The sequence below is a fragment of the Hoplias malabaricus genome, chromosome 7 (genome assembly GCF_029633855.1).
Source record: "Hoplias malabaricus isolate fHopMal1 chromosome 7, fHopMal1.hap1, whole genome shotgun sequence".
Lineage (NCBI taxonomy): Eukaryota > Metazoa > Chordata > Actinopteri > Characiformes > Erythrinidae > Hoplias > Hoplias malabaricus.
The window spans coordinates 12,352,320-12,465,227 of NC_089806.1; the positions used below are offsets into that span (position 1 = coordinate 12,352,320).

Consider the following 112,908-nt stretch of genomic DNA (forward strand, 5'->3'; position numbering starts at 1 on the left):
TTAAAATATGAAGTGGGCTTAAAGTGGTGTCTGAATGTACCATAAAACTCTTATCACAAAAAGCGGACTGCACTTTAACTGGGCAATCTCCTGATGTAAAGAGAACAGACAGATTCAGGCTCAAAACCCTGTGTCATCTGCAGTCTGTATCTGAGGAGAGGACAGGAGAAGAAGAGCAGCCTCTCTGTCTGTAACTTATTTAGTGTGTACATGGCCACCACCTGTACATACTGGAAAAGACACAAAAATGTATCAAGAGGGTTCAACAGGATAATGGAAATATATTAAATTGAGTGGACAAAGACGAATAAACCTTTTTAAAGTTCAAAGAAATTTTATATAATTTCATAACGTATCCTATACATATTCTGTACATTGTCCACAAAATGCTGGACTGCAGTGGAAAAGTGTAATGGAGCTCCATTTAATAATCCGTTTAATGCGTTTTATTCCATATTTTGAGGTGATATTATTGTTTGAAACAGAAGCTCGACAGTTTTCCCTCAGCCATAGTGAGGGGCAGATACTCCACGGCTACTTAACAGGGAACGCAATTCTCATTGGTCGTCACTTTTATTTAGCCAATCAGCAGCAGTTATGTGTCTATCATTTAGTGCTGCAGCCAATGGAGACAGAGTCCCTCCTACAGGGGTTTACTTTACGGCGTCGCTCAGAGAAACAGGTCAGAGCTGAAACACTGGGAACTTACAACTCTGTTTTTAGATAAAACTAACGTTAGCACCGTGTCCTGGTGAAACTATATATCATTCTCTCTCTCAATACATCTGTGATGACAATAAAGCTGTCTGATCTTTTAGAATCAAAGTCATTTTTTATAAATAATATCACATTAGATAATTTTATATAAAATAAAATGAGCAATAACTAACAAACTAATCTTAGCATGTACAGCAAATGTGTTTTAATATAGTTAGTTACACACACACACACTGATTATAACATCATGGTTTTCCTACACCCACTGTCCATTCTCTCAGCTACACAGACCATACAGGAACATTGTAGTTTAATAATTACAGACTATAATCCATTTGTTGCTCTGTATAATCGTGCTCTTCAATGGCCAGGACCATCACAGAACAGGTATGATTCAGGTGGTGGATCATCCTCAGTGCTGCAGTGACACTGACGTGGTGGTGATGTGTTAATGTGTGTTGTGCTGGTACGAGTGGATCAGACACAGCAGGGTTTCCTAATGCTCCCTCTCTGACATTAGTTTTTTGTATGGTGGGATGTCATTTTATATATATAGAAGTGTGTGAGTGTGTGTGCCTATGGCTGTGAAGACTGCATTGCAGAGCAAAGGCAGTGTGCTGAAATGATGATGGATTTAATGATGTTTTTCAGGCGCTCTGTGTGGAGGCGAAGGAGAGCTGCAGGGCTCTGATGAGTTTAGACTTTCACTCACTCCTTCATCTGTCACTGACCAAAGTCTATTCCACAGGGAACAGAGGGCCAAGACATAATTATCATCATCATTCATTCTCTGCACTACAACCACTAATATATACAAGAGAAAATGTGAGAGATATTTAATATCCCTTGGCAGGGCATCAAGTGCTCTTTCAGACACAAAGGTCAAAAAGATGCTGAGAGGCTTCCTTAAGACAACAGTGCCTTCTTTACAAAGCAATCCAAGCTAAAATAGTCTTCATCACTTCACCACAGAGCGGAACAGTGATATTAAAGCTAGTGTTGCTGTGACACCACTCCAGGGTCCTGTAGTGGTTTAGTGGTGAGCTATTTGTTTGTGATTCTTGCCTTGCACCCAGTGTAGCCTCTGAACCCACCACAGCCCTGATCAGAATTAACTGGTTACAGAAGATGGATGAGTGAACTTGACTGAATGGGTGGGACTAAAATGCTCTAGTCTTTTTGCCTTGTAATATATGGATATATGTAAATGCTACAAATACCACTCCAAGTCATTTCAAAGTCTTGGACCCGCATCACACCAGAGAACAAATATTTAGGGGTTTAATACCCCTCTAGGCAACCCTTGGCACTGGACTTGGTGACAGGGTAGATTACAGTACCTGAATTCAGTCATTATAAGGGGACGGAGGAAGGTAAATACTGGAAATGGATTATTGTATTATTGATTAAGGGATTAACTTGAAGGAAATGTGAAGCATGTGATAGCAAACATCTAAACAAGGTGATTTTGCTCTAGGGTTATATTAGATTCCTATGGATTTACTTAGAAGGAGGTTAAAATTACACTGTGAATGATTATGTCTCCCTGGAAGCATGAAACACACCAGATAAGAATCAGGACAGAGCGACTTGGGGGGAGGCAGGTTGCCATGGTGATGTCTTTCTTTTTCCATTCATCAGTAAAAGTGCTTCCTCTCTCTGTGTCTCTTACTTTTATCCTTACAGTGACAAAGACTTGAGAGCTCTGGATTGCACATTCAAGTAAAAAAAATATATATATATAATCACACAATTGATCTCTTGTGCAGCAGCTTGACCAACTAGCACTGATGCATTAAATAAAATAGCAATTGCCAAATTAGGTCCCAAATAATACACCCCCCCCACACACACACACACCACCACTATCCCTTCCATCCTACACACAGGGTGCTGATATATCTCCTGATAAAAAGAATGCAGAACTCCAGAAGTCTTACACTGAGCTCAGATTGGCTGAGATAATAACAGTCACCTTTATCCGCAGCTAAGCTAAAGAAAGAATCGGTGCTCTTACAAGAACAAGAATTTCAGTTTTGACGCAGTAAATTGTGAAGCCACAAATGTCTCGTTTCCTTTTTGACTAATGCTATTTCTCCTGAGGACCTTTTTAAAATCTTAACTTATATGTCAACAGTCACCTAAATCTTTGCTGCAAATACAGGGTAAAGACCCTTAAATTGCAACAAATCCTCATTAAGGTCATTATTATGATTTAGGACCCAGTATAACGGACTGTAAACTATAACAGTCAAATCTCACTCTGAAGCGGAACACACTAAGCAGCCATTTTAGACTGTAATCTCTGTTTACAATCTGAGCTTTAAAAAGGAAGATATAGGTTCCTTGTAAAGAACAGCAGAAATCACAGAAAATCTATAATCTAAGCCAACTCAGTGAAGTATTCAGCTGCTCTACGAAGATATTTTTATTTATATTGTTCACAGTATATCTTCATGTTTCATAAAACATGTTGAGAAATCTGAGTGACCTGAGTGGATAGAGTTTGACAGGTTTGAGAAAGGTTTTGGAGAAAGGAGTTGAGTGGATATTGACTCCCTATGTTAGCATTAGCCTGCTCTATTGCTAAGCTAAAGAAGGACATCAACTACGGCTTGGCTGATTAAATATATTTGGGGTAAGTGGACACTTGTGGAAACCCAATCATTGCTTTAAACTTCAGTTTAAATTTCATTTAACAACATAGCTACTGCAGTATTGTTATTAAATATGAATTTGATGGGATAGTTCAAGACTGCAGGCTATTTTCAAATTACAATATCGTCACTGTCCAAAGAAAAACGTGTTTAAGTTTACTACATTTGAACACAGCAACTGTCCACATTGTGTGAAAAGTTTATGATGAATGGACCAATAGAAATGCTCCAAAACTGAATAATATCATCATTGCCTTCTCTTGTAAAGTTACTATTTTGGAGATCCATGTCTTGCTTTAGACAGCAACGATGCATTGCCAGGGATGTGTACTTTGTTTAGGTCAAACACACCACACATAAATCACATAAAACAATAAATTCTAGACTTTACTTCTGTGCTTTATTCTGAGAATACCTAATATACTAATAACTTTATTTTATTTTTTACCATTTTGCACCATGTGTAAAATGTTGACTTGAGAGCGTCTATGAGAACTGAGTTACAGAGGACAAAACTGAATGTTATTTTTCCACTACTCAGATGATCAGAGGAAAATACAGAATCATAAAGCAGACAGAACACAACAGAGTAGTCCAGAGCTTTTCAGCTTTATATTAATCTGCAGAGAAACCTTTCCTCCTTGGTCATAACTGAGCTTTCTCTATTGATTGCAGTGAATGCTCTAAGCTGGGGTACAATATTTTCATTCATATTAAACCAGTTTTTCAAAGACATCTGCAGTGATATTTTTCCTCGCCTCCAATATTCTGTCTAAAAATCTACTTGCATTTTGTGGAGTTTAATGATCCAAATAATTCCAAACCCATTGAATAAAGGTCATGGCGGTGGAAGACCTGGGCCCTTATGTGTTTTCCCAAATGTCTTCTTTGTCAGTATCCTTTTCTCACTTTGACTTCAGTACGCAGTTCTTAAAAGCTCCCACAATGGGAGCCCTCTTGTCCAAGACGAAACATTTCTGCATCAGGAACAGAAGTGGAGAAAAAACACAGCTCTAATGGAGCCCACCGCCCACAGCGAACAAGCCTGAAATACAGTCAAGAATGTGAACAGAACTCATATTTTGAGAGTATAAGGATCTATGGCTCCTCTGAGCTACCCTGGAACCTCATACTCACAGAACATTCTTTTCCACATCTATAAAACACATGCAGATGTGAGTAGCAAACTCCCATACACACTCAGTTATCATTCATTCATTCATTATCTGTAACACTTATCCAGTTCAGGGTCACGGTGGGTCCAGAGCCTACCTGGAATCATTGGGCGCAAGGCAGGAATACACCCTGGAGGGGGCGCCAGTCCTTCACAGGGCAACACAGACACACACACACACATTCACTCAAACACTCACACCTACGGACACTTTTGAGTCGCCAATCCACCTACCAACGTGTGTTTTTGGACTGTGGGAAGGAACCGGAGCACCTGGAGGAAACCCACGCGGACACAGAGAGAACACACCAACTCCTCATAGACAGTCACCCGGAGCGGGAATTGAACCCACAACCTCCAGGCCCCTGGAGCTGTGTGACTGTGACACTACCTGCTGCGCCACCGTGCTGCCCCACTCAGTTATCAGTTAGAGGCTAAATAGTTGATCCCCCATTCCATGGCCAAGACAAAATTTACATTGTTCCTCCTGAATCAGAGGGCTGACTCTCAGACAGATTCTCTTTTCCAGTACCTTGGTGTACACTTTCCCAGGGAGGCTGAGAATTGTGTTGCTCTAATAATTGGCAAACACTCTTTGGTGTTCTTTTTCAGGAATGGGAACCACCAGTCCGGTTTGCCATTCCAAGGGTTCCACTGTTCCTGATGTCCATGAGATTTTGTAGACTTGTGTCTGCCAAGACAGTATCAAGGTCTTTCACTTCCTGGCCACTGCAGAGCATTCCAACCACCTCTTCTTTGTCCCCGGGGCAAAGGAAACAGAATCACTCCAGATACCTCTGGCTCTATCTCCTGATTAAGAGACACGTTTCCTTGAATTAGGAGTTCCTCAAAATGCTCTTTTCAGCTCCTGACAATACCCACTGTTCAGAGTTTCACTGTCCTTGCTGAGCACACTTTGGAGTGTCCTCACTTTCCCTCATAACCCTTTTAGAGGCTCCCCAGGAGTCATTCTCCATGGCCTCTCCACACTCCCCACACATTCTGCATTCAGCTTCTGCAACTGCCAGAGCTGTAGGCTGTAGGGGACATTGAAAAGTCTCAGAGGCGACAGTTGGCATAGATTTCCAAGCCAAACATCACTATAAATTTGTGCCTACTAGGTCCAGGTGCCTGATCCAACACACGACCAGCTGGTATACCAGGTCAAACTCCATCTGTATGGCCTCCACCTGAGGAACACCTACCCAGTGGCACTCACCATGTGCAATTTCTGTATAGGAGAGAGACCATCCTATTTTAAAGAGTCCCGGGCACACACTGTGTGTAAAGGGCCATTCTTCCTGGGACCCATTTGCCCCATCTTTTGCCCAGTGGGCACTGAACTGCACCCAATCCCAGGGAACTGTGCTCACTTGTTAAACTTGTTAAATAAAGGGGTATAATAGCTATTTTTTTCTAGATCTAAAATAACTTACGCATGCAGGGTAGCTTTTGGCAGTATTATATACACTGGGGTTTAGTATATTTACCTTTTGATCCAATACATAGGATTCGTATTTATATATGAAACTGGACAGTATTCTCTGTATCCTTCCCTCCAGTAGAGCTGGGTTTCTCAGGGATGTGTTGACTATTATGTTTCCTGCTGTTCCTCCAGGGCAGCTGCCGTAATGATATCTGATTGCACGCGTCATTCATTCCATGGCAGAGTATTTTCTGAAAGTGACTGCACTATTACACTCTCTCTCTCTCTCTGGTCATGAACACTTTTAAGTGCTCTGTTCTCTTTCCACAGACCGCTGCTGGAGCTATAATGAGAAGCCCCCACACTGGGCTGCTTCAGAGAGGGGAGATTGATCGTGTAACAGCAGGAGGCTGACGGACATCGGCAGCTCAGTGTCCTCTCTGATACCTCTCCTCCTTCTCTCCATCTTCTCCCCTTCTCTTCTCCTAAGCTTCTTCTAGGTTTATCCCTGGATCTCGTCTCTGTGTCCTCTCAGTCTCGTCTCCACAGGGCCTCTGTGGTTGTGAGCCTCATCCGGATGGGTCTGCTTCAGCAGCGCTTTAACTCTGATGTCCAGCAGGGGCCACAGTTGGACAAACAGCAGCTTCTGTTAACCCTGCCAGACACCAGCTAAAGCCCAGACTACACCAGTTCTCACACCACTCAACCTTCCCTTTTAAATAGGTCACATTTGTCAAGCTGCTGCAGTTCAGATGAGACATGTTATGTGTACAAAGGTGTCCCACATTTCATACACAATCAAAGGTGTTATAAGGAGTATGTCCTACATTTTTCTTAAAACGTGCACCACCCAGCCACAAGATTAAAACCACTGAAAGTTGGCACCTGTCAAGGGACGACACATATTAAGAACGTGAACAATCAAGTTTTGATTTGAAAGGTTTGGTCAGAGCATCTCAAAAACAGTAGGCCATTGTAACAAGATAATATCATTAACACTCAATTATCAGTGGTTTTAATCTTGTGGCTGATCGCTTCTATCAAAAGGAAGCTTTGCTCTCTCTTCTTAGAAATCTGAACATTGTTGTAGGAATTTGGATATACAAGTTAATGGATGGTGCTCTACCATGCCAGAGAACCCCCTCTTTAGTGACAGTTGGTACTGAGCATGGTGAGCTTAGACCTACCCCCTTTGAGTTAATTGCCGCCCTCCTGTGGAAGACTGGCTGCCGGTATCTGCTTCACTCCATACTTCCCCAACACCTCTGTGGCCACCGTCCTCACCCTGCAGCAGCTCCAGGATATTTTTGTTGAGACTGATTCAGTACAGACCTTTACTAAATCCTCCATTACCTATACAGACTCCAAGGCTGCTTCTACCTGACTTTTTAAAACTCTATTTTGTCATTTATTTAAACAGGTGGCACGGTGGTGCAGCAGGTAGTGTCGCAGTCACACTGCTCCAGGGACCTGGAGGTTGTGGGTTCGGTTCCCGCTCCGGGTGACTGTCTGTGAGGAGTGTGGTGTGTTCTCCCTGTGTCTGCGTGGGTTTCCTCCGGGTGACTGTCTGTGAGGAGTTTGGTGTGTTCTCCCTGTGCCCGTGCGGGTTTCCTCCAGTGCTCCGGTTTCCTCCCACGGTCCAAAAATCATACGTTGTAAGTGTCCGTGAGTAAATGTGTGTGTGTATTACCCTGTAAAGGACTGGCGCCCCTTCCAGGGTGTATTCTTGCCTTGCGCCCAATGATTCTAGGTAGGCTCTGGACCCACCGCGACCCTGAACTGGATAAGGGTTACAAATAATGAATGAATAAATGAATGAAAACTATACAATATACAATATCAAGTTGACTTGACCTTAGTGCCCATGTGTGGCTGATGTCCAGAGTATCCCTTTTTAATTGGCCATCTCTATGGACATGGCATGAGTCATAACAGAATTCATTTATAACACTTCTGACAGTAATAAATAGTATCTGGGCACCTTCTATACTAGACCACATTTCTAGTACTCAAGCTTTAATAACTACATCAAAACAAAGGCAAATCCCAGCACTGATAAAAAAAATATTAATCAAAAACCTTTGGACATTCCCCCGTTTCCCAGAACCCATTTGCAGCTAATAAACTGAATAACAAGGTAAGGTCAGAACCACACGGCACAAATCAAATGAGAAGCATTCTGTGATATAATTCAGCATTCACTGGTATTTATGTTCTAGATATTTAAAGGCCATACTGGAGAGGTTTAATGTAACAGCAGCACAGTGACAGAAAACCAATAAAAACTCTGAATGAAGTCACCTATTATATCGCTTCTGGCTTACATGCAGATGGGCTGCCTGTTGCTAAGCGACCAGACTAATTAAGCAAGCAAGTAAAGGGGACAAAACTTAAGACCACTGAGATAAAGCTAATACCTTACTTTGTTCTGGTGAGTGTGGAGATAGTAACTAGATCAGCAAGAGGCAAAGCCTAAGGTTACCACGCCCAATGCCAAGTGTCAGATAGAGGGGTATATATTAGGCACTAGAGCAACATCCAGTGCCTTTTGAGACGAGTCGATTGTTGTTATTCATAAGGCTTCATGACACCTACATAAACCTTTCATGATTTCTGACACAAACCTACCCCAGTAAACATTTAGCCATTGATTCAACGTTGAAATAACTTAATGACTGCTGTCTAATCAACGTACTCTTAAGGTTGAAAATAAAAGTTGAAAAGACGTCCAAACACAGACATTGAAAAGACGTATTTTGGACGTCCATTTACGTTAATAATTGGTCTTGAAATAAATTACTTGTATAAAACGCATTTTGGACGTCCACTGACGTTATTGATTGGTCACCACTTGATAACTAACGTATTAAGATGGAGTTGGACGTCCATTGACGTTTAAAATATGTCCTTGATGGACAGACTACTTTTAGACCTATTTTGAACGTCCAGGGACGTTCCTTGTTTACTAGGACACTAACATCTACAGGGTGGGCCATTTATATGGATACACCTTAATAAAATGGGAATGGTTGGTGATACTACAGATACTGGAAGCCTGTGCTAGCATTTCTCCTGCGGTGTTGCTATCAGTGTGTGAAGAGTGGGAGAAGAGGGTTGCACTGACAATCAAACACAATGGGCAGCACTTTGAACACATTTTATGTGGTCAGAAACTTGTACATAACTAATGAAAGAATAACGTTACGTTAAAACCAAGCACACCATTCTTGTGAAATTCCCAATAAGTTTGATGTGTCACATGACTCTCTCCCCATTGAAAAAACAAAAGTTGGATCCAAAATGGCCGACTTCAAAATGGCCACCATGGTCACCACCCATCTTGAAAAGTTTCCCCCCTCCCATATACTAATGTGCCACAAACAGGAAGTTAATATCACCAACCATTCCCATTTTATTAAGGTGTATCCATATAAATGGCCCACTCTGTAGAAAGACTTACTCCAACCAAACATCTGCTGTAGTCAGTTACATTCTGGAGACTCCTGACAGAAGATGAGTGTAGACTCATGTCTCTTGTCATGAAGATCTTATGTGGGTGTTGAGTAAGTATATATGATGACTAAAAGGGTTTTCTCCTGTATTTGCTCATTTTTGAATGAATGATTTAATGATTTATCCAAGTAAAGTAATCTTAAGAGTGAACTTATATATCCCATATAGATTTATGGGTGCTCAGCTCAGATCAGCTGCAAGGATCGTAACCAGAGGCCTGACGTATTTTACCTGTCTCAGGCAGCTCAAATCTCAAGATTCGTCTATGCTTTTATTTCCTTTTATTCAGTTTTTCTTTCTTATATTCCTTACATTTCCTTCAAGCATCCAGAAAACATTGGGACAAACCTGGTAAACCACATTCTTCTTTCCTGACCTTCCTTCCTCTTTTTTCTAAGAGACATGGAGTATTACGTGACCTACAGTAAAGTGTTACACAACTGTCTTTAGAAATGTGCCACGTTTCAAGGTGAATCCGTGATCAGTGTGGGTCAGTTAAGTCACAATGAGAAGTGGCTTTGTGGAAGAATTAGAAATCAATGCAAGCACAGTTTCTGGATTTGCCTAAAGCTCTCTGAGCAGGATGTGCTCCAGGCCAAAACATTTCTATCAGCTTTCAGAGGCTCAGAATGCAGTGGGTCCATTTTGGAGTGAACTGAGGGTGGAACTCAGTGTGTATTATATTCTCTGCAGGGATCAGTGAAAAACAGTAAGCCAAACGCTTTCCTTCACAAAGAACTTCACATCTTTAATCAGAGCATTTTGACTGCGGGTGAAATCATGAAGAGCAGTGGATAACTGGCTGTTGGCTCATTAGCAGTGTTGACATTTCTCCTGTTGAGGGAAGGCTTTAAACTGGTAAATGGTGAAGAGCCCTATACCCCTCTATCTGACAATTGGCAGTGGTCATAGTGATCTTGCTGAAGTGCGGCTCCTCCAGAGTGCCCTTTCTATATCACTGTAGCAGCATGCTCAGAAATGTTGCCTTAAGCCCTGTCCAGTGCCCTGATACTGCCTTCTGTCCAACGATTCCTCAGAATTCAGCCGTAACAGAAGAATGAATGAATAAATGTTCCCATGATTACTTTTGTTTAATTTCAGCATTTTTCCAACAGCTGTAACAGTCTTTCCTTTTATTTATTGAATCAATCAGTCAATCAATTTGTATTTATGTTGCATTTTTCACACTTGAAGGTCGTCATAAAGCAGCTGTTTACAGAGATTCAGGTCCAAAACTATGAGCAAGTCAAGGGTGACAGGAAAAACTCATTCAGTGCAAGAAGAAGAACCCTTGGAAAGAACTGAAGCTAAGAAGTTAAGGTGAACTGATAGAGATAATGAGCTATAGGTAATGTGAAGGTAAAATATCATTGATGAAGGTGGTCAGTTATACTGTGGGAGAGTAAAAACGGGTGCAGAGTCCATTTGGAGTAAGACAGTATCCTTGAAGGCCAGGTATGATAAGGCCAATTATCTTGTACTAGATGCATAGGGGCAGGAGCTGGATCAGGGCAACACCAGGGAGGGCGGCAGGAACATGGCGTCGCCAATGCATGAGAGAGAGAGAGATAGAGAGAGAGAGTGTCCTGCTTTTGGGGCACAGAGGAGTGTCCTGTTTCTGGAGCTGAATACCAATTGCCTGCATTGGTCTTTGCTCTCTGCAGATTTACATAAATGTCAGAAGTGTTCTCTGCAAGCTTCTCTAAAAATAAAATGACCAGACATGAACTGATGTATATTTTTACAGTAAAATCAGTCTAGTGGAGGATGCAGCGAGGCGGTTGCTACACTACAGCACACCTGCAGAGATATGGATCTTTCTTTGAGGCCGCATCCAGGAGCATGTGGCGTGACCCAGAGGCCTTTACAGGAAAGCAAATATTTCAACAGAGCCCTTTGATTACACTTTCCGGAGATCAAGCCCCATGGCCTCCCTTCCCTTTCTCTCTGTGACCTGTAGCTTTGGTCAAAGTATTCTTATGCCTGAGAATTCACTGGTATTGACTATGTATAATTAAGGCTGTATAACATTACATGCAGTTGTATATTCCCAGTACATTTGTAAAATATATAAACCAGGTTAACCATGACATATTAAGGGTTTGTTTAGCAGTGGGTTATAAATTCCTGTAAATCATTGCAGTTAGAATACACAATATTGGAATTCATGTCAGAGTTTTGATGGAAATAAATATCAAACAATTTTTTGTTGCACCATATTTTACATAAACTTAGGCCTTAATGTTTCTTGAATGGGAAGCACTACTTGAACCAGCTTTGTAATGTTTGGCAAGTTGAAAAGTCTCCACAAGGTGTCACCATTCATTGTCTGTAAGCTCTTATCCAGTTCAGGGTCACGGTGGGTCCGGAACCCACCCGGAATCATTGGGCACAAGCCAGGAACACACCCTGGAGGCGGTGCCGACACACACTTACACACATGGACACTTTTGAGTCGCCAATCCACCAATCAACATGTGTTTTTGGACTGTGGGAGGAAACCGGCACCTGGAGGAAACCCGTGCAGACACCATTAGCAGTTAAATAGTTGATGCTTAGTAATTGCAAAAATGCATTGCAAAATTGGTGCATTGCAAAAATTGCTCTGTCTTTGTTCATTGTCATTGAATGTTACTTATTTTTATAATCATACACAAGATGAATATATTCTATGCAAATCCATTAGAGCTTCACATAGGGCCCACTACACTCTCTTCCTAAAAAGCAAAATTCCTGTTGAATCCTAAACCTTAACGCTAAGGTTTCTGTGGCCGTTTATGATCCAATCAGCAACCGACTATCCTTAACAACGACGGTTACTCATTGAGCCCAGCCCATGAGTACCCAACCTGCCACTGTATCACTAGCTCTTCACAGGGGTCATGAGGTAGACACATCCTCTCTTTGGTGTTTCGCTGAATTAAGCCCACAACACCTCCAGAAGACTCAACAGTGAAGTCTGGCATCCCAGACCCACCGTGCTCCAACCTAGCTTTACAGTCCTACCACACCATTTACCATCAACAACTGTAAATCCACACTGGCCTCCCTGGTGACTAAGGCTGTACCTAGCCCCACTGGTACCGTTAATGCATGCCCAGTGCCACCAGCACCTCTACAGAGCATTTCCCCAACTAGTCTGTGCTCTCCTTATACACAACCACTGACTAGACCTTTCAGCTGTTTCTGATAACTCCTTCACAGCTGCTCTTACTTTCCAGCCCCTGATGCCGAACTGCACAAGCAGGGATCTGACTGATTTGGCTACAAATCCTGTAACACCTATCTACAACGGTCTTAAATGTATCTGCCACCTGCATTCCCTCACCTCAGCCGCCAGCTTCTTCCTTTCGAATGCTTCATCTATTGCATCCTCAAATGGAACTGTTAACTCTATGAAATAAACTATCCGTTTACTTTAGATTAGGGCACCATGTCTAGCCTCAGTGTAGTTAACCCAATGCACTCTGGGACTTGCAGTTTTTTTCCTAAGTCCACCAGCAATTTCCAGTCTCGTGCTCTAGCCATATTTGTAGCCTGCGCACTTTCTCAAAAACATTTCACCTAACGCACAAAGCTAACTATTTTATTACTACAGCTAATCGTCAAGGCATTATCCTCTAGCCGTTTGCCGTCCAACAAACATGCTAAAACCCTCAGCACCTGATTATGTCTCCATGTATACAGACCCTGTGACAAACTAACTGAATTCAGTCCAGATTCATTCTTTTAAAATGTTGTTTATCCCCAATTTTTATGTTTAATTTTATTCCCAATTATTATTTGTCATCAGTGAATGTCCCCAGACATGGACGCCGTTAGACCTGTTCTTTAGCTCTCTGTCTCAATTTAACAATGTAATGAAAGTTGGGCGCACTAGGACCTGTGGGTGCTGATGCTGTTACTGCATGTCCTGTTTTGAACCGATGCGGGACGCGTTTTGTTCCGTTTTATTGAGGTCACAGTGTTATGGCGATGGTTTGAGACACAAACACGCAGCTCTCTCTTTCTCAGCCGGTGCAAGAGGCGGATTCTCCAGAGAACGTGCTTTTCATTGGTCATCACCTTTACTTAGCCAATCAGCAGCCAACAGTTATCTGTCCATCATTCAGTGCTTCAGCCAAGAGAGTCACAGTCCCTCCTACAGCGACCTACCCAGCTGAATGTATAGACACATTCGTGGTACGACTAGGCCAGGGTTAAACTCAAATTTAGCTCGTTAACCGTGTGATCCTGTTTCTGAACCCCCCAGGAGGTCAGTCCTGAAACACTGGGAACTACAGCTCTGCTTTTATATAGAACTAATATTAGTCCTGGAAAAACTACATTTCATTCTCCCTCAAGACATCACAGATGAATTTTGAATCATAAAATCACATTAGATCATTTCATATAGTTAAACAATAACAACACACTATTATTTAAGTGTAAGACATATATGAGTCCTAAATAAACAACTCACTCTACGATATTTTGACTGGACATTTGTAATGAGAATGAGAATGTCTTTTAGACTCTTAGACCAATAAGATACTTGTACTCAAGATGTAATGTTAATTAATGAACAATTTAAAATAATACAGTTATTTTAAACTAGTAATACATTAATTAATTCATTCATTATCTGTAAGCGCTTATCCAGTTCAGGGTCGCGGTGGGTCCAGAGCCTACCTGGAATCAACTCCGGTAAAGTTGGTTTCATATTCGCATATTCAGATTTCTTTCTTCAATAGCTCTCAAACGGTGCATGCAAATGACTTAATACTTGCAAAGTATTGTTTTTGGGATCCAAGACAAGCAACTACAACTCAGTTTATGTCAGAAATGTTTGCCATTTAAAAAACACGAAATAAATTGTTTTCTATGGGCTGCCGCCATCTCCGCGAGAGCTAAGGGACGGTTTACAAACTACACTACACAGTAAAAACGAAGGTGACGAACCTCACACATGATGTATGCTACATCTCTTACCTTGATAAATTTAACCATTACTGGCCCGTGGTGATACATTTTTCATTATACATTTCAATAGCTTTTGAACCTTTGATGATATTGTTTTTAAACAAATTGTATTTGATAAAGTGCCACCCACATGACGTACTACACCTCTTATTTTGGCAAATTTAACCCTTACTGGCCCATGGTGATACATTTTTCATTATAAATTTCAATAGCTTTTGAACCTTTGATTATATTTTTTCAAAACAAGTTGTATTTGATAAAATGCCACCCACATGACATACTACACCTCTTATTTTGGCAAATTTAACCATTGCTGGACTGTGGTGATACATGTTTCATTACAAATTTCAATAGCTTTTGAACCTTTGATAATATTGTTTCTAAACAAGTTGTATTTGATAAAGTGCAACCCACATGACATTCTACACCTTTTATTTTGGTCAATTTAACCCTTGCTGGCCCATGGTGATGGGTTTTTGAAAATAAATTTCAATAGCTTTTTAACCTTTTATGATATTGTTTCTAAACAAGTTTTATTTGAACAAATAAACTTTAAATTAAATTGGGTTAAATTGACCAAAATAACAGGTGTAGTACGTCATGTGGGTTGCACTTGATCAAATACAATTTGTTTTGAAACTATATCATCAAAGGTTCAAAACCTATTGAAATTTATAATGAAAAATGTATCACCACGGGCCAGTAAGGGTTAAATTTACCAAAATAAGAGGTGTAGTACGTCATGTGGGTGGCACTTGATCAAATACAATTTGTTTTGAAACCATATCATCAAAGGTTCAAAAGCTATTGAAATGTATAATGAAAAATGTATCACCATGGGCCAGTAAGGGTTAAATTTACCAAAATAAGAGGTGTAGTACGTCATGTGGGTGTCACTTGATCAAATACAATTTGTTTAGAAACCACATCATCAAAGGTTCAAAAGCTATTGAAATGTATAATGAAAAATGTATCACCACGGGCCAGTAATGGTTAAATTTATCAAGGTAAGAGATGTAGCATACATCATGTGTGAGGTTCGTCACCTTCGTTTTTACTGTGTAGTGTAGTTTGTAAACGGTCCCTTAGCTCTCGCGGAGATGGCGGCAGCCCATAGAAAACAATTTATTTCGTGTTTTTTAAATGGCAAACATTTATGACATAAACTGAGTTGTAGTTGCTTGTCTTGGATCCCAAAAACAATACTTTGCATGTTTTAAATTATTTGCATGCACCATTTGAGAGCTATTGAAGAAAGAAATCTGAATATGCGAATATGAAACCAACTTTACCGGAGTCTGGAATCATTGGGTGCAAGGCGGGGAATACACCCTGGAGGGGGCGCCAGTCCTTCACAGGGCAACACAGACACACACACACACATTCACTCACACACTCACACCTACGGACACTTTCGAGTCGCCAATCCACCTTCCTACGTGTGTTTTTGGACTGTGGGAGGAAACTGGCGCACCCCGAGGAAACCCACGCGAACACAGGGAGAACACACCAACTCCTCACAGACAGTCACCCGGAGCGGGAATTGAACCCACAACGTCCAGGCCCCTGGAGCTCGCTACTTTGCGGTTCATCTTTCGTGGATTTGCTACTTCGCGGGTTTTTTCAAGGGGGCTTATGGCCGCTATATCGCCTAAAAATATCATTTTCTTATGGTGTGTAAATTAAGTATTTTTTATTATTATTTACATGTATTAGACTAGGCCTGTAGGTGACAAAATACATATCATTTACAAGTATTTCTTACATACAGTACGTGTGTTGTTCATGTCCACATCCGAGTGAAATTTACTTACGCTAAATCACAGTTTAGGAATGACTCTATTAAAGAAACTGGTGGGATATCACATGTAGTTCCAGCTGAAAAACATTATAGAATGACTGTTTAATGCAAAGGGTGGGTTGTTAATAGCACAGTGAGGGTTTTAAAAGTCCAAATACTCGTTAAATACATAAAAAATATCTTTCCTCTACTTCGCGGAAATTCGTTTTTGGCGGTTGGTCTTGGAACGCATCCCCCGTGAAAAACGAGGGATCACTGTAATCAGATTCTGCTTTGCCATTGTTCAAAAAGGCTACTGACAGGCACTAACCGTCCTGATGGCAGTTGGCTTAATAAATGTCTGACAGCGAAAATGTTTAATCTGATTTACTGCAGTTGAAAAGGGTTTAAAAGTGCATACTGGTCCCCACCCAGTAAACAAGGAACGTCCCTGGATGTTTAAAATAGGTCTAAAATAGTCAATGGACGTCCAAAATCCATCTTAATAAGATAGTTAAGTGGTGACCAATCGATAACGTCAGTGGATGTCCAAAATGCGTTTTATACAAGTAATTTATTTCGGGACCAATTAATAACGTCAATGGACGTCCAAAATACGTCTAATAGTCGTCTTTTCAATGTCTGTGTTTGGACGTCTTTTCAACTTTCATTTTCAACCATAAGAGTACGTTGATTAGACAGCAGTCATTATCTTATTTCAACGCCGAATCAATGGCTAAATGTTTACTGGGCAGTCTCTGTGTTCCTTATTTTGATTTCAGAAAATTGGCAACCGTATGTACACAGAGGTGGTGTAGTGAGTTTCCTGACTTCGAGTGTCATTTCAAGACAAAAATAAAGAACATTCATTGAATGTCTGTTACACTCTTTAATTGTAAAACTTAACCGATGTTTATGTTCTTCCCTGACGTTATGACTGTGTACTTTAGATACTTGTGTAAAATGAGCTAATAGTTAATAGTTGTTCACAACTCAGTTTTGTTTTTTTTTACCTTTAGATGGATATTTAAATTTTTTTTAGTTCCTTGTGGCTTTGTTTAACCTGTACCTCATTAAAGAAATTTGCTGCTATGAGGCAATTACCCCAGACCCCCCTGGTTAAAGCTTAGCCCGCTAATCTTTAATCTGTGGTGACGGCCCTGTCCCCACACACAGTGCCACCTGCCTCGGGACTGGAGGCAAACATGCTCCTGTCGAGACACATGGTGAGTCCAGCCCACCGAGGTTAGATGTGCCCTCTAGGACTCTCAGCCTTAAAAATCTGGGGTTAAAACTATATATAAATTCTAGTAGGAAATAAATAATGTTGGCAGTATATAATTCAATAACACACAAAATGTATTTTTCCTTTTAATGCACATGCTGAGCTGTAAAATTCTAGACCAGTAGACAACAAGGGCAGCATGTATGGGGTACAATCAAACATAAACAACGCCATAAAATTTATTTTAGAATTACATCTTGAAATTAAAGTCTGCAGCTCTACACACAACATAACAATAATCTGAAATGCTTTTGAGTTTTTACTTGATAAAAATATTCATTCATTTATTCACTGTTTGTAAACACTTCACAATATTCAGGGTAACAGTGGATCTAGAGCCCACCTGTAAGTGCACCATTAGGCGCAAGGCAGGAACACACCCAGAACGGAGCGCCAGTCCCTCACAGGGCAATCGCACACTCACCCAGTCACTTGCACCTATGAACAATTTTGAACAGTAAATCCTCCTGCCAACTTGGTTTTGGACTGTGGGAGGAAACTGGAGCACCCAGAGGATACCCACACGGACACAGTGAGAACACATCAAACTCCTCAAAGACAGCGACTCAAGGCAGGGACTGAACCCTCACCCCTGGGACCCTGGAGCTCTCTGCTGCCTCTATGTGTAATATTGCTTTTATTTATTTAAACTAAAATTTGAATAAACTACCACAGCTTTAATTACCACGAGGCATTTGTTACAGTGTGCAATCACCACATAACCGCCAACTGGGCAAAGCCAAGAGGTGATGAAAAGAGTTATCTCTCTCTGTACAGAACTGAGGCTTAGCTAAATTCACTTTTGTCTCCATATCAGCCTGCTTCGGCATCATTGGGATTCTTGTCCCTCTCTCCCCTGCTCAGCGTGCCCCATTCTCTGAGGATTTGGGAGAAAGACGTGGCAGCTGTCATCTCATCTGTCTGCTCCAGAAAAGTCATCTCACGTCTGCGTCTACATTCGTGATGAGGATCAGAAATGAGATTTCATCAGACGTTCCTCTCTTCTGCAGGACACCTGCAGCTGCCCCAAGATAGATGCAAATTTAAAAGTGGGGTGTGGGGGATATAACATGAACCTGAGACGATCAAAGCCCTGACTATTATCCATCCACAGAAGGTCAGGTCTTTGACTTCTGATTGAATTTCTAAAGGGCAGTGATCTGGCCGAGACGGTGGAGGCTGGGATCAATGGAGAATAATGCCATTCTGTCCAACACTATGTAGTGAATACAATGATTGCCACCTGGACTAATGAAATGTACAAATCATGAGGCAAGGGCACTACGGTAAGGAATGGGCGACTAAGAAGAAAACGGCCAGTGGAAACAAGAACTGTTTGAAAGGTACGTGATGATGGGGGTCGGGGTATGAAGCACTACTGGAGCTGGATAACTTTCACCTGAAGAGGTGGTGTAGTGTCATATCTAAGAGATTGTTTGACAGATTAAATCTAATTTCAAACTGCTACAAATAGTGTCTGTCTCCAGTCTTTCAAACTGCATTTGCACTGTATGAAAACCTTTGTGGCTCATAAATGAATGAGCATTTTCTGGTCATTAACACATACATTTACAACACGGGATGCGGTGTAACCTTCTCCGCAACTTTGTCTTTTAGACAACATCTGATAACAATCTATACGTTTATAGCCCACATAGGTTTGCAGTTTCATAAGCCTAAAAAACATACAGTACCAGTCAAAGGTTTGGACACATCTTCTCATTAGTCATTGGTGGAATAGGGCTATTCACTGTGTAGAACTGTGTACCAGCCCCTACCTCTGCACAAACCAAGTTACAGTCTCAAACACATTAAGAAGGCAAGCAGTTCTACAAATTAACTCTTGATGAGGCCACAGCTGTTCACTGGAAACCATTCCAGGTGACAACCTCATGAAGCTGACTGAGAGAAGGCTGAGAGTGAGCAAAGCTGTGATCAAAGCAAAAGGTGGCTACTTTGAAGAATCTTTTTTCATTCATTCGTTATCTGTAAGCGCTTATCCAATTCAGGGTCGCGGTGGGTCCAGAGCCTACCTGGAATCATTGGGCGCAAGGCGGGAATACACCCTGGAGGGGGTGCCAGTCCTTCACAGGGCAACACACACACACACACACATTCACACTTTTGAGTCGCCAATCCACCTACCAACATGTGTTTTTGGACTGTGGGAGGAAACTGGAGCACCCGGAGGAAACCCACGCAGACACAGGGAGAACACACCAACTCCTCACAGACAGTCACCCGGAGGAAACCCACACAGACACAGGGAGAACACACCAACTCCTCACAGACAGTCACCCGGAGCGGGAATCGAACCCACAACCTCCAGGCCCTTGGAGCTGTATAACTGCGACACTACCTGCTGCGCCACCGTGCCACCCTTACTACATAATTTCATATTAGAATTAGAATCACTTTATTGGCCACTGTGCTTTCACAGAGTGGAATTTGTTCTCCACATTTAACCCAATCCGTGCAGTGAAACACATTTACACACTTACTAGTGAACACCAGGGAGCCCACATACCCGGAGCGGGGGTCAGCTCTAGCCACAGCGCCCGCGGAGTAGTTGGGGGTTAGGTGCCTTGCTCACTTCAGTCATGACCTGCCAGCTCTGAGGATCGAACCAGCAACCTTCCGGTTACAAGCCCAGTTCACATTGTCTCAATATACATTGTAAAAAAAATAATAATAAAAAAACTGAATGAGAAAATGTCCAAACTTTTGACTGGTACTGTACATTCACAATGGAAAACGGCCCAAAACAAAGGAACCCTTCTCTGAGTGGGCGTGTCCAAACATTTGACTAGTACTGTATGTGGGAACTTAAGTTCTGGCCAATTGCAGGTAGAAGTTGATTTGCTCTACAGTCAATAATGTCAGACTTTAAACAGTACACACAGCAGGTTCATACAGGATTCAAATGAATCCACAATGTCAGACTGTAAAAATACAGCTAAAGGGCAAATTAAGGTTTATATTAAAGTACTTTCAAGGGTCAAAAATAACCCAGCTCCATTAGGGCTGGCAGAACTACATTACTTTCCTCTGCTCCCGCTGCTTTTGTAGGCAACAACATTAGCTGCTTTATATTTAGCTCTGGATCACCGGGTTCATGAAGACATCCTGCAGCCTCTGTCAGTTAGCATGTATGTTTAATGGACTTTAAAATGGACATTTTGCAATCAAATGAACTGTTAACGTGTCGCTCGTCTGTGACCATAAATGAATCTTCAATTAACATCCCCTCTAATGTGCCTTCCAAAACAGATTACGGATCAAATCGACTGACACAGGGATTGGCTGGGGCAAGACACAATCCCCTAACAAAACCTAAAAGAAAGTAAACATGTAGAAGTCTATAAAAGAGCAGTTGCTGTGCTACTTTGAATTCCTTGTGACCTCAAGAAGCATCAGTTCAGAGATAACGCTCTCAAAATGTCTTCACACTTTCACCATCATTTTCACATCTTTTTATTCCCACATACAACATAATCAATTCTACACAATCCATATTACAAATCCTATCATGTCCTCAGATGTCCTGTAAAAGATCCATTTTCACTCTCTCAACAGGTCTCCATTGCCTGAGATCAGCCAAACTCTACCAGTTTCACAAATGAGTTGATGTCAAAACTGTTGAAAAGATTCCTCTGTTCCAAGATATTCACAAAAATCATGAGATTAAAAATGCTGTAGACGTTTATCGTGTTATTTCTTACGCTGGTAGAGTGTGACTTGCTCTCAGGGGTCCACAGTGGGGAAGGTGCTGACTTTGTTGTTCCTGCTGATGCGTCTCTCAGGTCGTGCTTTGGGCTGCTTTGTCTGGATCAGCTCCTCCGGCGTATTGCCCAGAGGAGGCAGGAGCCTTTTCTTGCTGTTCCTGGTCTCGGGCAGCCACTGAGGGGGCAGCTCAAAGGGGCCGAAGCCAAAATGGGTGGCATCTTCAGGGTCAGTGGGTGTGGCCGGGGCTACTTGCGAGGAAGAGTAGGCACAGGATTGAATAGGAGAGTGTTTTGGGATGGGTAAAGCCACCATCTCCTTTGCCCCTTCTCCTGTCCCCTGCTGGGTAGCTGCTGTACCTGCCCCAGAGGCTGCGGCTAATTTGCCACTCCCGGCCCCTTCTTCCGGTTTGGGTGGGTAAGCAGCTGAGGCCACGGAAGGGATTTCGTTCTCTTCTTCTTCGTCCTCTTCCTCGTTGGGTCTGAAGATCTGCTGTTGTCCGATGTTAAACATTTCCAGGAGCTGGCTGCCCGACCTGGCCACAGTTTCAGCCCCTAGATGCCCTGCTTCGGCCAGACCCCCCACGCTTACTGCATTCCTGCGGCTATAACGGCGCTGGACACGAGCCAAAACGTCCAGCAGGCAGCGGCGGGCCGAGCGGTTGACCGTTAAGAACAACACGGGGTTGGTCAGCAACGAGACTTTGGGCAGCCACACAGCAGTCAGCTGCAACCAAGCCGAAGCCTCTGAGGCCCCTGAAGGCAATGCCCGATAAACCACCAGCGCAGCATAGGGGGCGCTGCAGAGCGCAAAAGCCAAAACTACAGACAGTAGTGTAGCGTGAAGTTCAGCCTCTCGCTGGGAAACGTATGGGATGGAGATGCTGTTCTGTGGCGTCCGCAAAGCCGCAATGATCACCTTCTTCTTTTGGCTGGCGCTCAGTGCCCGGCGGATCAACGCCATGGCTAGGAACACGGCCGCCAGGGGTAAGATCACTGTGGTGATGTTATACACCACCATGTAAACAAGATGTCCCAGTGAGTGGCCTTCAGAGCAGCTGGATGTGGCATAGACATCAGTCACATTGCTAACTGCAAACACAGGGATACTGACCACTACTGCATGGACCCATATGTATATCACCACGTCTCTGGACTTAGCATCAGATATCTTCCTCTCCAGTGGATACAGCACAGAGTAGTACCTGCAAATCCAGAAAAATAACACTCTGTTATTAATTAGGGGCACCTTTGCTAAAGATTAAACATGCTATGGACAGATGTCTTTATAAACACATCTCAAGGCCCCCCCCCCCCCACACACACACACACACACACACACACACAAACATGCCTTGGTTCACACACTCCCACCTGTGAACAATTGTGTACAATCAATCCACCAACCAACACTGTTTAGGAAACTGGAGCATCCGGAACACGACACACTCCTCACAGACAGTCACCAGAGGTGTGGATAGGACCAAAGAACCCTGGAGCTGTGTGGGCACTGGCACCATTTGTTGTGCCACTGTGTCACACAGTTGCGTTATCAGGAAGTCTTAAGTGCCCTGTGTGGTCATGGTGTATTTGTAGCATTTCATGTGTTAAATGTTCTAAATTTTTCTGCATTTTCACCTAATCATTAGTAAATTTCAGTCCTTCAGGATTAGCTGAACCCCACTATCAAACAAGATGCCACCAACGCTGGTGAAGTAAACTACCCTCTTGTTTCCCAGCGCAGCTAATGCTCCATTACTGGGCTGCCTTATGCACTGGAGGAGAACGCTGACTGCCCAGGTCTGTCACATCAGCTGACAGACACCAGTGCTGGCTGACACTGTGTTGTGAAGTGAAGAGAGGGAGGGGACCATCCTACTCACCCAGAGAAGCTAATTGTGCCCCCTTGGATTCCAGGTCTATAGGATTACTGAGGCATCAGCAGGGATTGACCCAATCTCATGATGAAAGGGCTAATGCTTGTTCAGCTGGGCCACTCGGGAGCCCAGGTGAATGATTTTTAAGTGAACACTGTGATAGACACAGCTTATTTATTTTACCTTCATCATAAATCATCTATTTAACTGCGTGACAACATTATTCCCTTCCCGTTCTAGTTCTTAAACTGAGACCAGAGTAGAAAAAGGAGTAGAAGCAAAGGAGAAAGGGGCAACAGCAAAATTTATGGATATGCCCTTAGCCATCAATATGGAGAATGTTAGATGAACTTTCTTGGAAGAATACACACATGGATTTGGTTAGAGAAGCACAACTGGCACTTGTTTACTTGTGGAGTCAGACACCACCTCAAGAACTTCAGAAGCTCCTGCTGGAATCCAACCCATCAGACGTCACTGGAATTTTGACTCGGAATGAACCACATGCTCAAATGAGACACAAATAGAGCTCCTTTCCAACAAATTAAAAAACGGGTTGGAGGCGACAGGTTTTTTTAAATCTTCTTTAAATAAATCAGGGACTCCTTCAATGACCACAAAATGTCAACTCTGTTTTTTTCTGTCACTGGGTCATGCTAAGATCTTACAGCAAGGCGTACAGGGGTTGGACAATGAAACTGAAACACCTGGTTTTAGGCCACAATAATTTATTAGTATGGTGAAGGGCCTCCTTTTGCGGCCAATACAGTGTCAGTTTGTCTTGGGAATGACATATACAAGTCCTGCACAGTGGTCAGAGGGATTTTAAGCCATTCTTCTTGCAGGATAGTGGCCAGGTCACTACGTGATGCTGGTGGAGGAAAACGTTTCCTGACTCGCTCCTCCAAAACACCCCAAAGTGGCTCAATAATATTTAGATCTGGTTCACTTTCATGTTCATCAAACCAGTCTTTCACCAGTCTTGCTGTGTGTATTGGTGCATTGTCGTCCTGATACATGGCACCGCCTTCAGGACACAATGTTTGAACCATTGGATGCACATGGTCCTCCAGAATGGTTCGGTAGTCCTTGGCAGTGACGCGTCCATCTAGCACAAGTATTGGGCCAAGGGAATGCCATGATATGGCAGTAGTATATATCCTACACCTTCTGTCAAACACCTCTGTGAATGATTTATGACCCCTTGATTTATGACCCCTGATTTATGACCCAGGTGACAGGTCAGTACAGGATGTCCTTATATGGGCTTCCCCTCACACCTACACCCCACCCCCTGACACCCTCACACCCCCCAACATGTTTGGGGTGGGTTGTGCTTGCATGTGTTATTTAAAATGACCCTGGTGGATTTCTATGGCTAAACGCTTTTTAAAATGTCTACAGTGTGTGTAAATCAGTCTCTTTTAAGAGAATCTACAGTTACACCAACTATTAGTTCTGAAACCAACGTTGCTTTTGCGCCAAGGAAGAAACGGCGTGGTAAAGCATTTGGTATCAGCCCTCGCGAATATTTTAGGGGTGTTAAAATTAACCAGTTTGATTCTCGGGCTTATGACTGACAGGTCAGTACAGGATGCCCTTATATGGGTTCCCCCCTCACACCCACACCACACCCCTGACACACCCACAGCCCCCATGTATATATAGTTAGCTTGAATCCTGTGTTTGTGAGAAAGCCTATACCGACACTATTTGGAAGTCGCAATGGAGTCCTACATTTTCGGTAAGTGTTAAACTACAGATTTCTACCTAATTTTTTGTCAGAATTTCGGTGATATAATATTTTCTTACCCACTTAACAGGGTTTATCTTGTCTAGGTACATCTAAGTTAGAAACCATCCGTGCCATTAGGAGCATTGAAGGTTTATCACAACTTTGTGAAGGTATGACTCTGCTCTTTATTATTTTATGTGTCTTTTTTGATTTTAGTTGTTATTCATGAGATTATTTTTTCATTTCTTCAGAAACTGTGGATGCTACGGGGTATTTAAATCCTCTTGGTAGGTTGTCTGATACATCTTATAACTCATGGTGTTATATTTTGATTGTGTGTCGCAATAGTGTGTAATTTATATGTTCTCTGTAGTAGGGTTGACACGTTTGGTTGAAGAAACAAATCTCTTAACACCGCCAGGGTTTGAAGTTGTTCCCGGCACCTCTGCCGTTGTTGAACCATTGGATGCTACGTACGCCAACAACGACCAAGCGCCGCAAACATTTACGCCGTGTTTAACAAGCAGTCCTACCCGATCCAATCAAAGCGTCCCAAGGGACATCAGGGTGCCTGTTCCACAAGGAAAACGTGGTAGTTTTGGATCTGGTGGTGCTCAAACATCGCGCTCAAGTAGTGGTAAACGTCTTAGATTGGACGATATCCACAAAACAAACGGTAATAAAAACACAATTAAATATTATTTGTATTATTTATAACATGAGGTTTGTGTGTTAACGAGTGTTTCATTATTTGATCTGTTCATAGATTTGGACATTTTCGATCTGTCGGTGTATGAGGACTGTGTTGATCCTGGTCTGTGCGCCGCTGGATGGTCTGATGAGTTATTTAAAACATGGAATGATAACAGCTTTACAGTAAAGGAGGACAACGGTGCTGCTGTTGTGCCGAATGATGTGTTAAATGATGCTCTGATTGAACCTGGGGACTCTGTTACGGATGAAATAAAATCCAATCAAGATCACGAACAACAACAACAACAACAACAACAACAACAACAAAACCAGGTGGGGGGTTGTAATTGTGCTAACAACCCTGTTGAGCTTATAACGTCGATGAGACAGATGTCACAGGAGATCGCTAAAATCTCTATTGAAAAGCGTAGGCAGGCTGCTTTAAACCGCAGGCGTGACAATAATATTCAGAAACAGTTTGAACGTATTGAAGCCTTGTGTAAAGAACAAACAGCTAATGCCAATTTAGTTAAGGATATTCATGGTTTGTGTAAGAAACAGGTTGCGCACAGTGAAACAGCGTTAGAATTGTTGTATAAATTAAACAGACTTTTGCAGTTAAAAAAATCAACACGGATCCCTGTTGCAGGACCGTCTTGTAGATGATAATAGTTAATATTATAATTGTTATTATTATTATTATTGTGTTAATAATATACTGTGTTTTTTTTTTTCAAGTATGTGTTAAATAAATCAAATCATTAACGTACATTCAAAAGTAATAGCATTATTTTAAACCATTGACATTTAAAAACCAACAATTTGTGTATCGAAAACCAAATAGGTCTAAACAGTCATGGCATCTACAGATTTTGCGCGTGATGACCCCGAGTGAAAAAATGCTTTGTCTTATGGACGAATATGATATGTGTATTGAATCGCTTAGCAACCAGCAAGACGTAGACATACAAGACAGCGATAACAGTAACGCACATGGCTTATTACAAATTACACTGGACGAATGGTTAACAAACACAAGACAAGCATCACATACACAACCGGTTAAGCGTTGTAGATATGATAGTAGTGGCGAACAATCAACAGATTTTGCATGTGATGACACAACATATGATGCTTGGGGGCGGTTGTCTCCAAGTGAAAAACTACACTGTCTTATCGAAGAATGTGACATGGCTATAGCAGACCTAGAAAACGATATTCAAAATAATACACAACACATAAACAATGAACAAACAGGTAGCGGTGTGACAACACCTGGACATTCAGCATTTGACCCAACAGCTCCTAACTTTGGTTTATCTGACGGTCATATAGCAGAATTGGTGAGAAATGGTGGTGTTGTAGACGATTATACCATAGTGTCTAGGAATCGGTTTAACAGCGTTGTGCTTCACCGGATGCTGAATTTACATGACGCGCCATCCACAGACATAGCTTCATACACGTCCTATATACACGATGTGTTGTCAGAAATTGTGTCATTCTCCAGGGTCTTGGCTGGTGATGGCGGTGTTATCGACATCACCCTAAGAGGTAGTAGTTTAACATCTGATGTAAACACGGTGTTGTCTTCAAGGGACGGTTACAGTGTGGACAGATTTTCAGACGCTATTGAAAGGGTTATGCAGAGCAATAACAGTATTAAAACGGATGAGAGTTTGGCTCTGACTGTCTCGATAGTCGTGGGTAAAAATGGTGGTGTTCGTCGTAAGGTGCGTGACCTAGCACACGATCAGGTGATCAAAAGGAACAGACTGAATCTTTTCTGCCCAACAAACATCTCAAACAATCTGTGTTTTGCAATCTGCATTGCTCTTTTTCTGAATCCGCATGTACCACATAACACATTAGAACCTATAGCCGAACAGATACAGATAAACATTGGCTACACACGTGACCATAGAGTAGGTTTTAATGATATTGGTCGTTTTGAATATAAGTATGGTATTAAAATAGTTGTGTTCCACAAGAGTCGTTCGGGTAAATTAGAAAAGTACCAAACCAAAGACAAACCACATACCAAGACTGCGTTTCTGTACCTCCATGACGGTCATTATTATTTGGTAAAAAATTTGAAAGAGTTCATGGGGGTGCCACATGTTTGCACGTTTTGTTATACGGGCTACACTAACGCCAGAGATCATAGCTGTAAATATAGTTGCGATGTGTGTCAAGATGCGATGTGTCACAAACACCCCAGGTGTGTGAAATATTGTGATGACTGTTCGCGTTACTGCAAGTCTGTCTATTGCTATGAGCAGCATAAGAAACAAAAACAACAGTCTATTACAGGGGTGATAGCATCCTCATGCAATCTAACTAAGTATTGCAAAAAATGTGGCCATCGTTATCACGTAAGTTTAATAAAACCAAAACCCCACAAGTGTGTGTCGGGTCGTTGTGTTCATTGTGGTGAAGATTTAATATCGGACACCACACATGAATGTTACATACAGCCGATCAAAATAAAAGAACCCAGTAATTCCTACATCTTTTTCGACTTTGAGACACGCTTTGAAAATGGAAAGCATGAAGCTAATTTTGTCTGCGCTATTACATATGATGGTACAGAATTCACTGCAGAAGGGTCTGACTGCATAGAAAGGCTTATGAGAAAGTTTAGACAGCTCAAATATCAAGGGTACACATGGTTAGCACACAATGCGGCCGGTTTTGACAATTTTCTATTATTGGAATATTTTTCTAGTGTGGGTGTTGCTGTCAAAATCACCATGATGGGGTGTAGACTGATCTCCATGTATGATGAAACATACAAACAACGTTACATAGACTCATATTCATTCATTCCAATGCGTTTGGCTAAAACAACATCAGCCTTAAATCTAACATGCTCCGAGAAAGGACATTTCCCACACAAATTCAATTTAAAACAAAATGAGAACTATGTGGGGCCATACCCTGAAAAGGGTTTTTATGGTTATGACACTATGAACGACAAAGGCAAAAAAGAGTTTGACGAATGGTACGACACAGTCTCAAACGGTGTTTTTGACTTCCAAAAGGAGTTGTATGTTTACGGCAGGAACGACGTTGTTTTACTGCGCGAAGCATGTATCAAGTATCGCGAAGAATTCATTCAGTGCACAAAGCTAGACCCGTTTAATTATACGACATTAGCATCATGTTGTATGGCAGTATACAAAACACATTTTCTACCAAAAGACACGCTGGCGCTGACACACAACAACGCATACATTAACCAGCACAAGACATTCTCTAACGTCTCTATTGAATGGCTTGAGTATGTTAAGCATGTAAGAGATGTTGATGTGCACCACGCTTTAACTCACGGGGAAATGAAGTTTGGCGCATATTATGTGGATGGTTATTATGAAAAAGATGGTGTGCGAAAAGCTTTAGAATTTAATGGTTGCATGCATCATGGTCATGAATGTCGTTACAACCCGAACCAGTGCCATCCTATGTCAAAGGTCTTGTATGGAGATTTGCGAATGCGGTTTGATACCAAGGTGGAGACGCTTGTTCGTGCATATGGTCTAGAAGTTGAAGTGATGTGGGAATGTCAGTGGGCATCTGCTAAGAGGGATGATTTGGATGTTGCCACGTTCATTTCTAATTACACAGCTCCTGAAAGGCTCAAACCAAGAGACGCACTTTTTGGTGGTCGAACAAATGCGTATAATTTGTATTACAAAGCAAAGGAGGGTGAGAAGATTAGATATTTGGACTTCACAAGCTTGTACCCATTCTGCCAGGCCCGGAAGAAATACCCGGTAGGGCACCCCCAAATATTTTTCAAAGACTTTCAACCTCTTGAGGATTACTATGGTCTAGTCAAGGCAACAGTATATCCGCCAAGAAAACTCCTCCACCCTGTTTTACCATACCGTTGTAATGGAAAGTTAATGTTCCCGCTGTGCCGCACATGTGCCGAGCACGAAAACCAGTTGCGTTCATGTATGCATAGTGATGAAGAGAGATCTATAACGGGGTCATGGGTCAGTATTGAACTAGTGAAGGCTGTTGAGAAAGGGTATGTAGTTGCAAAAATCCATGAAGTTTGGCATTTCCCAGACAGTTCAGAGACGTTGTTCTGCGAGTATGTAAAGACGTTTTTACAGTACAAGCAGGAGGCCAGTGGTTATCCAGCACATGCTGTCACAGAGGAAGAGAGGGCCGAATACATCAGGGATTATTTTGAAAAGGAAAATATCCAACTGAATCCTGACAAGATATGCCTTAACCAGGCGCGTCGCTCTATTAACAAATTGTTGTTAAACAGCTTGTGGGGCCGTTTTTCAATGAGGGAAAACCTGCCCGTGTCTGAAGTGTTAACGGACCCTGAACAGTTTTCACAACACATCTTTGGTGACGGCTATGAGGTTAAACACTTTTCATTTGTGTCCGACACCGCAGCATTGATTCAGTGGTGCTATTCGGCTGGAGACAGCTGTCCAACACGTGATATTAATGTATTCCTCGGCGCATTTACAACAGCGCACGCTCGTTTAGAATTGTATAATCTAATGGATAAATTGGGAGACAGATTGTTGTATAGCGACACTGACAGTGTTATTTTTGTTTCTCGTGAAGGTGATTGGGAACCCCCTCTGGGGCCTTATTTAGGCGATTTGACAGACGAGATTGGTGGTGGTGATTACATTACAGAGTTCTGCTCGGGAGGTCCTAAGACGTATGGTTATCTTACAGCTGGTGGTAAAACATGCATGAAAGCAAAGGGCATTACGCTAAATTCTGAAAACTCAAAAGTTATTAGACTCGACACACTTATTGACCTTGTTGATAATTATGTGACGAATCGCGATACTAGCCGACACATACTTGCTCGCGCTGACGGCATTGTGAGAAATAAAAAGAACCTCACGCTGAAAAACAAATCAGTAGTGAAGCGGTTTAAAGTTGTGTACAACAAACGTGTCCTGTTGCCTGATTTTTCAACACTTCCTTATGGGTACTAAAGACGGTCGAGGTGTGATAGATGTTGACGGGTTTGATTTTAGATTACAACACCCATTTTCGTGTGTAATAAGCGGACCATCAAATTCCGGAAAAACTTTTTTTGTAAAACAGTTGATTGAGCGTTCTGATGAGTTGATTTCAAATAAAATAGAAAATATAGTATACATTTATGACTGCTGGCAACCCCTTTATGATGAAATGTTAAAGATAAGAAATATTATTTTTGTTCAAGGGATACCAACGTCGCTATGTGACGACACACTTTTACCGCTTAACAGAAATAATTTGTTAATAATTGATGATGTTATGAAAGATGCCAGCAATAATGCCGAAGTGGAAAAGGTGTTTACACAGTATGTACATCACAGAAATTTAAGCGCCATTTACTTAATGCAAAATTTGTTTTTTCAAGGAAAGTCTAGTAGGACAATTAGTTTGAATACAAACTATCTCATATTATTTAAAAATCCAAGAGACAACAATCAGGTTTGTGTATTAGGTAGACAGATGTACCCCGGCAACACCAAATTTTTCATGGAATGTTTTCAAAATGCTGTTAGCAAGCCGTTCGGTCACCTTTTAATTGATTATAAAGCTAAGACTCCTGAAAACTTTCGTCTCAGAACAGATCTGCTTTCAAACACGCCTGTTGTTTACATTCCGAAAATACGCAGATAGATCAGCATGTCGGACAGACTATATAGAAACCTGCCGCTTCTTAAACTTTTATTTAAAGCCACACCAGCACAGAGACGTGTTATTTTACAAACGGCGTCTAATGAACTTATCTTAACTCTGTGTGAGGTTGCCCTTAATGTTCTTAATGGCACTGTACCTCTCACATCAACACAATATCGTGAGTTAAAGAAGAAGAAGTCTGAAATTAAATTTATCGCTGATAAAAAGGTTGGTGTTTCACGGAAAAAGAAAATAATTAATCAGAAAGGCGGCTTTCTTTTACCATTGTTAAGCGTTGCTTTACCATTTATAGCAAGCTTGATAGCGGGGAGATAAACTGAAGACATGGAGTATGCTGAAAAATTATTTTTGGTACCTCAGCACCAGTTGGATAAGTTAAAGAGTGATAACAGTCGGGGCGCTGTCCGACAAATTGTAGAAAATGATTTGGACGTGTCGATCAGAGATATTTTGGCCAGGAGGGATCTCGACCCCCACGAGAAGGCCAAACTTTATACATCCGTGTTACAGAGATATTTAACCATCGCTAAACATGGTGATATGGAGACCAATACTTTAACATTGTCATTGCCGCATGCGGATACTGTTAATAAGGAAATAAATGTTGTCGATCAGACTGGTAACAAACATTCCATAACCGATGATGTTCTTAGAAATGTATCTTCGCGAAGCAGACAGGATGTTCAGTATGTTTTAGATACAATGTCTAAATCAAAAGATGTGTCTTCCTGGAATGAATTAGGAGAATTTGTCTTAAATTGACGTACGATCCCAGGGTCACATATTCTGGACTTGGTGAAAAGCATCACCGCCGCACACCGTGTTAGCGATGATCGTAGACCTCAGGGGTGGAGCGAGTTTCTAGAGGCTTTTGCTGTTTTAAACATCCCTCTTTCTACCATGCCAAATAAGTTTGTCAGACAAAAAATTAATTTGTTAAAAAATAAAAAGTCTGCTGATTATGCTACACCAGTGAAAGACACTTTGCAATCGCCTGTTAAGAGTGTTGAACACCCCAGATTTCACTCCCCCGTTTTAGACAGAAGTGTTTGGTTAAACTTCTAATTGTTATATATTTTATTTTTATTTTTATTTGATGTGTGTGTGATTGTGTTGTTTAATTGATTGTTTTGAATATTTTTCACATTGTTTGAAAACTGTCATTTGTTGTTTTATTATTGTTACATGTATATTTGTAAATAAACGAACCAGAGTTGAAAATCTTTTTTGAAAATCAGTGTTTTTATTCGTCAGCTTTACACTACACAGGGTTATACAATAAACATCTCTCCTTTTTGAACATGTTGTATACAAATAAACGACCTGTTCTTACAAACACACGGATACAAATGTTTCACAAAGGCTGAAACCATATTGTCATTTTTAGTTAAATTAAAACCATATTTTGACATCACTTCTCTTTATAATTACACAGTCTAACCATGTGGTATAGAAAAAACACACAATGTTGACCGCATGTAGTTGATGTAAAATCTTGAACTTGTCTGGTAGAATACCTCAAAGTCGTGCATGTTGTTTTAAGGAAATCACTAATAATTTTAGGGAACTTGTCATAGGTAGGTGCATTTCCAAAACTGTCAAAAAAACACCCGACACGGTCTTCACTTATGTAGATAGCAAGCCAATGTTCGCCAGGAAGATCAGATGAGTGTGTATTGACAATAGCCGTCACAGGTAATTTCCATATACCATTTGTTGGTAATTGGTCACATGCTAACACACCGAGAAAATGTGTGTTAACAGCCACTTTGTCCATTACAGCAGACAGCTCCAACGTATTCATTAGTAATAATCCACTAAAACTTGTCTTCGGTTAGAGATTTCAATGATGCTGTCAAAAACAGCATACACAACCAAATTTACAGTATGCGGGAGCGGCTGTCTGAAACGAACCTCCAGTCTAATATTACCTGATTTGACCAAAGACACGTGTTGACCGCATTCTTCATCAGGTGTGAGGTTAAAAGCATACAGAGTGTAACCCTGTAGGAAATCCTGCCTATCAATTGGCAATGCCTGGTTTTTCAGATGTCTTCCAGATGCAAGCGCTAACTGGAAGAATTCGCGCACGGCGGAACCAGTGTGGAAATCGGGTTGGTGTGGTTTGGCTGGAAATTGTTGGCCGTCTAAATAGACCGCAAGAAACTCCAAGTTGTAATGTTTAAACGCGAAGGGGTTTTTATTATAGGCGCCTGTGAATGCATCATTATCAACCATGGCTATTATCATAGACTTAGGTAGAGTCCCCAAGAACAAATTTTCTTGGTTAGAAACACGTGTTCCAGCAGGTATGGAAACATTTTTTAGACACACTCTGTCAATGGGGTATTTAGCCGTTGTTGACAACAATGTCTGGGCATGACCCAACCTTACAGCTGGTGACACAGATACTTTTTTGACAAATAACGATGCAGAGAGAATATTCACTTTGTATGCTAACGCGTCATGCCGCATTAGACAGAAATCATCCTTATTACGAGTCATGCGAATTTTTATATCAACACCGTTAAGCATCAATTTCTCCTGAAAAAATATGTCGCTATGAATCGGGGTCAGCAGTTCTACCACATTACTAGCGTTTGTAAATGCGGCCCTCTTTGCCAAACCGCGATTGTTCCTTGCGGGGTTTGTTTCATCCATATGCCCTGCAGTGTCCAGATAAAAGAGGCCTGCAGAGAAGACAGTTTCCAGGGTGTCCCGACCATAGTTGGCGAGACATTCTATCATGCTACGGTATGGGTAGGTACTTGAACTCTGTGATACCAGCCTGTCTCCTAGGGACACGTCGACCTGTGAAAATATTGTAGCTCCAGGATAGTTTATCAACCCCACAGCGGCTCCGTCATCAATGTCGCTTCCGTCAGGTTTTGTGATTTTAAGACGAAGGTATAATAGTGTGTTATTTAGATCCATATAATCTTCACCATGGCCGGCTATGAAAAACTCCAGTGGGGCAGTGTCGGATATTGCTGACAGCGGCGGAATTTCGACATAAGTGTTTTTCTCAATAGCGGTTTGTGTTAAAGGTACTGTAAACAAGTCCAGTTCTGATTTAATACACTCCTCAGACATGCGATGAAGTAGAGCCATGATCAGAAAATGGTTTTAACAGGTTTCCTACAGGTCGAGGTTGTTGTCTGCTTCCCCTTACTCTTTCTTTTTGACACTATGTGTTTTTTCATCTCAAGCTTGGTTTTCTTAGCAGGACGGCCACGCCTCTTACCAGGGGGTCGTTTCACAGATTTTCGAGCCATCACCAACATACCCGACCCATCTTGATTGTGTGCCATCATACGCGTCAGACCGTTACTGACAACATCGCTTACAATGTTTTTAGCAGCTGTTTTTAGATGTGGTTTGGCTATATTAAAACCCTTCTTGAACAACGGTATAGCCATTCTGAATAAATTTCTAAAAATCCCACCAAATCCCGCACCATACATTGTTGGGCTACCTGTATAGCCGGGCATGTGGCCTCCGGCCTGACTTTGATAGTAAGAAACGTAACGTTCAGGATCCATGGCCAGTCTGTTGAAAGATTCCATTTTCAAAACCTAATTCCTTGTTTTACAGGTCTAAAGTGTAGCTTTACAACCACTTTCCCATAAGAAAAATTTACGTGCTGGTTCTGATCGGTTTTCACTTCTATAGCGATATCGTTTATCTGTGATTTTGTTGTCGACACGTAGTGTGGCTTACTGTATCTAACTGTGACAATATCATGGTTGTTCCCTGATATATGTACACATCTTAACAGAGGTACAAAACTGTCACCAATTAATTGGTAATCAACAATGTCTGTGTAAACAAACATTGAGTAGAAACCACCATAGATGTCGACAGGGTGTGGTGCGTACTCTTTTTGTACGACATCCGGGTCATTTGTTTTAACTACACACTCTAGTATCACACCCGGTTTAAAACCCAAGATGATGGCTAGTTTACCATTAAATATCAAACCGATATCAGATAACGTCTTAATAAATAACCTGTGACTTATTTGGTCATAAACAAGACCTATTGAATGGTCTGCTAGATGGATATTAATCTCAGCAACTAATGCCGGTATATGGTTATAATACCCTGTAGGTAGTGTTATTTGTGTTGTTTTGCCAGATTTTTTATCAATTACGCTAAATGTGGCATCTAGCTCACAAAAGGTTGTCCACGTTCGTGGGTATTGAAACTCTATCACCCCTACTTCCCAGTCACCTTTTAGATCGATTGGTTTCGCTAGTTTTGTTCTATAATTAGAAATTTGATTATCGGGGTATACCGACATAGACGAATTGCTCGGCAGTGTGACGCAAAAACCATTGTCCCCCATATTTGTCCTTTGATGTAAATGAACTAGTTCACAAAGTACAACACCTTTTAAGGCCTTTGTATGTCCACAACATCATTTTCAGGAACCCAGCTGTTAAATTTTGACGGCCAACCTAACCATTTCACTAAAACCATTGTTTTTTTACCCTGTTTTTTTTTATCCAAAATCTTTTCAACTTTGAATGCTTTTTCTGTAGACATGCGTATTTTTTGCAACTCTTCTTCATAGAAACGGCCGTGTATAATGTCACCGTCATAATCTTTCAATTTATAAACGGGTGGTTGTCGTCGGATACATTCTGATATAGTGAAAAACTCCTGTGTATAGTTCTCCTCATACCCCTTTGTAAACGGACCCCTGACTTTAGAAATACGCACAACGTCACCAGTCTTGTACTTAAATATGGTTTTCTTGTCTAATTTGTTTCTCACACCATACAGCGTTTTAAACACGCTAGATTCGTTTTCTTTCGTCACATCAGCTGGCTTGGTTTTGATACTACGGTGGTAACTATTATTGTAACCGCTCATAATATCTTGTAAAACATCAATGTACCTTTTGGAGTTTACAGCTGTTAGATAACGCCACATACGACTTTTTAGCGTTCTATTAAACCGCTCTATGACACTGGCTTTTAGCTCACTACCTGTAGCAAAATGTGTGATTTTGTTTTTTGATACTAAATTTTGAAAATGTTTGTTGAAAAACTCTTTACCCCTGTCAGTCTGTAACTTTTGAGGAACTCTGCCTTCTTCTAATATGTTCGCAAATGCCTTTGAGACTTCTATACCAGACTTATTTTTTAACAGTCGAGCCCACGCATATTTGCTGAACACGTCAATACATGTCAACATATATTTATATCCGTCATTTTCCCTAGAATACGCACTCATATCAACAAGATCAGCTTGGAATTGAGCGTCAATGCCATATACTATAACCCGGTTTCTTTTGTAATTATGTCGTATGGGTTTGTGGAGTGTGTATGCATCCTCTCCAGATAACCAGTCTGAAACCTGTTGATCAGACAGACACAATCCTGTATTCTCTAAAACACCCCGTTTCAAACGATTTTTACCGCCTAATGAACCAGAATTAGAGGGCGTGTAATATACCGTTCTCATAAGATTTGATGTGTCGATAGATAGTAAATAATGACCCCAGATTTGTTTGTTTGACTGTTTTATTCACAATGCATCGATGAAATCTAAAAAGTTTGCACACACATCTACATTTTTCTCAACTAGATATTCAACAAATGTTTCAATCACTTTACAAACATCAATTGGTTTCTTTGTTGAAAGTTTTATCACACAAATGTCTATTATATATGTACATAGACAAAGCACATAACCAATTTTTACCACATTTTCACTCTTAGGCATGAGAGACAGTAATTTACTAATAGTCACAAGGGTTGTTTCGTCAGAATCTATACATAACTGTGTCAAATGACACCAAACATGCAATGTTGATTTAACAATATTCATTTGGTTCTTGAAATTTTGTAAACGTTTAACATTGACATCATACACATTATTAATGAGTGTAAAATCATCCACACTATCGTCAATACATTTATACAACAAACGTGTCAATTCGCAGTTCACACGGTGTTTCAGCACACGCTTTGACAGACTTTGGTGTCCGCAAACTATCCCCATTTTCACTTAAACAGCTCTGCAAGTCTTTGAATCACCTTCCCAACAGTCAACGGCATCGCTGACAAACTGTTCAGAGGTTTGATCAATCAGACTTTCTCTTAGTTCCTGCAGCTTTTCCACAATGTACGGCTCGCATTGTAATTCACAGACGACTGTTTCAACACATCCTTGAATTTTTAGAAGGGGTAGTTCTATTCCAAAACACTTTAGAAGCCCAGCTATGGCATGTTTTAAGGCGGGCGTGAACAATGTCCTTGTTATATCTTTATAGTATTTTTCAAAAAAGAAGATATCAGGTTCAAACAGACACGAATGTCGAAGTTGACTAGGGTGATCCACTTCACAACCAAGACATGTTTCCTTCAGCTTGTTGTTTATGATATGTTGTAGGATTACAACGACAGTGGACTTTATCAGTTTTAGCGCCGTAGAGCTTACTTGCCCGTCCACCACATCAATCGGAGCAGATATAGCGTTGTCTTCAGGAGCTTCAGCGATTGTCAGTTGTCTAGCCATCAACGTTGCCAAATCATCCACCGGGTCTTGTCGAAAAACATGCGGGTTCGCAATGTCCACACAACTGAGATCATCACCATATTGACCCAACAAACTGTTGTCTGATACCGCTTTGGCAACCGCCGTCGATTCACCATAGCTGTAGTTTACAAGCCCATGACCCGTGTCAATCGGCGTATATTCAATGTCCGACAGTCGATAATTTTCACACCACATAGGTCCACGGGTGTCGGGATGGTCTGCTGGAAGAATGTCCTCAAACATGATGGCTTGCGTTTTGTTCGTGTCTTGACTTCGTGTGGTTTCAGTGTCGGCTTATGTTTCTTTTAACAGACATCACTGGAAGGCGTTGATCCACTTTTGACCATCCCACAAACGTCATAAGCCCGAGAATCAAACAGGTTAATTTTAACATCCCTAAAATATTCGCGAGGGCTGCTACCAAATGCTTTACCACGCCGTTTCTTCCTTGGCGCAAAAGCAACGTTGGTTTCAGAACTAATAGTTGGTGTAACTGTAGATTCTCTTAAAAGAGACTGATTTACACACACTGTAGACATTTTAAAAAGCGTTTAGCCATAGAAATCCACCAGGGTCATTTTAAATAACACATGCAAGCACAAACCACCCCAAACATGTTGGGGGGTGTGAGGGTGTCAGGGGGTGGGGTGTAGGTGTGAGGGGAAGCCCATATAAGGACATCCTGTACTGACCTGTCACCTGGGTCATAAATCAGGGGTCATAAATCAAGGGGTCATAAATCATTCACAGAGGTGTTTGACAGAAGGTGTAGGATATATACTACTTATGGCAGCCCAAACCATCACTGATCCACCCCCATGCTTCACTCTGGGCATGCAGCAGTCTGGGTGGTACGCTTCTTTGGGGCTTCTCCACACCGTAACTCTCCCGGATGTGGGGAAAACAGTAAAGTTGGACTCATCAGAGAACAATACATGTTTCACATTGTCCACAGCCCAAGATTTGCGCTCCTGGCACCATTGAAACCGACGTTTGGCGTTGGCATGAGTGACCAAAGGTGTGGCTATAGCAGCCCGGCTGTGTATATTGACCCTGTGGAGCTCCCAACGGACAGTTCTGGTGGAAACAGGAGAGTTGAGGTGCACATTTAATTCTGCCTTGATGTGGGCAGCCGTGGTTTTATGTTTTTTTTGGATACACTCCGGGTCAGCACCCGAACATCCCTCATTTCAGACAGCTTCCTCTTGGGTCCACAGTGAATCCTGTTGGATGTGTTTCGTCCTTCTTGGTGGTATGCTGACATTACCCTGGATACTGTGGCTCTTGATACATCACAAAGACTTGCTGTCTTGGTCACAGATGCGCCAGCAAGATGTGCACCAACAATTTGTTCCTCTTTTGAACTCTGGTATGTCACCCATAATGTTGTGTCCATTGCAATATTTTGAGCAAAACTGTGCTCTTACCCTCTGCTAATTGAACCTTCACACTCTGCTCTTACTGGTGCAATGTGCAATTAATGAAGATTGGCCACCAGGCTGCTCCAATTTAGCCATGAAACCTCTCACACTAAAATGACAGGTGTTTCAGTTTCACTGTCCAACCCATGTAGATGCGAAACACATTTTAAAATGCGCAGAAATATTAGTTTGTTGGCCATGGATTTCACAAAGCAATCACCGGGGTCTCTGCAGGATCTGGACACATTTGGTTTGGAGGAATGCTCCTAGAGCCTAGAATTGTGTGTTATCCCACCTCATCCTGCATTAAAAGCACATGCAAGGTATCAATAATTGTAACACATTTTTGACCTAATATTGTCACTGCTAATTCCACGTACTTAAACATTACTATAGAGCTGTGTATGTTTGGAGGGGAATGCTGATACCAGATTTAACAAGGTAATTGTAACAAGGTAATACAGATAGAGCTCAGCAGAATTGATAAATTATTATTCTAATAACTTTATCTATTATATTTCTGTTATATTTTAAGTGTAAGGCACTTTTTTCCTCTCATGTAACTCAAGGGGGCCACTTCTGAAGGGCTCTCAAACCCCATACGAGTTATTAATTCCTTGGCTCAACTCCATCTGTAGCATCTTGGTCACAATCACACACGTCAATGCAGTCTGGCTGAAAGAAGGCCCTTCTGCTGCTCAATCCTGCATCACAGCTCTGAGCTGACGGTGCCGATGGGTGTGAAAGAGCCGGCAGAGAGGGAGAGAGCTTTCTGTGAAACATGTGCTTCCTGAGACCTGAAAATGGATGTGAATGGTAGGGCTGGCATTGCATGAGTGAACACTATAGGCTTTAAATAGTTATTCTCCTTGAGCATGGGTGTTATGTGTGTATTTTTCATTACAAGAAAAATCTTGGCAGTTCATGCAAGCATAAAAATTCCCTCCGAGAAGCCAGGAAAATAAATAATTCAGGGAACCGATAGAGGACTATGGCAGGATACGTTGCTATGGAAGCACAAGCTTGAGCAATAGCTGGCTGATTGTTGATAAGTAATTGCCCACAGGTTGCATCAAACTCAAAGGAAGCAGGAAACACTGGAACACATAAATATGGCGCATGGTTTCCATGAATACTCAAACCCCACCACTGGACTAAAGTAAATATTGATCAACGTCTATCTCTTGATGAATCAGCCATTGGTTGGCAGATGTAATGAGTGTGCGCCTGACAGTTATTTAAAAGGCTAACCGGCTCCTCCTGAAGGACTCACTGTAACTATGTAACAAGATAAATAGAGTAACTGTATGTGTCTCAGCTCAGAAAGCCTCCTCAGTAGTGTGTTTCTCTCTGTTATGTGTCATAGTATGGAATGAAACAGCAATGTGGTTTCCAAGATTTAAGATCATTTTAATCCCAGGTTTAGAAGGGAATGTAAACTCTTACCAGCTGGAAATACTGGAAACAGCATAGATGTGCTTGCATAAATGGGCAGTGGTGGTAAGGGTTTTGCAATACACACAGCAGCATTTAATGTAAACCCTTTAGTATAAAAACATTATGGTAATTTATATGTTATAGTTTAATCATCGATTTATGATACCAGAGCACCTGGAGGAAACCCATACAGACACAGGGAGAACACACCAAACACCTCACAGACAGTCACCCGGAGGAAACCCACACAGACACAGGGAGAACACACCACACTCCTCACAGACAGTCACCCGGAGTAAACCCACACAGACACAGGGAGAACACACCACACTCCTCACAGACAGTCACCCGAGGAAACCCACACAGACACAGGGAGAACACACCACACTCCTCACAGACAGTCACCCGGAGGAAACCCACACAGACACAGGGAGAACACACCACACTCCTCACAGACAGTCACCCGGAGGAAACCCATGCAGACACAGGGAGAACACACCACACTCCTCACAGACAGTCACCCGGAGTAAACCCACACAGACACAGGGAGAACACACCACACTCCTCACAGACAGTCACCCGGAGGAAACCCACACAGACACAGGGAGAACACACCACACTCCTCACAGACAGTCACCTGAGGTGGGGATCAAACTCAGCACAAAAAGAGACTGAAGCTGGGTGATAGTGACACTCCCTGCAGCATCACCATATGTATGTGTGTGTATGTATATTACTGTATTACTCCTCACCTGTCCAATGCAATGGCTGCGAAGCTGAGGACAGTCACAGAGCAGAAGAGTCTGTGCAGGAATTTGATGGCCTTGCAGAGCAGCAATGTGTGGATCCACAGGCAGCACCGCGGGCTGGCGTTCAGGAGCACGTCGAAGGGAACACACACCAGACTTGCACAGATCCCTGAACACGCCAGGTTCTTTATAAAGCGGCTGGTGACTGACTTGAAAACGCTAGTGCAGCAGGTGCACCACAGAACAGCTGCGTTGCCTGGAAGAAAAAACAGCAGGGAGGAGTAAACAACAAGATTCACAGAGGCGTGTGTGTGTCTTTATGTGTGTGTGTGTGTGTGTGTGTGTGCATACCAAGAATATACCACATTGTGGGGACCAAAACCTGTTTACATACTCAAACTGTGGGAACTTCTCTTCCTTGTGAGGAACATAAGTTTGGAGCCAGAGTGTAAATCATTTCATTCTGAGATGACGTGAAGATGAGTTAAAGTTAAAGAGTAATGTGCATGTTACACTAGTTGTAGTTATGGGTAAGGTAAGAGTAAGTCTCCACAGCATGAATGGAAGTCTATGTACCAGCCAAACAAAGCATGAAAACAAATGTGTGTGTGTGTGTGTGTGTGTGGTTCACTAAAAGAATTTGTGCATGTCAGAGAAATACAATGTGACAGGCCTATGCCAAGGAAACAGCATCTATTTTCTTCATTCCAGAGCTTATTTTATTTTATATAAAATCTCATAAATCATGACTTCAGTCATGATTTCATTTGCTTATGTTTAGAGTTTATAGTTCTGTTTCTTCAATACAGTTTGTTCAAATGTCTGCCAGCATCATATAAAATTATTAAAACGATTTAACTTAGTTAACTGCACCCATTGCGAACAAACACAGTTTCTCCAAAGAAAAGAATCAAATGAAGCAGCTGTACATGAGCATAAGGTCACCATGTGGAATACATGCATGGCTACAGAGTATAAATCCCCCTAGTACTGGACTGTGGAGCAGTGGAAGTGCGTTTTCTGAAGTGATGGAGCTCGATCCATTTGTGATGAGTTCACACACGTTTTCACACACGCAGGCACACGCATTTCACAGAAACATTTTCTCACTCTCACACACATGCATATGTATTCCTTCTGGCCTGTGCTTAGTGCTGCTATGCTGCTAAACGTACCCTCAGCAACAAACCGCAATATTTTGCCTCATTAATCTTCTCAGGTTTGCATTTGCGTCAAACGTAAATATCACTTAATCATTAGGTATTTCAAAGTGAACCACTAATTTGTTCTAAATCACTTCTAATTCATTCATTCATTCATTCATTCATTATCTGTAAGCGCTTATCCAGTTCAGGGTCGCGGTGGGTCCAGAGCCTACCTGGAATCATTGGGCACAAGGCAAGAATACACCCTGGAGGAGGCGCCAGTCCTTCACAGGGCAACACACACACACATTCACTCACACCTACAGACACTTTTGAGTCGCCAATCCACCTACCAATTTGTGTTTTTGGACTGTGGGAGGAAACCAGAGCACCCAAAGGAAACCCACGCAGACACAGGGAGAACACACCAACTCCTCACAGACAGTCACCCGGAGCAGGACTCAAACCCACAACCTCCAGGTCCCTGGAGCTGTGTGACTGCGACACTACCTGCTGCGCCACCTTGCTGATACACTTTAATATAATTCTTGTGCCTGAATGCCATTAAATCCTCACAGAAAAGGAGGATAACTAAAGTTGTTCAAAACGTGTAGAAGCTGTTACTGTAAAAAGAGAGATTAAAAAAACTATCCCAATCAATAACCTTGAGTTCAGAAATAATGCTGGTTGATATTTCTGCCTTGCACCCAGTGTTTCAGGCTCTGGACCCAACGCAACACTGATCAGGACGGTTACAGAATGAGTGAATGAATGAATGAATGAATTCTGTAGGATATAGCAGAAACAATGTATATATCCACATCAACACATACAAACAGTTGAGACCATGTCCGTTCTCTAAACACTCTTAGAGTGCAGTTGAAACCATGAAGCATCCCACTACCAGAGGCCATTACCCAACGTGTGCCTGTAAATTATTCTAAGGCAAATTCCACACAATGACATTCTCCCATTTTAATCGTGTTTGTCGCCTCCAACTACCAGCTGTCAAATGTTACGCCGTATGTGCTAATATTTGCATTTGATCGGCCTGTTTAGTGTTTCTCTGTGTCTTAGAACAGTATTCACAGATCTCAGCTAAGTCACTTTCCTTTTGAATGTTAAAAAAAATCCTAGGTTTTATTCACTTCACAGGACAGATGTGAGCAGAACACAAAGGTGACAGTTGTCTCCAATCCTTTCTGCAATACAGTGACCCACTTTCCTCTAAGTATATCTCTTATTTCCCAGAAAAGGTCGTGCCTTTCATCTTTTCCCATTACCATCCACCTGTAATTGGAGAGACACTGAGAGGCCGTGTGTGTGTGTGTGTTTGCCGTTGTCTGTTATTACGTTTCAAGGTGGACTGAGAGTGAATCTCCTCTTCTCATACAGGAGACCACCTCCAGCCTGCAGTGACCCTGGAGGTCTTTCACATTCCCCTGTCATTCCCCTCTCTGGCTGAGATTTTTTATTGTTAAGCCACCTTTCTACACTCACTGTCCATTCCCTCAGCTCCACTGACCACACAGGAGCACAATGTAGTTCTACAATTACAGACTGCAGTCCATCTATTGCTCCACATACTTTGTTTGGCCTCTCACACTATGTCTTTCAATACTCAGGACCCCCACAGATCAAGTATGATTTGGGTGGTGGATCAATTTCAGGGCTACAGTGACACTGACGTGGTTTGGTGTGTTACTGTGTATGCTGTTATGAGTGGATCAGACACAGCAGTGCTGCTGAAGTTTTTAACACTGTATCCACTCACTCTGTGCACTCTGTTAGAAACACCTACCTTGTTGGTCCACCTTGTAGGTGTACCTGATAGAGATTGTAGCTCATCTGACACAGCACAGATTGTGTTGGTCATCCTCTAGTCCTTCATCAATGGACACAGGGCGCTGTCGGCTAGATATGTTTTGGTTGTTGAGATGTGCCAATTGCATTTGCATTCATTAATTCATTATCTGTAACCCTTATCCAGTTCAGGGTCACGGTGGGTCCAGAGCCTACCTGGAATCATTGGGCGCAAGGCGGGAATACACCCTGGAGGGGGCGCCAGTCCTTCACAGGGCAACACACATACTCACACATTCACTCACACCTACGGACACTTTGAGTCGCCAATCAACCTACCAATGTGTGTTTTTGGACTGTGGGAGGAAACCGGAGCACCCAGAGGAAACCCACGCAGACACAGGGAGAACACACCACACTCCTCACAGACAGTCACCCGGAGGAAACCCACGCTGACACAGGGAGAACACACCACACTCCTCACAGACAGTCACCCAGAGGAAACCCACGCAGACACAGGGAGAACACACCACACTCCTCACAGACATTCACCCGGAGGAAACCCACGCTGACACAGGGAGAACACACCAAACTCCTCACAGACAGTCACCCGGAGCAGGAATCGAACCCACAACCTCCAGGTCCCTGGAGCTGTGTGACTGCAACACTACTGCGAACAGACAGAGAGTGTAGAGGGCTGTTTTACTGCCAATCAGCCAGGCTTCCATTCCTACGTTCTGAGCACTGATGACTGATCTGTGGACAAAGGAGCATTGTATAAAACTGGCGCAAATGCCACAATGTCACAGTGTTCGACAAATCATGAAATTAAACAAAAGATATGTGCTTTTGTGGCCTGGGCATTAATCCAGTACATGGACAGATCAACAGAGTATTTTTTATACATTCCACAAAGCTTCACTGGCTAATCTGGCATGTGACGCTGGGTTTGTGCCACAGCTGATGTCAACAACCACACAAATGTGTTTATATGAAGAGCTATTTACAGCAGAGGCTTTTTAACCAAGGATAAATACTCTAGTAAGTATGTGTGAAGAAATCCCCATAAACCAGCTTTCAGAGAGTCAGTCACCATCTGGTACAGGACTAAGGCTGAGGGAAAACATGCTGAGGAACAAACCGTGGGTAATAGCCTACAACTCGATCAACAGTAAAGATACAGCATTGATTGTCAACAGGGAGATATATCAACAGTTTCCAGCTCCATGCCCAGGCCTCCAGCACTCCTCCTCCCTCTCTGAGGACTTAGTACAGTAGTAATGCACATCACTGCGAAGTGTTCACTGCCTTATGGTCTACAGCAGATTGTCACCGTAACAGAAGCCACATCTGCATTGTTTTAAATCCCTCTGCCCACCTCATCTCTGTCATCGCTATCATCCTAATGCCATCCTTACACTTAAACCTCTCCATAGAAACCAGGCTAAGAGTGACAAAGTGTATACTGAGCAAACATTCATCATTATAATGATGACGTTTTCCTTATACTTGCATACAACCTTAAAAATCCTCTATGTATATTACACCAAAGTCACTGTGGTATAATATTTACACATCTAATGTTCAGATCTGTTTTGTTAGCAGATGCCCATTTGCTTATTGATTGCCTGATGGACTTCTCAACCAGGAGAATCTGCAATTAACCCACACCCAAACTATTAAAACTGAAGCAAAAAGCAGCTGAAGTTAATGTATTTGGTGCAAAAGGAAAACTTCAAAATGGAAAAGGAAAAAACGTTAAAGACTAAGCACCACTTAATGGACCTCCATGAATATTTCACATTATCTTAGTTACTGACAGATATAAGTATGAATTAAAATGAAAATAGCAGCTTAATTTGCTTTAAAACTGACAATTTTATTAAATTGACGAAAAAAACCCGAGCTCGCTACGGAAATTCTTGAACGCAACCGTGTGACGTCACTGGTGGACAACAGCTGAACAACGCCGCGGTAAAACACCATTATGACTGACTGTTATGACAGTATCTAGCTAAATAACCAACATTATTCATGACAATAGCCTAGCAATAAGCTAAACTCAAATGTAGAGGTACCGTTATTCTTGTAAATGTGATCGAAGTCGAACTCGAATTCATCCGACACTATAAACCTCCGTAATGCAGCTACGTAGCCGAGTATAATCTGAGCCACCGAGTTTAGCGAGTCAAGCTAACGTTAACTAACACCAACTAAAACAGGCGAAGTGAGTGTCCTTACCCTGTTTACCTCCATGTTACAGAGGCTCTTGAACACCTTTCGTTGGTGTCCTTACATGTCCATATTGTTGGAAAAGCGCCAGTGAAATGAGCACTACAGATAACGGAGTGAGCGGATGGTCCTTTCCAAAGTGCCCGTTTAAAGTTGACAAATTTAGTCCATTTTCTGGATATTTTGGGATCTTTGGGCCATTTGTGCACAGATGTCCCACTCTACATTGAATGATTGCAGCCAAAAACAACACACCTTTTCTTCATTTTGCATTAAATAAAGTGCAACTTCTAGAGTTGTTGTCCACCATCTACGTCACAGGCAAGACGCCTATTAGAGTTTCCCAACACTGTTGGGGGGGGGGGGGGGCAACGGTCTTTTAAACCTTATTCCTTAAATTAATAAGAAATAACATCTGCCTAGTCTTTAAAGAGAGATATTATAGTACATGTGCTTGGGATTTTTCTTTTGTCACTTTTCCACTGCATGTTAGCTACACAACTTGACTCGACTCTACTCAGCTTTTTTGTTTTCCACTAGGCACATTTGGTCCCTGGAAATGAGTATGTTTTTAGTACCTGCTCACGTTTGGTTCTAAGCTAGACGTAAAGGACGTGAGAAGCACTGACTGGCCAGAGAGACCTGTCAATCATGATGAAGTGCAGACATCCAGCACAAACCAGTCATGTGTAAAATTTCCAAACTACTGTAAAGATCACATTTGATTTATCACACTCACAACGGCAGATTGTAAAATTACAATGGTGTCTTTTGAAGAGGTTCAAATGCCCCTTGGATTCGTGACCATTACAGAGAACAGTGACGGGAGGGAGAACTATTCTACACTGCCCCCCCCACCCCCCCCCCCCCCCCCCCCCAGGGGCAGAGAGGTCAAATGTGCGTTCTTAGCTTGCAGGCATCGAATGGCTGAGACATCACTCAATCTCCTGATTATAGGGCAAGTAGTATGCTGTTCATGAACCCCACAAAGTGTTTGAGCGGTTTATAGATTATTTTTCTTCCACTGAACCCTTAAACCATTGTTTGAAAGAACTAACTCTCAAGACAACACGTGTGAGAGAGCGCCTTCTGTGAATATTAATCCAAACTGCTACCACCAGGAAGAAATTCTAATATCTGTTAGGTCAGAAATAAATAAACCTGTTGATACAAATAAAAGGAAGAAAAAAGCAGAAGGATCAGTGGTTCCTGTGCAACAGTAACCAACGTGTAATTAAGAGTGTGGTCTGCTCTGGCGAGGTGAATGAGGTCATGGCCTATAATAAGCCTCTGGACCTAACACGTCCAACTCCACTCTCTCTCAGTACTAAACAGACACTGATTCTTCAGTCAGTTCCACCTCATAAAAACGTAACTGAAACAAATGAGCCTGTGTGAGTGCGCGTGTGTGTGTGCGCACGTGTGTGTGTGTGTGTGTGCGTGTCTAGCTTTTCAAGCATTTGTCATTTCTCAGTTGAATTTAGTTGTACATTAAATGAACCAAGGGACATATTTTCACAGTTTATGGAGTGCAAATATGCCAACAGGAATACACAATTATATCAGAATCATACTTGTATTAACAGATATTTACACTTCACAAGCTGTGAATATTTGCCCCTTTGTGTATTCATATATCTCCATGGGTTGCAGTCACATGCTTTTGTTTTTGTCGTGGGCGACATACAGGGGACCAATTGTCTGGATTTAGAGCACAGCACTAATGTAAACTGATAGGAAAGACAAAAAAAATGTATGTCACACACAGCTCCTCTCCCTGCGCTGGAGAGAGTCTCACAACAACCAGAAGCACAGAAGCACACCACCTCTTTGTGTCAGAGGGTGAAGTATCCCACAGTGTGATACAGTTACAACCTGTTAGCCATATTAGCATTTTCATCAAAGGATCTAACGGAAAGCTGTTAGCACGTCACACTCTGATGTGTTTCTTTGCTCCTCTGTGTGAATCTGAGTGAGTTATTCACGCACAGATAATATACAGGCATCAGTAATCAGCTTATGTCACCCGGGTGTTGTTTTAGCGAGTAAGAGACTAGAGACACAAGCCACAAATTCTTCTGTCTCGGTTTGTTCCCTTGTTTACAGGCGAAATAATCTGACCCCAGCGCTCTGTGAGTGAAACAGATTTTTCGAGGATAATGTTTTATTGCGACTGTCTGCCCAAATTATTCCTCTGGTTTGGCTTAAAGTTTAATAAAGTAGTTGTCTGAAAGTATGAGTGATCAGTGTGAGATGTTTCCATGCCTCAGTGAAGCCATAGTTGAATCCCTCATATTTCCCTACACCCTACATCCCAAGTTGCAGAACTTTATCTCGGGGTGGTACCCCCGAACCAGGACCTCGACCCCACCCCATCAAAAAAAAAACACTTTCGCAGACACCAAAGGATGTGGGTGATAACAAGTTTACTTTTTGATACAGGACTGCGCATAACACCTTTTTACTCTCACTCACTGAACCGCCCACACTAAAAACTGATTGGCTGGCTGACAGACTCTTTGCAGTGAACAGACCAATCAGAACCCTCTCTGTTTTGCATGAGGGCAGCGTGTTACCACAAGGTAGGCTACCACAGCAAGTATGGCCTTTATCTCCTGTCCCTCTTTTTCCCACGCGATTGGATAAAAAGTCTACATCGTTTGTGTGTGCTCTTGGCCAAACGTTCTAGATTCTGGGAGACTTTATCTGACTTGCGAGCATCAAGGAGACGCATATAATATGCGGGAGACTCCCGGAACTTCCAGGAGACTTGGGATGTCTGCCCTCCGTAGGGAAAAGATGTCGGTCATGAAATAACTGTTTGTGCAGTCACATAGTGTATTGTATGTCGAAAATCATTATTTATGAGCTATAACATTCCAGTTTCCATGTCAAATTAACGTCTAATTCTTGTCTCTTTTATTATTTGTTTTATCTGTGATGTGCACTACATAGGGAGCTACTTTGGGCCGCAGAGTCATGGTCCACAGGCTATAATTATGCCGTGTTTCCCTGTACTAAGTAAAGAACAAACATATAAGACACTGATAAAGGCAGAGAAGCGTTTGCTTCTATTCAAGTTATTTTGGGAAAAGAGGTGTTCTATTGTTTATTTGTAAGCACAGGGTAATAACTGATTGTGGTTAGTTATTATGCAGTCTCTAATTATGCCGGCCTTTATTTTGCAAGTCTTATTAACTGATCAGCCTGGATACACGGACTCTGCTGACAGAATTAAATGTGTGGAGTAATTAAGGGACTACTCCAGAGTTTGTCCGTGCAATCTCTGTCTGGCAGATCTAGAGCAACTGGTCGATCATTTCATTTCATTTATTTAGTCGAAGAGTTGGAGCTGCGCCTGTGCAAAACAGTGAAGGACTTATACAGCTACTGTTATAATTCTATTATGCTTTGAGGTCTTCTTTGCTAAGTATAGAGACATTACTGCCCACGGTAATGGACTATCTGCTACAGATGGAGCAACATACGTTTGACTGTTAACTTATTTTAATCAGGCTTAGATCATTTTATTAATATATCTATAAATCTATCAAATAGAAATGAATATGCAGTACTTAATACTGGTGAAGTGTCAAATCATTATTTATTTATGGCATTTTGCCAGTTCTCTTATTCAAAGTGACTTATACTTTTAATTATGTTTACACATTTAGTCTAATGTTTGAATCTTGCTCAGTAACTCTTATTTATACAGCAAGGTGCTCCTCCCTGGGAATGGGGATCCATGTGAAGGCGAGGTTTTCTACTACGCTACACAAATCACTACCCAAACATTCATTCATCTTCTGTTATTGCTTTACCTTGATTAGGGTCAGGTGGGTCCTGGGCTTAGCTGGAGTCATTAAATACAAGGAAAATACCCGGAATATTAATATATATTTATATATATATTTATTCATTCATTCATTCATTCATTCAGGGTCTGTAAGCGCTTATCCAGAGTCTCTGTGGGTCTGGTGCCTAACCGGATTTATTGGGCACAAGGCAGGAACACACACACGTTCACGCAGTTATAGACACTTTGAGTCACCAATTCACCTACTAACGCATGTTTTTGGACCGTGGGAGGAAACCAGAGCACCCAGAGGAAACCCACGCAGACACAGGGAGAACACACCACATTCCTCACAGACAGTCACCCGGAGGAAACCCACCCAGACACAGGGAGAACACACCACTCTACTCACAGACAGTCACCCGGAGGAAACCCACACAGACACAGGGAGAACACACCACACTCCTCACAGACAGTCACCCGGAGGAAACCCACGCAGACACAGGGAGAACACACCACACTCCTCACAGACAGTCACCCAGAGCGGGAATTGAACCCACAACCTCCAGGTGCACCACTGTGCATATACATATATATATATATGCATGCATAGTGGTGCACCTGGAGGTTGTGGGTTCCATATATATATGAGGGTGGCACGGTGGTGCCTCAGGTAGTGTGTTGCAGTCACACACCTCGAGGATTTCCGCTCCGGGTGACTGTCTGTGAGGAGTTGGTGTGTTCTCCCTGTGTCCGCCTGGGTTTCCTCCGGGTGCTCCAGTTTCCACCCACAGTCCAAAAACACAAATTGGTGGATTGGTGACTCACACCGTAGGTGTGAGTGTGTGAGTGAATGTGTGAGTGTGTGTGTGCTGCCCTGTGAAGGACTGGCGCCCCCTCCAGGGTGTATTCCTGTCTTGCGCCCAATGATTCCAGGTAGGCTCTGGACCCACCGCGAGCCTGAACTGGATAAGCGCTTACAGATAATGAATAGATGGATGGATGAATGAAGCCAACACATGAACATTCTCTTGGCCCTACAGCTTACAGGCTCCACCCATTCACAGGTCATAGTGAATGATTCAGCCAGTAATGCTTTCTGAATGAACCATAATTCTGGCCAATCAGAAGAGAGCTCATTTACATATAAAGGAACAGTCACACACACCAAAGTGATCGGAAATGGTTGGAAAATGTTAATGGAAACATGAGTTATGATGTAGTATGAAGTAAATCCACACACATGTTCTAAGAGGAACACACTATGGGGCCACACGCTGCTATTGGACATGGGGAAACGTGCAGCCAGCCTATGGACCGACGGGGGACTCACCTAGGAGAGACCCGAGCAGAATGAGGACTTGGACGCTGGTGGCGAAGTCTCGGTAAGCCTCTTCCCGGGCGAGGACCCCAGTGTCTGAGATATCGAGTTCCCGTAGCCGCTCCTCGCGCCACTCTCCGGGGCCAGATGTGCTGCCGTTGGGGGCGACGAGGTAGAGGCTCGAGGCGGTCCAGTTAACGGTAGCGTTCTCCGCGAGACTAAACCAGCCCTCACTCTCTCCGTCCATGTTGGTTCATTCCCGGTGCTCGGCGGCGGAGAGGTTGATGTGCACGAGCCTGCGGTTCCTCCACTGCAGCAGCGGCCGCGGAGATCCTGGCGAAAACATCCCGAGATCACGACATGCTTTCTCTGGTCTGTTGGCGCCCCTGGACAGATGTGGGTCTCCTCGGTTAGCTGCACCCAGTGTCAATCATCCTGCAACTTCCAGCCCTAGACACAACACGCACGCACAGCACTTCATTCCAGACTCACGACTGCACATGGGGGAAAAATATATATATGGCCAAAAGTTTGCAGTCAGCCCTCAACCTGCTTTATGCTGCGTCTAGTGTGGACACAAGCATGAAGTAAAATGAGGCGCTGTGAAGCAGTGGCACGTGAGCTGAAGATCACCGTGGTCAATGCAAAGCGTTGACTAGAGGGGTGAACATGCACTGAATTGATGCTAATCGTCCAAATTCATGCCACTAAATCCTCGCAGAAATGTTCCAACACCCAGCACTAGCTGCTACTGCAGCAAAGAAGAACAAACTATTGGCTACCTTTGGTTTCTGGAGTTGGGTGAGCAGGTGTCCACACATTTTTGGCCACATTGTGCTTGACACTTAAGGAACATTAGTCATAAGAGCACCAGTGATTCAATTAAATAAAGGGAATCCTAATATCCCAGTAAACATTTAGCCGTTAATTCAACGTTGAAATAACGTAATGACTGCTGTCTAATCAACGTTCTCTTATGGTTGAAAATGAAAGTTGAAAAGACGTCCAAACACAGACATTGAAAAGACGACTATTAGACATATTTTTGGACGTCCATTGACGTTATTAATTGGTCCCGAAATAAATTACTTGTATAAAACGCGTTTTGGACGTCCACTGACGTTATCGATTGGTCACCACTTAACTAACTTATTAAGATGGATTTTGGACGTCCATTGACGTTTAAAATATGTCCTTGACGGACAGACTACTTTTAGACCTATTTTGAACGTCCAGGGACGTTCTTTGTTTACTGGGATTGCTTTAATATTTATTTATTTTTTAATATAAAGACTACACTCAACAAAATGGATTAGTAACCTGTTTTTTAAAAGTTGTTAGGAACTAAACCCTCATTAATATTCTAATAAAAGCAAAATAAAACACAGCACATGGTCTAAGGTTCCGTTAACAAGCCTAGCACATATATGTGGTTTGTGGATAGAAAATCCTTACCTTGATCGTAGAGTCAGCACCGAGACCCAGCACTCTCTGCTTTAAAAAAAAAAATACAAAACAGCCCAGCTCCTGCAGCACGCCTGAGCTTCCAGCGCCTTTAGGGCTGTGATGGGACACAGACACGCCTCCTCACCCGAGCTCTGACGACTTGGCCTACCCTCTTTTCTTTGTAGAATGCACCAATATCAACAATCTTAGTTAAAGACAATGTAATACAAGTTTGACTTGTTTGTTTCACTGTTAAAGGGTCATTGCGTGTTCTGTAGCCTCTTCATTCTGGTCATGGGGCATCCTGGGGCAGGAACCCCCGCTCACTAACACTCACTAACCTGTCTACGTCATTACTTATATTACTAACAACTCTTGTTTCATAACACCGAGCCAGCAGGCAGTGAAGGCAGCATTACATTTTATAAATGAAATCAAGTTCTCAGACCCATTGTGAGACTATATGCTGGTGCAGTGGGCCCTGGGTTCCTTCTGATGCTAGGCCTCATGGCTGAAGTGTGTCAGCTGTTCCTGTGATGAAGGCATAGATGCTATGGCCTGTCCAGACTGTCCAGGAGTAGAGTGATGCTTTAATCCAGGTCAGGGAGGAGAACATCCTCATCAGGAGCATGCCCAGGCGTTATAGGGCGGTCATAAGGAACGTGGAGGCCACACACACAACTGAGCCTCATTTTAACTTGTCTTTAGGAATATCCACTGAAGCTGGATCAGCCTGTAATTAGATTTTCCACTTTTATTTTGAGTATGTTTCCACATCCAGACCTCCATATATATGCCCACAGTAAGAACATGGGAATGACTTCTGAAATAGGTGTACATGGAAAACCTCTCTCACACACACTAGAAATTCCTCAGTTAGTTTCCAAATTCCTCTTGAGAACAGGCCTCATGTTCAGCACGGACCATAAAAACAAACCCCTCAGTTAAAGTCACCAAACAGTGATATATTTTGTAATTCTGTAATAATTTACTAATTTAATCAGACTCAACTTCGAGACAAACCCATTATTAGTCTCCCTTTAATCCGAATGTTATTCTCAATGGTTAAGACAAGATCAGTTTTCAAACATGTAGCGCTACAAAAAGGTCAATGATTATACATTCACATCTTTCACAGATCATTTCATCTATCACTGTCCCTTTTTCTCTGATACGGTAGTTAAAATATTCTTTAAGGAACATGACATCTCAGGACCTTTCACTACAATTATGTGCCATCTCCCTCAATACAAACCATTCAGCTGAGACTATGTGCACATTAATTTACTAGGTATTGAAACCTATATCTAGGCCTGTTTAAGTGAAGTGCAGTGAAGTCTCTGTCATATAAAAATCAAATATACTTTGTGACCTTCCATCCATTCATTATCTGTAAGCTCTTATCCAGTTCAGGGTCACGGTGGGTCCAGAGCCTACCTGGAATCATTGGGCGCAAGGCGAGAAAACACCCTGGAGGGGGCGCCAGTCCTTCACATGGCAACACACACACACACTCACAGAGACTTTATTTTTTTTTAAGTCACCAATCCACCTACAAACATGTGTTTTTGGACTGTGGGAGGAACCCAAAAACCTGGAGGAAACCCACACAGACATAGGGAGAACACAACAAACTCCTCACAGACAGTCACCCGGAGCGTGAATCGAACCCACAACCTCCAGGTCCCTGGAGCTGTGTGACACTACCTGCTGCACCACCATGCTGCCCTACTTTGTAACCTTTCCCCACATATTCTTTAAAAATGTATGACCATTGTATGACAATTATATAGCTGTCCAAAGATGCCTCGGCAAAAGTTTAAAAAGAAGTAGTGGCTGGCTTTGCATGTCTTGGCAGAAATGTGTGCTTGTGTCTTCCTCCAGCTTGACTAGTACTGTGTGACTGAGGGACGCCCAGGTAAAAAGTTCAATAAGCATTGACTACACTGGAGAGAAACTTGAGGAAAAAAGTACTCTGTAAAACAAAAAAAGTTCTGTTCTTATTCATCGGGTTATGTGGGGAATACTTCCCCTTACAATCACATCCTCTTTGCTTAAAGGGGACATATTATACCTCTTTTTAAACAAGTTAGAATAGGTCTATGGCCTATACAAAATATGTTCATGAAGTTCTTTGCACAAAATCAGTCTCACATAAAGAGATCTCACCAGCTCTATTCGTGCCAGCTTCAGTCCCTTTCTGATTGAGCCGTTTAAGGGCTCTGTCACGTTTATGCAAATAAGCTGTAGCAGGCCACGCCCCACCCATGCCATGTTACAGGTGAGGGGTGGTGTCAGGGTGGTTCTATGCAAATTTCCTTATTGTGACGTCACAATAAGCCATCCAAACGGCTGGTAGAAGGATATGATTCCTGACACCAAAATCTTTCAACTGACTCTCAGAAAACAGATAGATTTTTTCATGCTTGAAGTGTTTATAGGAGCAGTAGAGACCCACATGGAAATACAAAAGCACAAAAAAGTGTGGCATAATATGTCCCCTTTAAGACATCTGGCCTTGCATACCACAGAAAATAAATCATGCAGATATTTTCTATAAATTTAAACTTTTTCAGTTGGAGCCCTGTTCAAAGCAAAGATTTAACATCTTCATCAAAAGTTTTTCTTGAGAAAATCCTGCACTCGTCTCCATGCGTTAACATGTACGTCTGCATGGACTTGCATCTTCCAAAAACTACCACCTTACCTATTGCAGCATGAAACCCAGAAGGATAATGAGGCATGTAAGGGACTTCCAGACTATCCAGCCTTTGGATAGCACACCACCTCATAATGGATTTTTCCACATGCCTTCAATCTACTACAAGCTTGCTCTGCAAAATAAACGCTGTTCCAATTCCTGTCATCTTCTGATACCAGAAACAGGAAATTACAGGTGGCGTGCTCGACTGGTATGACACTGGAGAGGTTCTCTTCTGCAATGGAGTCATCTAGAGCATCTCTGAGATCAATGATATCTGATTTACATTTATCTAATTTATTTTCATCAAACTTAAGAGGTGGGATGACCATGTCTTTGTAGTGGAGGGGTAACAAGACATTGGCATCGCAACCATTGATACAGACAGTGGCTTTGATGCCATGGACAGAGCTAGTTCTCCACTCTTTGACATAGACACAATGCCAATTCCATTTTTTTCACCTGCTGTCACAGTTGAAGGAGGATGAGGAGGTGGACGTACACGCAAGAAAGGTTTATCTAAACAAAAACCAAGGCAAACACACAACAAACAGAAAACAAACAGGAGCAGGGAGGCAAGAAAACAAACTAGAACTTAGAGGAACATAACTCGAACAGGAACATAACTGTGAACTGGTGGCAATGTATAAGGCAACAGACAAAGAAACACATCTACACACACAAGAACCAACCAGGGAACACTGAAACGAAGGGACTATATATACACAGAGCACAGACAAGGAACACCTGGGGACAATAATGAGAGGGCAGGACTACAAAGGAGACTCTGACGAGAGGGCGGAGCTAAGGTGGGACTAGGGCGGAGACAGGAAGAATAAACAGAGCCATGTGCTAAATGAGCACATGGTGAGGAAAACAAACACAGGACGTGACACCTGTGTTAAAAAATGGGGACAAATAAATAAATAAATAAATAAATAAATCACACACAATCCTTAGCATTTATTTCAGTATTTCAAAAAGGAAAAAAGGGGGGCATATTCATAAACTTTCAGAATCTTATACAAGGCCGAGTTTGTACATCCACTGACCTCAGGCTGCTTCTTCAAAGTACTCCAGCTCTAATTTATCCACTTTTTTGGGCATGTCCTGGTAACCATAGTAAACCCTTTATTGGCCAGTAGAGCTGCTTTCGGCTCACACAGAGTACCCCCCAAAGTATAGAGATCTACAACGGCAGGGAACGGGCCTCTTCCTGTACAAGAGATAAAATATAATCCGTGTATTGTTAAAGTTCAACACTGCACAATAAAACATCAGGATAAAGCACCTCTTGTTTCTGAACTGATAGCAATCCCACTTTATGTATTTCACAACAGGCAGAAACGATACAGAGAATGAGAAACAAGGCACATTACATATCCAAAAGTTTGTAGACAGCATTTGACTGAATTTAGCTACTTTAAGGTGCAGACACAGATGTTTGATTGTGAATATGCAGCTTGCATAAAGTCTAATATAAAAGCCATAGACACTGCTGTGTGGAACAGTGAAACTGTTCTCTGGAGTAAAGGACATCCATCCAAGAGTGAATTTGTATGATCTCAAACTAATCCAACCACCGTACTAATGCTTCCATGGCTGAACGCTATCAAATCCTCAGATAAATGCAGGAAAATGTTCCAACACTTACAGCTTTTCTCATGGAATCAGGTTCTTAGGAAAACATTTGTTAGATGTTCATTTTAAAATGTTTTAAAAAAACAAAGGCCATGATCTGTGTGGGTATCCAGAATATTTCTATAGCACTTTATACTGTCACCCAGATTGTCACCTACCAAGAACTATGTAACCTGAAGTGATTGTTCCATTTTAATGACATTTTAACAGTGCAGATACATACTAAGGAAGCCTGAAGGTTTGCCTCAGTCCGAAGATCATTTGCTCGGTAACTGACAAAGAGTGTTTTGGAATGCAGTGCCTTAAATGTCATCTCGAGACACTTCAGAGGCCAGTTCTCCACACAATTAACAAAACTAAATGACAGGACCATTCACAAGGTTCCCTTTCCTATGCAAATTAAAGCAAACACTGCCACTGCATCCACCAACCCGATCAGGCATCAAAATCTGGACTGTGGTTTAATTAAGGTTTAATTATTCCAAGCTTAAAATAGTCATTAGTGTGCAAGGGATCTAATAAATGACTTCACTCTTCACCCTTAAATGTCCAATATCAAAGAAAGTGTATTCCACAGCCCTGCACAGAGATTTAACCTCCTCTAGCTGACACCGGGCAGAATCTCGGGCTTCGGTTTTCCTCTATGAATGGGGAAACCGTTCACAGGGACAAACAACATATTTGTTAATGAAATTTTAAGAATTACAGCTTTAAATCTTGCTTCAAAGCGCAACAGCAGCACTGCTTTGTCTCATCCAGGGACGGACTGGCCACAGTGGGGGAGCCAGGTAATTGTCATAGGGGTGGCCAGACTGAGACCGTTACTCACACAGGGGCGGCACAAGAAATGATACCATTTTTATTTCTATGTGAAGTTACTGTGGATTTAGTGGTGTTTCTTGATCACTCACTCATTTACTGATACAACCATTGAGTACAGTGCCACCATCTGTTTCTTCAGAGAACTACTTCTTTGAGGTGCGCTGTTAAATTGTGTCCCTACAGAAATGGTTCTGCAAAAAAGTTGCCGGCAAAGCAGTGGTGGAGGGCCATCTGGCACACCAGACATGTCCCCGCTGGGTCAACGGGCTATTTGGGCTGAGAGTCCCGACACATTTAAAAATATATATATATATCTGATTGGCCCATAAAACATGCAGTTATATTTCATATCTCCTGACTGCCAGGGCGGGATGTATCCCTGCCGTGCCACAGCCAACCAAGGACGTATGCCAATGAAGTCACTCAGCTGACTTCACGAGAAGCTCAGATCACACTGTACTACCTCCTTCTCTTCTCGGCTTAAAAGACAATTGAGTGCAGCTCGCTTTGAGCTTCTGATCTTCTGATTTGTTTTTCTCAGTACACCGAATCCACCGAGGCCACGCAGTATTCACCGGTAACAGGCAGCTTTTATGACACGGTGCGTTCTTTTACTATGCTATCTCAGATTACCTGTATTCACTACCCTTCCATCCTGGAGCCCAACGATGGATACCAACTATGTCTGTCGCATTTGGGCCTGGACGACCTGCGCAAGGCACTTATGGAAAAGCCACATCAGAAAAAGTCTTATGGTGCTCTGTCTGACAGGATGGACACTGTTTTCTGCGAGCTGAACCAGCTGAAGGACTTGGCAGAATGCTTGCCCTCCAACGCACTATTTAACGCGCCGCCCAACAGATACGGCTTGCATGCTGTCTTCCATGTCTGGTGCAGCTGGCTATGGTATAGCGAACATGCCGCCTATTGACCTCTCTGTAGTGTCAACAGTGGTTTCACCGGACAAGGCCCCGCTGCCCCTATGTCCTACTACCGCGGAGGACAACACAAGAGGATTTACTATATCTGACCCTGTTAATGGCTGGATACATGATATATGATACTGGACGACTTGTGCCACTGCCACTCTACGATCAGTGCCTCACCACGTTATGGTTAGTGGCCCTGGCTCCTGGTTATCTCTTTATCTCATGGTGAATTGGGGCAAGTGCATGCTCATTCCGACCCAAACCATCACCTTTCTGGGAATGGTACTGGACTCACGCCTTATGAGAGCATCCCTCCCCCAAGACTCCTTCTCAAGCCAGACTCTGTGCCACACACTGTTTGAAACTAGGACACAAGATCAGGTTTTTGGATCTCTTGCGACTGCAGGGACTGTTTATGGCAGCCTTGCAGATGGTGGCGCTAGGGAAGCTTCACTTCCGACCCTTCCAGATGTGATTTAAGGCTGGATGCAGTACATCACAAGCATTCTCTTGTCCACATTGAGAGGATGTGTTTCTGTCCTGAGCCTATGGACTTTGACTACCTTCCTCCAGTCAGGTGTCAGGTTGGGATGCATTCACTCACTCAGGGAAGGGATAACTACGGACGCGTCCCCCACTGGCTGGAGGCAGTATGTCATCACAGGGCAGTTCAGGGACTCTAGTCGGACTGGCAGGCCCAGAGCCACATCAACACGCTGGAGCTGCAGACAATATGGCTTGCCCCAAGACATTTTCTTCCCATGCTCCAAGGGAGGCGTGTCTTTGTATGCTATGACAACATGTCTGTGTGTGTATCATGTGAATCACTTTGGTGGAACGAGATCCTGCAAGCTCCTGAGGGTTGCCCAGGGTCTGTGGACATGGGCTTACTCGAGGTTTCTGTTTCTCAGATTTTGGAACCTGCCTTTGTGAATCAGGCCATTGTCCTCCCTGCCTACACAGACCATCCTGATGCCAGGCGGTCCTTATTTGCCTTGTGCATGCCCTTAGGGCCTATGTGATCATTACGGCTAATATAAGGACTGGGCTTATGGGTGTGAAAGTTGCAGATGCGAAAGGGCGGTCTACAGCATTTCTATCCCGGGCCGCAGACTGTCCATAATCCTCCTTGTGACATCATTGGTACGTCATCCACTTTTGGCACCACCCTGGCGGTCAGGTGATATGAAAGACAACGCTGGTTACGCATGTAACCGTGGTTAGGTGGATAGTGGATGACCACCAGGGTTCCTGGTCACTCGGAGATGCAAGAAGATCCAGGTTCCTGAGGCAGTACAGCATGATCCGACCAGTTATATACTGCATGGGATTCTCACGCTGTGTCACGTGAGTGACTTCGTTGACATACGCTCTAGTTGGCCGTGGCACGGCAGGGATACATCCACTTTTGGCACCGCCCTAGTGGTCATCCACTATTCACATAATCACGTTTACATACGCAACCAGTGATCAGCAGCCAGATTGACACTGGGCTGTCCCAATCACATTGTTAAACACCAACCTTTTTTGCGTTGGTCCTGCCTGCGCAATGCATTCAGCAAAAAAATTGTAAAAGTCAGCGCAATGTTCTTTACTGGCGCAGGGCTGGTTCAATCCAGTGCAATCTAGGATGAACGTAACGTTATCTGTTAGGGTCTTCTGAGATGTAGCGAAAATGTAAAGGAGGCGCAGAGAAACCGAGAGAATAAAAAAAGAAACTTGCTCTTCAAGCAAACGCTGCCAGATGTGCCAAAATTACAGATGTGTTTGCCACAGCAGGGCCTTCATTAGCTTCCGTGGCTGATGACAGTGGTGGTGATGGTGTCGGCGGTTCTGTCAGTGGCATTCACTCTGAACTGGAACATGTAGAACCTGCGGTAAGCTGGACTGCTTTCAGAACACGTAGGCTATGTAGTGAGTAGGCTAAAACAACACAACCCCTTGGTAAATCTGATAAAATGCCAATAAAATTATTTTGGCTTATGTTCTATAGCTAAGTTAGTTTGTACTGTGAAGGCAGAAAGTTGAAATAAGACATTGTGTGGACATCCAGACACTGACTGGATGAGAAAATAAGCCTAGGTTAGTACGTCTTCCATAGTATGTCTTCCATCTTGAACTAAATAGTCTTAAATGTGCGAACACTTTTTAAAACCACCATTCACCAACTATAACAGTAAGTCAGCGAGCAGCATTCTAAGTTCATTATTATATTATTATTGTTTGTGGGGTGAGTAGGAGGCTAGGCCAAGGCTAAGCTAATTTTTACCTAGTTAAGCTAGTTTTTATGTAGGTGGTTAGGGACAAGGGACAATGTACAATGTATACACCAAAATACACCAAAAGTATACGCCAGAGACCAAAATAACTAAAAAGGTGTGCGTTAACGAATGTGCTGAGCATGTCTGGTCCAAATTGCCAGGGCCGATTTTTTGTCCGCCTTTGGTCTCATCTGCTCATACCAACACAACACACACTAACACACCCCCACCACACCCCTGTAGGGGTCCTGACCATTGAAGAACAGAGTGAAAGGAGGCAAACATCGTATGCCGAGAAACAGGTGGACTACAGTCTGTTATTGTAGAAGGACAAAGTGCTCCTGTGTGGTCAGCTGAGCTGAGAGAAATGACAGCGAGTGTAAAAACAGAGGCGGTCATAAGGTTATGGGCAATCAGTTGTATATATACGTAACATTTAACCTTTGTGTTTGTGCCAACTGAAGAAAACAAATTCCACACTGGCGTGACCTGTGACCTTTTCTGTTGGAGTAAGAAACATGCTCCACTAATCTGCAACTTGTCTCTAGTCCTTAGTCCTTCTGACCCCAGGAGCCATGAAGTGCCTCTCGTTCACCTCCCGGGCGAGGACCTGCCCTCCACTCGAGGCCTGGATGCTGTAGAGCTGGGGGATGGACGCGTCTCTCTTCAGGAATTTACTGTGAGGCACGTCCGGCTTCATGGACCAGAACAAGCCCATGGGTTCGACCCCCGTGTAGGTGCCGCTGTCCGAGGCCTGGACGCCCAGGTCCAGCTGCCCGCGGCCGTCCGCTTCGTACGAGGCCCAGGCCCTGAACACCAGCCCTTTATCGTCCTTCAGCTCCTGTGAAGCACCTGTTCACCTACAGTGCTCGCCAAAATAACTACCGCTACCGCTAAATTGGAGTAGCACATAGACAGCGTTTATACAAACATTCATTGAAAGCGACAAGACAGTGAAAGACTACACTGATAAAAGCAGTGTATGCTCTGGTGTGAATTTAGCTTTATGTTTTGTGACTTAAAAATATTTGTTTCTGGCACATTTATTTTAATATATGTTATGTATTTATTTATTTTTTTAAGTTTAATAAAAAAATAATTATTAAAGGTTTTGAGAATTGTGGTTTAATAAATTAAACCAAGATTTTATTAAAATATGTGTCCCGTATGACATTCAGTAACGATACAGGGATTTAAAAAACACTACAACTACCACTAGTATGCTGTCACTCTGACGATCCACTCAACTCACACCACGCAGTGTCACTGCAGCACTGAGAATGGTCCACCACCTCAGTCGTACCTGCTCTGTGGGTGTCCTGTCCATTGCAGGACAGGGTGAAAGTGGCAAACAGTGCATACAGAGCAACAGATGGACTTCAGTTTGTAATTGGAACATGGACCTGAGAGAAGGGACAGTGAGTGCAGAAACAAGCAGGTGGTCATAATGTTGAGGACAAATGAACAAAGACCAACTTCCACAAACCTACAGCTTTAAAAATGCACACTTCTGTTCTTTAATTTGATACAGACCAGACCCAGTGCACCCAAGTGTGCTTTCACTCTGGCGACAGTGTTCACGACAGTCTCAAAATGACCAGAAACTGACTTCACTGCAGTGTGAAACACGTCTTCAATGAGATACAAGCGAGAATACAAGACCAACATGTAAACTTTTCATGGAAGCTCAGCTGCATCTCAGATTGCTGACTCATGATCCAGTTCCAATGTATAACCAAAGGAAATCATAAAACTGAGCAGAGTAACCTACATGACCAAACAGTCCACAGTTCTGACAATCATTCACACAACAGAAGTACCTGATGTACCAGTGGGAATGTGCAAAGTTCAAATATATAAATACAAGGCTAGATGGGGTCAGATGAGATGAGATTCCTCTTATATCTGAAAAAGGAAAGTCAAACAAACATAATGTAAATAGTTTCTAAACCTGAAGATAATAAAATACAAAATGAAAAATCAGGGGCGGCATGGTGGTGCAGCAGGTAGTGTTGCAGTCACACAGCTCCAGGGGCCTGGAGGTTGTGGGTTCTTTTCCCGCTCGGGGTGACTGTCTGTGAGGAGTGTGGTGTGTTCTCCCTGTGTCTGCGTGGGTTTCCACCGGGTGACTGTCTGTGAGGAGTGTGGTGTGTTCTCCCTGTGTCTGCGTGGGTTTCCACCGGGTGACTGTCTGTGAGGAGTGTGGTGTGTTCTCCCTGTGTCAGACGTCTGACAACTGTGCAACACCAGGCAGACCATCAAACCTAAAACGAGTAAATCAAGCTTTACTCATTTCTTGTTTAACGTCTCAGAATATCCAGTTGTTTCTGTCCATCTTTCCCCTGTAGACAATTGAAAAAAGAGTCAGAACTCATTATCAAGCTCAGTATCACTGAAAGCAAGTGGAACATTTCCAGCTGAGAGAATGATAGTCTAATGCAGAATATCTTCAGCTGTGTGCTGTGTGTGTGAAAGGGCAACTCAGGAAATATCCAAACTTAATATTCCAGATATATTTCTGAAACTACATAGCACACACAAAGCAAAACATAGCAGCCATTAAACTGAAACCCAGGACTCACTAAACACCAGAAATTTTAATTATATTTAGGTGCTGAGGCTTCTGCCAGCGGTGATTAAATATTTAAAAACCCTAGTCTAGTTTTAGGCTTATTTTGGGTCTAAAAGGCCAAGTAAATGAAAAAGAAAAGGTAGTTAACAACTCAAAAATCTAGGCCACGTCCTACAGGTTAGAGAAGGGGCTTGAGTCTGAAATATCACAAATTTAATGACATTGACAGGCAGGAAAAATGAGAAAGGGAATAACTAGTGCCTTCTCCTCCCCTCAGCATTCATGGTTGAACTGCCCTTGAGCAAGGCACCTAGGCCCCTTCTGCTCACTGTGCACTGTGGCTGGGTGCCCACCACTTTGTTTGTGTGTGTGTGTGTGTGTGTGTGTGTGTGTGTGTGCGTCCACTGCCAGGGTTGTGTTAAATTCAAAGTGCAAGATTTGTTGGATGTGCAGTGACAATAAAACCATGTTTTTCCACTTAAAACTGGCAAAAGGCCATCTCAGCTAATCACTCTAGGAACTCTTCAGATTCACTTACGCAGTCCAGGTCAAGTGACCTCTTCAGTTAATCCTCATTCACAGAAGAGCAGTCATCAGTGGCGCTACACTGCGGTCTAAAGACCATGCTTTGATTTCTCAACACACTTGAAAATCCCAGACAGAGATGTGGGGAAGATAAAACTTTTTATTAACCTTGTTAATTCATATTAATATTCATAAAGATGCACTCATGAATTATTAATGAAGACTACATTGTGGCTTTTAACAAACTTTATTAGTTTAATACAAAAATCAGCATTTTACATGAATAAGGCACCATTATGTTATTAATACATTAACTTTTCCCACTGCAACCAAACTAGACGCATGGCGATAGCAGCATTCTGATAGATTTGTTTTTAAATGACGGCATTTACTTGTACTGATGTATGTTTGTGAAACCTGCAGCCTGTGTTAGTTATAATTTTATCATCATTATGTACTAAGTAGTTATTGTTTTGTGATAGAAATTCCGTTATTTTACCTTAGTTTACAGCTAGGAAATCACTGACACCTCCCACTGTGTAGCTATTGGTTTGTATGTTTTTTGGATCCAGGTCGTGTTCATAAGTGTTGTTTAAAAAACTCCTGCACTCGTCTCCATGCATCAAGCTGTGCGTCTGCATGGACTTTGGGTTCTCCTCCAAAAACAACCACTTGATCCACTGCAGCGTGAAATCCAGAAGGATGCTGAGGCATGTAAGGGACTTCCAAAAAGTGCCCTGCCTTTGGATAGCTCACCACCTCATAATTAGCTTTTCCATGTGCCTTGAGTATGTTGCAAGCTTGCTCTGCAAAATACGTGCTGTTCCAATTCCTGTCGTCTTCTGACACCAGAAACAGGAAATTACAAGTGGCACGCTGAATCGGTATGACAGTGGAGAGGTTCTCTTTCGCCATAGGGTCATCTAGAACGTCTCTAATGTCCATGATACCCGAGTCTGTGAAGGTTATTCTCTTCATTTTTGACGAAAGAGGTGGGATGACCATGTCTTTGTAGTGGAGAGGGAACAGGACGTTGGAAATGGAGACGTTGATACAAACAGAGGCTTTGATGTTGGGCAGGAACGATGCCATGGACAGAGCTAGGTCTCCACTCTTTGAGAAAGACACAGTGCCTATTCCAGTTTGCTTCACCTGGGGGAAATAAAAACACAGTGTAACTAGAGATTGGGAATGACTGACTGATCATCTTAGATTTGATTAGTACAGTTCCTTCATACTTGATAACTACATGATTGTGTGTGAAGTAGTTAAAGTGGTGAGTCAGGACGCTTTAAAACAAGCATGCATCTACGTCTCTGTGAATTGATAGTTAAATCAGAGACCTTAAAACAAAGAATAATAAATGACTCCATGTATCCATCATGTATACACACACACACACCAATATTTACTGCCATTAAAAAGTTAGAAACTGATGATGGATGCAGAGAGTTATCAGAATTCTTGAATTTTGTTTTATACACAAATTATTTACCCAAATTATGTTATTTCAAGCTCCATTTTTAATCGATCTGGTGGTCTTTATTGGTGCCACACAGACTGATCATATCTGGTGATTGTTAATGTCCTTTGGTTAAGCCAACTCAATAATCAGATCAATCTCTGTGACACGGCTCGCTCCACTGACCTCAGGCTGCTTCTGCAGAAAGGTTAATGCTTCTTCAAAGTACTCCAGCTCTAATTTATCCACTTTTTTGGGCATGTCCTGGTACCCATAGTAAGCCAGGGCCAGCACCATGAACCCTTTATTGGCCAGTAGAGCTGCTCTCGGCTCACACAGAGTACCCCCCAAAGTATAGAGATCTATCACGGCAGGGAACGGGCCTCTTCCTGTATAAGAGATAACAACAAAGTGAATTAACGGACTCATGTAGATTTGGGTTAATATTACACTGATATTTATTCAGTTATCTGCTTCTTTTCAAGTCCTTTGGCACTTACATTATTCGTTCATTCAATCATTAATTCATTGTCATTCAATGCTCTAAAATCTGGACTGAACAGACTTTTCTTGACAATCCTCTTGAGGCTGCAGTCATTCCTGTGGCTTGAACAGACTGCCTTTTCGCCAGGGAGTAGCTCAGTAGTCCTCCCCATAATGGTGGTAAAATAAATCCATGACTGAAGAAGTGCCCCTGGGAAAAATGCTCCTTAAACGCAGGCATGGTTTGCTGCTCACTGTACCAGTTGTGGGTGTGTTCACTGCCCCTAGTTTGTGTGGAGAATTGATCACTAGTCTGTGTTATATGTTCACCACCACGGATGGGTTACATTCAGAGAGGCCAGGGCTTTGATAAAGCAGAGTCCTCCTTTTAAATTTTTTAAATATTATTAAAATATTTTAAATGAGGCGCCTGAATATACTGAATAAGGTAAAGTTGTGATTCTGACTTACACCACTGCACGGCGCTGCTTGACCGAGTTCACTGTCAAGAGAATGACACCAAACACACACCGTGGCTGTGTCTGCAACAGAAAGTAAACATCTCCATGCTCGTCTTGCTGTTTCTCAAGTCGGTGACTTAGAAGTCAGCATTTTGACATGGAGTCGCCGCATTAAAGAAAAAGGATGATCTCAGGGTGATCAATCTGTGCCTAAAGTCACTTAAGCTCAATGCCCTTTGGTATAAAAGCCCAAACCATCGGGATGCAGAGCAGTGGAACTGTTCTCCGGTGTGATGGAGCACCATCCAGTACCTACAGGATGATCCAGAACTAACCATACAATATCATTTCCAGACCTCGTGAAGGCTCTTATGGCTGCCATCCATCAATCATCCAGCATCTAGTGCAAATCCTTGGTGGGTGGAAGCTGAAGAACATTTATTTAATGTGTTGTAGGGTGTCCACAAACCATTAAGTATCTTGTATTTATGATGCTGACAGCAATCAGCTCCAAATGTTACATAGGGCAGTTTCTGTAGTGCTTAGCCCAGAGTAGAAGTGACACTGAAGTATCACAATCATTTTGAGGCTGTAATTTTAAAACCAAAAATATTACGCAGTATTCCTTTAAAGAAACATATGGTCAGATTTGGTATTTTACTACCCCATGTTCCTGTAGTGCATTTCTATGGATGTACAGCATGCTGTGTGGTCTTGGTTTACAGTGGGGGCACCTTAAAGTAGCCACAAACCTCTTAACCCACCTGAAAGCGATGGGATTATACTGACCAGGCGGTGTGAAGAGAGTGCCCCGGATCCTGCCGTCCCTCACCGGAGTCCTTCTGACCCCAGGAGCCATGAAGTGCCTCTCGTTCACCTCCCGGGCGAGGACCTGCCCTCCACTCGAGGCCTGGATGCTGTAGAGCTGGGGGATGGAGGCGTCTCTCTTCAGGAATTTACTGTGAGGCACGTCCGGCTTCATGGACCAGAACAAGCCCATGGGATCGACCCCCGTGTAGGTGCCGCTGTCCGAGGCCTGGACGCCCAGGTCCAGCTGCCCGCGGCCGTCCGCTTCGTACGAGGCCCAGGCCCTGAACACCAGCCCTTTATCGTCCTTCAGCTCGGAGTGGAGCTCCACGCGCTGCCGAGGACTCAGCCCGCTCACCTTTATCTCCACAGCCTCGTCAAACATGCAGCTGGCCGGAGACAGGCCGAGACGGACCGCCGAGTTGGAGCTCATCCGAACGAGTGGGTTTATGCGGAAAATATTAGTGCAGCGACGCATCAGCAGCGCCATAACTGTTATTATTATTGTGATGGTCCAGGAGCAGGGTTGCCAGATCCCTCAGAACAGATTTACCTTTGACACAGATAAACGAAGTGCCACTCCCCTTAACTCACGGTGTAGAGGTGTGTGTGTGTGTTTCCTGTTTTATTTATGTAATCATTTCATTTTAAATCCTATTTAAGTCCTAATACACTAGGAGTTTTCTTCCAGATTTACTCCAGTTCCTTAACTCCATTTTTTCTCCATTCTCCCCACTTTAATCACTAATAAATCCACTAACACAGCAATCCATTTCATCTCTTCATTTCAATCTCTTCACTACTATAATACAGTTTAAATGGACAGCACATCTTGCTTGGAGGAGAACAGCGACAGAGTAGTTATGATTTCTTACATTTACACACAATGCCTAGCATTGGAAAACTAGCCTAAGGAAACTGAACTTAGGATCTGCTGAGAACAAGATGGACAAAGAGCTTCACAGAAAAGTGCTAAAGCAGACATTATGTACAAGTGATAATGGGGGAAACTAAAGAAGTACAGGAGTTTCTCTGTCATGCAAGAGCTGAAATTTACATTGAGCCTTTGTACAGATCTTCAGATGTCAGTTGTTTCTATCAGCTACGTGGGTGTGTAATGATGTCTATTTTCAGGGTCACTGCACAGTGTTATGTCTGCGTAGGGTTTTCTGTTTATTATTGTTTTGTTTTTTAAACCGTCAGTTACACACATGTTCAAATTAATTTACTGGTTTCTGAATAAATCCCAAAAATGTCTTTAGACATTTGCACTGCTCAGTAGACAGTTAGTAATTTAAAGGACATTCACGATTGTACTAATAAAATAAATACATGTAAAAAAAATATTTGAAAAAAATCAGAAGAAATTTTCTCACCATTCCCTAGCTCTCCAGTGTGAAAACCAGTCTAATGTGTTTACAAAATCCCCAGCATCAGTAAACAACTGAAAAACCAAAGTGGCTCAGTCAGATATATTTGACTCCCTTTCTCTCTGCTGACAGAAAAATAGTGGAGTACTCCAAATGTTGAAAAATCATTTAAAGAGATATTGTTTTATTTCTGGGGCGGCACGGTGGCGCAGCAGGTAGTGTTGCAGTCTCACAGCTCCAGGGGCCTGGAGGTTGTGGGTTTGATTCTCGCTCCAGGTGACTGTCTGTGAGGAGTGTCGTGTGTTCGCCCTGTGTCTGTGTGGGTTTCCTCCGGGTGACTGTCTGTGAGGAGTTGGTGTGTTCTCCCCGTGTCCGCGTGGGTTTCCTCCGGGTGACTGTCTGTGAGGAGTGTGGTGTGTTCTCCCTGTGTCTGCGTGGGTTTCCTCCGGGTGACTGTCTGTGAGGAGTTGGTGTGTTCTCCCCGTGTCCGCGTGGGTTTCCTCCGGGTGACTGTCTGTGAGGAGTTGGTGTGTTCTCACTGTGTCCGTGTGGGTTTCCTCCGGGTGCTCCGGTTTCCTCCCACAGTCCAAAAACACACGTTGGTAGGTGGATTTGCGACTCAAAACTGTCCGTAGGTGTGAGTGTGTGAGTGAATGTGTGTGTGTCTGTGTTGCCCTGTGAAGGACTGGCGCCCCCTCCAGGGTGTATTCTCGCCTTGCGCCCAATGATTCTAGGTAGGCTCTGGACCCACCGCGACCCTGAACTGGATAAGCGCTTACAGATAATGAATGAATGAATGTTTTATTCCTGCTTAATAGGTGGGTAATATTAATTTATTTTTGCTGTTTAATATTTCTCAGGTAGGAAGCCACTCTAAATTCAGGAGAGTGCTAACTGCATGAAAGTAAACAGACACAAAGTGCTAGAAAATTTAACAATTCATGTATCAAATTAGTTTCTGTGGTAATTTAAACAGTGAATAAAAACTTAGACAAGTTCAACTACAGCAGTACAAACAACAGTCATTTTTTCTCATCAAATATTACCTTCCATTTTAAAATGAGCTTCTGAACATAAACAAACCAGAGACAATGGCAGTTCTCCAAAATCATAGACGTTTCCTTTAACTCTCCACTTCTCATACGGGGCCAGGGCAAACACAGGCTTCCTCTTATGCCAACACATCTTTTTGAGCTACTCATAACATAACATGGGCTGCATGGTGGCACTGCTGGAACCGTTGTTGTCACAGAGATCCAGGGTCCATGGGTTGTGGGTTCAAGCCCCACTTTGGGTCACTGTCTGTATGGAGTTTGGTGTGTTCTCCCTGTGTCTGTGTGTTTCCTCAGGGTGCTTTGGTTTCCTCAAGCTGTCCAAAAACACATGCTGGTAGGTGGACTGGCCATGGAAAAGTATGAATGGTTTGTCATTGAAAGAAGGAATGGGTTTTTGTTTGTTTTGTTTTCTAAGGATCATACCATTTGTGCAATTGTCTCTTTAAAGTCCCCTCTGGCCATTGATTAATGAAATTGTGATAGAGATAAAAGTGGTGAGTCTAGAGAGCAGAATAGATTGGACTAGTAGCAGGTCTGTTAAAAATAATAGTGACAATGAGTGCATCATAATGGTATAAATGACCGTATGGACTGTCTGTTCACCAAAATGACAGATTTAGAAGTTATTTCTAAGAAACGTTACCCCGCTTAAGTTTTAAAGTTTGACTTGGAAGTAACTGCACCATTGCATTCAATTGTACACGGTGATCTCTGAATAGGAAATTATTCTCCATCCCTGTCTTCACTAACGACAAAGCCTCACAGGTCGTCTATTGTCACAGCTAATGTCTTATCAGGTGCTTAATTAATAATAAAACACAGTCACAGATTACTCAGATAGAGTTAATCTATGCTTAGAACCAAATTGAAACTAAGCGAATATACTGACTATGCACACTGAGGCTTGTAATTGAATGAGGGTTTTCTACCAATGTGGCAACAACGGCTGGGGTTAGTTGTGATGCTATGGTGCTGTCACCTAGCGTTCGGAGTAGTAAAGGACAGCAATCCTCAAAAAAGGACTGCAACTGAAGATGAGTGAGCCTTTTTATTTTACATCAGTAATGTAATACACTAAAATAATTCTCCTCGAACCACTGTAAACGTGTTACTGTAAAGTAACTGGTGTGATTTTGTGTTACTATTTTACTGTAAGGTGTAAACAGAGTGTATTGTTGTACTTATGTTTTTCATTAGGTTCTTTTGTTATTCTTTATAAATAAGATTAGTAAATAATTTTAATCCAGCACAGTGTCAACATTTTTAGCATTTAATCATTTTATATCAGGATTCTCTCATAGTTGTTGGTAATATTTGTATTAGTTTGTTTTCCAGAATAAAAGTCTCTGTGAATTTAAAATCTGTTTGAGGAGATTATAAATGAGTTATATCCTGTACAGGACAGTAATCTGTGTGGTCTAATGGTGGACCAGCAGTGGTCTACAGTCAGTGGTTGCCAGCCTTGTTATGCCAGTGGACCGATATATGCTCGCTGTCTGGGGTAAAATTATTTAATACTGTCTGGGCACTGACTATTAATGTAAGAATGGGTTATTTCTGTGAGAATGTAAGTGTTCTGAGTGTACTGTTGTGTTGTATATTGAACATTACTGTGAGAATGTGAGTATTCCTAGTGTTTCACTGTAAATATACTGATAGTCACTGCATCATATGGTACAGTATGATTTTTAGTTTTGAGTGAATTGCAGTGTGCACTTATTTTTACTGTAGGAATTTTATTTGTAACAGGTTTTTGTGAGTGTACTGACTGTTACAGTATGAATGTGATTATCCGGAGTGTGTATCTGAAAGTGTAGTCTCATTAATGATTTTGATCATTGATAATGATCTTATTTTGGTTTTTGCTGTCATTGTTCAGCTGGTTGTGAAAAACAAAAACACACGCTCGCTCCTGCGAACAGCGTGACTCCGCCCTGTTTCCATGGAAATGGTGCGAGAACCAGCGAATCGGATCATAGGGCTCGGCTCACAAATTAATCGAATCTTTTTTTCAGTCACCTTAATTAGGTGACTTTTGATTAACTAACAGAAATTACATTATGTGTGTTAATTTCAAAAATATAATACGTTAGAAGTAATATAAATGGGTGAATTTTCAGAAGAATAAAAAAACTATGATCTTATGTAACTAATTTAGCCTATATAAAAAAAACTCTACATATGATTTCATATTCACTAAAATTGTCATAAGGCCATTTGAATTACACCCTATTTTTGCTGTCAAAACAAACTTTCTTTGAGTGTTATATTGCCCCTTGGATCTGAGTTACATAATGCAGTGCTTACAGTCTTCCCCTATGAAACGGGATGACCCTTCAAGAGCCTGATACCACATCAGAACACAAAAAAGCAGCATTAAAGCAGGCTCTGCTGCCAGTCTGCAGTGATAACAGAGCTACTGGACTATAGCGTAATTAAATTCTCAGTTATATGTAGCTGAAATAAGTGGGTTATTCAATGGCTTTTTGTTCACAGCTGCCAATTCCACCTTAAAGAATGCAATTACTTTGCCATTTAAGGTGGAACTGGAAAATTCAGAGACATTGGCAAAATATTAGTGATGGTTTATGCTTGTTGTAAAGTAAAGGAACATCATGCACTGAAAGTATATTAAACTGAGAAAACAGAGTGGGTATCATTGTTTATTAAAGGAGACTATACTGATGTTTGTGGCTATTTTGGGCACATGCACTGCCATCTTGCAGCTGATTCAAAAGACATTCATAGCCCTTCAGTTAAAGTGAGCCCCTGGAAAATCTCTATTTGAAGGGGTACATAGCACCCCCCCCCCACCCCTCTTTCCCAAATGGAGGGTCTGGGCTAAGTGGTAAAATGGGTTTCACCATTAGTCACAGAGTTAATTCTGTTCTGACCTATGCAATGTAAACTGAGATAGTGTAGATTCAGCACCAAAAAATGTAATCAACTCACTTTCTGTAACCAGTCACACTACCTGCTGCCCCACAGTGCCTCTCCGGCAATATTTAAACACTTCCAACAAAGATTTTCTTAAGCCTGAAAAGACATTGTTTTATGCCCTCCATCAAAAATTGAGCAGTCGCTATAGAAATGTATTCTCTGATTACGATTCACAGATCACATGAGTTTCTGTGGCTACTTTTAGTTGTGAGCAGCGCCAAAACCGGAAGGAAAACTTTCCAGTCATAAGCAAGTGTAACTGTGCAAGACTCAGGTGCATCATGGGTGACACAAGCGAGTGAGGATGGCAGCAAAAAAGAAGGTGGACAAAAGGAGCTATTTTACAAAGAAACATGTAAATCATTTAAAGTCAAGTTTGCTAATGAAATGAGTCCATCATAATAACAGCAGGTTATTAGTCTGTAGCTATGAATGACATGGTTTGGAAATTAACTGCACAACAAGCTGCCAATTGTAGGTTCTCTTACATTGTCATTTTACCACAGAGCAAAGGAAAACCACAGGGGAGTCGGGGGTTGGTAGATTCATAGGTCTCCACCAATATCAAGAGCAAACTTACGCCATTGCATAGGTGTGAGCGTGAGTGAATGTGTGAGTGTGTCTCCCTGTGAAGGACTGGCGTCCTGAACTGGATAAGCAGTTACAGACAATGAATGAATGAATGAATGATATGTTGTTTCTCATTGTAGAAGCTCATATCAGTGTAATAATTTGTTATTTTTACATTTCTTCTATTATCTGTAAATCACAAAACATGAAGAATCAAATTGCTTGTTCTCTCTTAATGAACTAGTTCATATTTCACAGAGTGGATCTCTCACATAAGGCAGCCATGTTTAAATTGTTTTAGTACTGAGTAATTGATTCATCCGAGCCGTAGGGTGTCAGTATGATGACTCTTTGGTAACGTGAACACATTTTCAGTGACTAATTGTTGCTCTAATTTAGACAAACTGCCATTTTGGGAGTCGGTACACGAGGTTCAGGTAAAAGAACCACATCGAAGAACCGAATGAAAGAGTCGACTCGCTGATGATTGACTCACGGCTGAAGCCGAGAACGGAACACAGAGAACAGCGCTGTGCAGAGCGACTCGGTAGGGACTGTTGAGAGCAGAAGCTAGCGGATGCTTAAACGGAGAAATTACACACTTTCCGCGGTTTATTTACACCGGATAAACATTATTTACAGACCCAGAGTCTTTAGCCTGTAGAATCAGCCCCATGTCCCCAAAGTGAGTTCTGAGAAGACGGCTTAATTCGGGTAAGAGTTTCCTCAAGCCTTGTATCTTTCTGTGCGTTGGCCGGCTAGCTAAGCTAACGATAACAGTTGTTGTTGAAGATGACTGTATTTTAGAGGCAGCTAACTCAGAGGCTAGCCGTTTCCCTTAGTAAACAAAGTCAAAAACAGCTTGATATCTCAGATATATGTCTAAAACAACAGGAATATTATACTCGAACCAGTAAGAGCTAGTCAGGCTTTGTTTTGCCTTGTTTGTTAGAGCTTTAAGCAACGAGTGCTTCTTTACATTATCATTAGATATTGAAATTAACGTTGTTTTTTAAAGTAGTAATCTGACATTAACCATAGAGAATGTATGTAGATAGGTTAGCAAGATAGTCAGAGTGTCGTAACATTATAAACTAACATCTGTATTGAGGTGACTAAGTTGGAATAAACGTAGTAAAAAAAGGGTATGACGAAACCGAGCTGGGTTTCTAATTCCAATTTATCCGTTCCACCTTAAATAACACGGCAGTTAGATTGTGGCGAATAAGAAGCCAACTTTAACCTCATTCCATATAATTGAAGGCTATTTAGGGCTTACCAAATACCTTCAGATGACACTCCGTCTTTTGTTTCTCCCTGAGACCAGCACAGCCTTTAATTTTCTCAGTAGAATCAAAAAGGAGCTTTAAAAATGGTCGTTTCTAAACATGATCATTTCCTGTGCTAGTCAGACCGCTTTCTTTTGTTAACATACATCTGTTGGTAAACTACTAGGCTTTCTGTATGTGCCTTAGGGCTGTGATCTTTGCCCGGCGCTGAAGTGAATCGGTGACTTTCAGCCGAATACAGTGAGCTCCTCTTTGTTTCACTGGCTCTAATAGCATATGCACGTGTCTGCGCACGTGTAACTAAAACTAGGATCAGGCTTAGTACACACGGGCTTTGGAGCATATTTTGGTAAGTGACTAAGCTTAAACGTCCCCCTCCAGTGCAAATCAAGCGTTTAACCTGCCCATGTGGTGTTGTTTACACACCAGAAGACGAATCACGAGTTAAATATCTGGCAGCTCCACAACTGAGCATCCCCACTTTGAAACTGCAGTGTTCCACAGAGATTCAGACAACCAGGTTTTCTGATGTCATAAACAAAAGGGACTAATTCTGGCAATTTGCAGGGCATGGCTTTCAATCCGCAGAAGAGTAAGTGAAGATTGAGGTGTGGTCTAACTGCATATTCATAAATCTGCTCATACTAAATGAATGTGAAGGTGTAAAGTTAAACTTAAACCACTTTTAAGGAGTTGTATTTTCTTCTAAATTAACAGAGATGAGTTTTTAAATGGTTAATGTGTTTTTAGGACACATGGGATAGATCAGGAGTCATTTCAGGAAATAGGAGACCTTAAAATTCATAACTCAAACTTTCCTCGCTGCGATGTGGCATGTACACAGTTAAAGTCTCAAGATGTGCATTCAGTACAGTTCAGCAATTGTTTGAGTTACTTTGTTTTTTTGTTTTTTTTTGTGGTGTTACGAAGCACATTTTGATTTTGGAATGATGCTTAATAGAAGAGCAGCCAATCAGAGCAGAGGGCATTTACATGTAGCAAGAAACAGCTGCTATAAATCTAAAGGAAAAATTCATGTGAGCGCACACTGTTTTTGAGACTTAAAACTATTCAGTAAACCTCAGATGAAAAAATTGATTTATACTGTCCTTGATTTTACCAGAAATCATGGGAAACCAGACCCAAAATGCACAGCTGCGGTGAGGTTCTGTGGTAGTTTTTTTTCTGTTTTGTTTTGTTTTTTTTGTACTTCGTGCAGTAAAATCAGTTCTCTCCAAATGCAGTAAGCTTGCAGTACACATTAGTGGAGGATATTATGCTGTATCAGTAGCAAAAATTCAGCCACACGAGCTTATTGAATTATCATTAAAATAATTTAAAAATAGCATCAAATGACTAATCCATTGTTCCTGCCGAATCACGTCATGGCCTTGTGCTGTTGGAATGATTCTCCGTCTGACCAGTTTGACAGAGATAACCAGACCAAACTCCAGGAAGGTGGTAAAGCTCATTATGCAAAAGGATTACAGCTTGAGTAATATATTGCTTGACCAATAATCTCCATCTAAATCAACAGCTGCCTGTGTTTTCAACAGTATTTGTGAAAATATGTATGAAATTTGAGCAGTTACTGACATTGTTTTTGCTTGTGGTCTCTTGACAACAGGACAGAACTTTACATTGCTGGGGTGTGTGTGGGTGAATTTGATCACAAATAATTTAATCGTATCATGGTCTGTGACGTGAAGCATATCATCGCTGTCCAATGAAAAGCATGTCTCCAGAATAGTAACTTTATAGGAGAAGGGGAAAACCCTTCTTAATTTTCAATGGAATTTAATGTAAAAAGCTTTTATTCAAAGTGATTTTGGAGCATTTTCATTGGTTCATTAATCATAAAGTTTTCACACAGTGTGAAGAACAGCTGCTGTGTTCAAATTAGGGATGCGTCGATCCGATATTCATTATCGGTATCGGTCCAATTCTGGCCTAAATTGCTGGATCGGATATCAGGAAGGAAAAAACATGCAATCCAATCCTTTAAATATATATATATATATAAAAAAAATATTTTAGGGTGAAATTTGCAACATGTCGTAAGTCAATGCAGCACTTTCGCATCGGACCGGCAGGCATCACGTGATAGAGCGATTATTATGAGAGGCCTGTAAACACGTCAGCAGTGTGGAGTTACTTCACAGTCAACGAAGAAAACAGCAAGACCGCCGAGTGTAATTTGTGTAATGTTACTGTCTCACGAGGTGGTAGCAGTGTTGGGAACTTTAACACCACGAACATGATTAAACACTTACAGAAACACCACGGAAAGGAGTACACGGAATTTATCAAGGCCTCGAATGCTAAGAAGAAAACTGTTTCGCATCAACAAACGCTGCTCGGAAAAAAATTTTTTTTCAAAGCAACTATTTTTTCAAAAAATCGGATTAGTATCGGTATCGGCAGATACCCAAATGTAAAATATCAGTATCGGTATCGGACCTAAAAAAGTGGTATCGTGCCATCCCTAGTTGCATTTGGGAACTCGCAGTGACACAGAGTAAAAATTTACAGATAATTTTGTGATCGTTTTAATCCATAAAATGTTTGTCATCTGCAATAGAAATCAGAGTGCAATTCAGGGAGTGGGTTGAGACTAATCTTTTTGTATCAGTTGATACTTTAAACTGCTTGAAAGAATTTGATGATTGTAATTGGACTAGCAGAGTACCTGCGTAACTACATTTTCAGAATACATTTTAAAGATTTAAATATATCATGTGGCAAGATTGTGGAAAGCCACTTGAAAGAGCCAATTCATTTTTCTACTCTCGTGTTCAGATTTATCCTTTCCTAATCCTGTCAAAACTTGATTTGTTCTGTCCTGTCCTGTCCTCTGGAGACTTTGATTATATTATGGGTAGAGCTCTTTCCACAGAAGTTATTGGTGTGGTCAGAAATCAGAGTTGCTTCTCTTCCAAGTCTGTAACCTCAAGTAGGACCCATAACTCCACAAGTATTTGAACGTTTTTTAGTGTTTAAAGCATTAACAAGCCCTGAGGGCAGACTTTTGCTTTGTAGAATCCATGTCCATCTAAAACGAATGCTCAGGCTGGGCCTACTTCACATATTGATCACTATCAGGTTTCTGCCTGTGAGCTGTATGTTCTGCAGGGTGAACGCCACAACTTCAAGTTAACAGCTTTTATTTGTGACTGTGTGTAGGAAATAACACTCAGGATTACGCCGCAACGTGTTAAGTGTGGCGTGAGTTGGTTTATTTAAAAAGTATGCATTTGTCCTCATTTCTGCTATTCATTAACAGCTTCAACACTGCTGTATTTTAACAGCATTGTGCCTGAGATTTCAGAACTGTTACTCACTGTGATTTAAAAGGTTTCTCTTTTAAAGTAATTTTATACCTGTTTAGTTGATAAATACAGTTTGGTAGAGCCCTGTTCCTTAAAAATAATACCCATTTTATGCAACTAAAAATAGCATTAATAAAGGAATAAATATCGCCCAGTGCACTTTTACACAATTATAACTAAATTGGTTGTCACGCATCACATTGTTTATGACACAGTCCTAAATAATATTATTTTTTTTGTATATATTTCTGTTATATAGCAATTTTTACTTTTCCTTAGAGTTATTTTCATTCTTTTCTTGTTTTAGATCTGGCACGTGTTAAGCATTCAAGCCTCAAGCCCAAAAATGGGCGTTGCTTGTGTTATTGTCTCAGTATTGGACCACGTTTATTGACCAACCGAGGTACTGGTCAGGCCCTGTGTGGCAGCTGCAGTTCAGTCTCGTAACAAAGAACCCCGTGGGCCTTCAGGCTTTGAACTGTGCTTCAACTAGAGTCTTTTATATCCTCATGCAGACTGGAAAATTATTACTGAATTTCTCTCTCTCTCTCTCTCTCTCTCTCACTCTCACTCTCACTCTCACTCTCACTCTCTCTCTCTCTCTCTCTCTCTCTCTCTGTGTGGCCAGTTTCTCCAGTAATAAGAACTGAGATAGCCCCCCCCCCTTACCTTACCCTCAGTGAAGCATTGCTGCTTCACTGACACCTTGTTGTACTATTAAGAGCTTTTAATGCCATTCAGGTTTTCAGATTGGCCTTTCCCAATATACAGACAGGATGAAGTTTATTGGCTATTCCTAAAAGATTGGTGACATTTGAATTAATATAATTTGCTCAGTAATTTTCTATTGAGGAGATAAAGGTTGTTTGCACTTCAGTTTGTTTTCTTTCAAAATAACATTGAAAAATGAATGGCTTATTTTATCCCAGCTGTGCTGTCATCTGTTTGCAGCTTTATCACCTGAAAAAAAAATCTTCCTCCATTCAGGCTGTTTATGACTCATTTACTCTAATGGCTTTCTTTTTTATTTATTTTTTATTTTGCTGTTCTGAAAAAGCTCACAGAAATGTATTTTGTTCGCAGCTATTTTACTGAGTGTTACATTTAGCTTCGCATAAACGCACAATAAAATTAGTAGGACTGTAGCATGCTGTATTGTTTGTGTGTGACTGAGGATTAGTGCCAGCACAACTTGCGTCACGCTTCTTGTTCTCTGCAGGCTCCCTGCAGTGGAGTGGACAGTGTGGTAGGAACACCAGACTGGCATGGTTGTAGGAGGTGCTCTCTCACACTGGCCCAAGCTTCAGCAGCCTGGACAATACACACACACACTTCAGTTGTCTTGCAGCAGAGAGAATGCTGACAATTGGCTATTTCTTAATGACTAGCCCAGCACCTGCTTCTCATTTGTGTGCTAGTACACAGAGTACAGTACACAGGAAGCATGAGTTCAACTATGTAAATGTCAGACTTCAGTAGCTTCTGTGATGTTGTGACTGTATCTAATATCTCCCTTGATATTTATTTTGGTGGTTTGTTGTTCTATTTGAGCTACCAGATATGTACATTATTCCCTTTGTTTGCCAACAAACATAAAAACAACAAACATTGAAAACAAACATATCCAATATTTCACTAGATAATGTGTTTTGGAAATGTTTGAATAATGTAATAATACAATACATTTTCAGGTATGAGCTTGAAAACCTGGTTTGAACTTTTCCTACATTTAATCAAAATATTCCCCCCCTCACTTAGCCACTAGAAACGTAATTAAAGTTGAGTATCAGAGAAGCAGTGTTTTGTTAGTTCAGTGAAAAGTTATCTAAAATTCAAATGCAATTCACAGTAAATCCCATTTTTGAAGGTAGCAGACAGTATGTTCCTGTTTCAGCCGCTGTCAGTAGCAAAAGTGGAAGAATAGAGGAAATAAGCCAGCTGATTACTCAGTGGGTTTGAAAGTCCTTTATTGCAAAGGACATGAAGAATGCAGCAAATAAGATATCACTATGAGCTTTTGTTCCTTTTTTTTTTATACATTTGGTTGTTTTGAAGCCGTTTGATGAGCATGATTATTGAATAACCTCACAAGCCACATTTTTAAATTCTTATCTGAGTCAGAGCGCTTTAGTCACTGAACATGGCTAAGAACTGCCCTACTTTGAACAGAGGGGATTATTTGAATAACATTCAAACCAGTTATATGTAAAAACATTCAAGTGCATTAATATGAAACATGGTGATATGCAGTGACGTAGTGAGGGCTCATTTACAATTGAACACTTAAATTGAGTGAAGTTACTTGCCGTGTCAACGTAATATTGTATGCTCTGTGGCCTTAAAAGAAACTTTAGTTTCTTCTGAAAATGGTGGTCTGTGGTCTGTTTATTGTGGGCCCTGATTGCTGTGTATATTGTGTGTAAGTGTAGTCTTTTAAATATTCAGATGATTCACCAAGTGTGCACTTTAACTGTGTTGCACTTCTGTTTCTGTCTTCACCCGTGCTTTGTGCTGCACCATGGTCCTTGGGAAATGTTGTTTTGTATCACTGCGTACTCTGTACATGGATGAAATCACAATAAAGCTTCTTGAACTTGAAATAAGCCCATAATAGTCCTTGGTTTGCACTCAGGTGTCCAGGTCTGACAGTGCCAAAAACATGACTTCTGTTTTGACTTCCTCAGCTGGCTGTTTGATTAGAACTTGAGCTTGCTCAAATGGGATTTGTTCTGTGATGTTTCTGAGTCAGAGTCGTCTTGTAACTGTGATTACGTTTAAATGATAATTCTTAAGCGTTTGTACCTGCAGAGCTGGCATGAATCATTAATACTGTTCAGACATGGTCTCCTTGCTAATGTGCCATTACCTAGGTCTACAGTAAAGAGTATCTCCTTGTAAACTGAGCACAGCTTCTGCCGTGTCATGCAGCTCAGTGGATGATCTGTGTATTAAAATGCTTGTGTGTCTCCTAAGGTTTAGCCGGAGAGGACGGTAGCTGTGCAGCGGAGCTGAAAGATGTGTGATGGGATGGTAGCATGTGCGACGCCAGATTGGGGGGCACGCTCACATGCTCTAGTTTCTGTGGCCCTGCAGCTGCTGCTCTTACTCAGCATCATCCCAACGAGCCAGGCCTCAGGTAAGAGCAGCATTTCTTCTACCATTCTTATTATTCCCACACGTTGCAGGAAGGGCATTCATCTGGACCCATTGTGCTGGACGATGTAATCTCTGCTGAGGTCTTGCTGTGTGGTTTTAACTATTCTGTATGTAATTTTTTAGTCTGAAATATTTCATGATAAAATAGTCTTTTTTTTCACTGATAAAATAGTCCTTTTTTTAGTGTGGGTTCATGGCATATGGGCAGCAGCATTCATGGTTTGTGTTGACACAGACAGGGAAGACAGCATGTGGGTTGGAAGGTGTCCTTGTTTTGTATCATACTGATTTTCTCTGCCACAAATTGAGTGCTGGGCTTCAGCAGTTGGTTGGGGTAAAATGAGTATTGTTGTTGTTTGTTTGTCAGTGGAACTGCTATATGTATAAGATCTATATATAGGATCATATGAACATAACTTAATTGCTGTGTTAGCCAATACATTGCACATTGTTTACCCTGCTCAGTTTTGACACTTTAAGTGTTCTGTTTCTTGTTGCACCTTCTTGCACACTTGTAGCAACAGTTTCACCATTCTTTGCTCTTGTTTCTTTAGTTTCCCCTATATTTATATTTTATTATTTGCCCTTGCATCTACAGGGGTTGGACAATGAAAGTGAAACACCTGGTTTTAGACCACAATAATTTATTAGTATGGTGTAGGGCCTCCTTTTGCGGCCAATACAGCGTCAGTTTGTCTTGGGAATGGCATATACAAGTCCTGCAAGGATAGTGGCCAGGTCTCTACGTGATGCTGGTGGAGGAAAATGTTTCCTGACTCGCTCCTCCAAAACACCCCAAAGTGGCTCAATAATATTTAGATCTGGTGACTGTGCAGGCCATGGGAGATGTTCAACTTCACTTTCATGTTCATCAAACCAGTCTTTCACCAGTCTCGCTGTGTGTATTGGTGCATTGTCGTCCTGATACACGGCACCGCCTTCAGGATATAATGTTTGAACCATTGGATGCACATGGTCTTACTGGTGCAATGTGCAATTAATGAAGATTGGCCACCAGGCTGCTCCAATTTAGCCATGAAACCTCCCACACTACAATGACAGATGATTCAGTTTCATTGTCCAACCCCTGTATATGTTCCCCTCAATTTTATTTTATTTTGTAGACTCTTGTAGCTTGGTCTGCTTTACCATGTGCTGTAATCTATCCATCAGGGTGTGTATACATATGGATGGTCTTTATTTCACAAGCCATAATAGAGGGGTGTGTAAGTGAGTTTGAAATGTGTTTATTAGCCAGCCTCTCTCTCATCCAGTCATTCATTTCATCCACCTTTTTTTATGTCTTTATGCTCACTAAGTTCAAGATATTAACATCATCACTGCACAGTTTCACTGATTGTGAATTCTCTGGACAATGACCTGGACTCATTACCCAGACATGGTACTAGGGACCTGGCAGGATAAAGCCCGTTTATTGTCCAGTATATCTGTTTCAGACATCTGCATTCTCACATAAAGCTCTTTTGGATAATGTTTAGAAACGTGTGGTTTATGTCTGAAAAAGGCCTCTCTATCATTTGTGGAAGTGATATAGTTGGTAAACTGCTGATTTCAAGACCGCAAACCAGGGTTTAGTTCCCCACCTCGAAAAGTACACTATGATCCATTTCATACCTGGCATTAAAATGGGTCTGATCACGTATGACCACAATAATGCATAGCTGTTAACACCTGGCCTATAAACGAATCTGTGATTGCCTGTGATCAGAATTTTCACATCCCTGGAAGCACAATTATAAGCACCTACAAGTGCATCTACTGAATGTTGTGGCCTCCTTCACAGCCTCCTTTGTCTTTCATTCATTGTTGTACTGAATGTGTCTGTTTCTCTTCTTATTTTTTTCTCTATCGCTCTTGCACTCTCTCTAGCTCGCTTGCTCACTCACTGTCTTTCTCACCCCCTTCCTCAAGTTAGCAGATGTCCTTTCAGGGAATGTGTGCCATATTTATTTCAGGGGTGTGTCATGCCCTGGCTGACCTCTTGTATTTCATACAGGACACTTAATTTGTCCATTTTAAAGTGGCAGACTTAAAATAACACACATTCAGAGGTTGTTTTTGTTGTCGTTTGCCTTTTTGTCTTTGTTCGACATGCGTGGATTCACAAAAGCTCTTCCTCGTCTCAGATTTATGTAGGATGACTGAGTCACTATGAGCATTGCATGATAAACGGAGAATGGAGATGGAAAGAGAAAACAGCCAGGACACAACAAGTTTAATTTTTTGCATTAATGTTGTTGTATTTTTCAACTGAAACACCAGGCTATAGAGAAAACAGAATGTTTCCTTTGGTGTGTGTGAATTTCTGTGGCATTCATTTGAAAAAGTCGAATGAGACAAATGATTTATGGCCCTTTGGGCTTAAATTAAGTGTTGGTTTTTGGCTGAGACAAGAAGCAAGACCTGTTCCGAGTTTCAAAAAAATAATAATTAAAATGAATGCTGTCTTTCACGTCAGAGCTTGTATTTGTTTTGTAGTTTATTAGACACATTTTTATTTTGAATACTCAGAGCTTCAGCTCAGTGGATCATGCTATGTATTACTTTTTCTTTACCCAGTGTCATCTTCTTAACTTGTCAAATTCAAGCACATTCAGTAATCCCTGACAGTTTTTGAGGAATAGTTTCTGTGGCTTTCAGAACCATATGAATATTAAGTCCACCAATTCCATTATAGCAGGTATTGGATTATGGGTTGAGGTTTTTTAATCTTATTCCAGCATATAAACGGAGCTTGACGTAGCACAAATAGAATAAAGCTAATCCAGTTTACTGAGTATGCAAAACCAAAGAAAGCTGTAGTTAAGTGTCTCGTAGACTGTATAAAAGGGTTTGTTCAGAATAACAGTATTCTTTGGTTTGTATTATGAGTCATTCTAGCTCATATATCATGATGGTAAGTAAATTATCAGCTGTATCTTTAATATTTTGAACTCTAGCACTTCCTGGCTCGATTGCATAGTTTGGTGTTGGTCACATTACGTACTTAACGCTTATGAAATATGTCTGGGTGTCTGTACGATTACTAACTGAATTAAGCAAAGCGCACATGAAACAGATCCCAGTGCTAGGTGGAAGAGGAAGTAAAATATAAATGTTCTGCTTTTCTAAACATTGCCGAGAAAGTAGATATCTTACTGCTTGAAGACTCTCGGCTCATACAACTGTCCAGATGTGATCAAAGACTATCATTTACTCGCAGGACTCTTCCCACATTGCCCCTGAAAGCACAGACTACACAGATGAGTAAATGATTGTAATGCAGAACATATGGCACTCAGATTACCAAAGTGACTATATGTTAAAGTAAAAAGAGTTTTATTCAGTACCGTCATTGACTTTTATATTGTTCTGTTAGCTCTTTTTTTTTAGTGTTTTTTAATGTTTTACTAAACATTTATTTACTCTGTGATCTCTGTGATGGTTCTTTGTTCATTTACTTCCTGCCTCTCCACAACACACTGGCAGCACAATTTTCAAGTTTAGAGTGAGTGTATGTACGTGTGAACGGAAAGCAGCTCCCTGTAGATTTCCAGTGAAGTGTTTTTAGCACACAGCAAACATGGGCCACAGATTTCCCATGTTGTGCTCCCATTCTTTCTATTCTTCTGCTTTCTGTTAGGGTTATTTAGGCCTACTTAAACTTGTACAGCTGAACAGTACTGAGTGCTTTAGTCTGAAAGATTAGAATATTGCGCATGTATTTCTGATCAATTCCACATTGTGATTTCTTACATTCTGTAGTTGTTTATACAGTTATTTCATTCCCGCAGAATATATTCCTGCAAAGTATATGTTTCTGTTTAACCTATATAGCAGACACATGTTCTCTTAAAAGGTTTCTGAGAGTATGTTATGTTTCTAGAACAAAAAACTTGTGGAGTTGTTTAAGTTTGTTTGCGAAATGTCTGTTTATTCAAGCCTGTGGGACTTAAACTCCACCATGCTTCTCCTTCGGTGGGATTGAGTGGGACTTATTTAAATGCCAGGTGCACATTTTGATAGTCATCTGTGATGGGATCATCCGAGACGCATATTAATGCCAGGTTTGAACAGGGACAGCATTCGTACACCTAGTTATAAAACTGCAGTTAATACAGTTTTCAGTTTACAAATCAGTTCCAAAGCTGTGTTTTAATGTTTCTATAATATTCCTGCTACTGCTAAGGAATCCCATGCAGGGCACACTTTTTATATTACATATATATCATATAACTCAACAGGAATTTGCCCAAGTCTATCATAAGATGACCAGCTTAGTTTGAGAAATACAAGCAAACTACATGTCAGTGTCCTGCTTGGGTTTTGTAGGTCGATTGTTCAACTGTAGAATTGAAAAGGCAAAGTCCAGGAGCAGTTAATGATTCTATTTGCTTTTTCCTTGTGTCTCAAAGCGGTTTTACTTCACACCAGGTGGTAAAACAACCCAGATGTGGTTTACTGATGAACATGTTCTCATGCTTTGCACAACTACAGGAAGTGACTAGTAGGAGGTGGAGATGCAGCTTTTGCTGACAGATGTTGCGGTATGGCCTTGTAATAAAAGCATGTTTCGCTTCCCAAAAATATGGCCTATATTCACTTCACCAGACAGATGATTTTAAATATATTTCACTATATACAAGTAAACATATATCATGACATAACTTCCCATTCTAAACCGAATAGACCAAATTAGGATGTTAGCCACCTCTTGGCTGTACTACAAGATCAGTCAGGGGGAAATGGAAAATATATACACTGGGTAATTCACCAGACTTCCTTCATTCATTTTTTTAAAGACCCAGACTGATAAAATGGGCTTTGAACAATGTTTTGAACAGTAGTCCTCCTTTGGTTTTTGTTTAGAAACTAAACAAATGCTAGTCTGCTGACATTATACGTGTGAAAGGTCCAGACATGGCCCTAAAAGGACCTCTGCTCAGTCAAGGTTTATGTTTCAGTTCAGTGCTCTCTGGCCAGCGTCTCAGTGTGCTGGGAAAAGAGCTTCAGGGTCAGATCAGGTCAGGCACAGCGTAGCCACAGAACACCAGCCGTTCGCCACCGCAGCAGCCTTTCAGCAGCTGTAACTGGTGCGTTTATTGCCCAGGCAGTGGGAGGACCACTTCTGTCTCGGCTGAGCCCTTACTGTGCCATGTGTTTAATCAAGCTGCCTTTTAACGACCTTCCACAGAAGGAACTCAGCATGTCATGGACTATTAAACACAATCGCTTCTCAATGACTTCTTGTTTTCTTGCTTGCAGCACAAATAGCATTAAGTGCATATGGTTTCATGTGTTGTGTAGCATAATAGTCTTTTGGCTAATGAAATGAGTTTATTCTTGTCTAAAGGTTTGTATTTTTAAAATTTAAACTAAAATATAGTCAACACCCACTTTGTAGATAATTGAATGATTGTATACAGTTGTAAGAATGCTCTTGAATTTTCCTCCTAATCTTCTCCATGTTCTTAATCTGTGCTTTACAGCAAAGTTGTGAAATGAAAGCATTTGACCATTGATTTCAAATAACTAAAATAATTATCTGTGTCACGTTAAATAGCAATTGGTTGCATGGCAAAAGGGGCAGGGAAAGCTGTTTACATTCTAGCTAACATTAACTTGAATTTTAAAGAGAGCTGACTTTAAAGACTTGTTCCCTTTTAGAGCTCAAGATCAGATGGAGTGATTGCTCTGCAATCATTGCAAAAGGGTCTTAAATGACTCAGGATTTGAGTTTGGGGAAATTACTCCCTCTAATAAGATTCTAAATGTAGCTTCTTGTGTCAATCTGTTCTCTCCCAATCTCTTTTTAGCACCCCCCACCTCCAAAACCCTCTCACCCTTGCTCTCCTCCTGTGGTGTTTAAATGCCTAATGTCTTACTCACACCTTTTGACATTCAAAGATGTGACTTTTTGTTCCCTTTATCTCTTTATGTCCTTTGCCTTTCTCTCTATCTATCTATGCATATATATATATATATCATCAGCAGGTAAAATCCCATCTGATTCATACAAATAACACTGCAGTAATTCTCTGTAGTTTCTATGTGTCTTGCCAGAGTTCTTGTGAAATATTTTACTGTCACAAGACCTTTGATTGTGACTCACACAGTGGATAGAAATGTTCCAGTAAACAAAGCCCCACCCTGAACACACACAATACTCTAGCTATCGTTTTTAAGGAAGTGATGTTCTGAGGAGGGTCTGAACAATAGCCCGGTCTGAAGGGGGCAGATCATCCAGTGCAGCACCCTGTATGGAGACTACTGTAGGTCTGCTCCCTACGTGTTGGTTTTCCCATGTTGAGGCCTTTGCCACATAACGTGACTCTGATGCTGCTGCAGGCTGAGATAAGCAAGCAGATGGGCAGGGTTTGGACACGTGGTGTATTAAAAAAAATGAATGCAAAAGATATGGAGCCATATCCAATTTATACTTTTGTTGGCAAAGCTCAGTATAATCAAAATTTCTAATGTGCCTTCCAGCTAAATATGCATGTGTATCAATACACACACACATAAACACACCTGTTGTCTCTGAAGTCTAGGGAAGCATTAGATATTTTATTAGCCATTTGCTACAGTAACAGCCTGTTTTATTCTTGAATGTTTTTACATTAGGTGTTTGAACATTTGTTGTAAAATTTGATTGCTTTCAGCCAAAAGTGCATAAGTGAGGTAATGATGCTGGATGTTTCCTTTTCAACACTTTTTGTATGGGGCTCGTTCACTTCAGTTTCACTGCTCCACAGTCCATTTTGAACTGTTCTATACTCTCTGCAGACTGTAGACGAATGTGCAGCTGCTTCTGGTCATGACATTCTGATGATTGAATGATTTGAAGATGGTACATGTTGTGTGCATGTAAACCTGGAAAGGCATAAAAAGATTAGAATATACAATATGTGATCCTCCTGTTGGGCATGAAATAGGAAAATGGCCCTAGAGCCTGCACTGGAATTAGTTCTGCTTCACTAAGATGCTTTTTATAAAAGTTATTGACAAATTCAGTTGAGGCCATAACACTAGAGATGTTCTGGTGATGTAAAAATGCTCATTAAGTCACAATTACCCTTTCACAAATGCACATCAGTAGCCTGTATATTTTAATTGTTTTTTACCATCTGCTCTGTGTTTAATGTCAGTTGTTTTACTGTGACGGTTAGCCTTTCAACGGATAGCCTGAGTAGCCTTAAACACCTGTTTTGTTTTATGCTAGAATTTATATTGGCTGTTAGCATGTGCGCTGTATCTGTCGGCGCAGCTGCTGTGGAGCACGGTGAGAGCTGTGTGCTAAAAGCCAGAGCGGCTACTGTCTGAGACGCTGCCTCTCTGTCTGCCAGCCTCTGCCACACAGACTTGTCAGAGAGTCTCCATCTTACACAGGCTCCACTACACAAACCGTCTGTTTCTTTAGGCATACATAATTCATATTTAGATGGCATTGCACAGTCCTTTTATAATGTGCTGATCTGTTATATCTCAGTAATATATGTGTATATTGTATGTTTATATCACATCAACTCTATACATATGCCACATACTTACTAGCAGGCTTTTATCTGCATACTGTTGTAAATTTGCACTGCTTACTTTCACATTCTGGTAGAGGCTGGGCTGCATTTCATTGCCTTGTACTGGTACTTTGTGCAGAGATGATAAATTGGCATGTATCTGTCTAATCTGTCTCACAGATTCCACACAGACTTCACTCTGCCCCTGAGCAGCAGCAAGCACACATTCCAGCAGCATGCAAGACACGAGTCCAGCAGACAGGAGCATTGTGTCCAAGCATACAGCCTGCCGTTTCTCTCTTTCTCTCTTTCTCTTTCTCTCACTCTTGCTCATTGCACTCTCACTCCCCCCCTCTCTCTCCTTGTAAACGGATGGTGTTGTATTTTCTGACCCAGCTGTCTCTGCATGGTGAAAGGGCACAAGGCCCCTAAATCTGTTCAAACTTCCATCTGCTGCTTTTGACAGAGGCTGGAGAAAGGTCTGAAGGAACAATAGACAGCTTTTTTTTTTCCTTCCCCCAGAATGGAGTGTACACATGTGAGAGATTCATCCCCCCACGCCCATTTTGCATTGTTGGAGGGGACAAGCTGCTTAAATGTGTCAGCTGGCAACCCAGAGCAGTGAAAAGGCATAATAAACAGCACGTGGAGCATTGTGTAGTGCTTTTGTTCTGCCTCTCTGAACTATGGGCACATTTAGGGGACGCCTGCTGTCTTTGTGTGTGTGTATGTGGTTGAATAAATGACCTGAACTTGATGTGATTTGAGAGCTGCAGGTAGGGCTGTGACATAATGTATTTTTTGCAATAATATTGTTATACATTTTAAAACAATAAAAAAATTCATATATTGATAATAGAGATATTCAGACTTGTTTATGTAATTATTTGTGTAGTTTTGCATAATATGGCTTATGTTCATAAGTGAGTTGTTAAGAAGAATTTGTTCCAAATGTATAGCAACTTCAGTTGTGTGAAGGTGATTTAATTCTAAAATATAAGATGGACAAAAAAAACACGGCAATATGTAAAATATGCAAGAAGCCGGTAACAAAAGCGGGGAACACAACTGATCTGTTACGCCGCCTCAAGAAGAAGCATCAAGTTGAGTATGAGGAAAGTAAAACAGTGTAGCGAAGAGAATAGTGGTTAGCGTTTGCTCTAACACAAGCAAACAGACGATAATGACTTTAGCCAAGAATCAGTTCAATATTTGTTTATTTACTGTGAGGGTCTTTTCACATTGTTACTTTTTTTTTTTGTTTACATATTTACTGAAAATACAATAGAACCTCTACTAACGAACTTTCCAAGATACGAACCGGGTATTTGAATATTTTTTGCCTCCACCAACGCACCATGACTCTAGAAATGAACCCGAGCCTCCACCGGCGGCTGGAAATGCCCACTGACCCCAATAGACGAGTCTCCCAGCGCCCAGACTTGAGTGAGCTTTTAAGATTAGCAAATTGTAGCTTTAGCAATTTAGCATTAGTGTAAATAGCAGACGTCGAATTTCGTGCTAAGTTAAACCGTATCTACGCTTCGTCTCCCCACATTCACCCGCCTACTCTCCGTTATTCCCCCCACCCCCCACCTCCCGTCATACAGCCAGTGCCTGTGTTACTCCTCCAGCCAGTCATCACGTTTTTTTTTTTTTTCCTTTTTTTTTTACTTTCTTATTTCTTTTATTACTGTTACCACTGTATTTCTCTTTTATTTTTTAGTAATGCTACATGTATTTTTTTTACTAATTTGAGAGTGTTGTAAACATATATCAGTGCAAAAAGGGTGACGTTCGGGGTGGGGGCTGGAACGCATTAATTGCTTTTCCATTATTTTAAATGGGGAAAATTGACTCGAGAAACAAACTTTTCCACTTACGAACCGGGTCACGGAACGGATCAAGTTGGTAGGTAGAGGTTCCACTGTACTTTATATAAAATCAGAATCTTGATATTTTACTGTTTTCAAAATAAACATTTTATGTTTACGTAATAAATGTTTACTTTTTACTTTGCTTCCACTGAATGTTCGAAACCATTACATTTATATAAAATATAATTTAACCATTTTATTTTGTTGCAACATTGTATTCCTAAAATACATGTTTATCACAGAAATATTGTGATATTATTTTAGAGTCATATCATCCACCCATAGCTGTAGGTAAATTGTACAAAATAGATGTGTTGTTAAATGCTTACTTTTTATGAATGTGTAACTGCAAGACAGAATATTTTGGCAATATTAGTAAATATTAGATGTGTTGTGTCCACAATATTCAGATATGTGTCATGTTTCCAAGCGGTTTGTTACGTTCTCTTTTGCACACTTTACCCATATGATCCATGCAATATGTTAAAATAAGTAAAGAAGTAAATATTCACTTTCCTTTTAAGAAATGGATCTAGATAATATTTACATATACTGTGAAAAGATTACTTTTTAGTGCAATTTTATGATTAGGAAACAGAACTAAACAGAGGTCTGCTGCATCTGTCCTGTGGTCTGCTTCAGGAAGTGTAATAATAATAATAATAATAATAACTGCAATACAATAATAAATGTTCAGTGTAAAATTTGAACTGCTCTGGTCAAATGACATTTTTATAGATATTTACATACACTATTGCAACACACTACACCAATTCACAAAAAAGGATATCAAAGCATGCTGTAGGAAAAGATATAGTATTAGAAATTATAGTCTGTACTCTTGGAGTGAATTATCCTATTAACCTTGACATACTCTTTTGAATTTCTCAACTGGCAACTTGTACAAAGACTCAACCCCTGGATACAGCCTGCGTGGATGCTGAGTAAAGGTTTTCCAGGCTTTTGTATGTGTGTTTGTTTACATGCTTCTGTCATTCAGTAGCTGAGAGTTGCAGCAGTGTGGTGCTCGTGATTGGGAGCTCTGTAGAGTCTGTCTGTAGATGAAGTGTCTGTAGATCAGTGATGTTCTGGGTTGGTGAGTCATATATGTGGGACTGTGTTGGTGTTTTTGCCAAGACTCGTTCCTTTCAGCCTGCCAAAGCCGTCAGTTTGTGTTCATCATTCACAGTGATGTGTTCCCTGCTTGGAGATGAGTGTACATGTGGAAACCTGCCTCCTCGTACCACACATTCCTGCCTCAGGCCTTTACTGCAGAACTGCTAAAGAAATACATCAAGGTTTTTTAATCTCAGTGTGCCACACTATTTCTTATGGTCACTTACCAAAGATGTGAAATTTTACACATTAGCCTGTGACATGATAAATGATTTAAAAAAAAAAGACAGTGTTTCAAAATTCACTTACACTAGACACCGGAGATTGTTAGATTCCTGATAGGATCTTTTGTTTGATTGATTGATTTATTTATTACATGTCTATATGTGTTCTACATCTGTATGCTAAGGGAGCAGCTGAAACCATGCCAACTTGTAATGATATTCATGTAAGCCATGCGTGTGAAGCTGTAGTTTGCAGCTGTAGGCCTGTGACAATCATGAGATTTTAGTTTCAACATCATACCTCACTGCAATTAATTCATTCGTTCATTCAATCATTATCTGTAACCGCTTATCCAGTTCAGGGTCGCGGTGGGTCCAGAGCATACCTGGAATCATTGGGCACAAGGCGCTAATACACCCTGGAGGGGATGCCAGTCCTTCACAGGGCAACACAGACACAGACACACATTCACTCACACCTACGGACACTTTTGAGTCACCAATCCACCTACCAACATGTTTTTGGACTGTGGGAGGAAACCCACGTGGACACAGGGAGAACACACCACACTCCTCATAGACAGTTTTCCCGGAGCGGGACTCAAACCCACAACCTCCAGGCCCCTGGAGCTGTGTGACTGCGACACTTAGTGTTAAGTGTTAAGCTGTCTTATTTTCTAGCTGCTTGTACCTGGTAGGTCCCCACAGCAGAAAGAGTCGAAGTTGAAAAAAAAATATTACTGGCATCTGCCCCTAACGTTTTATGGGACCAGTCATAATTAATTAAATGTACACCTATGGTTTTTGTAATTATGGCTGTGGAAAATATTTGTGATCCACTCAACTAATCACAAATGAATCCTGAAGCCCAGAAAATAAGGTTTTCACATAATTGTTCCACAGTTAGTCAGTAACAATCTTTCCCAGCCATCCATTCTTTAACCAGAAAGTCATTTCCCAGTCTCACAGAACAAGGATGGGTGTGTTGTAAGTCTTCATCCAATTTTCCATCACTCAAACACATTGACACCCTCGCTAATTTACAAGTTAATGCCTGTAAACCCCCCACCGCCACCCACTCTCGCACACTCACGCACAGTTCTTAGCTCTGTTAGAGGATGCGCTCATTCTCTTAATTTCACTCACTCTCTCTCTCTCTCTCTCTCTCTCTCTCTCTCTCTCTCTCTCTCTCTCTCAAACACACACACAGACACAGACTTGCACATGTTGTGACTCAGCTGTGCTGCCAGAAGCCATATGTGTGCTGTCTCAGACACAGAAACTTTAAACATGAGGAGCGGCTCTCCCACTGAAACTCGACACTCAAGTACAGCACCCCGTCTCTCTCTCTTTAACATACTCTGTCGTTGTCAGACAGTTTTTTTTTTTTTTTTGCTTTTGCTTTTTCCACTTTTCTCGTCACACTTTTTTTTCTCTCCCTTCCTCTTGCTGTTTATGCTTTACTATCTTTGTCATTCTCTTGTCTGTCTGTCTCCTACCCTCTCGCTGCCCCCCCCCCTCTTTTTCATTGCCCACTGAGAGTTATTTGAGACCTTGTTGTATCATGATGGGTGTTTGTGTCGCTGAAGCCATGGTGTGTTTAGGAAGAGCAAACACAAACATATTTATGCTCTAAATCTCTCTCTGCAGACTGCTGTAGCAGCCCACACATTTAAATCCTTTTGTTATGTAAAAGCATTTAACAGACATAGGGTATTATAGGCGGGGTAAACAGTACAGGCTTTACTGTCTAAAAGAGTGTTACACCCCCTCCCACTGAGTCTCTCTCTATCGAGAAGGGGCAAACCCCTCCCTTCAAGGATTAGTTTAAAGGGTGGTTGCCAAATAAAAACAGGCAAAGCAAACAAACACAAACATGCTAGCAAAAAGCAGTGCTCAGTAAAACCTTTTTCCCAGAGCCAGTCGGTGTTGTGCTATCTGTGGTGTAGGCTTTAATCCAGGCCTTCAGGGTGGCGTTTGGCCCCGCTAAGCTGCTGCAGAGTGAAGTGATCAGTATAATGTGATCAGCTTTAGCCTGTAGCTGTTTGTAATGAAGGATAATTAGAATTTCAGTTTGCTGTAAATCTTTTTTTCTTTTTTTTCTTTTTTTTCCCCTCCCCTCTTCTCATCTCCTCAGCGTTGTGGACAGATGGAAAAAGACCAGGCCGGGGCACGGTGATTATATCACCAAGTTAATGAGTTATCTGCTGCTGAAGTCATGTTTATCACATCACAATACAGTTTACAAAATAAAATGCTGATATTACCAACAGAACACTTCTATAAACAACATGAAATGTTTGGGGAGAGCAGTAAAATAATTTCAGGGCCATTATATATAGCGCACGCACAAGTGTTTTAACATTTATCAACATAATTTATTTTAAGTAAATTATATACTGCAGGGGTGGCACGGTGGCGCAGCAGGTAGTGTCGCAGTCACACAGCTCCAGGGACCTGGAGGTTGTGGGCTCGATTCCCGCTCCGGGTGACTGTCTGTGAGGAGTTGGTGTGTTCTCCCTGTGTCTGCATGGGTTTCCTCTGGGTGCTCCGGTTTCCTCCCACAGTCCAAAAACACACGTTGGTAGGTGGATTGGCGACTCAAAAGTGTCCGTAGGTGTGAGTGTGTGAGTGAATGTGTGTATCTGTGTTGCCCTGTGAAGGACTGGCGCCCCCTCCAGGGTGTGTTCCTGCCTTGCGCCCAATGATTCCAGGTAGGTTCTGGACCCACCGCGACCCTGAACTGGATAAGGGTTACAGATATTGAATGAATGAATATACACTGCAGATTGAAACTGTGACATTGACACCAGAAGGTGTCTTAAAGGGGACTGTGCGATTGTTCGTAAACGCTGTTCTCTCTGGGTTGCTTACGTTCAGGATCTCCTCATTTTTTAAGGTGGAACAGTGAGATTGAGAGGAAAAATGTTGGTCGGTGGCTGAAGTTTAACCTGCGTGTAAGATTTTTGTTCACTGTTTGGATTACCACAGAAACTCATTTGTAATTCAGGTATTTTAGTTTTTTAGCATCTGGAGTCCTCTCCATTGTCTAAACGAATCCAGATGCCTCTGCCATGAGAAGAGAGAGATAGAAAGACTAGCATGCTGGACTGAGATCATATACTGTGTTTCTATACATGTTTACACTTACCCTTTCTGTTTGCAACTCTTTGAGTAATTGCAATGAGGAGGTGACCAAGCAACGACATTAATTAAAGATCTGTCAGAATATTTCCACTGAAACCACTTTCCTCCTTTCCCTCTCTGTTTAAGAGAACCCCATTCAGGCCAAACTGGTTTATGGAGTTTGGAATGTAGTGCTGTACATGGTGGCAAAACATGGTGGAACAGTTTTCATCTTTTGTTTTACTTTTTTAACCAGCATGTCCTTGTGGTAAAGGGCTGGCTGTGCCTGCCCAGGCATGTCTCTGCACTGTCCCTAAATTTGTCCTTTTCCGCAGTTCTGTAGTACTTCTCATGTTTCCTCATTTCACTTTTCGGTTTAGCCATTCTTGGAATGTAACAAAGGTAGGGCTTCAAGTTACTGTTTAAACCTTTGGCACGTATGTGATGTGTTCTGACTTTGATGCTGGGTGTGCTTTGACGTTTTTATCAGCTTAGTTTCTACCTATAGTTAAACATGATAATCACAGCCACTAGCCTTTGGACAATAATTTTAAAGACAGAAACTCGGGGAACGTGCTGGGAAAATTTAAGTTAAGAGAAGTGAGATCATGTGTTTAATCCGTTTTTTTTTTCTCCCCCCAAAAAATAAATGAATTGAAAAGGAATCCTGCCCACGAAATGCTTTCCTCCCACTCATGTCCAACAGCAAATTTACTACAGTAAAATACAAAAGGATGCATTTGATTATAGGCTACACCAACAGAACATTCTATTAACCATTAAAAAAATAATTTAACCAGTAAAAATGACTTTTAAAGGCTAAGCAACACTTAATAGACCTCCATGAATATTTCACATTATTTTAGTTACTGACAAATATAAGTATGAATTAAAATGAAAATAGCAGCTTAATTTGCTTTAAAACTGACAATTTTATTAAATTGACGGAAAAACCCGAGATTGCTACGAATTCTTGAACGCAACCATGACGTCACTGGTGGACAACAGCTGAACAACGCCGCGGTAAAACACTGTTATGACTAACTGTTATGACAGTATCTAGCTAAATAACCAACATTATTCATGACAATAGCCTAGCAATAAGCTAAACTCAAATTTAGAGGTACCGTTATTCTTGTAAATGTAATCAAAGTCGAACTCGAATTCATCCGACACTATAAACCTCCGTAATGCAGCTACGTAGCCGAGTATAATCTGAGCCACCGAGTTTAGCAAGTCAAGCTAACGTTAACTAACACCAACTAAAACAGGCGAAGTGAGTGTCCTTACCCTGTTTCCCTACGGTCTTTTAAACTTATTCCTTGAATTAGTAAGAAATAACTTCTTTTCTGACTATCAATAAACACAAGTTAGGAACTCAAATTTTAAAAGATTCTTTACACTCTCACACCTCATAAAGGTTTAAAGATTCAACACTCCATTAATAGCAAGGTCTTTTCTGATTAATTTAGTTTTTTTTCCCTGAATTTATTACATTTTATTAATTAGAATATTATATACTCTAATTAAGCCACTGCTAACTTAATAACCATGCTAAACTGTTTACATAAACCTTCCTCAACTGTTTCCAGATGCCAGCCATTTGTAAACATTTGATATGTCCAAAGTTTAACCGCTACAGCTAAAATTTGCTACTCATCTGTTGGATGTTGGTGCTTTGTAACTGTTGACCACTCGGAGCGATAAAGATTATACCTCTTTTACCCAAGTTAACACTGTTCTGGGGTCATAAGAAAACATCTGTGACGTCAAAATTCCACAAGGATCAAACAAACTGAAAGAGTGGATTCAGCCCAGTCTTTTACATGAAAATAACCCTCTGTTTAACCCAATGGCTAAAGCCCAGCAGTGTGGGGAAATGAGCAGAAAATCGTGCAATAGTCATTTTCACTTATTGTGTTTATTTTGCTCCATTTAAATTTGTTAACTGACATTTAACACGTGTAGAGCTCTCGGGATGGAGGGACTAGGATAAGGAGGCGGAACAATTCTACAACAGGCTTTTTTTGTCAGACTTGGGCAGATTATAAGAAACTGAGTGGTCTTAGTGCTACAGTTTGTGAGGAGGTAGGTGCCCCCAAATCCTTAAAATGTCCTAATTCACTGAACAAGCGTTTAATATGTCCCTTTTAAAATACAAGAACTTTATTAGCTGAGCACAGGTAGGAACTAAAGATTTTGGAGTTCTAGAGCCTTAAAGGATTACTGTAGCACCTGTAGTCTGAAGTCTTTTTGCGGTATCTGGAGCGTATAAGTGATTTCCATGAGAATATTTAACATGTTCTGTAACTAGTAAAAAAATAGTCATTGGTCAGGTGCAGAGTCAGTCTTGCACATTTACGAAAGGTAAAGGGATTGGAATTAAAGTATTGTCTGAGGTAATCAATCGTGTACTCCAGGTGCAGCAGGAAGAGATTCGATCTAAGAACGATTTAATTGTCTTTAAATGTCTTTGTAAGAAAAATGAAGCACAGAGCTCTCCATCACACTCAGTAACTCTCAATCTGCTTTAGCGGCAGATGAATGAAACATCTGTTATGTCCTGTCTTTTCTTCTGTCTGAGTGTTTGTCTTTACTGTCAGCCCGATGAGGTGGATATTTACTTTTTTTTTTTTTTCCCCTGTTTAATAAGTGTCTGAAGTTGGGTGAGGCTGTAGGCCAAGGACAACAAATGTTTTTAAACGTTTTTGAGGATAGCAAGTGTTATCAATTAAAAGCTTTTGCAAACCCTCTAAAATAAAAGTAAGTAATAAGAACATTAAACAGACTTAAAAGCAGTTTCCTTGATGTACAAATTATGCACTTGTATTATTAACAGCAGCAGGGGATTTTTAATGACCTTTTATGATTCATCAGTTGAGGGTCATTTAGCCTCTGACTGAAAATATCTTCTTGAAGCTCTGCTGATGACGTAAAATGGAGGCAAAGATGAACACAAGCTAATCATTCCTTTCCTGCATATTTCAGATACATTTTCCATATATTTGATGATACAAAGCCTGGGAGGTCTTCATTAATTTAGTGTTACTGTTGTTGTGGTGGTTGTTGTTAATAATAATAAAAATCTACTCTATTACTACTAGAGTAACGTATGCTAGTAGCTAGCTTGACATGTTCCAGCTGTACTCTAATAATAATTGTGTAATAATTTCTTGTTCACTCACCAAAGCCCTGACATACATTGAATTTATACTTTCCTCTGCTAATTATTACATCATATTCTCTTCTCCAGGCTGCTCCAGGCCCTCATTTGTGCAGCATGGCCGTGAGAACCTTACAGAGACCAACCGAGGCTTTCTGCCCATTGGCACAGTGCTGCAGTACAGCTGTGATTCAGGATACACCCTGAGCGGAGATGGCATCATCACCTGCATTCCTCCAGGCCTCTGGTCTTCCAACCCTCCACACTGCCTGAAAAATGATGGTGAGTTAGGTAGGTTCATCAGGTCTGGAAATGTATGAGATTATGGACCTCCTACGTCTTCATAGAGATGGCGCACACATATATATCATAATTTATCTGAAAAATATTTTAGTAAATTATTTTATTAGAATTTATTTATTTTTTATTTATGTAGTACTAAAAAAGAAATGTATACATTTTTCAGTTTGTCGGCCACCCAGCGAGCCAGAGAATGGAGGCTACGTATGCCACCCTTCTCCCTGTCCCAAACTTACTCAAGGCACTGTGATTGAGTACTTTTGTGATGAGGGCTACACGCTGAAAGGCTACAGGTACCACACTTGCAGGAATGGAGACTGGGACTCAGCCACGCCTATTATCTGTCACCTCGGACAAGGTAGTATATACAATTCAGCGACTTTGTCTAAATAAACGTAAAAATAATAGTAATTAATGAATACTTGAAATGATAGTCAGTTACTGACTGTAAACAGCTTAACAGGCCAAACCAAGTGGAATGTTCAGAAATAACAATGTGAATGATTAATAATTTGTTTTGTTACATGTGGTCTTCTGATATGGGGAGGATTCCCACAGGAATCCTCTTGGTTATTGATGTGTTGGAGGCAACAGACAAATCTAATCAAAGCAATAAGGAGAAATGTAATTTTTGGATTCATTCATATTTTCAGGTTCACTATAAAATTGTAAGGCTTCCATTGTGAGCCTGTGTACACTCTGTAGCCAAAACATGTTTCTGCCCTCATGGTTCATTTCATCAGCCCTACTGACCATAAAGGAACACTTTGTAGTTCTGCAATAACAAACATTCCACTTTGTTAGCCCCTTTCACTCTGTTCTTCAATGGGCACGACCCCCACAGAACCACCACAGAGCAGGTATTATTTGGGTGGTGTATTATTCTAAATACTTCAGCAACATTTAATGTGTTGGTGTTGTGTTGCCTGTAGAGAGCGCCATGATTCCTGTATGACTTTTCAATTCTGTAAAAGTTTACGTTCTCTGCTTTATTCTTGCTGTGATTTTTATTTTCAAATTATAATAGATATTACATAAGTCTCTCTTCTGTGTATTTTGTTCACAGGTAAAGAGGAGCACTCTCCTCTAGGAATGCCGGCTCTTTCTATCGTGGCCTCTACTGCCAGCTCAGTTGCCCTCATACTGCTACTGGTGGTTCTCTTTGTTCTGTTGCAGCCCAAACTCAAGTCTTTTCATCACAGCAGGTCAGACACTGTCCACCTTCTTCAGACCACGCTCAATATATTTAAAGATGATGAACACAACTGTTGTTTTTCCTGCTGTAATGCCTCTTTCAGAAACAGCTGCCTGGCTAATTAGATGAATCGGGACCATGGATTTGTCTCGCTTACCCAAGGTTAAATCAATTCAGGGATCATTTGTTGAACCATGCATGGATTGCTCAATTATATGTTTCACTTCACAGCAATAAGACTTTGTTGACACAAACATTTACTATAAAGAACATTTGGTATTCTGTGAAGATTTCTGTTACAATGTGTGCGTTTAGTATTCTACATTACGTAAAACTAAATAGCAAAAAAATAAATATTTTTAAGCCAAGTCGAAATGCTGTACACACTTGATCAAAGGTTCCAAATTGTGCTGCCAACAGCTTCTGGTTCAGAAGAATTCTGAAGTGTTAAAGTGCTCTCTGATAATTAGTGAGCAGAAATTAAATGAATCACAAAACCAGCTGGTGGTCATTTGACTGTCTCCCTCGTGGTTGCACTGTTTCTGTAATGTGCCGTTATATAACATTGTTTACAAACAGTTTTGGATACAGGTGCCAGTTTACTTTTGCAGGGTTTTAAACCCATCCACATCTCTCTTGTTCTTTCAATCTCCAGGCGTGAGCAGGGTGTTTCTGGCCAGCCAGGCTCAATGGTGGTGGAAGGTGTGCAGGTGTCTTTGCCCTCATATGAGGAGGCTGTGTATGGGAGTGCTGGAGCAGCTGCACCTCCTCCAGAGTCCCGTGTGCAGATTGTACTGTCTGAGGGTCCTCAGCCAGAGACATCTTCAGCATCTCTCAGTCAGTCTCGGGCCGAGTATGACCTGCCCTCTACGTCCTCTGAGACTGTGCTCGTCCACCAGGTGCCCTCCTCTTCGTCCTCCTCTTCCTCATCCTCCTCCTTCCCTCCGTCCTGGGCTGCTGAGCAGCCTGGAGCCATGGCAGCTGCAGCACGCCAGCCAAGCAGCGGAAGCAGCGACCAGCACAGTTTGCTTTCCCTCACATCCACAGAGGACTATGGAGATGGTACAGTAAACATGCTTTAATTAAAACAGTAACTAATAAAACTATTGAAGCAAGCGTCCAACACCAGCCTTACTCTTTTACAATGAATGAATTTTAACAGTCTAAATATATTCTTTCCTTTCGTTGTTTCACAGATATTCCATTGCTGAAGGAGGCTTGAGAGCACATGCAATGCCCTCCTCTTGGTGGATGATGACCAGGACTGTGGCTCTTTAAGCTTTTTACCAAACCTTCCCCCACTGCTGCCCTACAGAATGCAGGAATTACCAAATGCCTGTTCGTTGCCGTTTGACTGTACACTCTCTGACCTTTGGTATTTGAGCTGTGATGTATCGGTCATCAATAGGGGGTGCCCAGATATACTCCCTCAAATGGTTGCACAGATGCTGTATAAAACATAGGATTATGTATAATGCATACATAATATGAGCATTAAGTTACTCAGTTGTAAACTACACCTTTTCCTAGTGGTGTACTAATAAGCAGTTGCACTCACAAAGGCTTACCTTGTCACAGTCGTAAGGAATTGCTAATTACAAATGCATTAAATTTCTATGCCATGTAAGAGGTGGTGAATGGACCTTGTTCCATTACTGACTGTGACCTCTTACAAAGGGGTTTGTTTGGCAAAGAAATGCTACATCAGACCTTTTTCATTTTGAAAATGCTGCATGTTATTTGCATCTTTTTTTTCACATCCCCCTCCAAAATAAAGCGCACACCACAAAAGATGCATGCTGCACCAACACATCTCCACAAACAAATCATCTCCGCACACGATGGAACAGCAGGACAGGGGTAAACTGGTTTACATAGTACTGTATTCCAAAACACACTTGTCTTTTTCGTATGCCCCCATTGTTACCTGCTTGTGTTGTGGGTTCAATTAACTGGTTGGACTTTTGATATACAAGAGGGCTCCAAACTGTCAAATAGTCGTTTTATAATTTATATTTTATTCCCCCCGCCTCCCCACCTTTAACTAAACTTGAGATAAATAATTTTGCCTAATTCTGGACTGGGGTGTCATCAAACGTACCTGTCTTTTGTTTGATTTTAAATGTTGCTTGTTTATTTATTGTTGGTCTATCCCGATGTAAAGAGACAAAATAAACACATTCTGCACCTTTTGCTATACAAAATGTAGCAAGTCTAGGTTATTTGAACCCAGAACAATGACGAAAAACATAGGACAGTTACACCGGCGCTAAAATGAGCAAGTCTCACTTTGCAAGGTTGTGACCCACTCCAGTTAATACACTGTAAATTCAAATGTTTCTTATTTGATTCCATGATCGAGAAATTGGCAAAGGTCAGTAAACATAACAGTAAAATAATAATAATTGTAATATTTTTTATAGTACTCTGCCAGAGACAAAAATAAATTCTTTTCCGACCTGATCTATTGTTCCACCTCTCAGTAACCCATCTATCAGTGAGAGAAATGACTCAGTTTGTTCAGAGAACCTACTATTCAGTGTTTCTATACAGAAAGAAAATGTTTTATAGTTTTGTCATTCACTTTGACTTCAAACCTTGAACGTTTGGATTTACAGTGAAATGCTTTTATATTTTTAAGAGACAAAGCTCCTAATGGGCCTCCCTTATAGTGGAATATTATAGTAGCAGGTGAAATAAAATGACGTTATTAGCAATCAAATAGCTTTTGATGCTTCATAAGATTGGTGTTTCACATCGAAGGCACTGTCTCTAATTTTTCTTTCGACCCTTTTGACTACTAGTCCAATCAGACTACCAAGTGATTCGTGGATGAACCAGAGTGTCAGCGTGTGTCCTAATACCATTTGTCATTTTTACCTGCTTTCAGAAAGCGCAACATTTTGTGTGACATTCTCCATTTTCCTTGCTCATTCTGTTTTAAATGTTTTCCCTGTTCTTTGGCAAAATGTCTGACTGAAGACAAAGCATAACTGTCGCCTTAAGACTTGTACATTTCGTAATTTTGTAATCATGTTTCTTCCGTCTCATGTGCTTCACAGTATTGATATGTCTTCAGTTTCCTTATGGCCTTGCATTTTATTTTCTATGCATAAAGACTGTCTTATGGGTTTAAAGAGGTGTGGGGTTTCTTTGTCTTTATTGTTTTTTTCATGGGACATGACAAGAAGAATGTCCATTAATTCTCCTCAAAGCTTTGTGTTTTTTCAGTGGTTGTCATATCTGTAATATCTACATTCATACACTTATGTTCTGCTTTCTGTTCTTGCAACTGCTTTACTTTTATAAAGAGGAATTTTCATGTTGTCCCTTAGCACCATTGAATGGTGTTGGTCATCTTGTTTTGCCATTTTCAGCTGTTTTGTTTTTCTCTTCTGTACATTGCAGTGGGTGTGAAGATAGTATTTTAATATTTGTATAAAGTTTAATTTAATTCTACAATGTGTGTGTATATAACTATTTCTAATTAAAGCTTTCTTTTGAAGTGCTCTGCTTGCCTTGACTGATATTTCTTTAAAGAAAATAAATTGTTTTAGACAGAAATTCATTGTGGTTTTTTTTTTTTTTTTTTTTTTTTTTAAAGTTTTAAATATATTTATTCCCTTTAAGTCCTCTACTGGCTATTGCTGGTAGTGTCTGTTAGTCTGTTTTAGAGCGCTCTATAATGCTTTTATAATATTTTCTCATACTGTAGAATGTTCAACAGAACTCCTGCAGAAAGATGTGTATTATGAGAGTGCTCTTTATCTTTACAAAAAGTGGTTAATTAACCTACTGGATGTGTTGAGTGAACTGTTGAATGTGTGGTATTATAGACCTTCCAATATTAAACAACCAAATAGCAATTTATTAAACTGGGAAATATGTGTTTTAAGCCTCTACACATTTTTACTTTTTCTAGATTGGGTATATGGAGCCCCAAATGTGTCAATCAAACAACCACTAGTATAGTATAGAAATACAGTAAAGTGTAATATTGTAGCATGTTGTAGTGTTCTTTAGTAACCTGTAGTAGAACTGTTACATAACTAGTTTAATATAACTAGCATAACTTTACATGAATGCAAATTATCTTAGTATAAACAAGCTGTATTTTGGTCATGTCAGCCATAAACCATATGTACAGTACCTGCCAGAGGACACCATTCTGTTCCATGGTCAGTCCCCAACAACAATATATCACATTACCTACCAAGACCAAACACCCATGTACGAAAACAAAAACTACAATTAGCCCATAATAGCCACTAGGCATGCTGGGAGCAACATTATTTTACAATATATTGTAGTGTAACAATAAAATGCTGTATTAATATATAATATACAGTAGTATAACTGTGGTATGATTTATAAGTATTGTAGTACATTAACTGTGGTATGCAGTATACTGTTGTATGTTTAGTACATTGTAGTGTACTGTAGCATAACAGTGGTATGCTGTATTACTATATTGTTCTTTACTGTAGTGTAATGATGGTGTTTTATTAGTAAATTGTAGTGTACTGTAATTTAACAGTTTTATGTTGTACTTATATTACTGTAGTATAACCTGGGTACATTGTATCAGTTTATGGGATTAATAATCTATAATACATTAGTTCTCAATCCTGGTACCTTTTGCCCAGCACATTTTAGAGCTTCCTCTACTACACCTGATGCAACTATGAGCTAAACAAGTCTTTTGAGGGCATGGGAGCTGTGTATGAGATACATTTATGCTTCTTTCCAATATGTTTACATTAGTGATGTTCTCTGAAGCCACACAATTGATCTTCAACATGGCGGCCAAGCTGAAAAGTCACGTGACTGCAACCCATGAGTATGCTGTAATTTAGATGTGGTACAAGGACTGGGACTGTGGTATGTTGTAACTGTGATATAGGTAGGATTTTGTAGTATAAATTAAACTGTAGCACGCAGTATAACTAGTTTAAGTTGTAAGATATTACAATGTAATATAACTAAAATTATAACCGGAAAAACAATTGTAGTATTAATGTGGTATATTGTAGGCCTGTATATATGTTTTAGCATAACTGACTAGTTTGCTTTTTTAAAAATAAAATAACTGCAGTATAACTGGTATTTTAGCATAAATGAAATTGAAGTATGCAAGAAATTGGCTATATTGTGGTATACTGTAGTACAAATGGGGTATTTTGAAGTATATTTGAACAACTATTGTATGTTTTAGTATTCGCTGAAACCGTAGTTTGCTGAGCCTTTAAAGCTGGTCGCTAGAGGACACTGCACTGCTGAGCACTGACGCCATTTTGTGAGAGTCTTTCACTGAGTCGCTGAACGCTGACACTGCAGAGACAGAGAACTACAGACGGTAAAGGAACATTATTCTGTGTGTTTGAACGGATATCGTGGTAATAATATTACTCTAATGTACTCTAATGTGGACTCCTTGGTGTAATAACCCATTATCGCGTGTACAGTGATGAGTTTTTTGTTGCTGCAGGCTTTCAGGCCCGTCCGCATGCAGCTTTACTGTAACGAACACTCCTTATATTTTCTTTCAACGGATTTCCTCGTTCACTCACGGTGTAATTCCTGTTAAAATTATGTTGGATAGTGGATCGCTCGTTATGAAGAGAGGTGGGGGAAAACGTAAAATATTTGTAGTATAAATATCGCCATTCAAGCCTAAACCTGCGTAAACAAAAAACCCTAAGAGTGGATTCTTAGTGGAATTCTCCGTTCCACCTTAAATGACGCATTTTGTCGCATGAAACGGCTGCGCCATTTAAGGTGGAACGAACAATTCCGCCATCCCAAAATTCGATTAAAAACATACTACGCCTACAGTTAGACATTATATATGTTAATATAGTTGATATACTCACTAACATTATGTATATATAGAGAGAAAATCTACGTTCCCCCTACTAAAATTACATTTCTGCCTTTCCATTGTCTCAGTAAGTCGTTTGGGTGATCTGAATGTTGCTACACACATTTTAAAATGTTCATTAAACAGGATATACGGTTAAATCAATGAATAAGATCCAAAGCTTGACAATATTAATAATTTATTATTATAGGAGTGTGAGGAAGTTTATACTTTTTACTTTCTTTTTTTTTTTTTTTTTTTTTGGGTACCTCATGTTTTTCTATCACCGCCTCATGACACCAGAAATCTTATATCAGGACTTTTAACATTTCACAAATTATTACCACTTTAAGTTCCCCTTCAGTCATTAGTTATACTGCTGAAAACAGTACTGCTTAAAGGGTTTTAAAGTACATGATCCTCAAAGCAACATCTTAGTCTTTACAAAGAATTACTTCCTAGTCAATTATATAATTGGTTTATATGTGGGGTTTGCAGTGTTTTGTGGGTAATGGCCTCCATGAATGTGTGCCTTAATGCACCCTTCTGAGAGGGACACTCAGGACAGGGCTTATGACTGCAGGCTATGACCTGTTTAACATCTTCCTAATACTAAGTTATTATTGTATATTCACAGGCTTCCTGAAAACATGAGTGGTTGTCGTATTTTCATTGGTCGGTTGAACCCCTCTGCCAGAGAAAAGGATGTGGAGCGCTTCTTTAAGGGTTATGGAAGGATTCGAGATATCGACTTGAAAAGAGGTTTTGGATTTGTGGTGAGTTAATTCTCTTCCTTGATTTAATATACAAAAAGAGTGTTCACTTTTTGTAAGGCCAGTTCAAGGCCAACTGAGCAAGGTTGTTTGTGTAGTTTTATTTTTGTGCCACAGTTTTGCAAACACATATTTTGAGCCAACAGGAAGTTTTTTTTTTTGCATGCACATAAACTTAATATTGAATAAAGGCTTATTAATGTGCAAGAGATTCTTAAGTTTGATAAAGAAAATAAAATTAATGTTGTACTCAAAATATACAGGTGTGTTTGTTACTACCTACGTAGGCACAGAGCTCCCCTGTCTTGTTCTCCTGCGTGCTGTGTCTCACCGTTCCTGCTCCTCATTCCTGAACGACGTGCTCCTTCCACACCTACCTTTTTCATAGTGCCTGTTTCAGCTAGTCAGAAACCACAAATGACAGAGGTGGTGTTCAAGAAAATGCAACATAAATACAGATTAGGAGAAAACACTACTACTCTGCCTCATATGCAGTGAATATAAAATAACTTAATGGATGTGGTGTACTGGGTTGCTGCCTTTCCAAGGACATTTTCAGATCTCTGTCCCACATCTTTTTGGAATAGTAGATTGGCAGTCAAGCCATCCAATCAGATATAATGTCTGTCATCTGTGGTTTCTGATTGGCTAAAATCAAGGCACTTGAGAAGGCTGTGTGTGTGGAGTGAGGAACAGTGAGAGACAACATGGAGGGAGAGAGAGACAGAGTGAAAGATAGAGGGGAGTCCTGTGTCTATGCAGGTAGTAGCTAGCACGACTGTACTTTTTAAAATTAAAAAAAAAAAAATTTAAATTAATGTACAGTTTTCTTTCATTAAAATTAAGAAACCCTTATGCTATAATTTGTATACAATATTATGTAGCATGCAAACAAATCTTCTCAAAATATCCTTGTGTACACACAGGATTTTGGCACAAAAATAATGCAAGAGCTTCGTACCTTCATTTCCATGTAGGGCCTGGGCAATGAATGGAAAGTTTTAAAAGCTTGGCACAGAAAATTACATTTCCATCTTGTAGGTTATTAATTAATCTAGGGTGTGGGTTTTTTTTTTTTCTATTTAGGAGTTTGATGATCCAAGAGATGCAGAGGATGCAGTGTATGAGCTTGATGGAAAAGAGCTGTGCAACGAGAGGTATGTTTTTGCTGCGCTAAACTGTGTTGTCTTTAGGGCTTTACTTACGTGATATACTGGGATAAACCTGTAAACTGATCATGATTGAGGTATAAGCCCTGGATGAAAATGTAATCTCCTAGATATAACCCTAGTCTCTCTTTTTATATATAGGGTAACTATAGAACATGCCCGGGTCCGTCTGCGTGGAGGCAGAGGTCGAGGCGGCGGAGGACGCTTCCCAGACCGTTACGGCCGTGGCTCACAGGACAGCCGGAGGTAGGCTTTGACTGTTATCAAATCAGTGGTTCCTTATTTTTTTTTAAAAAATACATTTTCAACTGTTATTTGTCCTGTGGCTCAAATATTTTGTTTATTCTTCTCAGGAATCCCCCTCCAATGCGAACTGAGAACCGCCTGATTGTAGAGAACCTTTCGTCAAGGGTGAGCTGGCAGGTGAGTGCTCATCTGTCGGGTGTTGGTGGTTTGAATGGTCTAAGAATGGTAAAATAATAGTTTTATTGAGAAGCAAAGTAGTAAACCCAGAGTTCACTTTCCAAAACTGGTATTTATATGTATAATACATATACAATATGTTATGATATCAATTTATTACATATTTATCAAAACCAAAATTATTATTAATTAGTGAATCAAATACAAATGGAAAAAAAAAACAAAAATCAAAATTTACCATAGTAATTAACTTGTTTTAACCAATTGTTCACCCCTTTATTTGCCAGCCTGATCGTTGTGTCGTATGGAAGAGCTCGCTAATGGTGGCCCTAAGCCCTTCAGGGTCCCTCTCTCTGGGTTGAGCCTGAGCCCCTCATGGCGGCCTGTGTGGTCTTCTCCTAGTTGGCCCCTGCTGGTGTGTGAAAACTCGCTGGGGGGCACTTTTCCTCTCGCTCTTAGATGCATTGGTTGCCGCTTCATGGTGAAAGTGGGACGGAGCCGTGCTGAAAGAGAGCGCGAGAGCACGAAACAGAGAGAGGGGCAGAGAGCGCAGAAAAGGGAAAGGGACAGAGCGGGTCTGTGGCGTATTCGATCGAGGGGGTTCGGTAATTTGAGAGGCTTCGGTCGGTTTCCTCCTCCCACCCCGCTCTCACGTGGCCCAGGAGTTAAGCTGCGGTACGAGGTTTTGGTCTGGGACAGACCCAGTGGCCACACTCCCAGGTATTAGTCCACTCTCTTCCTCCCTGTTCACTCTCAGCGCCCTCGCAGGGGCACACAGGGCGGGATTGGCAGGGGGAAGCCCTTTGCCCAACTGCCAACAAAATGTTGGGGGGGCTTTTTTAATTTTTTATTTATTTTTTTATTATTTTTTTTATTTTTTTTGGTCTTATACAACAAGCTGTTCCGCCCATACTTTGCTGATCTGGTCTGTGTACAGGGTCCAAGAATGTCAAAGCTTTTGAGAGTAACCTTGCATGTAGACAGATGGAGGGAAAATAGAAGTAATAATGAAAGGAGTTACTTCATTCCAATGGGAGTTTGCCAACCACTTATACGCACTGAGGGAAATTTAAAGCAGATTTATTTTTTTATGTTTATGAAATCCTGTGGTTACAGAAAGTACCTTTTTGATTTCTGGAAATGAATCCATGATATCTAAGCTGATATCGACCACTCACATAAAAAAATCGGAGCTGTACTCAGTCATTAGCTACGAGACTTCCACCTTTTCTGTGATTCTCAGTGTATTTTTTAGCTCTTGTTGAGATCCTGGTTTAGATGTGTGCTTGGAGATTGTTGGACCCCATGTGCACTGATTTTTAAATAGGGTTCATTTGTCCAGTTTGACCATTTTTCTTTAGTTTGTTCTGGATTCATTTTTTTGTAAATATTCTAATCTCCATGCTACTTCACTATGTAGGACCTGAAGGATTTTATGAGGCAGGCGGGTGAAGTTACTTTTGCAGATGCCCATCGGCCAAAGCTCAACGAAGGGTAAGCCTGCTAGTCTGATATGCACTTATTCACTGTACTTTCTTCAAAGTAAGCACAAAAAGTGCATAAAAATAAGAAGTGTTAAAGGAATGTTTTGCCAGTTTCCAAAAATTGATAATACATATATAAACCTGTCATATATTCTCCACAGAGTGGTTGAGTTTGCGTCCCACAGTGATCTGAAAAATGCTCTGGAGAAACTCTCTGGGAAAGAAATCAATGGAAGGAAGATCAAACTTACTGAAGCAGCCAGGAAAAAGTGAGTTCTTCCTATTTTTAGCTGTTGACTTCTGATGAAACACTTCTCACATGTTATATCAATTTGCACGTAGCTCATGAACCATTCCATTGACTTCTGTGGTTATGTAATTTGCCAAGGTAATGAATGAGTGTTCTACTAAGTACTGATGGGGTTTTCTGTTTGTTTCATTTAGTACTAGACTTTAAGAATACAATCCTTATTTTCTGCACGGTGGTTCTTGGCCAGTTCTTATGCAACCGGAACTCCCATTGTACAGGATGGGAATCCAGAAATGTTCAGTGTTATTGAATCTTAAAGGCACAGAAACAAAAATGTTTAACATTAGGTGCTCAACAGAGTTTGGAAATTGATTTTGTTGGTCTGAATAATGACTGCATATTGTACATTGTACCATGTTTTACCAGTGTCGTCTTGTTTAGAGTGATTTTTGTATCTGTTTTTGTGCTCTCTTTTTAGGTCCAGGAGTCGTTCTCGCTCCAACAGCTCGTCCCGATCTCGTTCTCGCAGCCGCTCTCAGTCCCGCAGCCCCAAAACTCACAAGCGTTCTCGCAGCCGTTCCTCTTCAGCCTCTCCCTCCCCCACCCAGAGATCCAAGGATACGAAGAGGGCACGTGAAGACTCTGGGTCACCACCAGCTCAACGGGCCAGTGCCTCACGCTCGCCCTCTACTGACAGCCGCCATTAAAACACCTCTGTTCATCCTGCTGCAGCTTCACTCTTTGGTCAGACAGTCAGTCACTCTGTCTCTCTCGTCTGTTTTTTGCCTGATCTAAACTGGCGTTTAAGAACACCGCTGAGCATTGGAAAGATTTTCATATCTTTGCAGTCTCAGAGGGCAGCAGTGACCTCGAGCCTGAAATCTGTCATTCCCTTTACAGTGGTAAATTCATCAACACAGGAGCTATGATTTTCTATTATTCACACTAAATGTTTGCTCTGCATTTATTTCCTTTTAAGTGTGTCACAGTTTTTCTTGAATGAGAGCAGTGATTATTTCTATAAATATTGATAGGGGAGTGCTATTTTTTTTATACAATTTTTGGTTTGTTTTTAGTCAGTTGTGTATCAGTGATGGAGAAGTCATTAAAGTACAATTGTGATCCCTTACGTTTTGTCAAGAAAAAGTTTATGGCTGTGACTGTTTTGTTTTACATTGGTTCATAAAGAAATACTTTACTTTCCACTTGATATCAGTGTCATGGAGGAAGTCATTTAACATAAATTAGTACAAAGTTTCAAATCAAGTTTTTAGCAATTGTGTTGAAATTGGGGGAAAAATAGTTTTATTTCAGCATCAAGATTTGAATTGGCATAGAGGGTTTTTATGCATGCCTCACATTTCAATTTCATGTAATTTTGTTGGATACATAAAACTCTACTGTAAAAACTTTTAGGTAATGTATGATTTGAACTTCTGTATACTAAATTAATAAAAACAATAAAGCTTCATACGGTTATCTTTGTCAAATCCAAAACAGAATCACGAGTGTCTCTGAGGGGACTACAGACTAATTGTAGACCTATAAAAGTGTGCAGACAGTGGAGCTGATAAAATGGAGGATAAATATTGGTTGTGTGTGTATTTAATAAGGTCTAGAACATGCATCCATGTTTACTAAAAGACCCATAAAGCAATGTACCTCCAAACATTGAAAAGCACGCACTGACATGAGGATATTGCCCTGTTCCTGACCCATGGGTGAGTAATATTTAATTATTTTTGCTATTTTGAAAAGTCTGGAGTAAACTGAAAGTGCTACAAAACAACTTGAATTACAAATGAGTTTCTGTGGTAATCTCAAGCAGTGAATAAAAAAATTTAAACTTCAGTTACGTACAAACAACAGCCATTTTCTTCCTCAGACAACCGTTCCACCTTGAGAAATGCAGAGGATCTGAATGTAAACAAACCAGAAAGAACTGCATTTCCCCACACTCATATACATGACCTTTAGTTAATTTAAAACTGTATAATGTTCAAGGTCCACTGGTGTTTAAGTCATGCAAGTTACACAATAAACATAATAGAGGTCCTCAAAGGGAAACCATGTTGTGAATGTGCTTACTCATCGCCTGCAGTGGTGCCGCAGTTATCTCTAGAACGAGATCTTCTGGTTTAAGGGCTAGGAGAACCCCCTTCAGATGGTTTGATTTGTTTGTGTAAGGCATGGTGGCTATTGTAGTGACAAAACAATGATGTACGAAAAGGAAAATTGTGGCTTTGTCAAACCAGTGTGGTTAAGAGATAACGAGCTGCTCTTCAGACTTAGACTTGTATTGTTTAGTACACATGTTCCAACTCCACTGTAGGTGCACTGCCTTTTAGGAGTGAAGTATTGCTTTTGGCTTTAAATGTTTCAGCCCTCGTGGGTTTATTGCAGGAGTTTTAACCAAATAATAAATGACATAGAAATAGTCTCTCCTACGATGGGCACCAGGTACGTCTGTTGATAATGTTCCTCAACACTCATTTCCTCACCAATAATCTAGTCACACTGGAAAGTCAAGGTAGGTTTTGCCCTAGCATTTGAAGACCTGAAAGACTAATCAGCCTAATCTCTATATGTTTAATGTATAGTGTATGATAAACATATTTAATAAAATACTTTGTTCATCTCTATGTTTTCACACCCTGTCAACTTTTCACAATCTCTTTTTCATAAAGTGAAAGTATCCAGGTGCAAAAAGGAAACCATTGAGCGGACAACAAAGTTCTCAGAGTTCTTTGGCGTCTCTGTCTATCTCCACTGATGATAAGGTCATGGTTCCCAGCTACATAAGAATACATGCTTGCTTGCTCAATGCGTAGGCGACTGTGTTATGAGAAAGAAGTTATTCTGGACTTTTGAGGATACAGCAAAATATTGTCTGTGGTACAGATGTGACAGATAGAGATAAGGCTGAAAAATAGCAT

General features: G+C 41.2%; 4 protein-coding genes and 1 pseudogene across 8 annotated transcripts; 2 read left to right on the plus strand and 3 right to left on the minus strand.

The window, feature by feature from the left end:
• Window positions 1-21,051: 21,051 nt before the first annotated feature.
• gpr176 (G protein-coupled receptor 176) lies at window positions 21,052-52,075 on the minus strand. The gene is made up of 3 exons (XM_066677509.1): window positions 51,689-52,075; window positions 41,383-41,635; window positions 21,052-22,441 (listed from the first exon to the last, which is right to left on the minus strand). Exons 1-3 carry the CDS (start codon window positions 51,921-51,923, stop codon window positions 21,259-21,261), a joined length of 1,671 nt encoding a protein of 556 aa, XP_066533606.1. The 5' UTR covers window positions 51,924-52,075; the 3' UTR covers window positions 21,052-21,258.
• Window positions 52,076-55,735: 3,660 nt separating this feature from the next.
• LOC136702676 (acyl-coenzyme A thioesterase 2, mitochondrial pseudogene) lies at window positions 55,736-58,533 on the minus strand (annotated as a pseudogene).
• Window positions 58,534-64,810: 6,277 nt separating this feature from the next.
• Window positions 64,811-68,344, minus strand: acot20 (acyl-CoA thioesterase 20). The gene is made up of 3 exons (XM_066676601.1): window positions 67,769-68,344; window positions 66,222-66,424; window positions 64,811-65,725 (listed from the first exon to the last, which is right to left on the minus strand). The coding sequence occupies exons 1-3, from the start codon at window positions 68,274-68,276 to the stop codon at window positions 65,153-65,155; spliced, it is 1,284 nt and encodes a 427-aa protein (XP_066532698.1). The 5' UTR covers window positions 68,277-68,344; the 3' UTR covers window positions 64,811-65,152.
• Window positions 68,345-74,228: 5,884 nt separating this feature from the next.
• Window positions 74,229-103,568, plus strand: susd6 (sushi domain containing 6). 2 transcript variants are annotated; one of them, XM_066676603.1, is made up of 7 exons: window positions 74,229-74,435; window positions 81,313-81,475; window positions 98,609-98,809; window positions 98,985-99,176; window positions 99,885-100,023; window positions 100,669-101,075; window positions 101,210-103,568. In XM_066676603.1, the coding sequence occupies exons 2-7, from the start codon at window positions 81,355-81,357 to the stop codon at window positions 101,233-101,235; spliced, it is 1,086 nt and encodes a 361-aa protein (XP_066532700.1). In that variant the 5' UTR covers window positions 74,229-74,435; window positions 81,313-81,354; the 3' UTR covers window positions 101,236-103,568. The 2 variants fall into 2 exon arrangements, with proteins under 2 accessions (XP_066532700.1, XP_066532701.1); XM_066676604.1 differs by having other exon boundaries at window positions 98,609-98,800.
• A 1,220-nt stretch (window positions 103,569-104,788) lies between these two features.
• Window positions 104,789-111,101, plus strand: srsf5b (serine and arginine rich splicing factor 5b). 4 transcript variants are annotated; one of them, XR_010803908.1, is made up of 9 exons: window positions 104,789-104,916; window positions 105,229-105,369; window positions 106,511-106,649; window positions 107,733-107,803; window positions 107,957-108,061; window positions 108,169-108,238; window positions 108,526-108,958; window positions 109,659-109,732; window positions 109,884-109,947. XR_010803908.1 is itself a non-coding variant. In XM_066677275.1 (9 exons), exons 3-9 carry the CDS (start codon window positions 106,524-106,526, stop codon window positions 110,677-110,679), a joined length of 783 nt encoding a protein of 260 aa, XP_066533372.1. In that variant the 5' UTR covers window positions 104,796-104,894; window positions 105,229-105,369; window positions 106,511-106,523; the 3' UTR covers window positions 110,680-111,101. The 4 variants fall into 4 exon arrangements, 2 of the variants coding, with proteins under 2 accessions (XP_066533372.1, XP_066533371.1); XM_066677275.1 differs by lacking the exon at window positions 108,526-108,958 and adding an exon at window positions 110,451-111,101 and having other exon boundaries at window positions 104,796-104,894; window positions 109,884-109,991; XM_066677274.1 differs by lacking the exon at window positions 108,526-108,958 and adding an exon at window positions 110,451-111,101 and having other exon boundaries at window positions 104,802-104,916; window positions 109,884-109,991.
• The last annotated feature ends 1,807 nt before the right edge of the window (window positions 111,102-112,908 follow it).

Coding starts and splice junctions, on each gene's coding strand:
- gpr176 (XM_066677509.1), bottom strand. CDS start 51,923: ATGGACGGAGAGAGTGAGGGCTGGTTTAGTCTCGCGGAGAACGCTACC. Junction 41,636..51,688: donor TCTGCTCGGGTCTCTCCTAG/GTGAGTCCCCCG, acceptor TTTTTCTTCCAG/GCAACGCAGCTGTTCTGTGG. Junction 22,442..41,382: donor GCAGCCATTGCATTGGACAG/GTGAGGAGTAAT, acceptor CTGGATTTGCAG/GTACTACTCTGTGCTGTATC.
- acot20 (XM_066676601.1), bottom strand. CDS start 68,276: ATGGCGCTGCTGATGCGTCGCTGCACTAATATTTTCCGCATAAACCCA. Junction 66,425..67,768: donor CACTCTCTTCACACCGCCTG/GTCAGTATAATC, acceptor TCTCTTATACAG/GAAGAGGCCCGTTCCCTGCC. Junction 65,726..66,221: donor TTCTGCAGAAGCAGCCTGAG/GTCAGTGGAGCG, acceptor TATTTCCCCCAG/GTGAAGCAAACTGGAATAGG.
- susd6 (XM_066676603.1), top strand. CDS start 81,355: ATGTGTGATGGGATGGTAGCATGTGCGACGCCAGATTGGGGGGCACGC. Junction 81,476..98,608: donor CCCAACGAGCCAGGCCTCAG/GTAAGAGCAGCA, acceptor TCTCTTCTCCAG/GCTGCTCCAGGCCCTCATTT. Junction 98,810..98,984: donor GAAAAATGATGGTGAGTTAG/GTAGGTTCATCA, acceptor TACATTTTTCAG/TTTGTCGGCCACCCAGCGAG.
- srsf5b (XM_066677275.1), top strand. CDS start 106,524: ATGAGTGGTTGTCGTATTTTCATTGGTCGGTTGAACCCCTCTGCCAGA. Junction 106,650..107,732: donor AAAGAGGTTTTGGATTTGTG/GTGAGTTAATTC, acceptor TTTTCTATTTAG/GAGTTTGATGATCCAAGAGA. Junction 109,733..109,883: donor CGGCCAAAGCTCAACGAAGG/GTAAGCCTGCTA, acceptor TATTCTCCACAG/AGTGGTTGAGTTTGCGTCCC.